Source organism: Amphibalanus amphitrite, unplaced genomic scaffold (assembly GCF_019059575.1).
Source record: "Amphibalanus amphitrite isolate SeventyFive unplaced genomic scaffold, NRLGWU_Aamphi_draft 000927F_arrow, whole genome shotgun sequence".
In the NCBI taxonomy this organism is placed as follows: Eukaryota; Metazoa; Arthropoda; class Thecostraca; order Balanomorpha; family Balanidae; genus Amphibalanus; species Amphibalanus amphitrite.
Window position 1 is genome coordinate 251 of NW_024882421.1, and position 142,851 is coordinate 143,101.

The 142,851-nt window shown below is 48.9% G+C and overlaps 9 protein-coding genes and 1 non-coding gene across 10 annotated transcripts in view; 4 read left to right on the forward strand and 6 right to left on the reverse strand.

Moving 5' to 3' along the window:
* Positions 1-1,989: 1,989 nt before the first annotated feature.
* Positions 1,990-4,310, forward strand: LOC122368147 (multiple epidermal growth factor-like domains protein 6). Its single transcript, XM_043341816.1, has one exon. The coding sequence runs from the start codon at positions 2,212-2,214 to the stop codon at positions 3,760-3,762; it is 1,551 nt and encodes a 516-aa protein (XP_043197751.1). The 5' UTR covers positions 1,990-2,211; the 3' UTR covers positions 3,763-4,310.
* Positions 4,311-33,587: 29,277 nt separating this feature from the next.
* Positions 33,588-58,268, forward strand: LOC122368148 (helicase SKI2W-like). The gene is made up of 24 exons (XM_043341817.1): positions 33,588-33,690; positions 37,024-37,094; positions 37,587-37,696; positions 40,162-40,243; positions 40,646-40,817; positions 42,240-42,454; positions 42,737-42,901; positions 43,219-43,331; positions 43,738-43,969; positions 46,676-46,792; positions 47,070-47,224; positions 47,439-47,874; positions 48,621-48,731; positions 49,253-49,364; positions 49,895-50,014; positions 50,252-50,405; positions 50,791-50,890; positions 51,600-51,704; positions 52,114-52,363; positions 54,423-54,637; positions 55,432-55,558; positions 55,820-56,025; positions 56,438-56,575; positions 56,868-58,268. The coding sequence occupies exons 2-24, from the start codon at positions 37,086-37,088 to the stop codon at positions 57,066-57,068; spliced, it is 3,645 nt and encodes a 1,214-aa protein (XP_043197752.1). The 5' UTR covers positions 33,588-33,690; positions 37,024-37,085; the 3' UTR covers positions 57,069-58,268.
* Trnav-cac lies at positions 44,242-44,314 on the reverse strand. The gene has a single exon. It is a non-coding gene; the product is annotated as a tRNA-Val (tRNA).
* On the reverse strand, positions 58,268-60,772 carry LOC122368149 (TBC1 domain family member 19-like). The gene has a single exon (XM_043341819.1). The coding sequence runs from the start codon at positions 60,560-60,562 to the stop codon at positions 58,997-58,999; it is 1,566 nt and encodes a 521-aa protein (XP_043197754.1). The 5' UTR covers positions 60,563-60,772; the 3' UTR covers positions 58,268-58,996.
* Positions 60,773-60,960: 188 nt separating this feature from the next.
* On the forward strand, positions 60,961-66,748 carry LOC122368138 (probable palmitoyltransferase ZDHHC24). Its single transcript, XM_043341807.1, has 4 exons — positions 60,961-61,078; positions 64,045-64,627; positions 64,929-65,053; positions 65,568-66,748. The coding sequence occupies exons 2-4, from the start codon at positions 64,067-64,069 to the stop codon at positions 65,722-65,724; spliced, it is 843 nt and encodes a 280-aa protein (XP_043197742.1). The 5' UTR covers positions 60,961-61,078; positions 64,045-64,066; the 3' UTR covers positions 65,725-66,748.
* Positions 66,749-90,944: 24,196 nt separating this feature from the next.
* LOC122368140 lies at positions 90,945-97,325 on the forward strand. The gene is made up of 4 exons (XM_043341810.1): positions 90,945-90,971; positions 91,197-92,081; positions 95,950-96,066; positions 96,339-97,325. Exons 1-4 carry the CDS (start codon positions 90,960-90,962, stop codon positions 97,224-97,226), a joined length of 1,902 nt encoding a protein of 633 aa, XP_043197745.1. The 5' UTR covers positions 90,945-90,959; the 3' UTR covers positions 97,227-97,325.
* Positions 97,326-103,047: 5,722 nt separating this feature from the next.
* On the reverse strand, positions 103,048-104,424 carry LOC122368150. Its single transcript, XM_043341820.1, has 2 exons — positions 104,308-104,424; positions 103,048-104,072 (listed from the first exon to the last, which is right to left on the reverse strand). The coding sequence occupies exons 1-2, from the start codon at positions 104,317-104,319 to the stop codon at positions 103,185-103,187; spliced, it is 900 nt and encodes a 299-aa protein (XP_043197755.1). The 5' UTR covers positions 104,320-104,424; the 3' UTR covers positions 103,048-103,184.
* Positions 104,425-123,616: 19,192 nt separating this feature from the next.
* LOC122368141 lies at positions 123,617-125,810 on the reverse strand. Its single transcript, XM_043341811.1, has 2 exons — positions 124,769-125,810; positions 123,617-123,878 (listed from the first exon to the last, which is right to left on the reverse strand). The coding sequence occupies exons 1-2, from the start codon at positions 125,782-125,784 to the stop codon at positions 123,617-123,619; spliced, it is 1,278 nt and encodes a 425-aa protein (XP_043197746.1). The 5' UTR covers positions 125,785-125,810.
* A 1,177-nt stretch (positions 125,811-126,987) lies between these two features.
* On the reverse strand, positions 126,988-128,775 carry LOC122368142. Its single transcript, XM_043341812.1, has 3 exons — positions 128,384-128,775; positions 127,613-127,739; positions 126,988-127,185 (listed from the first exon to the last, which is right to left on the reverse strand). Exons 1-3 carry the CDS (start codon positions 128,608-128,610, stop codon positions 126,988-126,990), a joined length of 552 nt encoding a protein of 183 aa, XP_043197747.1. The 5' UTR covers positions 128,611-128,775.
* A 10,083-nt stretch (positions 128,776-138,858) lies between these two features.
* The window catches only part of LOC122368146 (5'-AMP-activated protein kinase subunit beta-1-like), a 4,011-nt gene continuing 18 nt past the window's right edge, over positions 138,859-142,851 (reverse strand). Inside the window, exons 1-2 of the mRNA XM_043341815.1 lie at positions 142,764-142,851; positions 138,859-140,694 (exon numbers count right to left, since the gene is read on the reverse strand). The exon at positions 142,764-142,851 is cut by the window's right edge and continues 18 nt beyond it. Coding sequence (XP_043197750.1) covers positions 139,779-140,669 — 891 coding nt within the window. The 5' untranslated portion in view covers positions 140,670-140,694; positions 142,764-142,851 and the 3' untranslated portion in view covers positions 138,859-139,778. The remainder of the gene's footprint in view (positions 140,695-142,763) is intronic.

Genomic DNA, 142,851 nt, shown 5'->3' on the forward strand with positions numbered 1-142,851 from the left:
TAGACAACATAAGCTATTCTTGTTGGCGTCATTCGAGAGGCCAGTCTTTTGCCTTTCAAACATACCAGGCGCATTTGATAAATTCGCATACCGTTAAGCGCACAAACTAAAAATATCAAAGAAGTGACTTTTTCGGCGTTGCCCCGGACTGCGGGGAAAGCCGAAAATGGGAGAAATGATCTACGGGGAATGCCGACATTGATGTTTTGCCATTTTATCTCAAACTTTATCCAGAATTGATCAAAGCTGACACGCGTTTTAAGAGCTTGAGGACGCGGTGCACACTGGAAGTTATAATTGTGTGATATAATAAGAACATGCCAGGTAAATCATTCCTTATAGGTAACAGGCCGTTGTGTCGGTTGAAAGTGTAATTTGTGTGACTAAAAATACGCGTTGCTATTCTACAGCAGTAAAGTCCACGTAGCGTGCTTTTAACACGTGCGTAATCGCACGTTTTCGGCATTACCCCAGCCTGCCATACTTTCATTTGCAGGCCCATAACTTTTCAACGTGCTGTATAAATTTCAAATAGGCAGCACACTTATGCAAAGACATGCTAAAGATTACTTGACCGAATTGGCCAGACAAACGGTAGCATAATGAGTAAGAAATGCAGCTTCAAAGGCGCATGTAGTACAAGGGAAACGTACCTTGAAAACGCTCTTGGCGCCCCCTTACAGTCGAAGTATTCCGAATGACGACTCGTAACAAACATGCGATAATTGTAGTCACTTAAGCTTCAGAGCATCACTGACAGGTGGCATCCATGTCTTACGGTTTTCGAAATATCTCGAATTTCGGCTTTGCCCCAACTCCGGCATTGCCCCAACTTCCCCTATTGTCCTTTTCTTTTCGTTTTTCACCGAACTTTTTGTCGCTTTTTCACCAAGTTCTTGATCATTTGTAGGTACGGTAACCCAGTGTTGTTAACCCTTGTGCACTGTTTGGTGGTCACCATATTCAATTAAATGATTTTAGTATCCTACATGCTAATGCTAACCTAACGTCATGTTATCCCTCGCATGTGTGCAGCGTTTGCCAGCTTCTAATGTGTAGGGGGGGGGGGGTCGGTTGGACCCCCCTGCCGTTTGGCCCCTGATCGAGCTAGAGCTTCGCGGAAAAAACGAGCGTATTGCCCGTGACGAGAGGAAGCCGATGATACCCAATTTTAAGGTCCTAGGTCATTGGTTGACCTTCCAGGTCAGGTCAATGACTCAAAGTCGGGAAAATCGGACCTGTTAGAAAGTCGTCAAGTGTGGCTGGTAAGGGGTTTTTCGGGGTGCTGATCACGAATATCGTGTTAGTTTTGATCACAGATGATGTCTTTAGGCATTTTGACCAGGTCGGGTCAGGTCAGGTCAGGTCAACCAGTAGGGGTCGTGACGGGTATTCGTAGTACGTGTCAACCGCCTCTGACAGCTTCGTAACATGTTACGAAGTCACCAAAACTACTTCGTAAATGCTCAAATGGTTGCTAAATTCGAATTCAGCTCCACAAACTAGCCTAGAAACATGTAAAACTCGAAAAAGTGAACCGAGGTCACCTAAGGTCACTGACCTGACCTGACCTTCAGGTGACCTTGACACCCACCCTAATGCATGGGAGCAACATCAAATCACATGTCTGAACGTTTGAAACCACGAAAAGCTTGCAAACGCGCGGCTAATGCGAGCCGACATACGCGGAATCGCGATTCCGGCCAAACATGGCCTCGGAAAAGAGGTCACAGGTCAAAGGTCATTGGGGTCAGGGTCATGAGATCTTCAGGGTAGGTGTAAAATTGATCAATGCGAGGGTACTGAAAGTTTCGTCGCGATCGGGCGCTTTTTACGCGAGTTATTTGCGAAAAACCATGGGGGGTCCATCCGACCCCCCCTACACATGCGAGGGTTATAGGATGCTTTCATCATTTTTCACGTGATCTGGCGCATGCTACCTTTCAAGCATTAAAAACTGGCTCAAATAGATGTGGAAAATCCAAACTGTGTACAAGGGCGTATCGACACGCAAAATATATTAAAACGTCTACTTGAGTTGTCATGGTTATTGCCATGCAATTAGCGCTCTTCTGGCGTCGACCCGATCACTAACAATGAAATGTATCACAAATATTTGTAGTCCACAGGCATGTAGACTGCATTAAGCCAGAAACTTCCGCGTGCAGTACAACTGTCATAAAACGTTCACAATAGTTTGCGTGAGTAGGCATGCATCACGCGATCACGCACAGTGTAACCATTATGGTGCTCGTGGGCTTAGCGACGAGCCTCAATTTGAAGAAGAGTCTGGGAAAAGGTGTCGGCCAGTTCCAGCTTCAGGTTGTCAATCCTTTCCAGCGTGTGATCAAACAGCTGAACCAGGCCCAGGAGGCGGCTCTGTACGCTGAGGTCAGCCAGAAGGTCGCCGTTCGAGGCGAGTACGATCGTCGAAGAGGCATCACCGCCGAGGGCATCGCCGAGATGGTGTTGAACGTGGCCTACACGCTGCGTCACCACAAGTTCAACGAGTTCGACCGCCGCTACGAGCGCCAGTGGAGCGAGTCGGGGAGGCGGCCGGCGCGCAACCTGTTCCTGCGCTTCCCCCGGCCGGCGCTGACCAGCCTCCACTCCGCAGTGTCGGACCAGTGCTGGCAGAGCCTCTACCAGTGCCTCTGGTACCTCAACACCGTCACCAAGCAGACCTACACGGCGCGCCGGTTCGACCCGCTGGCGCAGCTGCAGCGCACCTTCAAGGAGCCGGCCACTGTGGCGAATGTGGCTCGGTGGCGCGCCGAGAATCGCACTCGCTTCCAGCGGCTCCTGACCTCTCACACGTGGCGCTGTGCGCAGCTGCACAAGACGCAGACCGAGCAGCCGGACCCGTTCCGCTCGCTGGTGGAGCGTTTCCGCTGGATGACCACCGCCAGCTACTTCATGTGCTGGTACACGATGCACCAGATGCCAGAGCTGGCCTACTTCGCCGAGCGCTGTGACAACTACGCCGACTGCATGCAGACTCCCGACTCCACCGAGGTGGGAAACCAGGACCCGCGAGTGCACTCCACGGACACACCGTTCGCCTGCGCGCTCTACAGCTTCTGCCCGGAGGTGTGCTGCCCACTTCGCACGGTTCGCTCGCTAGAACAGTGTACAAACTCGCCGCTGAACCCCTGCATGCCCGACAACCGCCCCGGAGAGCGCGACTGCAAGTTCGACGCCGCCGCCAACCGGCATTTCGACGCGCTCATCACAAACTACCTGAACGTGTCGTGTCGATGTCCGCGCGGACACCGCTTCAGTGCCTACTTCCGTCGCTGTGTCGATATCGACGAGTGTTACGAGGGCGCCGACGACTGCGATCGCACCTCAGAGGCCTGTCTGAACTTGCGCGGCGCCTTCGACTGCGTCTGCCGCTACGGCTTCTACTGGAACGCCAGCGAGACCGCCTGCAAGCCGAGCGGCCAGGTGCGTCTGCGCGCCGAGACGGCTCTGGTGCAGCTGCGGCGGTCAGCGCAGAACAAGTCACTCTCGGAGCGACTGCGACAGATCGAGGTCGACCTGCGCCGGCAGCAGCTGCGGCAGTATCTCGAGTGGCTGCCGTTCGACACCTCCCGAGTGCCATCGCTCGGTGATGTCTCTGAGAAGTTCGGCAAGTTCAGGAAGAGGGTGTCAGAGTTTCGCGAGCTGGTTGGAATGGGGATGAGCGCCGCCTGGCGTCTCAGAAGTGATGCTGTGGTGTGCGGTGTGATGGCCGCTTGTGTCGCTTTCCTGGCGAGTTGAGCAGTGAGCACTGAGCAGTGAGTAACGTTCCATAGTTCACTGCTCGAAAGGCGAACAAGACGCGGCCAATGTGTAAAATAGCCGTTGGGCTTTACCATGTTCCTTTGATTTGTCATGCTGACGCTCACAGTGTGCAGGCAATACGAAACTTTTTTACACTGCAGGATGTGAATGCGAGTGTTTAAAGCTGTATGTGCATGAATCAAAACATCTAAAAGGATGCGCAATTGAGCAAATTCCATCCGAAAAGCGTATTACATGCAAATATGTGCTGACAAGCAGCTTTACTAATTTTGTTTACATATACCCACGTTCTGCCGCTGTTGTGCATTCAATGATTTAGCAATGCTCTACAAAACGTCCCAGCCAGTACACCCAAGTGGGTCCCATATCGGACCCATATGGGACCCACTTGGGTGTGCTGTCTGGGGTTTTTCGTCCCTTTTGGGTGCGACTAATGAATCATGTTATCATCGAGATTCGAGCTGCGTCTTTACCTATAGCTTGTCACCAACCAGATGTGGAGAATGTTGCTGACACCTAAACAGATATGAAGCATATGCAGCTAAGAATGGATGGCCGTTCTAACTACTAATGCAAATTTACTTCACCTCTATTGCTCATTACATCAGAACATATGCATTGATGTGGCTAACTCAGGTTGCTCCGATTGCATGAACCAGGAGGTAACTATTCATAAGCAATCGTGCTCTTGGTCAGCGGATTTACAGCTGATGCCACCGCTCCTTAGCTGTAACGTTAACCGACATGGGATACAGGATAGTAGGCATGGTTTATCCAAGAGAACGTACAATGAAAAGTACGGATAGGGTAACTGGTATCAAAATAATAAATTATGAAGACGATAACTGGGTCCCGACCCCACATACAGCGTGGCAGACCAGCCGACGGATCGTTAGGATTGATGCCTTCTACGCGGCACATTGCCTTTGATGTTCGCGACTTCTAAGGCAGCCGAAATTGACTGCGGATTAGCTAATCGCCTGTAACGATCCCGGTCGTAGTACATTTATATGAGCTTGCGCAACTTGTGACGTGTAGTGATGGATAGGACATTTATATTTCTGGCACATGAGTAACGAATTATCGAAGGAATTTTATATTTATGTAAATTGAATAACATCATTGAATTACACACAAAGTAGGGGAAGCGGGGGGAGCACCGCCACCTTAAGCATTTCTGCTCACCGAGCTGATATGCGTAGTAAAAACGAAGCTCTTTTGCATTCATGTGAAAGTAGGAATGTTTTCCTACATGTTGGCATAGTTTCCAGCGCTCCATTATAAAATTTCGCTACTTTACAGACATTGAAAACAAGTCCTGCATTTTCCGTCCTCCAAAAAATGTGCGGGTAGCACCGCCACTGATGGCGATGTTATCCACAGATCGGCCTTACGGTGACAGCCACCCTTGGAAGCGTTACTGCTGTCTGAAATAGTAACTCAAACTCATATAAGACACACAAGAGTTGGTTGTTAGTTTGTCACAGATCAGACTGTTAGTTGCGGACAATATGCATACAAAGCATGACAAATTCACGTTTATTTCGAAACATCCAGTGAAGTCAAACGTGAGGTTAAAAAACAGACGACGTTTGCGGCCTAACTAAAGCTCTTCTCCGAGCTGAGTGAATCATCATTGCGGCTTTATCCATTTTGCCACCCCATGGGGTAGCACCGCCGAGCATGGCGGTGTTACCCCACACACAGTCATGGACCGACAACGCCCCGACAGCAAAACAAAGCGGGACGCGATTCTTCTGTAATTCCTTTCTCAACGAAGAGCACTTCATGCCCTCAAATTTAACGTAAAAATCAAGGCATTTTGACTTGAAATGACCACTTACTTGCTGCTAAAACATGCCAAATTATTACAACGATGGTTTGAAATTCACAAAATGGGCAATTGCGATCTCAAAATCAAATAAATCTTAGCGAAACCTACCTCACGCGGCGTCCCGTTTCCGTTCGGACACCGAAATGGCGGGTGTTTGCATTTACAATTGAGAGTTTTGCCGATAGAGAGGATGGCGGTGTTTCCCACATGGCGGTGCTACCCCCGCTTCCCCTACAGTAAAGCAGTTTACTCACACAAAGTGAGTAAAGCAGGTGTTAGGTGACAAAGCTTGGACGATCTAGCATGTCAAATTGTTATTTCTAACAGATTTGTGTCAGATTTAGGCTACTATTAATGGCTTACGCTAGCTTAGTAGGGATTAATATTGTGGCGGTCACACTTCGGCCTCCCCTCACTGTGCGCGCGCGACCGCCCCTGCGCGTGACCGAACGATCATCCGACCGCCAGCTGACCTTGCCCCGGGGCACTGGGGGTCACAACCCCGTCCCGCTCCGCGCGGGCCAGCGCCGCACGGAGGCGGCAGTTATCGACGAGTGCTCGGTGAGTGAACGCAACACGTGGTGGCAGCGGAAAACTGCAACGGAGCCATGGCTATGGCGAAGAATTACCGTTTACCGGAATTTGACGGCAGTGGTAATGTAAAAACGTGGATCAGCAAGATAGAAGTGATTGCCCGTGCTTGCAACTGGGACAGTTCAAAACCGGAACAGAAGACCTCCAGCGATTTCAGTGACGAAACTACGGCGGTGATGGCGCTCCCGGCGATCACCGGTCGGGTATTCGACTTCGCGATGCGCCTCTCCGACGGCGACAGGAACAGCTGGAAGAAACTGTGCGAGAAGTTGAATGCCGAGTTCGACTCTCCCGGACTCGCTGTTCAGTACGCGCTGGAGTTTCATCAGCGTATTCGCAGGCCCGGCGAATCACTGGCGACGTTCCTGTACGATCTGGAAACGTTGTGTGCTCGCGCCTACCCCGAGTGGGAGGACGCCACATACCGCCAGCGGCTGGTGAAGGATCGGTTTCTGATGGGCATCGGAGAAAAGTCGAGGAAACACATACTTTCGTTCTACCAACCAACGTGGTCGACAGAGACGGTTCTCCTGGAGGCGAGAAAGCTGGAGCAGATCGAGACGTCAACGGGAGGCGGCGCATCTGTGGGGGCCGTCCACGGTGCCCCGAGAGGAGAACAGTCGGACGCGTGGAGTACCGGCTCTCAACCTCAGCCCAGCGAGACTTCGGTGCTGTCGGCGCTGTCCGACAAGATCCAGATGCTGGAGGAGCAGATGCAGGCATGTCGCGTATTCCGTCCCAGCCGCGACTACAACCGCTCGTCCCGTTCGTCCAACAGGCGCCGAACACCGAGCCGTCGGAGGGAGGAGGGCTGCTTCAACTGCGGTGAACTCTCCCACTGGCGCTCTGACTGTCCGTACCAACGCCCAGCAGACCGGCGGTCGGGAAACGGGAACGGACCGAGGAGGATGTGAGCCGCCGCTCCTCGGTCCCCGCTGTAGTAGCCTCTTCTAGGGTGGCTCGGACGACTCCGCTGATCCGGGGCACCATCGACGGCGTCCGCGTCACGTGGCTTGCTGACACTGGCAGTGACGTCACGTTCGTCACCAGCAGCTGCCCGGCGGTAGGGTGCAAAACGTTCCGACCCCTCGTGCACCCTGCATCGGCACCGGTGACTATTGATGGCACGCCGTTGAAGGTGAGGGGGACTGTTGATGCAACCGTCGAGTGTGGTCACCTGCCGCCGCGGCGTCACACGGTACTGATTGTTGACAGTGTGAACACCGAATGCGTCCTCGGCAATGACTTCTTGTCCCTGTATGGCGAGGTGGCGCTCGACTTCGTGCACATGACTATGCGACTGACGGAGAACTCTACGGCCGACAGGCGTGTGACCGGCGGACGCAGCCTCGGCGAGAGGGCGGTGGTACCCGGCGGCCCAGCTGCAGTTGTGGCTATGGAGAGCCGCGACGCTGGCGGCCCAGCCGCGGCCGGTGCACCGGCTACCGACGGACACCTAGTCGAGCTCACCGCGGACGTCACCATCCCCGCGGCGTCTGAGGTTCTGCTGGCGGGCAGAGTGCGGGCCGACACTGCATGTGCACCCGGGCAGCACATCACCTTGGTCGAGGACAGCAAGTTCACACGACGCTACGGGAACAGCCTCTGCGTCTCGAGCTCTGTGGACGTCATCAGGACAGACAGCGCTGTTCAGTTGCGGCTGTGTAACCCGGGTCGAAGTGCAGTGAAGTTGTACAAGTCGTGCACTGTCGCCCGATGTGTCGGCTACGCGGATCCGCCGACAGTGCGTGCCTCGCCGCTGAGCGATCTCAACCGGGAGGAAAGGGAGGCAAGAGAGCGACAGCTGGAAGACATGGTCCGCAGCAAGGTCGCCGAGTCGGATGTGACGGACGAGCAGCGCCGTGCCCTGGCGGCGGTCCTGCTGCGACGCAACGGCGCGTTCTCCGTACGGGGAGAGGTCGGTATGTGCGACCTGGTAAAGCACCGCATACGTCTGAAAGACCAGCATCAGCTGCCCATCCGGATACCCCCGCGCAGAACCGACTGGGAGACCCGACGGAAGACTGAAGAGTTCTGTGAGGACCTAATGCGGAAAGGACTCATCCGCAGAAGCCACAGCCCGTGGAGCGCGCCCGTCGTCATGTGCAAGAAGAAGGACGGTAGCAGTCGGCTCACCATCGACTACCGAGGCCTCAACAAAGTGACCGAGTTCGACGCACACCCGCTGGTCCGGATCGACGACGCCCTGGACTGTCTGCAGAACAACAGCTTCTTCACCACACTGGACCTGGCCAGCGGATACTGGCAGTTCAAGATGGACGAGCGTGACATCGAGAAGACAGCGTTCTCGACCCACAGCGGCCATTACGAGTGGCTGAGGATGCCCATGGGGCAGAAGAACTCAGGCGCAACGCTGCAGATGGCGCTCCAGATGCTTCTGGCGGACTCGAACTGGCTATACACCCTGTCGTACGTGGACGATGTCATCCTATGGTCGAAGGACTTCGACAGCACCTGAAGCGACTGGACGACATCCTGGGGAGATTCGCGGACGCCAATCTGCTCTTGAAGCTGGGGAAGTGTAGTTTCGCCAAGAAGGAGGTACGCTACCTGGGGTACCTCGTGACCCAGGACGGCATCCGCCCTGATCCAGACAAGCTCAAGGCCCTAAGCGACTACCCGACGCCAGCATCGCACGAGGAGCTTCAGAGGTTCATCGGTCTGACATCCTACTATCGGCGCTTCTGTCCCAAGTACGCCGACATGGCCAAGCCGCTGCTGAGACTGTTGGAGAGGAAGGCAGACCGTACTTTCAAGAACGGCTTCAGATGGACTACAGAGTGTGACAGTGCGTTCCAACAACTGAGAGGCGTTCTGGTGACTGCGCCAGTCCTGGCGTATCCCAAGATGGACAGCGACTTCGAGCTGACGACTGATGCCTCCGATGTTGGGATCTCCGCGATCCTGTCTCAGAATGGCCGGCCCGTCGCGTTTGCCAGCCGAGTGTTGGCAAAGGCCGAGCGTAACTACTCGACCACGGAGAAGGAGTGTCTTGGACTGGTCTGGGCCGTGGAACACTTCAGGGTCTACATCTACGGGAGGCGTTGCGTGCTCAGAACGGATCACAACCCACTGCTGGCTCTCTCCACCTCCAACAAGCTGAAGGGACGTCTCGCCAGGTGGGCTCTGAAGCTGTCTGAGTTCGAGCTCGACATCCAACACGTCGCCGGGAAGTCCATTCCCCATGCCGACGCGCTGTCCCGTGCGCCGGTCAGCGCCGTGCGTCTGACAGACACGGCTCTGGTGACACCGGAGGAGCAGGAGCGGGACGAGGCTCTGCGCTGTGTCAAGGACGGCATCGCGATCGGCAGGCTCGCCCAGACCGCTCCGGAAGGAGCACGACGGCTTTGGAGGAGAAGAGACGCGTTGAAGATCGAAGCCGGACTACTGATCAACAGATACAGGTGCCGCGGCCGAGAGCGCGAGCAAGTTGTCGTGCCGGCACACCTGGTGCCGGCTGTGCTGAGGCTGGCGCATGATGACCCCATGTCTGGCCATCAAGGAGGGAGGCGCACTCTGGATAGGGTAAGAGACCGGTTCTTCTGGGTCACGATGACTGCGGATGTCTCCGACTGGTGCGGTTCCTGTCAGGTGTGTCTCCAGGTGAAGCAGCCAGACCAGCGCGACAAGGCCCCACATCAGCCGTTGCCTGTTCCGCTGCGGCCGTGGGACTTCGTGTCAGTTGACATCTGCGGACCATTCTCGCCCAGTCGGAGGGGTAACAAGTACATACTCGTTGTCACAGATCAGGCAACGAAGTGGACGGAAGCGTTCCCGATGGAGCGTCAGGACGCCGAGAGCGTGTGCAAGGTCCTCATGGATGAGATCATCTGTCGCTTCGGCGCCATGCGTCAGATCCACTCAGACCAAGAGAAGCAGTTTGAGTCTGAGCTCTTCCGCATGCTGTGTGCAAGGTTCGGCATCCAGAAAAGTCGGACAACTCCCCATCATCCACAAGGAAACCCGCAAGCGGAACGGTTCATGAGAACACTCGGCAACATGCTCCGGTCCTACGTGTCGACAAATCACGCTGACTGGGATGCACGGCTCCCGGAGGTCATGGCGGCTTACCGGACAAGCGTACGGTTCTCCAGGGTATTAGTCGTAGGTCGCTCGGCGAGCGGGAGGGCAACCAGTTCCGCCCCTGTATCGCGTGACCCCTTGCTCCGCCCAGTTACGCACGAGCGTACTCCACGCCGCGTAGTAGCGTGGGGAGGGGAGGGTTAGAATGGTGGCATGTGTAGAGACTAGAACCGGTTTCCACCGCCATGCCACCGCCCAGCGACATGGAGCGGGGTCAGTGACCAGGGCGCAGGGAAAGGTCAGAGGTCAACTATAACGCAGAGCTTTGTGTCTCCCTCCCCTCCGCGTGTAACGACGCACGACAGCGGCCGGCCGCCGATCAGGCTTGACATGTCAAGGTCACCCGCAGTCAACGGGCTCAGAGGGTTGGTCGAGTGCGCGTCCGTGGCTGACGACAGTCTCGACCATGTGCTATGGTGCCGATAGACTAGCGTGGGTAATAAGTTTTTGTTCAGTGCATATGGCTGCTGGGGTGTGTCATCTTGATATATGATGCCTTGTAACGTGTATGATACGCTTAAAACCTCGCTGGCAGTGGCCGAGAGGAGAGGGGGGAGGCGGGTGCCGCCTCCACATGTTTATTTTTGTTGATAGCTGCGAAAGCTGAAATTTGGCAAGCCTGACCTTTGATTCAAGCTGAATTTTTATGACAGCAGCTGTATTTTCACCCTCGCCCATATTGGTGTTTTGCCAGCGTCTATCGTAAGGGGGGGGGAGGAGGGTCCATTGGACCCCTTTGCCGTTCAGCCCTTGATCGAGCTAACGCTTCGCGGAAAAAGAGCGTGTTGCCCGTGACGAGAGGAGGCCGATGATACCCAATTTCAAGGTCCTAGGTCATTGGTTGACAGGTCAATATAACTCAAAAGTCGGGGAATCGGGACCTGCTAGAGCTTCGTTAAGTGAAGCTGTTATAGGGTTTTGCGGGGTGCTGATCACGAATTTCAAGCTAGTTTTGATCACAGATGATGTTTTCGTGCATCAGGTCACATGTTACGAGGGAACCAAAACTACTTCTTAAAGGTTCAAACGGTTTCTAAATGCGAAATCAACTCCAAAGACCAAAATCTACCCTAGAAACATGTAGAACTCGAAAGAGTGAACAAAGGTCATCAAAGATCAGTGACCTGACTGACCTTCACGTGACCTTGATACCCACTAGAATCCATGGGATCAACATCCTTTCACATGTTAGATCGCTTAAAGCCACAAAAAGACAATAAAACGCGCTCTACGCGAAATACGCCAAAACGCGATTCCGGCCAAAAATGGTTTCGGAAAACAAATCACAAGTCAAAGGTCTTTTGAGTCAGGGTCATATAAATTACAGGGTAGGCGTAATATTGATTAACTCGAGGGTACTGAAAGTGTCGTCGCAATCAGCCGCTTTTTGCGCGAGTTATTTGCGAAAAACTGAGGGTAGGAGGTCTGTTCGACACCCTCCTACAAGTGCGAAGGTTAAGGTCAGGCCGTTGACCAATGACGTCAAAAGTGAACCTCTGTAAGGTCCCAAAATATCGCGACGTCGCAGCACCCTTCGTGCCAGGATACTTTTCAACGGGGAATGAAGCTTATATGATCTAGTACTATCTCACAGAGGCCTCACAACTTGTATGTAGCTATCTCGCATTTTTCTTAAAGGGACCCTCCCACCTTCAAAAAAGTTTATGAATTGGCATGAAAGTGATGTCGCTCGGTTCAGAAAGAGCGAAAACGAATATCTACCAAATTTCACCGAAAAATATTCACCGGTTTTCAAGATATTAGACTTTTACTTTTGTTTACTTTTTTGGGATCTCCGCTGTTTCTAGCGACTTTATTTTAGAAGTGCGGCGTTTGCGGCAGATGTTGCGCGCAAATAGCATATACCACCGCGTGCTACAAAACGTTTTAGTCAAACATTTAAAAATCGTTAGATATCTGCGTTGACGTCACACATTCAGAGGGGTATTCCTAAGCATTAGCCCCTCTGAATCAAAATGCTGCAATTTTGAAATTCAATATTTCCGATTTAAGGCATTTCTCGATGTTGTGAGTGCCGAAACCGGTAATTGTGAGCCAGGGACCCCATTTTGGCTATCTCAACTCAAATCTAATGTTAAGGTGGGAGGGTCCCTTTAAGAGTGACCTGAAGTCAGGTCGGACACGCAACCTCACGATTATCAATCAGTTGGGAAATATGAAAGCTGTTATTTTGGCGCCAGGAGCCATCTAAAGCTGTCTCAAGCGCATTAATTCGCGATTTTATACAATCTTTGCAAGCCCCAGCATTCACTTTTCCATTCTTAAAGTTAGGCGACTTCACTTATGACGTCACTAAGGTCACAGGAGTTTTCACCAAAAAGTCCCGATCAAATTGAGCTAGCGAGTCGGGAAGCCACCAGTGGACTTGTGAGGACCTACCGAATCGAAGAAGCTACATATATGACTTCCTTGGGCCAGCTTCGTGGCCTGAGTGGCTCTGCCATGACCATGACCTGATGTGAACATGCCTTAAATTGACCTCAACGAAAACAAAGCGTATACTATTCGACGCGCTTGAAGTTGAGCATGCAAACCCCGATGGTGCCATAATGTTGGCTCTGTAACCACTTAAGTGGTGAAGCTGTTTACCAAAAACCGATCCCGCGACTTTGAGCTGACCTCAGAGTTTATCGGTTGACCCGAGACATTCAAATCGGGTACCAGTTGCTGCATCTCATACGACGCACGCGCTCAGTTTTATCCGCAAGGCGCTAGCTCAATTAGGGGCAAAAAGACGGAGAGGGGTCGCAATCACCCCCCCCCCCCCCGGCCGGGGTATACTCGTATGCAGAAAACCCAAAATTCCGTTGAGGGTTAAGCACTGAAGTGATATTATGATGCGAGAAGGTATAGGTCAAAACAAGTATGCATACGAGCGGGTGCGAATAAAACTGTGTTCGAGGTATGCCTTTTTATTATACATTCGATTTGCTTTAGTTATTGGTAAGAACAGATACAACCAAGAAGAGCGCCCCTGAAGAAAAGGTGGCGCACCGGACAGGTGCGATTTTAAGGTCTAAGGTCAGTCGGGGACCTCTAAGTTCGGATTAAGCGCTGCATGTTAGGGGTAAAAAATGGGGGCAAAAAAGCATCCCGATTTTGGCAGCATCGTCATGCTTTGTCATGGCACTGATCCACTCCCTCGGCCGAAATATTATTACCCTTTTGTATGAGTTCTGGCATAATCCCGCACATTATGCTGCATGTTGTTTGCCATGAAAAAACAATGCATGTTCAGCTACGTTCTACGCAGTACGCACTAACCTAACCACCATCCCATCATCCACCACTAGCCACCATCCCGTTCTGTGCCCCCTTCCACCCCACACGAATCAGCCGAGACACTAGTCAGTCGGGCTAGTGCTATCCTATCCTCCCTTCCTGACTGCACAGCGCTTATTAAACCCAGAGCCGAGACTTCCCGAGCGCGACCTCTGACCCCACGCGGTCCGAAGGGTCGGCCGATGCCTAAGGGCGCGCCGCGCGCCGGCCACCCGGATAGCCTCTGCCGAGTCTCCCTTTCATACACCGTTTACTACGCGCTCGATTCATTCATGATTCTGTGTTTCTGCGTTCCTCTCGTTAGATGGCTCTACTGATGTCATAGGCGATCCCAGGAAGATTGCGGCCAGAATACCCCAAACGGCAGAAAATGAGGTTTTTGGTGAATATCTCGGAAAGTATTTGGCATACAACGATGCAATTTCACAGTCTCGTGGTAAATGTGCATACACATAATTCGGGTTGATACTTATGCATTTGAACATTATATAGGACCAGATATGTCCGAAAAAGCAAAACCAACAAGACTTTTACTGGAGAGCCGTACATGAAACAACGGGACAGACTCCACATATGCTGCTGCTCGGCTATGAGGCCACGACTCCAACAGATCTCGCGGCAGGTCGCGCCCGAGATGACAGCCAGATAGCATCACGCCTGCAAGAACTGGACGAGCTGCGCCATGAGGTGAAGGAGAAGGTGGAGTCCAGCAGGCGCGCCTACAGACAGAAACAGACCGTCAGGTTCAGTCAGCACGCTCCGGGGGACCTCGTCATGGTGTCAAACCTGAACAGGAAGGTAGGCGTCAGTCCGAAGCTGTCCAACAAGTGGATAGGACCGTTCGAGGTTCTCCAGTTGAAGAGCGAAGTGACCTACCGAGTGAGGGAAGTAGACGGCAGGAGGCGGTCTATGATCGTGCACCACGACCGCCTGCGTGCCTGTCCAGTGAGGCCTGACCGACTGCTCTCTAAGGACTGCAGCTCGGACGCCGGCACCCCGGCCCCCGTCCTGCCGGCGCCGGCGCCTGCACGTCGGGCTGACGAGACCCACCTGGACTCGTTCGTGGACCTGGCCGTGGAAGACCTGCGTCATGGCGCGGTACCGGACGGTTCTCACGGACCGAGGGCTGCTGAGGATGAGCCCACCGAGGAGCCTGCTGAATCTGAGACCTGCTCCCCGCCGCAGCTGAACCGCTACCCGCTGCGAAACCGCAACGAGCCTGATCGGCTCACCTACACGAAGATGTAGCTGGAAGTGGGGAGGGAGGTGTGTGGCGGTCACACTTCGACCTCCCCTCACTGTGCGCGCGCGACCGCCCCTGCGCGTGACCGAACGATCATCCGACCGCCAGCTGACCTTGCCCCGGGGCACTGGAGGTCACAACCCCGTCCCGCTCCGCGCGGGCCAGCGCCGCACGGACGCGGCAGTTATCGACGAGTGCTCGGTGAGTGAACGCAACAATATAGCAGAATTAACAACAAAACAAAAACAAAAGCCAGCACTAAACACGATTGTAATTGTTGATGCACTCAACAATATTTTGATAGCAAGGAAAACACCGACTCGGTCTGTATGACGTCCCGGTATCATCGCCAACCGCCAACCTGTGTTCTAGGTTTTAACAACTCGCCCAAAACCCTGGAGTTTAGTGCAAGCCCTGGAGCTCAGTTCCATCCCTAGACCTTAGGAACATTTCTGGAGCTTATCTCATCCCTGGAGCTCCGCGACACGTCTCCGCACCGGCGACGATTTACCGCGAGAGACCGGTGGGTGCCGGTGAGGCGGGGGCGGGCCCTCAAAAGGAACAGTGCAGGCCGATAGAGACGTGCTCTCTAACTTGAACTATGTATGTATAAGGACGGGGCGGGCCGACAGCTCACTATACCCTTCCCTCCGTCGGGGCGGGGAGGGTCGGCACTCGGCGGGGACGTGTCCCCGTGAGGACGAGGTGGGTCGACCTCGACAGACCTGTGCCCTCAGTCGTTCGGGGCGGGCCGACAGCTCTGTGCCCCCAGTCGGACGGGGCGGGCCGCTCCCACATCAGCGCCGGTCCGTGGCGGCCTCCGTATCCGGTGTCGGTCGTCGGAGTCGACGCGTCGGTCGTCGGAGACGTCGCGGCCGACGGGCGTCGTCCGACGGCCGGCTATTGATTTACGCGACTCGGCGCGGTGGGGCGCCTCCCTCCGCCGTCGGAGCTGGGGAGCCGCCGAGAAAAACAGCCTCACAGAATGGTGGCGACGGGGTATAATTATCGTATGCAATCAGCTTATGATGCCTGAGATTCGCAAGGAAGAAAGCTCGAGGATTTTTCCTTCTGTCTGGGATTGTGCTTCGAGATTAGAAGCATCCATGTACATATGCGTGCATATGTGTGTGTGTTTTTTTTTAATGCACACTGCGTCACGCACGCTGCGCCATATGCAACCAGCTTCGTTGATAAGTGCTAGCACCTGTTGCTGAATTCTAGGGGGCAGATGGGGCCTTTACCCCTTTTTCCTCTATTCTCTATCTTTCTCTATCTTAAAAACTATAGGCGTGACAGCTCTTCTCACAAAACTTTTGGTGGGTCGAAAATGGCAGAACATGACGTCACCCTGACGTCATTTGTGGCGAACCTATCATTGGCTCTGGTAAAATTTTTAGTCACAAGGTGTAGAATTGATGCCCGGAGGGGTCTTGAAAGCTTGGTGACGATATCCGCCATACTTTCGGAGACACCGACTGAAAATGAGAGAGGATCGTTTCGCCCCCCCCCCCCCCGACGGGGCGCGAGTTATAAGCAAATTCAAACAGCCCTAAATCGATGGCTATGGAATGCTGCATTAAAAATTGCAAACGTTATGTTTCACATACCTGAGGTGCAGCGTGAAGTCATAAACAAGTCACCAGCAGTTTTTTTCGTCCACAAATTTTTAAACATGCTAGACCAATGCTACGCCAATTGGTTGCGTTTTTCCCAACAACACAAACTTATCAAAGCAGTTTGCAGTGGTTCACACACACTATCAATAAGTTTGTATTGGTTCCTTTGACCTTTTCAAGCATTGGGCCGGCAAGGGCCGACTGTCACTTATATATTGTTCACCCAAACCCACTTTCCATGTTACTTGTAGCTGAAAATGCATTAGGTATGCAACCTGCGCGTGTAACCAGCCGCGTGATTTCAGCTTCCAACTATATGAGAAGTCGCCTGGTCACCTATTCGGTAAGCCGTCACCGGACATAAGTTAGCCGGTCAAAGGCACCGAGCCGTGCCAAGAATGGCGCAGCGAAGGCATCGAATGCCGCCTCTCTCATAAATAGTTCAGCACCTCCTCTACAGCCGGCGGTGTTTTTGCCCCGTAAATGCCGACCGCCGGCAGCACGAGACAATGGCGCGCCAAAATCGCCGCGCCGCTGTCTTATTGGCCGCGAGAGGAGACGCAGACGCCACTTTCACGTCCGACAGAAGTCCTCCTTTTTTCCGGCACTGGGTTATGTGAAAGGGAAACAGACGGCCGTCAATTAAAGGCACGGTCTGCTAAATTATGCTACTTTAGTTTAATCACCTGGCACGAGGAGCTCCGAGTTCTCGTAGGGACTCGAGAATATTTTTATTCATAGTAAAAATATAAGCTCGATGCGTTTTTACGTTGCTTTCCTGCTGCTGCAGAGGGTTTTTAAATCGTCCATATCTTCAAAACCGGCCATTTCTTAGCATATTGCTCCTTTTTTTTTGTCGCTGAAAAATTAGTTGGGCTTCCCATTGACATCAACGGTTGAGCGGTATGTGTAGAGTGCCATCAATTATCTTCACATAAAGTTGTCATTTTTACGTGGCAAAGGAATGGAGTACCCCTTGCGAGCATCAGGGGTGACGTCACTCAGGATCTGTCTCTGATTGGTCGGCGGGGGAGTGACTGTACCATGGATAACGTATTACTATTACTAGGTTACTAGGTGATTATTACTATTAGGTGATCTATATTATTACTAGGTGATCCATGACTGTACAGTCGTGTACAGGTTGATGGTCCCCTACTCTTTATCCACCGGGTTCCTATGGCTCAGCATTGGCAGCAGCCGCCTGGTACCGGTAGGCTGTGCCGCATGACCCGAGAGTGAAGCGGCACAGTCTACCCACGCCGTTTGACATCGGCTCGGGTCGCCGGGTGGAGCGCTTTGTAGACCAGCTGTTGCGTCAGACCAGCGCGGGGGGAGGGGCTCGTCTCGGTGGTTGGCGTGGGCTGGCGAGTGGTGTGGGGCGTGTTGGTGGACCATGGGGGCTGGGCGGGTGTGTGTGGTCACTTGCTGCATTGCACATTTTGCGTCGCTTAACAATTGCATTCCTGTTTTTGCTTATAGGCACAATGCACGGAAGATCCAGCGAATATAATTTACTTTACTTGTGCATTGTGCAAAACGTGATTTGGCACGGTATCGAGGCAACCATAAGTCTTGTGCCTATGCATGATATTTAGGCAATACGTTTATGAAAACGGCAGATTGATGCTGGATGTCAATTCGTATTGCTAAATGTCGGCACGTATTAAATGAATGAATGAATGAATCAATCAATCAATCAAACAATCAATGGACATGTATAAAACCGTTTAAATGGCTCGCAACCACTAATAGCAATCACACCATCCTAACTCGGAAAAGCAGCCGGAGCCCTGATGAGGCTCGAACCGGGACTCCACGCTGTAAATTTTGCCAATGATCCATCATCATTCCACCAAGCTAGAGTAACCGGCACCCGAACCCACAAAAACATTAATTGACTTTGCCGCCGACCTCCCGGCCCCGCCGCCCGCCCGGCCAGACTTTGCCCCGGCGATAGCCACCATCCGGTGTAGCTCAGCGTAGGAGTGCTCGACTGTCAAACTGACCGGTAGTGAGGGGCCCGGTTCGAAACGCTTCGGATGCTGGATGTTTATTTCTCGGTGGGAGGCTTTACGTTTAGTCCACTTTTCAGAAAGATCATTTGGTGACTGACCTGTTTTCTTTCTTTGCTGCAATTCATGAGGAGACCGTATGCACCCTTACCTGTCCTTCCGCACCCCACTTGGGAAATGGGTGGTTGCCCCCCCCCCCTCCATGGGTTTGTGAATATCTCTAAAACGAATTTTTGGAGGGAGGATACGATCGGTTCTATGCAACAAGTGAACACACACGCCCAGCCCCAGGTCCGCTCACTCCCTACCCATATCACCCCCTCCCCACACCACACTCCAGCCCGCCTCATCCACCGAGCCGAGCCATAACGAGCCTCAGCGCCCCGGGGCGCGACCTGTCAGCGAACCGGCGGGGACGCGGGCCGGCGGTTGCGTGCGCCGCGGGGGCAGGGGCGCGTCCAGGCTTCGGGGACATCGAGGCGGCACGAGCTGGCGCCGCCACGGCGACACTGGACCAGACCTGATATTGGACACCTCAACATTCAGTCTTTGAAGCCCAAACTGCCGGATCTGCGAGACGACATTCATAGAGGAGTTCACGGATTTGATATATTGTCACTGTTATTATATATACAGTGTTCGCTGACAGGTCGCGCCCCGGGGCGCTGAGGCTCGTTATGGCTCGGCTCGGTGGATGAGGCGGGCTGGAGTGTGGTGTGGGGAGGGGGTGATATGGGTAGGGAGTGAGCGGACCTGGGGCTGGGCGTGTGTGTTCACTTGTCGCATAGAACCGATCGTATCCCCCATCCAAAAATTTGTTTTAGAGATATTCACAAACCCATGGGGGGGGGGGGCAACCACCCATCTCCCAAGTGGGGTGCGGAAGGACAGGTAAGGGTGCATACGGTCTCCTCATTAATTGCAGCAAAGAAAGAAAACAGGTCAGTCACCAAATGATCTTTCTGAAAAGTGGACTAAACGTTAAGCCTCCCACCGAGAAATAAACATCCAGCATCCGAAGCGTTTCGAACCGGGCCCCTCACTACCGGTCAGTTTGACAGTCGAGCACTCCTACGCTGAGCTACACCGGATGGTGGCAATGGTCGGGGCAAAGTCTGGCCGGGCGGGCGGCGGGGCCGGGAGGTCGGCGGCAAAGTCAATTATGTAATGTTTTTGTGGGTTCGGGTGCCGGATACTCTAGCTTGGTGGAATGATGATGGATCATTGGCAAAATTTACAGCGTGGAGTCCCGGTTCGAGCCTCATCAGGGCTCCGGCTGCTTTTCCGAGTTAGGATGGTGTGATTGCTATTAGTGGTTGCGAGCCATTTAAACGATTTTATACATGTCTATTGATTGTTTGTGTAAGTAGGTATAATATTATTTAGTGGCCGAGAGCCGTGAAGGATGCACGGCTAAATCGTGTTCCCGGCTGTGGCGGGAAGCGGTCGCGCGTCGGCGCGCGAGCAGAGCAGAGCAGAGCGCTGGGCAGAGGGTGTGTGTGTGGAGCGCGGCCGGAGGCGCGGCTGGTTGTGTGTTGTGTGTTCGGTCAAACTGAGAACACAGGAATACAGAGACATGCAGTAAGACCGGAGGCTGTATCTGAAGACTGAGGTGTCTTACATTTGATTGATTGATTGCTTCATTCATTCATTTAATACGTGCCGACATTTAGCAATATGAATTGACATCCAGCATCAATCTACCGTTTTCATAAACGTATTGCCTAAATATCATGCATAGGCACAAGACCAATGGTTGCCTCGATACCGTGCCAAATCACGTTTTGCACAATGCACAAGTAAAGTAAATTATATTCGCTGGATCTTCCGTGCATTGTGCCTATAAGCAAAAACAGGAATGCAATTGTTAAGCGACGCAAAATGTGCAATGCAGCAAGTAACCACACACACCCGCCCAGCCCCCATGGTCCACCAACACGCCCCACACCACTCGCCAGCCCACGCCAACCACCGAGACGAGCCCCTCCCCCCGCGCTGGTCTGACGCAACAGCTGGTCTACAAAGCGCTCCACCCGGCGACCCGAGCCGATGTCAAACGGCGTGGGTAGACTGTGCCGCTTCACTCTCGGGTCATGCGGCACAGCCTACCGGTACCAGGCGGCTGCTGCCAATGCTGAGCCATAGGAACCCGGTGGATAAAGAGTAGGGGACCATCAACCTGTACACGACTGTACCTTCTATAGATGGCCTTGGCATGTATGGCCTAAACTTTTGAATTCATTTTAAAAGGAAAAAAAAACGCAAGAAATTACCCGACGTTTCGCATTTATTGCTTAGTCATGGGTCTTCGAGTGCGATTGTGACACTTTTGAATACATCAGGTGAAAATTGCATATAAATCATGGACGGGAACTCGTCCATATTTTTCATCCCAGAAAAAGACCTCTCCTCCAAAAAGTGTGTGATTTATATGCAATTTTCACATGATGTATTCAAAAGCGTCACAATCGCACTCGAAGGCCCATGACTAAGCAATAAATGCGAAACGTTGGGTAATTTTTTGCGTTTTTTCCCCTTTTAAAATGAATTCAAAAGTTTGACCTAAGATGTTAGGTATGCCGCCAGATGGCAAAAACTCTTTCAGATTGACGGTACGGAAAAGGCTTTCTGCAATAACTTTAGACTCAAAGCTTTCACGGCATTTATTTTACAGAATCGTGTACCTCTGATGTTTGTTTGCTCGATTTCATTGAATGTTTTCGCATGTTTTTCGCTCATGTGATCCAGTACGCTGACGATACCCAAATCCTAATATCCGACGTCAAATCCAATCTCCCATTCCTCATCCAACGCATGGAGACCATCCTTGCACCCCTGTCTTCATGGTTCCATGCTCATGGTCTGAAACTCAACGCTTCCAAAACTGAACTCCTTCTCCTTGGTACCAGACAGCACACCCGCCACCTCCCTCCTGTCAGCGTACGGATCGGTGGGGAGACCGTTCAGGAGAGCCGCTCTGCTAAAAATCTCGGTGTTATTTTTGACAAACACCTGACTTGGGAAGCACACGTGACCGATATCGTTCACAAGTGCACATTGGCATCCTGATCGGTCTCCGTCACCTGAGACATTTCCTCCCGCAGAGGGCTCTGCTCTCAATAGTTCAGAGTTTGGTGATCTCCCGAGTGTCTTACTGTATCATGGTTTATGGGAATGGATCAGCTGCGAACGATACTCGGATACTCAAGGTCATCAATTTTGCGGCGCGTGTAGTGACCGGTCTTAGAAAATTTGATCATATCTCTCGAGCGCGAAATCAGTTGGGTTTTATGGTGCCGCGGCAAATGTGTGATTTGTATACATTGACTGCTTCCCACAAGATACTTGTCAGTGGAGAGCCGTCCGAACTGGCCTCACTCTTCCAGTGCTTTTCCGACGCGCGCAATTGTGACCGGCCGACTAGACAGGACGGGCGTCTTCGGCCGCCGGCTTTCCGAACCGTGACCGGACAGCGATCTTTTAGTTACCGAGCTGTGACGCTTCTCAAACGCCTACCAATCGAGACCCGAGCTCTGGGCCCGTCTGCTTTTAAGCGCGCTGCCAAGTCACTGCTAATACGGTAGTTTTTACGCCCGTGCATGTCAGGGTGTGTGTGTGCGTTTGCGTGTGTGTGTGCTGTGTACATCATTGTTTGCTGCCTGTCATCCCTCACACTTCATTGACATTTTGTTTTATCTTTCTTACTTAAGGCACAGAATAGCCACAACCATGTGTGGAGTGTCTGTTGACGTAATACATACATACATACATACATACATACATACATACATACATACATGTTTAGACATTATGCAGTACAGTCTGGGATCGGTGCAAATGCTTTTCAGCTTATTTCATGGCAGCTCTCCCTCACACACACTAGCTCATTCACACGTCATTCATGACAAAAAAAAAAACATCGGGTGAACAAGAGAAATGCAATGAAAAACAAGAAAAATACCATAAAAGTAAATACACTTACAAGGTACAAAGTAATCGTTGGTATCAACTAAGTTAGGTACGTATAAAACATAAGTAACTAAAGTAATGCTGCCGCCTCTGAGGTAAATCACCGGCGATGTCCGCAAGAGAAGGCCGCTGTCACCGCCGCACGGCCACGACGCCGCCACCCGCAGCCGAATTCCTGATGGTGAGGTGAGTGATTTTTCAATGTAGCTCTGGAAGCACTCGGCGACGCGCCGTCGAGCGTAGACACGTCTCTCATCGAGACGCGTCATTTAAACTATTTGTTTACCTTAAAAAGTTAAAAGGTCATTTATAATTTCTTCTTTAGGTCAAGATCATGACCTAGCCCGAAAGAGTCAACTTACATACATACATATTAGTAGAACTGTATATCGTAAGTTCTTTACATATGTGGTGGTATAGTGAAAAGACGGCGCTTATAGAAAACAGTAGTATCATATTTTTGAAATTTTGGGATTTTGACCGGTGACCCCCAAAAATTAACCCTCGCACGATCAGGCCACTTCTCATAACACGAACGACCAGGGGGGGGGGGGGTGTTACGACCCCCCCTGGCGTTTCGAAACGGAAGGTCGTAGAGCTTAGCGAAAAAACCAACGGATTGATCTCAACGAGATCTCGCGATTGGTGGTATATTTTTTGGTCCTAGGTCAACATTTGACCTACTTTTGACCGGTCAAAGGTCAAATTTTCGGAAAAATAGACTTTTTTTAGCTTTCGGCGGCGATTGCGGCAAAACGGTGGGAGATATCGACTTGAAACATTCACTATCGTGTTCCTTGATCAATTTTCTATCGTTTGGTATGTATTTCGTTTCCCTAGCTCTAAAAATGGCGCGTTGGGAGCGCCGGAAGTCGGCAAGGTCACAGTCGGCGGCAGAAATTCGAAAAATCAAAATTTAAATTTTTGAAATCTGATTGTATTTTTGGATTTGGGAGGTCCATTTGCTCCCTATAGAAGCTAATATTGCTGCATATTCCCATTGAGGTGACAAGAATTAGCAAAATAGTGGTTCGGGCGCTTTTCAAAAATAGTACCGGACGCTGTTCCTCTTGTGACGTCATAGCTCCGTGACCTGACCTGACCCGGTCAAATTTCTTATACCATATGATAGCCAATACTTGCCCCAACATGCATGGGAAGTTTCATCACGATCCATTAACCGATGTCCGTACCACCGGCAGGAAACCTCGGGCGTTGGCACTCAGTTTGTGAAAATCCGGCCGGAGGCTGTACCTCTTATGACGTCATAACTCCGTGACCTGACATGACCCGATCAATTTTTTTCGGAAAAAGATGCGCAAAGGTTGCCCCAGAGGGTATTGAAAATTTCAGCCCGCTACGACAAGCCGTTTAGCGTGCACTTCGAAAAAACCTCAGGGGGGGGGGGTTGATACAACCCTCCCCCTAGGCGTTCTAGGGTTAAAACAAATGTTAAAAAATGTAAAAATCCTAAAAGTTCTTTGAATTTAGAAAAAAACGGAAAATACATGATAGTATATACCTACGTACTACTTGCGCTCTTCCTTCTTCATACCAAATTTTAGATACTACCTTTTTTGGCCATGTTATAGCGAATTAACTGTTCAAAATTGATGACGTCAAAATTTTGAAATCAATTGTTAGCAATTCTAGACCACGCATGGCAAAACAAAGACCACCATTAGACTCCCCGTGACGAGCTGCATCGAATCGGTACCCATTTTATGCAAAAATGTCAAATTCGAGATTTGACCTTATTTGACCTGACCTTGGCCTGATCTTCACCAGAAAGTAACCTAAACTGGCCCCATAGGTTGCCTAACCCACATAATCGCATTTGTCATGTAAAATGGACCATAAGACATACATCACACGACACTTTCACATTGTAACTCTCAGTGACCTGACCGCTGTGATCTGGTATTAGTGACCTCAAACAGCAAAATATGTTTTCGACGAACAATTCTCCATCGATGATTTTCAATAGAAGAAGCGCCAAATTTACAGGTTAGATGGGTCCATAGGAGATCTCGGCCCTGTGCAAATTTGGTTGCTCTAGGTCAATATTTAGGTAGTTGTTTTATTTTTTTTTTGGGGGGGGGAGAGGGGTAAAAAGGCAAAAAATTCCTTTTAACAGGTGAAAAGTTTTTTCCGCTTCTAACTTTTGATCTAGTTAAGCTAGAGCAAAAAGAAAGCACCAGTGAACTCAGCACGTCAGTGTGCATCGAATGTTATACTTTGTTTCCAGTTTAAGTAGGGGAAGCCGGGGGAAGCCCGGGCGCGGGGGAAGCCCGGCCACCCCGTTTCCGGCTTCACAATAAAATGCTCAACTGCTTGTCATTTCAGCGTGGCAGTTAAGGTAACGCCAGCAAAAAAGTTAAGGCTAACAAAAATTGTATATTGTTAAAGTTATAGAGCACAAATGATATTTTAAGGGTTTTTAGCTAAAAAAGTGAGATATGTTGCACTGTTAATGTTATACCATACAGTCCTAATATTTATACGAATGTTATGTAAGGACCGTTTAAGTGTTTGTAGTGAGGGGTGACGAGGCAGGCTGGCTTAAGTATGACATTTTTTCGAACATCGCTGTTCTAAAATAAAAATTAGCACATTGTCGAATGTGCGTTTAGGTAAAAAATAAGGTATCATCAGCCGAGTCGAATGATACCTTAATATTTCACTTTCCGTCAATATTTGGAAGACGCATAATGGTTTCATCAACTCGTTGTAAAGCGCTGGGGAGGTGACCGGTGTTACCCCAGAAAATCCCCGGGCGAGTGGTCAAGCTTACCCCCAACCGAGAGCAATGGCACTAAACCAGTGGCGGATCCAGGGGGGGGGGGGGGGGGCAAAATGGGCATTTGCCCCCCCCAAACGGCATAATTTTAACATTACGCCTAAGGACGATGCATGGAAAGAATCGATAAATTGTTATGGTTTGCCCCCCCCCCCAAACCTCTGAGCCAGGGCCTCGTCTAACACGTTAACTGGGGGGGCAATTGCCTCCCCAGTCGAGCGGATTGCCCCCCCCAGTGGCCAACATTTGCCCCCCCAGTCAAAACGTGAACTTCTCACAAAATTACCTTCTCTGCAATGTGTTTTTGTTAGGAGTCTTATACAGATTTAACGAGAAACGTTTTTTCATAAATTTAGTCCGAACCTTTTGATGGGAAGGATTCACAAGGACAGAGCCACCGCTAAGCGAAGCTTGTTGCGATGACCCTGCCCTCTACCCTCCGATCGCGCAATGCCGATTCTATGGCAGAATTTAGAGTCCAAAGTTTTACGTGCGCACAAAGCCGCGCACGGCCGGTCCCCTCGCTGACTTCGCCTGGCTACGGCCTGCCACCAACCGCAACCATACCTGTCAGGAGGCCCATAAATGTCGAGCGCCCGTCGCGCTTCGAGCCCGGACTGTCATAACCGGGAACGCGTGCTCTCACCACGCGGAGTCCAACGCTCTAACCGACTGAGCTACGGGACCGGCAAACGTAAAATTATTTGTTCAAAAACTGTTCATACTCCATGACTACGGGAAAAGCCAGAGTTTTGTGATTTATAGAGCTGAGTACCCACTGTGATTCTGTGATTTTGCTACTGTGATTCAAGTAGCAAATTGTCAATGGGCAGCTGCCAGTGACCCAACTCGCGTTTGTGTCCCACCCCCTCCCACTCATGACTCAATCAAACGCCCACGGCCCAACACGGATAAATATGTTTAGCACTGTCTGGTGGGGCAATGTGAGGGGGTAACACATTAATCTTAACTCTCGCCCGTATTGGTGTTTTTCCAGCCGCGAACGTATAGGGGGGGGGGGGGGGGCGTTGGACCTTGCCCCTTGCCGTTTCGCCCCTGATCGAGCTAGAGCTTCCCGGAAAAGACGAGCGTGTTGCCCGTGACAAGAGAAAGCTGATGATACCCATTGGTAGGCCCTAGGTCATCGGTTGATCTTCCAGGTCAGGTTAATGACCCAAAAGTCGGGAAAATCGGGACCAGTTAGAACGTCGTAAAGGGTGGCTGCTACGGGTTTTTTTGGGTGCTGATCACGAATATTATGTTATTTATGATCATAGATGATGTCTTCATACATTTAGGCCAGGTCGGGTCAGGTCAGGTCAGGTCAACCAGTAAGGGTTTTGCCGGGTATTCGTAGTAGGTGGCAACCGCCTCTGGCTCTGAGTGACAGCTTCGTAACATGTTACGAAGGCACCAAAACTACTTCGTAAATGTTCAAATGGTTGCTAAATTCGAATTCAGCTCCAAAAACTGGCCTAGAATCATGTAAAACTCGAAAAAGTGAACCGAAGTCATCAAAAGCCAATGACCTGACCTGACCTCGCGGTGACCTTGACGCCTACCCTAATGCATGGGAGCAATATCATATTCCATGTTTGAACTCTTGAAACCACGAAAAGTCTGCAAACGCGCGGCTAATGCGAGCCGACATACGTCGAATCGCGATTCCGGCCAAATATGGTCTCGAAAAGAAGTCACAGGTCAAAGGTCATTACGGTCAGGGTCATGACATTTTCAGAGTAGGTGTAAAATTGACTAACGCGAGGGTACTGAAAGTTTCGTCGCGGTCAGCCGCTTTTACGTGAGTTATTTTGAAAAACCGGGGGGTCCGTTCGACCCCCCCCCCCCCCCTATACGAGCATGGCTCTTTTTTTTGTTTTTTTGTTTGTTTTTTTTTTGTTAAAAAAAAATTGGTCTCAGGGCTGTGACGAAAAACAAGTGGCCTAAATCCGGTGAGAAAACAGGATTTGGGGGTACCCTAGGTTTGGGTCCTTCAGTCTCTGCCCCCCCCCCCAGTGAAAATTCCTTAGACGAGGCCCTGCTCTGAGCTGGATCCGCCTCTGCACTAAACCACTGTTTTCCATGAGATAATAGGTACTGAGTAGTTTTGGTTTACACCTAGATCAAAGATAAATTTCGAAAATAAACATGTTATCATAGACAAAGCCTCTTCGGCCTGTCCCTCTATTCCAGTGCCTATACCTATCAGGTATGGATGAAGGGCGATTGCTTGCCTGGTTTTTACTGTAAAATATGGGAGATATCCGCTCCATTTTAACGGTTTTTAGTTACCCTCCATCAGTTTATATCAATAAGTGAATAAGTTTATGTTTGTATGCTACAGGAACAGTCATGTCACTTGAGGTCAACTAGGGTCAAACTACGTTTTTGCAGATAACGCGATAGACAATGAAGCTACAGCTTCAAAAATGGTGTCGTTGTGTTCTTCTTCATCAGCCGAGTCGAATGATATGCAATATGATGAATTTAGTTAAAAAATTAAGGAATTTTGAAATACACATTTTTTGTCAATTTTGCATCACAATTTTCATCGACCTGTGCTCTATACCTATGTGATAGACGCTAGCTAAAATACCAGTAGTGACATAGCCTCTAAGATGTCCAGAGCTATAATCAGTACCTTAACCCTCGCCGGCCGAGGGGGGGGGGGCGGGTGCCGCCCCCCCCCCATAGGGTTTTTCGCGATAGCTCCGAACACGCTGGCGATAGAGAGCTGAAACTTGGCATACCTGACCTTTGATCCAAGCCGGATCTTTTGACACCAACCGCATTTTTGGGTCAGGTCAGGTCACTGACCTATGACGTCATAAGTGAACCTCTGCACGGTCTTCAGATGTCGCAACTTCGCAACGCCCTCACTGCCAGAGGAGATGTCACAGGGAAATGAAACTTGCAGGATCTAGTATCCATTATGAGTCTCACAACTTGTATATCTCGGATTTTTCCTAAAGGTCATATGAGGTCAGGTCATTTTCGTGACCTCACCATTATAAGTCAATGGGGAAAAATGAAAACTGCTATTCTGGCGCCGGGAACGATCTCCAACTATCTCAAGCACACAGAATCGTGATTTGATGCACTCATTGCAAGTTCAGATGCGTCACTTTTGCAATGTTGACCTTGCGTGACGTCATTTATGACGTCATCAAGGTCATATTAGTTTTTCGTCAATAACTCTTGATCAAATTGAGCTAGCGAGTCGGGAAAGCCACCAATGGACTCAGGAAGACCTGCCGAATCGAATGATATGCGACATGACCCCTTTCGACCAGCTTCGTGACCTGGGGGTGCTGACCTGACCTTGACCTGAGGTCAACATCCCAAGTTGACCTGACCCGGACAAAAAGTATATCATTCGACGCGCCTGAGCGAGACGAACACGATGCTGCCAAAATCGGCGCTCTGCGGCCGTTTGATGCGAAGTTATTCACCAAAAACTGAACCGTACCCTGGGGCACTTGACCTGACCTCAGAGGTCACCGGTTGACCTAGGACCTTAAAATCGGGTACCAATCTCTGCGTCTCGTAACGGCGCACACGCTCGTTTTTTCCGCGACGCGCTAGCTCCACCAGGGGCGAAACGGCGAGGGGGGGGGTCGTACCCGCCCCCCCTCGGCCGGCGCGTATGTAGAAAACCAATAGGTCCGGCGAGGGTTAATATTTCACTTTCCGTCAATATTTGGAAGAAGCATAATGGTTTCATCAACTCGTTGTAAAGCGCTGGGGAGGTGACCGGCGTTACCCCTATGCCGGGCTTACCCCAGAAAAATCAACACTTTTTTAAAATTCGATTTTCTCAACCTTATACTATTTCCACGAAACCGAATTTTTGGGAAAACACGGCCAATTAACTTATGTAGCTAACAGGATATCAGCATTTTATACAGCGCGTATGGTATATAATAAAAATGAAAAAGAGCTTACTATGCCGGGCTTCCCCCGGCTTCCCCTAAGCTTGAAATTTTCTAATTTGTAAGTGAACTTTTAACACGCGCTCAGCTGGGGGTTCTGGATTTCCACGCCCTGCTGGGGGGGGGGGGGGGGTTCAGTGCCATTTTTTGACCATGTACCGGTTTTGTGACTTTGTGACCTGACCTGAGGTCACTGGAACACAAAACTCCCAGGTCACATGCCAAATAGTTGCTCCAAATTGTGTCTAAAATTTGGTGGCGCTATACGTCTTACGGTTCTTACGTTATAAACGATAAACTCAGCGATTCCGTTGCCGCTCCAATTTTACCCTAACATTGTACCGGTTTTGGTGATCTGGCGACCTGACCTGAAATGGCAGAGACCTGAAATTTTACAGGAAGCTACCAAAAGTTTGTCCCAGAGGGTAGGTATGCCAAATTTGGGTGCTGCCTTTTTTACGGTATTTGTGAAAACCCTTGTGTGTGTGTGTGTGGGGGGGGGGGGGGGTACATCAACACCCCCTGGCCCGGTGAGGTTTATCTTAAAACTAGGAATAAATCATTTTCAAAATACGCTCAAAAAGACACGCTCCACCCATAGCTTACATTGCTAAAACGGTGCCTGCCTACGCCCTTGACGTCGTTAAATTGAGTGTTCGGAAAATCGGTGGACTGTGGAGTGTTCTATCTACGAATACCTAATCAATGGTTGGACAGAGGTAAACAAAATTGGGCCTCAAGGTAGTTCCCGTTGGGGCTATCGAACGCCGTTTGAATTTTGAAAATCGGCCGGAAACTTTCCGAGATCTTAGGGGGGGGGGGGGGGGCGAAACGCCCCCCCCCTATCGGGCGGCAGGGTCCGCAACAACCCTACGGGGATCGGGTTAATTGACTGCACTCGAGCAGGAGCAGTGGCGCGGGAACTACTTTCAGGCTTGGGGGCACACTTGATGTTTCCCGAAACCTATAGGGTACCCCCAAATCTGCTTTTCTCACCGGTTTTAGGCCACTTATTTCTCACACCTTCGTCTTTTCAACGAAGAGAACGAAACGAAAATATTTGCAAAAGTGAAATATTTCGTCTCAGCTGAGTCAAGGGACCACCTTTTTGGTAACATAGAATAAAGATTTATACCTTTCATTTGAGCTGTCAAGCTAGGAAAAGGGGAATTTTTTACTTAAATGTTTTCTTCTATTCAGTTTTCCTTTGTGACCCACAATCGCTAATTCAGGGAGGAGTCGGGAGGACAAGCTGCTCCGACGGTTCCTGGCCCTATAAAAAGTTGTGGGGGCAGTGCCCCACGGCCCCGGAGTTGTGGGGGCAGGCTGCCCCCACTGCCCCCCCCCCCCGGCTCCCGCGCCCATGCATTCGAGGCCACCAAGATGTCCTGAGTTCCAGGGGTGTAATAATTTTCCTAAAATGATATTGGGTGCCCAGCTGTAGGGGCGTCAGGTCGCTTTGGGGCGCAATGGATAGGGGAAGGAGGGTGAATTGCGCCACCTTAAGGAAAAACGCTAATTGTAAGAAAACCGCTGGAGATATAAGCATGCACTGGTAACCACTTCAAAGAGGAACTCATTAGCTACGATTTAAGAGCATCCCGATCAATTAAGAATGTTTCGTTTGCTTCCGACAGCTGCTTTTCAGAAACATGCAAAAGGGCGCATTTACCGACAACTGCTGTAAATTGCGCCAGGGGGATGGCGCAATTAGAATCAAATTGCGCCCTATACTTAAACATGACTAAGCGAATGAGACGGAATGCATACACCCCGGCAGTGTAATGTCATTGCGGCTTACTTAAACATTTATAATGTTAATCAGGCTGGATAAATAATAAATGTAGATATAAACAGCGATGTTTTTGCCCAGGTAAATAACATTACATGTGTCCGTATGTTTGTAAAAGTGCAACGAAAACGTTTTATGTAACCGACTAGATATATGTGAAAGTATGGTTAAATTTTCAATCGTTTCTCTCAAAATTATTAATTTTTATCGTTTCGACAACTTGTTGACATCAGTTTTTACTTTTTGATCATAGCTGTCACCTCTCACGCCCGAGTCCATGTTGAAAATGCCGTATTTTGTCAATTACACCACAAGTTGGCAGCCTAAATGGCAGCTGCATTATAAGTTTGACGAGAGAAATAATTTGCGGACTGGCGACAGCGGGCTGCTCCCCTGCCTGGCATTAAACTCCTTCTTTATTGCAATCAGTTAATGGTGCATTCATACTGTCGTGATACAATAGCTACACCATTATTCTATTTGCGCCCCCATGGCGCAATTGCCATGGGCGCAATTGGAATTGAGGTACTTTTTAATCAAAGCGTAGAAGTTATCATAAATATGCTGAAGGAAGTTTACTGTTTAAGTGAAATATAATGAAAAAATGGGCTTTCTTTCTAAATATCACTCTGAAAATCACACACGTATCACAGATTTTTATAGCCAACGGTTCAAAATACTGCAAAAAAGTTAAGAAAACGACGTAATATCTTTGATGGCGTAACTGAGCCCTGCTGATTGGCTTCGTCGGAGAGCTTGGGCCATAAAATGAACTATCAGGTGGTGAAAATATTGTTTTCGAACACAAAATTATAAACATGCCATTGAATTCGTGGGAATGTTGGTGGGCGCAATTGGTTAGGAGGGCGCAATACACCCACTTTCCCCTACTCTTTATGTGGGAGCCTAAATTAACACCGAATTTGATAACATTGCTAGCCGAAGGGCGCTTCAATTGACATGTCTGACTAAGCAAATACACGGTTAAAAGTATAAAGTGACCGGAAGGCGTCAAAAAAAGTAGAGGGGCACCAAACGGTTACGAGGGCATCGTGAGACGATGAAAAGGGCGCCATTCTCCTAGAAGGGCGCCGAATGGTTGAAAACGTTATATGGTCCAGGGGCGCTGGGAGGCCAGAATGGCGCCGAACAGTCAGTAGCGCTTAGTTGGTGGGGACTTAGGGGCGGCAGACGGTTACGAGGGCGCCGTGAGACAATGAAAAGGGGCGCCATTCTACCAGAAGGGCGCCGAGTGATTGAAAACGGCAAACGCTATGTGGTCCAGGGGCAATGAGAGGCCAGAAGGGTGCCGAACAGTAGAGGGATGCACTGTGGACAGAGACATAAGGGCGCGAGACGGTCAGGAGGGCGCCATTAGACCATGAGAATGGCGCAGTGCTGTCAAAAGGGCGCCATTCGCGCAGGAGGGCGCCGAGCATACGAGCATGGCCATGGATGGAGCTTTTCCAGGGACGTTGGTGGGGCAAAAAGTCGTCAAACCCACAATGTCCGATTAAGAATTTGAAAAAAAAATCCACAATGAATCAATTCCTTTCATAACAGATGTACCTAATATTTTGCATTAAACAGGCATTTCAAGCTTCTCAATGCGAAAAAGATTGATTTGCAAAGCAACAAAGTCCTACAAACCAACTAAAGTTGGTGGGGCAAAACACTTATTGTTGGGGCGAAATGGCAAGTTGGTGGGGCAGCCGCCCCACCAACTATATAGGAAGCTCCGCCCTTGGCGCCGAGTGATTTAAAACGCTATATTATCAAGGAACGCGAGACGGTCAGGAGGGCGCCGTTAGAGCATGTGCAAGGCCATCTATAGAGCATGTGAGCATGTGAAGGGCGCCGTGCTCTCGAAAGGATTTGTGGAATGTGGGTGCATTTTCATCGGTGTGTTGTGGGGGCATAATTCGGGATTGTGGGTGCATCTGCTCCCACGAAGAGATATAAAATTACACCCCTGCTGAGTTATATATCGTAAGAAACGATAAAATGGCATGTTGTTGAAAGTGCTCATGCTGGCATTTTTAGATGTATGCAAAAGGCAAAACCATTAAATGGAGCTCTAAAGATCACCAAAGTCAACTGAAGTCACCAGAATCAAAACGAGTAATGAAGTTGCTTATATTCATTGTAATAATGCAAAAATAAACTTATTCTTCACCGCTGCACTTGAGATATAAGAGGGCTGTAAGGATAGCGGTTAAATAATGTTGCCAAGAAAATTGCCAAGGTCAAGGCCGACTGCAGTGCTACAAAATAAGGTGTACTTGAGTCGAATAATGGCGCAAAACCTGTTCAAGACTTTGCTAGAGATATTTGTTTGCTTCCTGAATGACGTATGTACGAATTGTCAACCAGATTTTTTGTTGGCTCTGTTCACGCAGCTTGACAGTCTGAAAAGAAGAACAGGAAGCCCACAACTTCTGAGCTGAGTCATTGTCCTGGCGACCTTGATGATAATGGTGGATACTGGGCCTTGGATGCTGGATGGTGACACCGGTGACACCATAGCTCTCAAGTGGCTCAAGCTCAAGCAGCTCAAGCTTAGTAGAGAGAATGAGAACACTTTGTGTTGTTTTCACAAGTGCAGACTTGAAAACTCTGTAGCAAAATTTTGCCTTGCTTGTTGCGGTAGTGCGGGCTGGCGCAAATCTCCGAATTAATTTGTCCAATTCAAACAATCAGTAAGTTAGGATGTATCATCCCATTGGATCCCATGACCCACATTAAAATGAAAGTATGGTGATTTTTAAGACCTTCGCCTATCAAATCACACATTTTCTATAGTCGGCCCCATGCTAAATAACATGGAAACCTTAATGAAAATGCTCAAATGGATAACAATTTTCGATTATTTCAATTACACCAACTGTATTTCGTACAACAAAATTACACTACAGACGCCATTTCGATGTTCACGCGCCATGTGTGCCAGGTGTGGCAAAGTTGTATCGTAACAGAGCACTCTAGAATTCCATAAAATAGAAAAATAAAAAGACTGAAAATAAAATATGGCCTGATAAAAACTAATACAACCTTGGACCTAACCTTACCTGACCTAACCTGACCTACTGATTTTTGCCTACCCCTTGGCCTACCCCATTTTTGCCTGACCTGGGGTCAGGGGTTAACCCGCGCACCGACGGGGGGTCTGCGCCAACTTCGCACCGACGGGGGGGGGGGGGCGGATGACCGCCCCCCCCCCCTGAGATCTCGAGAACGAAGCAAGATAGCGACAAGCGGTAAACGGCATCGGATACGCACGGCCAAGATCTACAATTTTTACTAAGGTCATTTTCAGGTCAGGTCAAAGATGACGTCACAGGGGTCGAAAAAGTCAAAATGGCGGCGCTAGATATGGAGAGTTTTTCTCGAATAACTTTCGAATTAGTCAAGATAGGAACAAACTAAGGGCATCATCGTGATCCTCTCGTCAATCCGCATCGAATGATATATATGTTGACATCGAAAGGTCAAGGTCAAAGGTTGACCTCAGGTCACGTGACCTCGAGGTCATCATGTATAGCATTCGATGCGTCTTGACGAGCTGAACACAATGAGACCATCCACGCGTCTGTATCTTGTTCCTGTACGGAGTTATTGGCCAAAAACCTTTGGTGACCTTTGATGACGTCACATGACCTCACAGCTGCCCAACAGCAAAACAGACCTCAAGGTAGTGAAGGTTGATCGTATATGAAGTCATGTATGGTATATGGGACCATTCCGACCCGTTTTAGTGGTAAAAACAGGGAGTTGATTTTTCCCCCATTGACTTATAATGGGGAGGTCGCGAAATTGACCTGACCTTAGGTCACCGATATCAAAATTCCGAGATATACAAATTGTAGCTACTAATGACCTAATAATATCCTGCGACTTTCAAAGGCCTCCGACATCTACTGTAGCTCTGGCACGGTGACAAAGTTGCAAAAAAGTGACTTGAGGTTGGGTCATTCAAAGTGACCTGCTGACCTGACCTTAAAAGGTAGGAGGTTCAAACTTGCACACCATGTGTAAAATTGATGAGGTTATAGTCATACCAAATTTCGCGGCGCTACGCGCCGCGGTTTTCCCGCTATTCGCGAAAAACCTCAGGGGGGGGGGCGGATGGGGGGGGGGCGGATATCCGCCCCCCCCCGTCGGTGCGAGGGTTAAGGAAACAGTTCCCCACATGAATAGATTGTAAGCAATGGTAAGTCAAATATTTTTAGGTTAAGTGGTTGAAAATATAGGAATCTATCTGGATCTGTGATCTCAGGATTTTGATTAATTAACCCTCGCATGTGTGCGGCGTTTTCCAGCTTCTAATGTGTCGGGGGGGGGGGGGGTCGGTTGGACCCCCCCCCTTGCCGTTTGGCCCCTGATCGAGCTAGAGCTTCGCGGAAAAAACGAGCGTGTTGCCCGTGACGAGAGGAAGCCGATGATACCCAATTTTAAGGTCCTAGGTCATTGGTTGAACTTCCAGGTCAGGTCAATGACCCAAAGTCGGGAAAATCGGGACCTATTAGAAAGTCGTAAAGTGTGGCTGCTAAGGGGTTTTTCGGGGGGCTGATCACGAATATCGTGTTAGTTTTGATCACAGATGATGTCTTTAAGCATTTAGACCAGGTCGGGTCAGGTCAGGTCAGGTCAATCAGTAGGCGTCGTGACGGGTATTCGTAGTACGTGTCAACCGCCTCTGACAGCTTCGTAACATGTTACGAAGGCACCAAAACTACTTCGTAAATGTTCAAATGGTTGCTAAATTCGAATTCAGCTCCAAAAACTAGCCTAGAAACATGTAAAACTCGAAAAAGTGAACCGAGGTCACCCGAGGTCACCAAAGGTCAATGACCTGACCTGACCTTCAGGTGACCTTGACACCCACCCTAATGCATGGGAGCAACATCAAATCACATGTTTGAACGTTTGAAACCACGAAAAGCTTGCAAACGCGCGGCTAATGCGAGCCGACGTACGCCGAATCGCGATTCCGGCCAAACATGGTCTCGGAAAAGAGGTCACAGGTCAAAGGTCATTTGGGTCAGGGTCATGAAATTTTCAGGGTAGGTGTCAAATTGATCAATGCGAGGGTACTGAAAGATTCGTCGCGATCGGCCGCTTTTTACGCGAGTTATTCGCGAAAAACCATGGGGGGGGGGGGTCCATCCGACCCCCCCCCCCCCCTACACATGCGAGGGTTAAGCTGAACCTTTTGAATGGAAGGATTCACAAGGTATGGGCCCCCACTAACAAAGCTGAGATTTTCATGTTGACTGCTGCCCACCCTCCCATGATTGTGCAGTGCAATTCCTGGTATATGACAGAATTTAGAGTCTGAGGTTGAATGTATAGTGTATACACAAAGCAGCACACAGCCAGTCCTGCTCACTGACTTCAGATGGCTATTGTCTGCCACCAGCTTCAACCATACCCTTCAGGACTAGAGCCTCATTAACATTGAGCACCTGATGCCTGTCCCTCTTTGAACCAGGACTTTTGCAACTGAGTTCAAAGTTGAAGTGCAACCAGGATCTGACAACAAACCAAGGACAGAGATTTATGATCCATGTGGATCACACCACACAAAACTATGTTTGCAGGTGGTTCATTTCAGTAAGAGCCATAAAACTATGAATTGTGATTTGTTATCACATGAAATCCCTAGAACAGAACTATGACTAATTGCAATTAGTGCTTCTTTACATGATCTGACCAGATCCCTAGGCAAAACAAAGGCTTAGATTGATGATAACAATGGATGTTTTGGTAAATTGGTGAGCTGGATCAATGATGTCATTGGATCCAAGAAGATCTGTGGGATCAGATGCCCTTTTCCCACTTCCCAGGACCTTGATACATTTACTGGGCGCAAAATGACCTCGCAGTCGGCGCGCCCCAAACCCCCAACAAACAAACAAACAAACAAAACAAATGATGCATTTTCTGTAAACCATGCACATGTCTGGTGCATTTATAGTTAGTGTAAGAATCACTGTATCATTTGAATTGCTACAAACAAACATGTTTTTCAGTTTCTGGTAATGAAAACCTAAACACTTGTGATAGATCAGGCAACAGCCAGACAGCATAAGAGATGCCAGAGGTGAGTGATTTGGTAAATTTTTGGTACAAAAATTCACCATATTCTGTCAAGTGTTTAGAAGATGAACATACTCGTACTTACCTATGCTTGCATAAAATTATGATTTCAGAAGTTGGTGATGCTTGTGTGATTGTGATATGATGACCAACAAAGAATGTCAATTGTCAACGATGTCAATAATAATCTATGGACAATTATATCCTTACCTTCTCTTCTTCAAGTTTTAAACACTCCCTGATTTCATCAAGACTAGGTATATATATCTTGATTGGATTGCTTTTCATTGAACTGCCTTTTTTTAGTGCCATGATTTACTTTTTCTCCTTATTCTAACATGTATGGCCTACATGCTCATTGCTCTCAATATCTGTCAAAATCATTCCTAGTTCAAAAGTTTACACACTTGCTCAATTTCCATGCCCTTATTAAATAGGAGCATATCCTTCGTCATACATAATTCATTACTTATAGGTTACCCTGGTTCATTTTCAGGGCAGTGGCAATGGACCTTTACCAGGTCCTAGCCTTGAGGAGCTACTGGAGCACAGCCTTCCATGTATATTTGCACAACAGCCCACTGGTCTGGGAGATGAAGCCCAATGGTAAGTAATGGCTTTTTGACACGTTTTCCCTATATCAGCAGAATATGGTTAAACATCTGAACAGCTATTTAGATCAGCCTCTTCTGAAATGTGTTTGAGCTGCTTTTCATTGCGGTTCTTCAGCCATAAATCATGCGTAACTCATAACAGTTCCATTTATTTCCATTTTGTGCAACAGTTGCGCTTGTTTTTCTCTGAAGATCCGGCGTATGCAGAAACTTGCGATGTGACAAAAAGACGGATTCATGGTGCCTTTTCATACCTAATCATGGAGTAACTAGTCTATGATTGTTTAATATGCTTCCTATGTTTACTAACTATCAATCCGATATAGAGTAGTCTATGATTGATATCTTAGTAAGTTCGATATTAAGCCAGAAACCTTTTCAAAGTGCCGATGCGCTGCAATCAGAACAGTGAGCGATTGAAGGTGTCAGCACTACGATAAGGACAGTGCGACTACTGATCTCGGTTCTTATCTTGACAAGGTCGAGTTGATTGACATGGTACCCATGTCTTCCACAGTCGAGTTACTTCTCAGTCATACCCTTGGTTTCGGGATTGAAATATTATCAGATTTGAACTCAGGCTCGTAGACACTGGTGGAGAACAATGAGAACATTATGTGATATTATTGTCTGATAGGCCAGCGACTGTTCAGTGCCAGTGACACTGCACCATGGCCAAATTTTGACCAACCGTTCATTATAATAAATAATAATAATACCGTTTATTTCATGCCATCAGAGGCACATAACACAAATACAGACAGTCACCAACACAAATACATACCACAGAGAGACACTGAACATTCCAGCTCGTTCGTGTTCACAGGCTAACCATTTTCGACTATGCGTTTGAGCGCTGAGCTAAAAACATTTGACACATCAGCATGACTCACAGAGCTCAGATCCAGCTGCATGAGACGGTATTCACGGCGAATGGCACCATGCAAGGTAGCCATAATGCCTGTTCTGCCAACCTCACCATCAAACATAGTGCGTATGATAGCATTATCACATGATAATAGTCGTATGTAAAACAGAAGCTGCCTATACGCCACATACATTTTGCAAGGCAGAATGGACAGTGCCTGGCATAGTGGATGATTCCTTGACGATTTAGGTACACCTACTAATTTCTTGATGCAAGAGTGATAAGCAACACATAGTTCACGAAAGGCCTTCTTATCACTCATCATATCCCAGAGCTCACAGCCATACATATTTGCACAATATGAGCGAAACAACTTCACCTGAATTCCCTTGTAGGCATCTCCAACAAGAGAAATAAGCATATTTGTATTATAATATAAGGTACGTTTGATCCTACGCATGTCAGAGCCATCGCCAAGCTTATTATCAATTATGTGACCCAAGTATCTAAACTGATTAACCCAGCTAAGGTTACCGCCTCTGAGAGTTATGACCGGTGGCTTTGAGTCCGACAAGTGAGCTGATGGGCATGAGCGATGCGGAGAGAATTCCATGCATACAGTTTTCTTTACATTGAATTTCAGGTCCCTGGACAGTGCAAACTCTTCGCACTTGTTTACTAATTTCTGCAGCCCTCCCCTCGATGGCGAGAGCAGGACAATATCGTCTGCGTAAGCCAGAGCATTCACAGGCTGACCATCAATATGACAGCCAACATTCATTGCCCTCAAACTCTCAAGGAGTTCATCAATATAAACACTAAATAACAGTGGAGATAAGTTTCCACCCTGTCGGACACCATTTGTAACAGAGAAAGAAGACGACACACTATCAGCCCATTGGACTCCCATTTTTTGCGACCTGTACCATCGAATAAGAAGTTTAAGATAAGGCAAAGGTGCTCCTCTTCCAGCTAGAATTTGGAAAAGCTTCGAATGACAAACTCGATCAAACGCTTTGCTTGCATCTAAAAAACAAGCATATACAGGACTTCCCTGTTTTGTGTAAAAGTGGACCGTTTCTTTCAGAACAAGGGCTGCATGTGTGGTTGAGCTCCCTGGCTTAAATCCAAACTGAGCATCGTTCGTTTGCAAATACGGCTGTAAGCGCTCCACTAAAATAAGTTCCAAAATCTTTGAAATTGTGGTGGAGAGGGCAATAGCTCTATAATTTGAAGTATCATCAATTGTTCCGTTCTTATCCTTGATCAAAGGAATTAGCAGTGAAAAAGTCAAAGCATGCGGTATTATATCACTTTGTCGCAGGTTAACTGTGCTCCTTTCAATTGGTGGTGCTCTCACACATATTTTGTCCCCAAGGAGAACAGGCAAGGGATGTTTTTAATATTGATGTGCACTAGACAGATTTGTCTGTCACTAGCATTTATGCTAGTGTTCATTCTGCGAGGTCGCAAATCTTTATGACATATAAGTACCTACCATGTAAATATCAGATTGGAGCCTCATGGTGCCGCCACTTTCTCATTTTATATGCTGTTTTTTCTTCTTCTGAGGTTGGCTTTCTCCGCAGGGGTGGAGCCATTGCCAACTTGGAAGTCGCCGGGCGACAGCTGCTGTATGCCGAGCCGGCCCCTGCACAGACGACCCTGCTGGTACGTGACTGGGCTGCTGCGAGACCGTGGCTGGATCGTGATTCGTGGGTGGACCATGAGAGGACCATAGCTAATCAGTGATTAGTAATCACTATCGGCTGGAGATCGTATGAGGGCTAGGGGGTGGGGAGGGGCGTAGAGGAGTGGGTAGCGGTGGGCACTAGACAATGTACATACACCGGTAGGACAGTAATTGGCCAAGTGTTCGGTGGAGCTGGGACAAGATGGTTAGTGATGGAATAGGCTAACTGTACTGTGATGCGTTGATGCATCACATGACTGTGCTGGCAGTCCCTCCCTGCGCTGACAGCGTGATAATACAAACATGCAACCCTCCCGGCGCCGGCCGCAGTCTGCTCGATGTATGGGCTCGGCTCAGACGGAGTGCCTTTCTCTGGGCAGGTGTCCCGCGATGACCTGACGTTCCGGGAGACTCCTGTGGAGCGCAGCACGGTGGCCGAAGGCCTCGTCGTTCCCCCGGCGCCGGCAGAGTTCTGCCGCTTTGATGACATTTCGTTCCCGGATGTCCTCGGCGGCGGCGGCGATGGCGGCAGCGGCGATATTCTAGATCCAGGTGAGTGCTATGATGTGTGGCTTCCTGATGAGATGGCGTATTGAAGAAGGATTCTTCGAGAATGTGTTCTCAATATGAAATCTGAAGTGGCACCTCCACTGATACGTACTACGGCTTCCACACGTTTTGAGAAGCATGAGGTGTTCTGCTCTTTCCTTAACCCGGCCGGGCCCGGGGGGTAATCCCAACCACCGCAGCCCGGGGGGGGGGGGCGTTTTTCGCCCCCCTGTCTAACTCCGTAAATAAGGAATCTACGGAAACAAAAGCGATACCAAACGAAAGGTCCTTACGAGACGATTCTAAAGCACCTAAAATTTTTGACCTCAGATCAATTTTCAAGGTCAGAGGTCAAGGTCAAAGGCAAAAACCGGCACATGTGTAGTGATCTCAAAGTAAGCCTTCTAGAGGACGGCAGGCGGCATCAAACCGGCAAAATTGGGTGTCAAACGAAAGAAGAGAATCTGAGGATTCCGAAAATGTGCTCAAAATTAAAGGTCAAGGTCAAGGTCACGCTCAAAATTGACCTCAAACTTGGCACTTTTTCGCACATCTTGCATGCTAACTTTCAAGATGTTTTAAAATGTTTTGAGGCTTATCAGTTCCCTATTTGTGGTTCCTCTTACGATACAAGGCTGCTCAAAGGTCAAGGTCATTGAAGAGTATCCCTGCTAGAGGCTATTTCACTAATTCAAGTTAGTAATAATAAATAAGACAATTTTGCCATCCGGAAGCTCTAAATGAAGGCTTAGAGGAAAATAGATGCCAGATTCGTGATCAGCGGGTACAAATCCATCATAAACGACCTTTCATGTGTCAAGGTCAACCAGAGGTCATTCGAGGTCACATGAGGTCAACATAAAACTTGACCTTTTCCAAACAAAATATACATCATTCGACGCGGCTTGACAAGGCGAATGCGATGGTACCACTGCCGTAGCTCTAGGACCATTTTTGTCGAAGTTATTTGCGAAAAACTAAAACCACATTTCGGGGTCGTTGACCTGACCTCTGACCTCAGGTCACCAAAACTATTTTTCTTTTTTGCTCTAGGTCAAACGCTACACAACCGTGCTCGTAATTTGTCATTATCTCTAAAACTCTATTTTTAGCAGCTATTTGAAGTTTGCGTCTGTGACGCCGAAGTTTGCCGTGCAGGGGTCTAGAAAAATGGACCTTGTGACGTCATCAAGGGGGCTAGGTCCAAATTTTTTACTTCAGAAGATGTCAAATTGATGGGAGAAAAGGTACTGAAAGTTTCGTTTTCCTATCCTTAAGCGTTCGGGAGCTATCGCAAATATTCGCCAGGGGGGGGGGGGGGGGCGAAAAACGCCCCCCCGGGCCCGCGAGGGTTAACCAGCCCCCATGCTTCAATGACTCGCCAGTCCAGCCAGTTACTCTTTTCCCTGCCTGACTTACCCTCAGATGAGTACCTAACCGTTGCTCCGGGACTGAGCGGCGGGCTGGAGGACCCACCTCCGCCGGCGGTCGGGCCGGCCGGGGACGCGGCGACTCTTGAGGATGACCTGCTCACCCCTCTGACCTCTGGTGACCTCTCGCGGCCTGTCGACGTGACCGGAGCAGACCGAGAAACCTCTCCACCGGACACGGACGATGAGGGAATGGATCAACTTCTCGAGGTACGGTTACGGGGGTAGGAATCATACTAGTGAGAATCATACTCGTGGGAATGTTTGATGTGCTTTAGAGTAAGCGCAATACGCATGCATGAGCTTCGTTGGATACAAAATATGAAGTTATCTATCAGTATTTTACACTAACGCGCTAACCGTTTTGGGAGCGCTAGTTTGCCCTATTTACCTATCTTATAGCCTCAGTCCGTCTATGCGTTAAATGTTTCACTTACGCACTGTTTGTAGTTTGTGTTATTACTATCAACCACAAGCACTTCCCGTCTCCAGGTGGCGGAGCCAGTGTGGCCTGTTCTGGAGACTGACACTGTGCCCCCGCCGAGGGCGGAGCTGGGATGGGCGCGCCGGGTCGACCCGAACGAGACGCCGCCCGACGGCGTGCCCGATCCGGACGTCAGGACGTTCGAGTTCGAGCTCGACACGTTTCAGAAACAGGTACAGAACGAGGAGCTGGACGCCGCTCACGGGGTGAATTCTCATAGAGCTGTGGTGGGGAGTTATAACAGGCTAACAGCAGCCTGTTGCTGCTGCTGAACGCATGAATAAATGCCGTCATCCGGTGAAATTGATAACCTCCTATACTGGAGCACAGTTACTCAGGATGGGATCATAGGATGATGTTGACGAATTTGTTTTTTTCCGGGCGCCCCAAAACCCCCAATTCATCCTCCTCTTCCTCTGATCCCATCCTGAGTAACTGTGCCCCGTGTTGACCTATCAGCGCCCTGACTGACCCTGTGTGACCCCGGCAGGCCATCGGACTGATTGAGCGCGGTGAGAACGTGCTCGTGGTGGCTCACACGTCGGCCGGTAAAACGGCCATTGCCGAGTACGCCATCGCCCGTGCTCTCGCCGATGGCGATAGGTGAGAGCTCCCAGCGTCGCGCCCGCATTTTGTGGTAGTTTTGGACTAGTGTGATGTGACAGTGCGGCGATGAATGACGGGCACTTCACCGTGCTTTACGTGTTTTAATTTATCCAACTTCAAAATATATGGTTGGGCCCAGGCGGATCATCTGTCTTCCTTTGATTGAATTTGCTTTTTATTTGACCTAACTGCTGCAAAGTGTTGTTTGATTAGGACTTTTGAAGCTACGATCTTATTGAAGTCAAACCATTCTTCCTCCTAATGGCGCCTGTGGACAATATTTTGTCAGTTTCCACTTCTATGCTCTCCTTTATTCGTCACATCAGCGCTGACGTGATGATCATCTGTCAGCTGGATATGGTCGAGATAACGGATCTCCCCCCCCCCCCCCCTCCACACGCAGGGTAATCTACACCTCTCCGGTGAAGGCGCTCTCCAACCAGAAGTTTTGCGAGCTGCGCAGTCAGTTCAGCTCGGTCGGCATTCTGACGGGCGACACCCAGCTGAACGAGGACGCGCCCTGTCTCATCTGCACGACAGAGATCCTGCGCTCGATGCTTTACAACCGGCCGTGGCTGACGGAGCGACTGCGCACTGTCGTCTTGGACGAGGTGCACTATATCGACCAGGTGGACGTGAGTAACGCTGGCAGGAATCGGCCCGACGCAGCGGGGTTCGTGTGGGCAGGCGTGGCGGACGCGCTCGTCTAATGTGAAGTAATTTGTGTGTTAAAACGTTGTGTTGACTGCGACACTACAGGACACGGGTATTGAAATGATGATGCTTTGCTCGCTACTTAATTCAGATGTGATTTTTTGAGATGTAATCAAGTGTTTCAGCCCCACGGCTCTGAAACGATGCACGGCGGGCTTGTGATATTCGGTTATCTCAAATCGCAGCAAAGAGCTGTTCCCGCCCGGGATCGAACCGGGGACCTTCCGCGTGTGAAGCGGACGTGATAACCACTACACTACGGAAACGATGGGAGTATTCTAATACATACAGGCAAACAAACATACATACAGACTCTGTCACAAGGATTCATACTTTCAGTAGATGATAGTCACATGATAGTCACACGCGTAGAAACAGGATTCGTTGACCGTTTTACTATGCTAGATTCGCAATACTGCGTTTATTCAATTCACCGTTCCGTGCTTCTATCCTCAGGAGACTGAAATCCTTCTCCTCCACGCATAGGCGTCGCCAGAGATTTTCGGTTGGGGGGGGGGGGGGGCAAAATCAACTTTTGTGTTAAAACTTGCCTTTCCCCAGTCTTTACTCACTCGTTTTACATATCATTCGACGCGCAATGGTGCGAGGAATCCGATGGTGACAAAGGTTTCCTTCTAGCTATGACATGTAACTTTTACAGAAAAATTCGAAATTTTGAAATTCCATGACAAAAACGACTGGTAGAATTATAACTAGTATATAGTGGCTGCGATTGCCGACGCACTGCATAGGGCCCCTGTGCAGACGCTCGACTCTAATGATCATTACCCAGAAAAAGGTGAAAAACGCTCCATTTAATCGGATCACCCTGCTAAAACCTCCATTCACGCATGCATGCAGAGGTTTTACGTGAAATGCATAGGACTTATCCCAGCCGCCGATCGTAGCTAAGTTGGGCATTCGGCGGAGAGTGAATGTCGGAAGTGTGAATCGGAAGTACCTAATTCATCTTTGCTCTAGTGAGAGGAAGTGTTTTGTTCACTCGAGTGTGAACAAAAGTTTCTCGTTTTTCGTGTGAAGGGAAGCGCTGCAAACGTGCACAAAAACTGTTAAACGGAACCAAAAGTTACGCACGGCATAGCGGCAAGGGATCCATCAGAGATAGGTTTGGGACTTCCAGGCCATTTCAGGCCACTAAGGGTCAGTGCTGACTCTCAGAAGCATGCTTAGGGTCCCGGAGATCGGCGTGGGTCACCTCAAATATTTACGTGTACGTGGTGCTTTAGGGCTTTCCGAGCCCAAGGTGGGGCCCTCAGAAGCCAGTGTGGGCGGCGGGCGCTAAGAGACTAGGCCCAGGGTGAGCCTGGAGCCCTCGGATAACAGTGTGAACCCTCGGGGTCTGTGTCGAATCCCTAAGGACCCTACGTAGGGACATAATAAACATGGTGTTGCGGACCTCAGAGGGACACGTGAGCTGTGACCCCTCAGATGCCGGCTTGGGGTTAGCAAGGTCTGTCGCCTCCAAAGTTTGACTGAACTATCAGAGGCCAGTTAAGGTTCTCAGAAATGTTCGAACTTCGAAGGCTCGAAGATCCCTGTATGGGCCCTCAGAGAACATGGACACCAGTGGAACTTTCAGAGGCCAGTTTGGGCCCTCTGAAAGCTTCTTTAGGGCTCAGTGGAGCTCCTTAGGAGCCTTTGTTTAAAGCAAGCTCATGAGCCCTGCGACACTTGTACGGTACTTGAGCCTGTCGCAGACATTTGACGAGAGTTGAGAAATGCCCCTAAGATTTCGTTTCACGCTTTGAACGAAAATTGTGTCAGCACTCCAAAACTTATGAAAATCAGCTGTAAAATGTAATAAAGAACGAACTAGGAACATGGAATGGATCGCAGCATTGACATTTCCGAGTCTGGACTCGGAGTCTTGAAGATTTTGGCGACTGCGAGTCAGACTCTGGTTTGAACTGCACGCTCCAACCGAGTCTGACCTCACAGGCATTCTCAGAAAGGTACCCCCATTTTTTCCCGACTCCAAAATCTCATCGGATCTGTATCGATCTCAGGGGATGCCCGGTCCGAGGTTGGGGGGGGGGGGGGGCAAGCTGCCCCGCTTGCCCCCCCGTGGCGACGCTAATGCCTCCACGCCACAACCCCCCTCCGGGCTGGACAGGCAACTTTATCTCATGCGGGCTGCTCCCTTGGAGCGGCACCGCTGCTCCCGAGGGAGCGCACCCCGTAGCCGGGTGCAGTGAGTGCCTTGGGGCTGGGTGGCCTGTCCTCTGGACGGGCTCAACCCCGGCGACTCACTAGGGTGCCTGCCCAGACCAATGTCTCCCCCTATATCCTATCATCCTCCCGGCTCTGAAATGGTCTAATTGGACCGAAAGGGCCTAACCCAACAAAACAAAACAAACAAACAAACATTATTCAATTAAAATTGCCCCCTCAGAAGTCTTATTCCTCACATCCAAGGCATAATCCGACCTGTGATGTAAACGGTCTGTTACGCTGGATATCGTATCAGCAGACTAGTCACTTTATATACCTTGTAGGTGTCTCTGGTGTAACACCGAAGCAATCCATTCACGACATTCCCTCACTCTCCCTCTGACTAAAGCCAAACGGCCATTAGCGATGTGTATTTGTCTATGTGTGCTCTTCAGAGGGGTCACATCTGGGAGGAGTGCCTGATCCTGCTGCCGCCGACCGTCAGTCTTCTGATGCTCTCGGCCACAGTACCTAACGCCATGGATCTCGCCGCCTGGGTCGGAGGCATTAAGGTACGTCCGGCGGCCGACTGAGCAGCTGTGTCTCCAGTCTATGGAGCTTGTCTAGTCTGTGATTTGATCAGCTTTCGTTGTTTTATGTTGAACAGATAAACAGCATGACGACATATTCATTGGGGTGTAGTGAGGCGATATTTGCCCACATTCAGGGATGATATTACAAATCTGCCGAGTAGGGCCACTGTTTCGAGCTGAAACTGTGCCCCGATGCCGAGTTTTATTGCTCTTTGCGTGCTCCCTGTGCTCACCGTTGGGCCGTGTGCTCCCCCAGTCTCGGCCTGTGTTCGTAGTCAGCTGCCCGAACCGACCGGTACCGCTAGAACACCAGCTTTACACCGGGCCCGCTCAGGAGCTGCGGGATGCCGATTTGCAGCCAAAGCGCACCTTCACTGTGCTCGACCATAACGGCATCTTTTCGAACGATAAGTACGTGCAGGGCTAAGGGCGGTTGGATCATAGATTTGTGTATGTTTGTCATGTGTTGACTAATGAACTTACGTAATTTTTAAACTGTCAGAAGCGGAAGGTGTTCGTATTATGAGATATGATGAATGACACTTCTCACTCACATTGGTATTTGGTAATTGGTATTTGGTAGTGGCAGCGTTCTAACCATCTATCATGTCTATGTTCACTGCAGCTACCAACTGGCCTTTGAATCGACCAGGCGCCGACGGTTAAGCAGGAGCAACTCTGTAGCACCCGTTACCGCCGCTGCCGACAACCGTGGCAGACCACGGAGACGGCACTCCACATATCACGGAAACGCCAACCAGAGGGCCCACCCCAGACTGCAGCAGCAGCGGAGCCACGGCGGTGGCGGCGGGGGCGGGTCGGGGCGCCGCCAACGCCCACCTTCCCCGACACAAGAGGACTGGGGCGACCTGGTGCGTCACATGGAGAGTTCCTCCCTGCTGCCGGCCATAGTGTTTGTCTCGTCCCGGCGGCGTTGTGACTCGACGGTGGCTGTGCTGGGACACATGGACCTAACCAGTGATGAGGAGAAACAGAGGATTCGCGCTCGTCTGAGGATGCTGGAGACGCACCTGGACTCGGGCGATCGTCACCTCAACTCGGTGAGGAGGTTTGATGGGGATTATGGTTGAGAGTTGCCGCTCTGGAGTCTGAGGTAAGCGAGAGGCCAGCGGGGGCAGAGCTTTTTAGAGTCGTGAAGACGGTTTGGTTGTAGGGTTGCCATCGGGGGTCAATAAGAGGATTCGAGGCTAGTTAGAATGTGATGTCTGGCAGCTACGTGTTTTTTCTAGAAGGGGTGAATGTTCTCTTTTCTTTTGTGACGGAACTGATAATGCACAAATCGCTGTATTTTTCCAAACCCCACATCTGTTCTCCCGTGAATTTCCGACAGGTTGAAAAGAAATCTTAAAAAAAGGTACAGTTTCTCGGTGTTCTCAAGCTTGTCTGTCTTGGCACATCAAGAAATGTCAGAAGAAGCTTACTAGCGCACATATTTGATCAGGATTGAATGATTGGACACTTTTTTATTGGGATCTTTTGTGCTTCCCGAAAATTCACGGAAAACAGATATGGGGTTTGGAAAAACGCGTCGATTAATGATGATGCATCACGCTTAATAAGCGCGACATCCTGCTTTGCTAACTAGGTCTCACATCCAACCGTATTTTGCACGGTTGGATGTGAGACTGTGTGTTTTTTTTTTTTAGACATTTTATTTGATATCCCATGAATTCCATGGATAAAGCAGTTCCACACATAGAGGACATTGTTCTGTAGCCAAGTGTGTGACTGGTTGATGGCTGAACAGTGAACTCTGAGTGACCTTTGCCGAACTGTTCGCCATCAGGTCAAGTCGATGCGGGAGTTTCTACTGAGAGGTCTAGGAGTGCACCATGCTGGTATGCTGCCCTTCCTCAAAGAAACAGTGGAGCTCCTCTTCCAAGATGGATTGGTGAAGGTTTGTACACAGTTGTAAGCGGGAAACGGTATCTTGGAGACTTGGGTTTGTTAGCTCGCCCACATTCGACATTTAGACAAAGTCAAATTGAATATAGTTACCCGTCTTGGTGATTTAATGTCGGATCGTCGATGTTTCTGTTTTTGCTCTCGCGCTCATGATATGCTGTTACTGCTCATTCTGTCGATATTTCGACACCTTTTTTTTTAAACCCCACATATTCTGCTCTCCCGTGAATTTCCGGGAGGCACGAAAGATCTCCTTTTAAAAGTGTCCAGTCGTCCGATCCTGATCAAATATGTGTGTTCGTAGGCCTGTTCTGGTATTGCTTTATCTGCCAAGATAGACAAACTTGAGAAAAATAGAGTGATTGTACCTTTTTTGAAGGTCTCTAACCAACTTGTCTGAAATTCACCGGAGAACAAATGTGGGGTTTAAAAAAAGGTGTCGATATATGGTTGCATTAGAGAATGTCCAGTCTCGGGTAGTGTGTCTGATTTACCGGACGTGCTGTGTTTCAGGTCCTGTTCGCCACGGAGACGCTCTCAATCGGTATCAACATGCCCACACGGACGGTGGTGTTTGACTCTCTGATCAAATTTGACGGGTCGTCGGAGCGCTATCTGCTACCCAGTACGTATGTTGGGCCGCCCTGGTTGTGAAAGGGCTCACATACGTCCGAGATCGTGTGTCTGTTAACAGGGGTGACTTTTCTAATGGTGCTGATGCTCGGCTGATTTGCTAAACCTGTTTTCTATTTAACATCATTTATCCTACATAATAACAACACAACACCCACAATCTACATACTTTCTAGTGGTTATGTACTCCCCAAAAGCCGTGAGACCTTACTGTTTTAGTGATGAAGTGTTTAGCTGAGGTTGAATGTTGCCTGAATCACTAAAATCAGACGACCTGGGCCCTGCCTTTTACAACAAATACTCTAAAAGTTCCTCAAGGCATTGTGATACTGCTTCTCCGTAAATGTGAGTTTCGCCAGTATTCGTGTACGGAGCTTATTTGCTGCACGTGTATGTCGATCGGCCGCGTGCCCGCCCTTGGCCCTATTCTGCCGCCTCTGCTACTGGTACGCGCTATAACAGTCTTCTTACTCCTCCAACTCGTGACGTGTTTCCCTATCATGCGGTGCCTGCTATTTCCAGGCGAGTACATTCAGATGTCGGGTCGGGCGGGCCGACGCGGCAAGGATCAAAGTGGTACAGTGATCATCATGGCTGTGCCTCGCTGTCCTGACAGGGCGAAACTGCATACTGTCGTCTCAAGTAAGTATCCACAGTGTCCAGATAGGGCCAAACTGCATGTTTTCGCCTCAATGTGAGTGTTCAAGCAGGGCCACACTGCGTCACACTGTCGTCTCTAGTGGGTAGGCAAGGCACAGGACGGGGTCCTTTCTGGTTTGGATGGGCTCAGGGGGATAATCTAGCGTACAGCTTGTTTTGCGGGATGAATGGTGAATGTTTGTGCGTCTGTATAAGTGACAAGTCGCCTCCCCTTGCCAGCGCCGCCGGACCCCATTCGGTCCCAGTTTCGGCTCACGTTCTTTATGCTACTTAACATGCTGAGCACGGGCCGCGGCGCCGCCAGCGTCGTCTGGAACAGTTTCGCGCTGTGGGGCCGCAGCAGTCCATCTGAAGTTCAGGCGCAGCTGGAGAGGTGAGGGATAGGAACCCGGTGACGCCCCGGCTAGACGCTAGACAGAAGACAGCCTCCGGTCGTCAGACTGCTAAACCCGACATTTTCTAGCACGCTTATCACAGTATTCATAGTGCTCTCGTTCTGTTGCTTCATTGCAGTAGTTACCGTACATCACAGTTCGTGGTCATGTTACCGTCGTTGATACGCACCGCTCAGCATAGACCTATAATAATATATTCATAGTCATATGTTTAAAAATAATGAACTTTTGAATGAGAAATGATAGATCCCCGTACGATTTTAACTGCTTCCTGACTGCTACCGGAGCTTTTCCCAACTGTCGCTGCCCTCGGCCGCTGCCTGGCGCTACGCTAAGCTGTCGCCAACCTGGGTCTGTCGGCAGACTACGGAACGAGGAGGTGGGCGCCCGACTAAGCGCGATCGACGCCGCTCGCTTGCGCAGTCAGTGTGAGGAGCTGGTGGCACTGGTGCAGGAGGAGAGGGTGAGAACGAGCAGAGGTGGGGTGAGAACGGACTGGAGCAGGGTGAGAGCGGGCAGGGATGGGGTGAGAGCGGGCAGGGATGGGGTGAGAGCAGGCAGGGATAGGGTGAGAGCGACTGGAGTATGGGGGCCAGAACGGCGAAAATGTAATGAATGAATGAATGAATGAATGAATGACGGAAAAATAGTGAGAGGCTGATCGGGATTCGCCGAAATCACAGACTGCCCAGGGGTCGGGGCGACATCCGATTCAGATTGTACGATACTGAAACTGCAATAGTACTAGCTCACTTCTTGGAGTGATGTGGCTAGGCTAGACTAGGAAAAATTAGCGCCAAACTTAAGGAGTTTGTTCTTAAGCTGAAGATTTTGGATCAGGCGGGGGTGACGTTTTGGCGGAAGTGACTTTCTTTAGTAGCAGTCCACGAAGCCGGAAAAAAAAACTGGTGAAATGATGATCACTAATTGAAAAGTGGTGAAAATCGGCAACGTTAGGTAGAATGAGGCAAGAAATAACTGTAATCGTGAAGGTAACCAAAACATACATAAATAGTTAGGTAAATGAATAAAAAAAATAACTGCTGCAAGCTGACAAAATTGACAAACTTTACGTTGCTGTAGTAAGTAGATGCCCTGATGAATTCATTTGTCTCAAGCACTTATGTTATTTCTACTTTTTTTTTTGTAATCGGTGTCTACTGTTTCTACAGAGGGAGCACGTGAAGAAGTTGTGTGAGGGCGGTAATCCGGCTCGGGGGAAGGTAGCGGTGATAAGCTCCGATAAAATCGAGCGTCGACTCGCTATTGTCATGAAGGTAAGTCGAGACAAAGTGGCGGGTGGACGGTTTCATCAGTGCATGGGAGAGGAGAAGGCGGGCATGCAGTGTTGTGTGTTTGTGGTGGGGCAGTGTGGATGCTTTGGTGGGAATTGGAACTGGTTCTTTGCGACTTGGGTGCGTCACTGGAGTTTATATGTGTTGATCTGGATCAGTTATAGTTTTTCTTCACAAATCGTGACTTAGTTCATTGTCTTACTCGCACTAACTTATATCTCTTTCGATAAACTGTATTCCTGCTTGTCTCATCAGTTGACCAACCCAGCTCTTCTAGATTCTCCGCCAAGCTTCCTTCCCCTTACACACACAGACTCATCTACACAATACAATACCCTCCCGTGCCGTACCGCTGCTACACTGGTAGTGAACCTATGGCCGGTGTCTCCAGTCCTCTCAGGTGGACCGCAATCAGCTGGAGTGTACTCAGCACACAGTGCTGACGCTCAGCGCGCCTCGTGACCCCCCGCCGCCCGCTGAGCCGACTCGCGAGCCGGACAGGGAGCTGGCCCGCCGCGCCGCCGCCGCCCTGCGGCCGTCGCTGCTGCGCCCCGAGGTCTCGGCTGGCCGGGTGGCGGCGCATGAAGAAATGACGGTTGGCTGGGCGGACGTGGAGTTCTACCTGGCGGAGAGCGTGACAGGCAGGTGGCCGAGAGAGCGAGCGAGGCGGACACAGCGGCGCTTGGAGCGGCGCGATACAGATCACTGCGGCTGCTACGTCGGATATGAGCTTGGATGAGACAGAGAGCTTATGCTTAAATATGGCTTCGCTGAGACATTGAGCTTTGCTGAACATTTAGCTTTGTTGAAGAGTTTGCTGAGGACACTGCACCGACGAGCTGTGCTGAAACTGAGCTTTGTTGGGACATTGATCCTTTCAGAGGCAGCGAGCTTTGCTGATACATTGTGCTTTTGCTGAGGCTTTGGGCTATGCTGTGATATTGAGCTTTGCTGAGACATTGGGATTTTGCTGAGCTATCGACCTTTTGCTGAGGCTTTTGGCTTTGCTGCGCTATTGAGCTTTGCTGAGATATTGAGCCTTGCTGAGATGTTTAGCTTTGCCGAGACACCGAGCTTTACTTAGTCATGTTTCGATGGGCTTTGCGAAGACGGAACAGGCTGATACACTTAGCTTTGCGGAAGAAATGAGTTTTACTAAGAAACACTTGGACTTGCTGGCTGCTGTGGCACCATACTTTGGTGGAATAGTAAGGTTATCAGTCGCTTCTCTTGCTGAACCCACGCAATATCTGTTTTGTGCCGGGTGTCCATGTAAGAACTTCTTCCGGCATGTTTAGGTCGTATTTTAATAGTATGAGCTGTATTCAATTAAGGGCCACATAGTCCACATTTTAAATAACTTGTTGATGTGATCGACATCATGCCAACCCTTAAAAGTATGGTACTTGTGAATGACGATGACCCTATGAAATTTCTGTAATGTCTGCATCAAAACCTCGTTCCCGAAGGTAGCACAATCCGCAGTACATGTAGGTAGGTTCCTCCATTCGAACCCCACTGCATCCAGACTCGTCACTTCAACGCGCAAGACATGAGAAGGCCGGTTAAAAATGCGTGCCTGGTTTGAGTAACACCCAACTACCGGTTATTTCGTAAAAAAAACGCGGAAAGATCACGGATGGACCATGGGACTTCAGCATCGCGGCCCACCTGAGAACGTACCTACCACTTTTGTGCAGTGTTGTCCAAACCCCTTCACGGCAAAAAGGTGGCAGTTGACAGAAAATGCGACTATCGGTCTCATCCTGGCATCATCGCTTATTTTCGAAGTCAGCCAGGGAAACAAACGGGGCATCACGGCACTGACAGCTTCGCTCCGTCGCTGGAGCGCTTCTTGGAGCAGAAACAGATGCGGGAGCGATCATTGCGACTGGCGAAGCTAGCTGGCTGGATCGACACCCCGGACATCGCAGTGTGAATGCAGTGACAACGTGTTTCTCTTACCGCCGCAACAGTCCGAAGCGTGTTGAAGAGTGAGCTCTTATTCACCCGATTTCAGCTCTTGGACGTCGTCTTGCGAGGCTTCTTCAGAGATTTCTTCTATGCCGGACATTATACACATTCCAAAGATGGACTTTATCAATAACGGGCTCCCTCAATTCCACCTCCAACAGCTACGATCGTTATCCAGGGGCGTGGGAACTACTTTCAGACTGGGGGGGGGGGGGGGGGGGCACACCATAATAGAGCCTAGGGCACCCCCAAATCTAGTTTCCTCACCGGTTTTAGGCCACTTATCTTTCATCCCTTGGCCTTTTCAAACACAAAAGAAAACATTTGTATAAAAAGTGCGGTATACCGTCTCACAGTTGGGGGGGGGGGGGGGCAAGCTGCCCCCACTGCTCCCCCCCCCCCCGGTTCCAGCGCCTATGTCATTATCATTTCCGTCAGAGTATCATCATTCCGAGCCGAAGCTATTTCAGGTCATCTCAGTGGTAACCTGTAAGTGTAGTTAGGTGATACTCAATGACATAGGACTTTCGAAATGTATATTTTTATGGCTGCATAAAAAGCAAATAAATAGAAAACGGTCAAAATACCCAAGACATGGACACCCTGTGCTAAGCGCTTAGACCAGGACAGTAGAAGTCAGTAGGAATTGGCATGGGCATTTCTTACTGCAACTGATAAGCACATAAAACACTGAGAAGCATAACACCCCTTCCCTGCTTCCCCCAGCGCCTCTCTCCGTGCTGGACGATGTTCGTGAGCGAACAATGGCTCGGTTCGCCGACCGGCAGCCGTGGCCGGCCTGCGCCGCCGCCGTCGGTCGGCTGGTTGAACTCTCTGAAGGACCCGTGGCACCGCCGCCAGAGTCGGAGAGGCTGACGGAGCTTCGTCAGCAGCTGGAGGACCGGTACCGCGGCATGGAGCGGGAAGAAATCGTCCACACGGTAGGTGGAAAGGTGGACGGTGATTTTTTAAAACATAAATTTAGTCCGAGCCTTTTTGAATGGAAGGATTCACAGGGACAGAGCGAAGCTTAGCGAAGCTTGTGTTGACCCTGCCCTCTAGGCTCTACCCTCCGATCGCGCTATTCGGGTTCTATGGCAGAATTTGGAGTCAAAGGTTGAACGTGCGCACATAGCAGCGCACGGCCGGTCTCCTCACTGATTTTGCCTGGCTGCGGCCTGCCACCAACCTCAACCATACCTGTCATGACTCATGAGGCTCATAAATGTCACGCGCCCGTCGGTCTTCGAACCCGGACTGTTATAACCGGGAACGCGTGCTCTCACCACGCGTGGCAGTAGGGGTCAGCCTGTCCCGTAGCTCAGTCGGTAGAGCGTTGGACTTGTGTTCCTGTTGTGTAAACCTTTATTTCTTCTGTTGTGTAGAGGGGGTTTCTGAGTTATATTGGGGTATGGTGGGGTGAGGCTGACTGACTAGGAGGATTGATTGGCTGGTGTTATAATCGTCATGTGTTTTTTGTTTGATGATTGATGATAACATTTGTACTTATATCATCAGTCGATTAATTCAGTATTCTGTAGCTGATGCAAATGTACATTGTACAACCGTCGAACTCTAACGCTGTCGCATTAGGTACTTCGCTATAAAAGTCGCCTCTCGACACTGTTATCCGTTATTCCTAGTGAAACGTTATGGCTTCAGAGATATATAATGTGTGAGCTATCATGTATTGTTCCTGTGCCTACTGATTGACTTTCACTACTTCGACCGCCAGCTGGAGGCCGCGCTCGCTGCTGACCAGCTGTACACACAGCAGAAGGAACTGGATCACTGGAACGATGAAACCTCGGCGATGATGCAGGTCCTCAAGGAGCTCGGTTACGTCGACAGCAGCGGCCGGGGTGAGGCTGGGTGTGATTTTAGTACGCACTGGATGTGTTGGTGTTATTTTCTCTTAGTAATGTCAGATAAAATGGTTTGATGATAAACAAGAAGTTGACTTGGTAAGACTGGGCTCAGCTCGCTGGCATGAGACCCTGACTGTGACCCTCCTCAACCCCCCGTTTGACCATGACTCCTTTGACCGCCACCTCGGCACCGTGGCCGCTGCCTTCCTGATCGTGAACCCTCTGACCACGTGCTCTGACCGTCCGACCCGCCAGTGACCGGCAAGGGCAAGGCGGCCTGCGGAGTGGGCTACCGTCAACTTCTGGTCACCGAGCTGGTCTGTAACAACGCTCTTGACGGCCTGACGTCGCCTCAGCTGGCTGCTCTTTTGTCTGCCGTGTCACACGTGCTGGTAGTGGTTACGAAGGAGCCGGGAAGGCAGGAGCCAGACACCGCGCGTCTGCCAGCCGCTCTCAGAGAGGTGAGGACAGGCAAGATTCGGCGGTTGTGTGGGAGATTTAGAGGTGGGCTGGTAATGGAAAAGGGTTGGAGGCGTTCTGTTGGCTCGATGAATTTCTTGAAGGCTGTCCAGAGATGCTGGCTATTTTTAGGTTGCATTTGATTAATGTTTGCAGCTCTACAGATGTGTGATAGGTGTCGGCTGTTTTCGTTTCTTTAGCTCAACGTAACAACAGATTTCTCCTACGCTCTCCACTGTCGTTCGCTGATCCATTCTTAGTCTTAATTCGTTTTCACTTGGGGGCGTATATAACGTCACAACCCAAAATAAACCGCCGTGTGAAGCACAGCTGTGGTCACGCGCTGCTGTGTGGGATGACCTCTATCTAATCTGCTGATCACACGAGCTCTGTGTCGGTTTTGCTCCGCCGCAGGGCGTTGTCCGGATGCTGAAGATCGCTCGTCATATCGACAAAGTGCAGGAGAGGAACGGACTACATACTCGCACAGACGAGGAGATGTCGCTGCAGTTTGAGTTGATCGAGGCCGTTCTCGACTGGGCTGGCGGAATGGTGAGTCCAACTCCTCGCTCATTGCCCGAGGCTGGGACGCTTGTGCTGGAGAGGGCGATAAGGTGTTCAGGGTTTGTCATCTGCTGCCGTGATATGAAGGCGCGTTTTTCGTCTCACTGGATGATAAAGGTGCATGATGATAAATGTGCGCATGAGGTGTGCTACTAGTGAATATTCCGGTGGATGCTGGACAGTAGAAGTTTCAGTCGTGTTAAATGTAGATCACGGCTTAAATGTCTCGCCTGTCCTCGGTTCCGCCCGCTGACTCTCTCTCCAACTTGTCCTGTTGCAGGAGCTGCGTAACGTCCGATTGCCGCGGGAAAGCGACCAGGGGAACCTGTGCCGCACGCTGCAGCGTCTGGACGAGACGCTGCGTGACGTGCGCGATCTCGCCGTGACGCTGCGCCTCCCCCGACTGCAGTCGACCGTGCGTGACGCCCTGGTGGCGATCCGCCGGGGTCTGCCGTTCAACCCCAGCATCTACACAATGTGAACGGGAAGCGAACCGGCCACACAAGACAGCTGACACTGCGCGGTTTGAACTGACGACCCTTCATGCTCTACTCTCCCTCTGTTACGATAGACAGGACACTGCCTAAGTTTGGTGGTTATCACAGAGAGGTGTTAATGAATCGTCTACAAGCAGTAGGCGGACCCGGTTTGAATTGTACAGCTACCGCAATAATCAACTGGCGCATGATCCAATTAACAGCACGAGCGGCATCAACACCTCACTTGTAAAGTGAAGGACAGATATGCCGTACAAACTGAGTAAGTCATATAATGAATACGAATTAGAGACTAACTAAGCCCGGCAAGCTCTAACTGGTAATTAACATATTTGAAGTGTATAGGAATTAAAAAATAAGAATATTAAGAATTCTAGCTCTCATGCTTTCTAAATTAAAATTGCTGATCCAAAAGAAAACTTCGACAAGCTTTCGGCATTGCGCGATCATTAGCTCCGATTGTCCTTAATGTCCTCCTTTGTCCTATATTTTAGCAATGTCTCAAACTGGCGTTAAAACATTTAGACTGCATGTAGGAACTTTCAAAGTATTTTTACGCGGCAAGTTTGCTGTCTTTTCGGGCTTATTTCGCTCATATCTTACACCGAGTACACACTTCTGACTTGCTTTTTAACTCGAACAATATCACATTACGCTGCTGTTTGTCTTGCGACGTGTCGGAAGAGCGGCTTCCAAAACATTTCACAAATTCACGGCACGGAAGGAACAGTGTGGCAGCTCATGCCGCCTTGACAGTGGTACAGCGTTTGCTTGGGACAGTATGTCAGTTATGTAGTGCCAACGGTCATATGTCTGTGATCCACGCTAGTAAGAGTTTGGATGTTACCAGACTGTTTGGAGGTGATTGAGCTTTGTTGCACACGATAGCTACATTTTCGGAAATGTCATTTCAAGGTGCAATTTAAGCATGCTGGAATGGATGAAGCAAGGAAATTTAATCGAAGCGATTGACTGTGGTTATTCAACGGAGCATAACACTAGAAATGTGCTGGACTGTGAGTTGATGACTACCAGCCGCATAGCTGGATGTAATTTCTATCCCGTGATTTGAAATTTGGAAGAAAAATACTATCGCAACGCTGAGATTGATAAATGATGGTTATTGCCTTCATGTACGTGAAACGCATTGACTTCTATCACTCCTTCCGTGTGATCTGAATCATTTTATCTGGAGATGAGAGTCTTATTTGTGATTCATTTTCTTGAGTTACTGGACGCGTGTAATGTGATAGGAAATGGGCTGTGGAAGAGACCTATTGACGCTGTGGAAAGAGCATTACTCCGCTGTTGGCTGTGGAACGGACATTGCTGTGCTTTTTCATCTCTGGGAAGATAATTGCTGGGATCGGTATTGTGCTAGGTGTGATATTGCGTATTTTGTTCTAACTCTTTCAGAATCATAGAAGCCTTGTTGATCGTAATACGAATTGCTTGTCTTATGAAACCTTTATTTGCGACCAATTATCCTACACGGGTAATTTTCTGGACGCATCAAGTACCGGGTGATACCACCGATACATCGAGCTTTACATTGTCATGTATTGGTGTTGATAGTACAATACTTGATGCAGGTTGGACCAATGGCACTTTGTCCTGGGTTGATTCGACGTGTCCGCTTCTGTAATAAAACAAAAGGCAAATAGGTGTTTGACTTAACCTAGATCGCGGATTCCTGTAATGAAAAAGTTAATTGAATTACATGCTTCTACACTTACAGTGTCGCAGAAAGATTATGCTCATATAACGACCGACGTCTGTCATGCTTCCGTGAAGGCGCAACGGGCTAGACGTCTGTCTAGCTCAGTCTGGGACGACACAGACCTGCGGCGCTCCTCTGCCCGGGGTGACGGACCGACCTGTAGCGGGTCAGACGCCGACGCCCCAGCCCAGGTCAGGCGGTCCATCGTCCCAGCACGGCGCGCAGCAGCGGCAGCACGCGGATGGAGGAGAGGTCGGCCAGCACGGCTTCCATGGTCTGCTGGCTGGTGGCGGCCAGCAGGCTGGCGCGCCGGTAGGCCAGCACGGCGGCGGCCAGCAGCGCCAGCGGACGCAGCGAGTCGTAGGCCAGCACCAGCTCCCACAGCGGCAGCAGCTGGCTGACGCGCAGGTAGCCCGAGAAGGCGCGCACCAGCCACCGGAAGACGAGCCGCAGCGGCTGGACGCGACACCGTCGGCAGTGCAGCCACAGCGTCAGCTCGTGCTCGCGCAGCAGCCGCTCCAGCAGTAGGCTGAGACTGACGATGCCGTCCGGACGGCTGGAGAGCGTGTGGAGGAGTACAAAGTACCGCGAGTACAGCCGCTCGAATGCCATCAGCAGCCGCGTCGGGTCACTGAGAACGAAACAGAGCGGTGCTAGATACATGGAGAAGCCGTGGAAGGGCACCACACCGCACGGCGGGTACGCTAGAGGGGTGTCAGGCGATCCGGCGGCGGTCGCACGCGCCGGCCGGCCTGGGAGCGGTGTCAGTGCTTTCAGCGGTGCTGTGTGACGAAGAAAGCGCAGTAGAGTCGCGCGCAGCAGCTCCGAAAACACAAAGTACTGGTCGTCGTTGCCGGCGGTCAGCTGAACGTCACGTGCCACGAGCCGGTCGGCGAGCAGCTGGTGCTGCAGCACAGCCCGATCCAGCTCCTCCAGCTGTGCCGTGTGCCTCGCGTCCGGCCGTACTCCCAGCATCTGACACCAGAGCTCGCCACGCTGGCTCTGCGGCACGCCCAGTTTGGCGAACTCACGCGCGGCCGGCGCGTCGTCCAGCTCTAGGAGTCGGGCGCCGAGCATCTCCCGGTACTGGGCGACGCTGAGGTGCGGTTTACCAGCGGCCGGCAGGTCGGCAGACATGCTGAGGTGCTGCAGCCGTGAGCTGCCCAGCTCCTCGAACTGCTGCCGAAGCTCGGCCAGGTCGGGCACGGATAGCGGCAGACGCACCATTCCGTACAGGAAGTCGCTGCTCGAGGCCGCGTAGTTGGGGTTCTCCACTCGTGTCAGCACCTCCAGGAAGTCTTTGGGTGCGTAGACGGGTCGGAATCGCTCCAACTCGACTGGCTCGTCCTGAGACGCCTCCTCCGGCCGCTCGACCATCTTCTGCTGCTGAGCCGGCGGCCGGAGACGCGCCAGAGGTACACCGAGCTCAGCGCTCATGGCGTTGAGCGACTTGTAGAGGCGGCGCTCCCAGGCGCGCTGGGCCCGCCGCATGTAGTCGAGGGGCTCCTGAATGGCCTCGAGCGGGTAACCGGGCGGATACAGCAGGTCCGGCCGGCTGAGCACCGTCTGCTGAACCAGGTTCTGCAGCCGGCGCTGGCAGCGCGACGAGCGCACCAGCGCCAAAAGCTGCTCGCGATAGTCGTCAGCGTCGCACAGCTCCGGGTGCGAGGCCACCAACCGCTCCAGACTCTGCATGACAGAGGCGTAGCCGTCCTCCTTCCGCATGTGCTCCATCAGCCGCGCCACGTCTCGGTTCATAGCGGCCGGGAGATTCAGCTCGGACAGCTCCACGAATGAAATACACGGAATGTATCACTCTCGCCTCTCTAGTCGTAGCGTTCCCACACCACGCGTCACCCGGTTTAGCTGCTTGTTTGATCGATGTTAGTCCGTCAGGTTCGGTTCGCGACGTGGGGTGCCTTATGATGCGATGCCTGTCGTTGGTCAAAGCGGAGGGTAGTTTTCGTGGACACTGAAAATCTAAGTTAAAAATATTTATTTTGCGTTCATATGAGCTTGAAAAACGACGTGTCAAACAACCACAAAATATATCAACAAACCCGATACAGCATTCCCCCTACCGCACTAAAGAATTTACAGAGGAAAATCTCCCGATTTGGCATCACACAAAAATTCCGATGCTGTTGAATGCTGCCAAATCAAAACACCACGAGAGAGAACAACAACCGGCAGGGATTTCTAACTTGGATTGGGGGTAATTTATTGTCGTTTATTGCCAAGAAAGAGGTGCTTTGACGAGTTTTCTGTGAAGAGGTACGTATGATTCATCTTGATCTGTCTTTACAGTTTACATTGCCGGATTATTTAATCAATAATAAGCTGATAGCTGTATTTGCGGCATTTAAGCATGGCTCGCGGCAATTCACAGTCGAAATTCGAATTGAAATATAGTAAAAATTAATGTAGCTCTTAGAGCCCAATGTTGATTTTAAAAAATAAAAGCAATAGAAGGCTCTATAAAATTGGGGGTATTAGTATATATTAGGTCCAAATTGGGTACTGTTGGCAATCCAGAGGCCTGTTTCACATGCAGCAGAGCAGAATATCAGTTGGGGAAACTACGAGGAGCCAAACAAAAATTGGATTAGCCAATCAGCGGCTGGAGTGGGCGGGGCGATGACCATATATGGTCATAAAATCAGACAACTTCATCTTTTCAATGAATTTTAGCATTCAAATGAAAAAATAAGGCATAAGAATGTTTTTTAACCACACAAGGCCTACACTCACCCGGTGCATAATTAACTGGCGGCTCTAAATCGCAGAGTTACAACGCAAGGTCAAACCGTGATTGGCAAATATGGCGGATTGAAACAGACGCGCCAAAAAATGTAAGCAGTACCGTGGTTAAAAAATGTCATTATTTTTATTATTTTGTTTATGGTTTTTCTAATTGTAGTTAAGTTATTATTTTAGAATTAAATATTTTTGTTTATTGTAATTAAATTAAATCTTTTAACAATTTTCTTTCATAAAACCAATCCATTTATTGAATGGCCAGCTGATTGCGACGCCCAGAACCTGCAGAAAAGCCGTTTTCCTATCGCCATTTTCGAGTCAATTCGTCAAATTTAATCAAATCACACCAATTCCTAGTGAAAAATGGAACCCTTTTCTCTCCAATAAGTGGACGCAATACCGCAAGTACCGGCTTGTTATACCGTTTTTCACCCTTAGTAGCGGGGGCTGCATTTATGCCCATATATGGTCATCAAAAGTCCATTTATTGACCAATCCATTTTTTGACGTTCGCCTCGTAGTTTCCCCAACTGATATTGAATATTCAGTAATAAAGTAGGTGTCACAGTTCATACTCTTTATTGCAACCAGAGGGCTGTTCGGCTGCGCAGTCAAAATGAAATGTGCTGCAGCACGCATGCGCTGTGGGGGGCTACATCAGTCGTCACCCGTTAGTCCCATCCACACCACTGTGTCATCGCCCGTGTGATGTCACCTACTGAAGCATGCTTCCGTTTTCTTGCAGCTGGAAATTCGGTGCTGCAGGTGCAGGTCCTCTGAGGGTCCCAAGTCGAACATGCATCTCTTATGTCCTTACGTAGGGTCCTTATGGATTTGACAGACCCTGAGGCCTGAGGGCTCACAATGTTATCTAGAGTTACAGGCTCAGCCTGGGCCTGGCTGCTTAGAGCCCGGCGCCCACACTGGTTTCTGAGGGCCCCACCAGCCACCTAGGGCTCGGAAAGCCCTAAACTCCACATACAAGTAAATGTTTGGGTTGGCCCACGCCGATCTCTGGGATCCTAAGTGGGCTTCTATTTTCTAAGAGCCCACACTGACCCTGAGTGGCCTAAAATGGCCTGGCAATCCCAAGCCTACACTAAGAGTGGTTCGGCAGTTGCAGCAACTGGAATAATTCTAAATTCTACCGGTCATTTTGTTTCTGTCCAAAATTTCCAACTTAAAAAATATGTAAAAAGTACATGTCATAGCTAGAAGGAAAACTTTGTCACAATCGCATTTCTGGCCTGCATCATTGCACGTCGAATAATATGTAAAACGAGTGAGTAACGACTGGAGAAAGGCAAGATTTAACACAATTGATTTGCCCCCAACTGAAAATCTCTGGCTTCGCCTGTGGGTGGCACTCACCAATTCACACTCTTGCACCTCACATTACAAATCCCTGCAAGGAGGAAACGCACCACAATTCAATCCCTTGGTGAGTCATATCCGGTAGCAAAACAATCTGAATCACAAAAATATGTCACGCCAATAATGCCATTTTGTAGCAGAATATTCTGCCGTGGCATTATACTTTGGGGGCCTGTGCCACTTGCTCCACCCAATGATGCCTACAGCCACATGAGCACCATGATCATGGAATATAAGCTGAGTCATATCATATCTGTCTATATAATGGCTTCCATTCAAACGAAAAATAATATGCAAGCCCTCAACTTGCTTTTGTTCAGAAATTAAAATCCAATTCAAATTTGAAGCCTTATTTATGTGAAAAATTGTGGAATTTAAGTAATTTCTGGGGCGGTGACTGTGAGCTAGGCCAGATTACAAAGCATGGCAAAAGAGTTGACAAGAACCCAGCTAGCAATTTCGTTTGGCTTAAGTCCGTTTAGCTCCGGCCACTCCGACATGCCCGAGTTCGGCAGGTGTAAATGGAACGCTGTCAGACTTCAGAACCGGGGTTTGGGTCGATATGGCTCTATTCCCGATAGCCGACCTGTGCCCTGGCGCTCTCGAGTTGGTATGGTTTCGGACCGCCAGGTCTTGCCCAAGTCCGGCTCCCTGCCACGGCCGCGCACCGACGTGGGGGGGGGGGGGGGGGCGGAGGGGAGATATCCCCCTGAGGGTTTTCGTAAATATGTAGTGGAAAAACTGCGGCGCGTAGCTCCGCGAAATATGGCTAACTATTCCTCCATCAATTTTCCACATTGTGTGCAAATTTGAACCTCCTACCTTTCAAGCTCAAGTCACCAGGTCACTTCGAATGGCCCGACCTCCAGTCATTTTTTTTGCAACTTTGTCAATGTGTCAGAGCTACAGTAGATGACGAAGTTCTTTGAAAATGACCTAAGGTCAGGTCAACTTCTTGGTCGACTTCCCCATTATAAGTCAATGGGGGAAAAATCAACTGCCTGATTTTTCACTAAAACGCGTCGGAATGGCCTATAGACCTCTGTAATTCTGTATGCGGGTATGGAGAGGTCTATGGTGATTTTGTACGATCGACTGTGTTTCAGCGCCCACACTGCCTGCCTGACGATGCGGTACCGCGCCAATTTCCTGCCGCGCTCCGTCATGGACGGTTTCGCCACCGTGTTCATGCTGACTGCCATCGGCGTCACATTCGTCAGCGAGGTGTCTCTCGTCCTTCCTGGCCTGGTGGACGGCCCGCTCTACTGGGTACAGGCCGTCATCGGCATCTTCATCCTGTTCAACATCCTCGGCAACATCTTCGCCGTGATGCGTCTGGACACGTCCACGCACGGCCTGCTGCTGCCGGCGAGTCTGAAGCCCGGCTGGCGGTTCTGCTCGGCGTGTGAGGCAACGGCGCCGCCGCGCTCCTGGCACTGCCCCATCTGTCGGGCGTGTATTCTGCGCCGGGACCATCACTGCACGTTCACCGGCTACTGCGTGGGCCACTTCAACCAGCGCCACTTCCTGCTGTTCCTGGCGTACCTGGCGCTGGGCGCGCTTTACTCGACTGTGCTTAACGTCATCTTCATCATGCGCGTGGTGGGCGGGTTCCACCTGCTGTCGCTGCTGCAGCTGGTCATGCCGACGGCCATGCTGGTGTTCGGCCTGGACGTGTCGCCCAAACAAGTGAGTGATGTGGCTCTGTCTACTGTCTAGTACAGCGGTGGGGGAGGCGGCTGGGAGAGGCAGTGTTTGACTAGGCTGGAATTTAGAAGGGACTGTACTAGTTAGTCCTGTGCTACACAATACCTACTTATCTGAATTACTGATAATTTGTATTTTGTAATGCATTTTGGTCTTAGCTTTCACAATATAATATATTAAAGTATGTCGGTTATTGGAAATAACTATGTGTTTTATCTATAAAAATGTCCTCATAGTTCCGCGACTCTATGACCATTGACCACCCCATTCCCTCTCTCCCCAGCTGTACGCGTTTCTGTTCACCCTGGACCTGATCGGGTTCCTGTTTGTGCTGGCTCTGCTGCTGTACCACGGACAGGGAGCTCTACGAGGCGCCACCAACTACGAGAAGGTCCATCGACAGTTCCAGTGAGTGCCGCCTCACTCATCAGACAGTCCAAAATCCGCCGGATAGTGAGCTGATAAACTGTGAACGTCAGCAGCTGTTGAAAGGGCTTGGGTAGATTCTAAGCAAATAAGGCCCATTTGCCTAGTTTGTCACAGCATTTGCGTAATCGGACGAAAAGTTTACATCTTGTGATGAAACCCTTTTACGCAGTTCAATATCTCGGGAGTCGGGACCTGCAGGCATACCACTGGCTGTCGTGGCATGTATTCAAATTCTACCCTTAATCTACTTTTCCCAGCTAATTGTGAGACACCATACGTCTAATTCCGCATATTGGAAAAATAAAGGTTTTTATGCTTACATCTTTGCCACTTTACGTTCATTTACACCCGACTTCAAGCCACCCATAATGTCCCAAACCACGCTCGCAATTTTCGTTGACGCTGGACGCTGTTATATTTCAATCTATCTTATCGAGCCATCACACACTGTACCACCAGTTCCCGATAACAGCCTGTCTCTCCACCTTCACAGGTACGACCTGGGCTGGAAGGAGAACCTGCGGCAGATTTTCGGCACCCGCTGGTACCTGGCCGTGCTGTCGCCGGCAGTACACTCACCCCTACCTTCGGACGGCATCAGCTTCACAACCGCCGAACAGTGGAGGTTGGAGGGTGACAAACATCGCTGAGAGACGCTGTCGTGGTGTCTCCGTCTTCGTCACAGCGTGCTGAAGTACTGGGCGGGCGACGCGCGCCCTGGGGTATAGGAAGGGGCTGAGAAGTTGCAGAAGAGTGATGAATAGGAGGACAAGGTTTAGGTGAGGGACGATGCTAGCTGGAAGGAGGAGGTGACCTTGATATCGTGACGAGCTATGCAGCTGAATAGCAAAGCAGTGTTGTCGAACTTTGTGATGGCTTTAGGATGGTGCTCTTTGCGGCTAGCTGAGAGCATGGTGGTGCCGTCGTCGAATTATGAGCTTCTCAAGACAAGATTATGTGTGGTATGGTCTCGAAATCGGTCTCAATAGGATCAATATGTGGTCTTAGTGTCAGTTGGCCAGTAAGGCAAAGTGTTTCGATTCCATCCATGGGACAGTGGGGTCGTGCTCAGCTCCCCCGAGGGGGCGGGTTGCGCTTAGTCCCAACAGCCAGGCGGCCCGATGTGAAATGGCGTTGGCAGGGTTCCGCCCAACCTGATGCCCTGTGATAGGAGTGTGAGGGCCTGGGGCCAGGGCGGACTGTGTTTGGACACAGGCGGTGTGTTACGACACGCTACCGTCGGCGAGAAGTGAAAAAATCGGGTAAGAGTGAGTCCCGAGTGAGCGTTGTAAGTTAGATGTGCTCTGTTTAGCGATGCTGGCAGACTGGTGGCAGAGCCGTAGTAATCGTTCCGGCCGGTAGGTGGCGGGGTTGATGTGCTTTCGATCCTGGTCACAGCCTACGACACGAGACGGATGATGTCGGTAGAGGAAGCGATGTGTTCCCACGTTTGAGGGACGTCGCTGTTAATGTGCTTGCCTTAATATCACTGATTGAATAGTGTTCATGTATATAGTGTCAGTAATAATTGTCGCATGTCGCCGTACGCTAGGTTTTTGCTAGAGCTGCTCCATGTGATTGGTTATGATTTGTACATTGATTGCACAATGATTATGCGTGGCTGTTGTGTGTAGCTGGACAAACATGTTTAATTTTATTGTTCATGCACCAGTGCATATTGTATTTCTTTCAACTAAAGGACTGTGTGAAAAGTGACTATCAGATCCTGGAGTATGCTGCTTTCTTGTAGAGAAAAAAAAGTTTTTTTTTTCTGTGTATGTGTGACCTGGGTAAGCTCCATTCTCGATAAAAGTGACTTGTGCTGCGTCCAAGTGGATTTGATAATTCACCCATTCATACCTATGCATCATTGGTGTTATGTCTACATAAACGTTTTGATGTGCTTGTATGCATAAATTTGTCTAAAATATGCGACGTTAAATGTGTAAGTAAACGTGTAAGCTCCAAAGCTATTGGTAATATTTCCTTCAGAATCTGCGCAGCTGTAGATAGCCAAAGCACCGGTATTCGTCCCTGCTCCGGTCGAGTAAGGTCAATATTTCTTGCATATTCTTGTTAAGAAACACGAAGGGGTGTTTACGTTGAAGATATTTTAACAAGTTTTGACGACAGAATGTGTTACGAGTCAGCTGGACTTTACCTTATCGTGGGGCAAGGTTATGAATTTCCGTGGTGTCTTACGTAGGTCGGCAACGAGAGCTAGGCCACCAGAATGAGTCCCGCTAGGTGTCGCTGACGCTTATTTATCCTCATCTAGGTGGCGCTAGGGCGGCTAATGTTCTTTTAGAATGCCGAACAAAGTAGCACGTTTTATGGATTATTGTATCAACTGCAATGCTATTTCTCATATAATTACCATATTTTTGATCTGTGCATGCATTTGGTGAACGCTTTTCCTTTAACTCGCTGAGACTGATGGCCGATGGCGGTCTTTTACCAGTCACTGCATGAGTTTCTGCATGCCCTCAACAGATGTCGCGTCAATCGTTCTTAAGTGATCTAGCAAGCAGTGTTTGGCTTGTTACAAATTATTCTTGATGTTATCGAAGTCGGCAAAAATTTGGCAGATGGCGCAACAATAGCTCGACCAGATGGCGCAGTTAGCGTTTCATTGAAGCATTGCAACGTCAAAATGAACTAATCTATTTGTAAAACGTGCTACAGAAACTAATTATGTAAAATGGTATATATACTACCTTATTCTCCAATTTTGTTGGAAGCGGTGCTTGGAGACCTGCGGACATCGATCGCTCATTGCTGATCTGTTCCGTCCCCTTTGCATCACTACCTGTGCTGAGAGCACCCGTGGCTTCGCGCCCGGCGCTGCTCCACCTCAAAATTGGGTTCTAAAATCTTCACTTGCCTAGTGGAACCTAAATTGGGGAACTGACTATACAGTACTGCGCTTCCATGTACAGCGGCCCTGCGCGTGGCAGGCTGCCACTTTTGACTCTGAATGGCCTATACCATACCTACACTCTACCATAGGCGTAGGAACGTTTTCGAAAGTGGGGGGGCCAAGGTCCCAGAGGTCCAAAACCTAACCTACCCCCAAAATCCGATTTCTCCTCGGATTTCGGCCACTTTGTTTTCGCAAACATGATCAGGGATAAAAAAATCGAGACAAAAACAAAAACAAAATTGGTTAAAATTTCAGGGAGACTCCCGTCCATAAACTCAAACTGATGGACGCGGTCCCCTGTCCTCCGCAGCCGTTGGCACCCATGCAAATTCCAGAGGCATCCAGCAACTTTTTCATTACGAGCAAGCGTGAAACGTGCAAAGCGAGTCTTTTCAATATACATATAAAAATCAGCATGAACGGCCCAGCTAGGCTCAGCCAGACCTATAACGTTTTTAAGAGGTTTTATATCAGCGACCACTGCAACTGGGCTGATTGACTATCAGAGGCCGGTGTGGGACTTTTAGAGGTCGGTCTGGGCCATCAGAGGCCAGTTTAACCCTCGCCGGACCGGACCTATAGGTTTTCTACATACGCGCCGGCCGAGGGGGCGAGGGGCGGGTACGACCCCCCTCGCCGTTGCGCCCCAGGTTGAGCTAGCGCGTCGCGGAAAAACGAGCGTGTGCGCCGTTACAAGACGCAAAGATCGATACCCGATTTTAAGGTTCTAGGTCAACCGGTGACCTCTGAGGTCAGGTCAAGTGCCTCAAGGCACGGTTCCGTTTTTGGTGAATAACTTCGCAAAAACTGAGCCGCGATTTTGCCAGCATCGTGTTCGCCTCTCTCATGCGCGTCGAATGATGTACTTTTTGTTTGGGTGAGGTAAACTGAGGGTGTTGACCACGGGTCACGGTCAGGTCAGCGCCCCCAGGTCACGAAATTGGTCGAAGGAGGTCATGTCGCATATCATTCGATTCGGCACGTCTTCCTGAGTCCAGATGGCTTCCCCGACTCGCTAGCTCAATTTGATCGGTAGTTATTGACGTCAAACTTATATGACCCTTATAACTTCATAAATGACGTCGCGCAAGGTCAACATTGCAAAAGTGACGCATCGAACCTTGCAAGGAGTGCATGAAAGATGCAGTGTGCTTGAGATAGTTGAAGATCGTTTACGGCCCCAGAAAAAAGTTTTCAGTTTATCCCCATTGACTTATACCTAATGGTGAGGTCACGAAAATGACCTTAGGAAAAACCCGAGATGTACAAGTTGTGAGACTCCTAATGGATACTAGGTCCTCCAAGGTTCATTTTCCTGTGAAATCTCCTCTGGCAGTGAGGGCGTTGCGAAGTTGCGACATCTGAAGACCGTGCAGAGGTTCACTTATGACCTCATGGGTCAGTGACCTGATCTGACCCGAAAATGCGGTTGGTGTCAAAAGATCCGGCTTGATTCAAAGGTCAGGTATGCAAAGCTTCAGCTCTCTATCACCGGCGTGTTCGGAGCTATCGCGAAAAAAAAAAAACTATGGAGGGGCGGCACCCCATCGGCCGGTGAGGGTTGAGGCCCTCAGAGACCAGTACAGGGCCTGCAAAGGGCAGGATGAGACATTTAGATGCCGACTTGGGCCATCAGAGGCTAATGTGGGCCCTTACAGGCCAGCATGGGCCCTCAGAGGTCAGTGTGGGACCCTAAAATGCCGGCATGGGCCGGTGTTGGACCCCAGAGGCCAGCAGAAGGCCCTCAAAAACCAAAATGGGCCTCAGAGGCCAGCATCGGGTCTTCAGAATCCAGTGCAAGGCCCTCAGAGGCTAATGCGGGTCCTTACAGGCCAGCATGGGCCCTTAGAGGTCAGTGTGGGGCCGTAACAGACCGGCATGGGCGGGACCTGGAACCTAGAGACCAGCGGAAGGCCCTCATAGGCCAAGGTGGGCCCTCAGAAGCCGATGCGGACCCTTAGAGACCGGCATAGGATCTTCAGAATCCAGTGCGGGGCCCTTAGAGGTCAATGTGGGACCCTAAAATACCAGCATGGGCCGGTGTTGGACCCCAGAGACCAGCAGAAGACCCTCAAAAACAAAGATGGGCCTCAGAGGCCGGCATCAGGTCTTCAGAATCCCGTACAATGCCCTCATAGGCTAATGACGGGTCCTTACAGGCCAGCATGGGCCCTTAGAGGTCAGTGTGGGGCCCTAAAAGACCGGCATGGGCCGGCGCTGGACCTCTAAGGCCAAGATGGACCCTCAGAGGCCGATGAGGACCTTAGAGGCCGGCATCGGGTCTTCAGAAATCAGAATTCAGTGCAGGACCCTCAGAGGCACCTAAAGGTTAGTCTTGGGACCCCAGAGACAGAAATGAGGCCACCAGAGGCCGGTGTGAGGCCCTCAGACGCCGACTGGGCCCTTGAGGCCGGTTTAGGGGCCCTCAAATGAGGTCAATGTGGGTTCTCAGCGGTCAATGTCGGCGCTTGACCGCCACTGAAGTGCCCTCCAAGATCAGTGTAGGACCCTCAAAGACTGGCTTGGGAGCTGTTAATAGCTAGCGTGGGATTCTTGAGCCTCGTGACAATCGAATAAGGGCCAGAGCCCCATACGCCCATGGGGGCCCATTGGTTGTTTGGGGGGGGCAAATGATATGATGGCCCCCTGAGTAGCGTTTGGAGGGGGGAAGGGCATGGCCCTGATCCCCCCTCTGCGACCGCCACTGCACTGAAAGTGGAAGGGAAGGGGCAGATACAGACATTGCTGGCCCCCAGCCTGTTTGAGCCGAGGCGGGGGCATGGTCACCCTGGCCCCCAGCTAGTACGCCTTTAACGAACTATGCCGACCCCAAGCAGATCCGGTCAAGCGTTGGTCGTTTGTATACGCATTCTCCTGCACCGTGCTAGTATTGTCTTATACCTTTTCAGTGCTCGCTGTCCCGTGCCTCGTATTCAACAAAATGCTGTCACCAGGACCCACAGACTTGTCTCTGATATGGTTTCCTTCATTGAGTGAAGGAAATTGCGGTCAATAACGCTGTAGAAACAAAAGGGAATCTTCATTAAAGGGCAAGCTGAATTGTTGTCAAGTTACCGGGTGGTAGCACTGGTACCTAGGTACAGACAGACACTTAATGTCAGCAAAAAGTGGGGGGGGGGGCAGTTAACATTGCTGGCCCCCCACCTCCGAAAGTGGGGGGGCCATGGCCCCCCCGGCCCCCCTGTTCCTACGCCTATGCACTCTACAGTCTACACTCGTAGTTGACTCTTTAGTGCCCTGCTCGTAGTGTTATTTCCCAAGCCTTTGAGAATGCCGCCATCTCATCCAAAGACCATCGTCCATATAATGAAAGTTTCCAATATATTGTAATTAGTCTCGGCAACGTTCAGTTGGGTGGCCCCTGGCAAACGTGGTGCCTCTAAACGACATGAGTCAATCGCCATTAGGCATATCAACTCATCTTGTCCGTGTCCAATGCGAAAGGACCTGACCGGTTGACTGCGGGTTTGACCGCCGACGATTGATCATTGACGATTAGTCGGCTCACATAATTCCCATGGTATGCTTTGATATCGAAATATCGTTGAAGGTATGCATGATAGGCTCATCAAGCGTCGAAATAGCTCCTCGACGTGCGAAAACAGCAATTAGCCAACATCTCACAGCCTGTCGTGAGTTATACCATGCAAATAACCTTATAGGGCGTACAAAGTATGGGGATGGAAATAATTACGCCTAGATTTATTCGGACCAAGAAGACCCGTTATATCAATTTATCAGTCAACAATGGCGAGCACCAAGGTCGATGACTTATATATCGCTGGCATGGCAAACTGTCTAGTGGCTACCACAGGTAGGCACCATGCATCAAAGACCCCTAGCCGACCTAAACAGCCGTCTCGTCGTGTCGCGTCCTCCAAACTGGAGCTATAGGCGGGTCAGGATCACCTGGTGTGTCCAGGGATGACGCAACCTGCCGGAAGGCTAATTGACCTCGCAGCTGTTCAAGGCTCACGATAGCATCACTGAGGCGATGGACAGGGGCGCGGACCGACCGGCCAGGTCACGGCCAGGGGTAATAGACATGGAGAGGGCTGAGGGCTGAGTGGCTTTGAAGCGGCTCCAGACTGACTCCTTGTCACTGGCGGATTCAGAAAGGTGGTCTTTAACCCTCGCCCATGTAGGGGGGGGGGGTTGGTGCAACCCCCTCCCTGAGGTTTTTCTTAGCCACACGCCGAACCGTTTCAGATAGCCTGCTCAAATTTTCAGTACCCTTTGGGGCATCCTTTGCGCAACTTTTGGTAAAATTTTTTGTCAAGGTCATGTCAGGTCACGGAGTTATGACGTCATAAAGGGAACAACCTCCGGCCAGATTTACGCTAAATTGGAGATTGCTTCACATTGGTATAAATGCCGACTGACCTGACACACTGATGGATTGTTTTAGAATCACAACTGGCTGATTTGACATTGGCACAATGTCCGTTGACATTTTGAAGGTTACTAAAGGTCAAGGTCAGGTCAGTGACCTCGGTTGACCTGTAATGACTTCTTGCACTTGTATGCCTTTTCGGGGTATTTTGATGCCCTGAATTCGAATTTGCTATCCATTTCAGGCATCGTCGGTTGTTTCTTGTAGTTCATTTTGGGTCAGGGTCAGGTCAGTGACGTCACACGCCTGACGTGACCCAATGCACAAATGACCTTGCAGACTTCCGATGCTCCCAACGCATCATTTTTAGAGTTATGACATCGAAATATACACCAAACGATAGAGAATTGATCACGGATCACGATAGTGAAGGTTTCGAGTCGATATCTTTTACCGTTTTGCCGCAATCGGCGCGGAAATCTGAAAAAGTTAGATTTTTCCGAAAATTTGACCTTTGACCGGTCATAAGTAGGTCAAATGTTGACCTAGGACCAAAAAATATACCACCAATCGCGAGATCTCGTTGAGAGCAATCCGTTGGTTTTTTCCGCTAAGCTCTACAACGCTCTGTTTTCAAACGCCAGGGGGGGTCGCACCAACCCCCCCCCCCCTGCATGGGCGAAGGTAGCAAAACACCGTTTACGGGCGAGGGTTATTGCTGCTGGGGAAGGGGGGGGGCATACTTTCAGAAAAGTTTTTCAGTTCCCAAAAACACCGTGCCAAAAACTATCTCGGTTTTCGATTTCCGACGCACTGCTGAGCAGTTTAAAACAACCTTTTCTGATAAAAAAGTTGTTTCATTTTCTTTTTATTCTAAAAAAAAAACGCGAAACTTTGTCGATTAGGATTTGCCCCAAATGCCCCTTGGATCCACCAATGCTCCTTGTAGTAACTATCCGATACCTGCGCTATATGCGCTATAAGCGAACAGGAAATGCAGTGAATGGCATAAGCGAACGCCTATAAAGCACCCATGATGGGTTTTCGACGATCGTGTCCGTGATGTCTGACCTTTCTTGCTTCCTGCGCTGTATTTTGGGAATCGTGGTCGGGCTGGAGAGGAACATCGTGACTCCAAATGCTGTGGCGATTTCAAAAACATTTTGGCGGTTTTTAGCTTTTTAGTTGTGTTTTGGTCACGGAATTGGTTTTATTTTATTTATTTACCATTACAGGCATTCTCCACCACCGTCTGAGTAAAAAAGTCGGCTGAAATGTGGAGAAAGAAAATAAATAATAAAATATAAATAAGTTATGTCATGTCGACCACATACCCTACCTTTACGATGTCTGATTTAGGTAATAGAAATGTCTATCGCTCCGCTCGAAGCTACACAAATTAGCCGTGTCAGAAACGAATGGATGGCCATGACTCATCGCGAAATGAGACATTGGCGATGGGCCTCTGGCTAAGAGACCAATGGTCCCATTCAGCCGACACACTCGGCTATTAGGCCGTGCGAAGAGGAGCGCCGATGTACGCGACGGCCAAGGGCGGACGTCCGGTCACCACCAAGGACAGACAATTGGGCTAACTGAGCTTTCACTCGGGGTCGAGCGACTTGGGAGGCCTGTGGTGGAATAGGTCTATGTTTATGTTGGCTCATACATATTACGTGATTGGCTAGAGTGGTTGGGACAGATAAGGACGAAACAAAAAAAAGTGAAAACAACATAAACTTTCGCTATTTCATAAGCAGGGAGTAGTTTTTTGATTGGTCATTCGGCCTATCGTTAAGTTTTTTTTTTAATTTATTAGATAAATCATTATTGAACAGATGCATTTCGTTCGTCGGTAAGCATGGCCACTGGCCAGAGCTGATTTAGAATGTGACACGGCTCAAGTTTCAAACACTTCAATGAAGTATCTGACTCTAGGCTCGGCTATCCAGGAAACCATTGCTTTTTTTAAACTGCTGCAGTTCTGCTTCCGAACATAATCGGAAATAAAACATGTCTGTCATAAGTCATACAAAAAGATGTAGGTATGGAGTGTACCGGAATGTCTCGGTGGTGAGCAGATTGTGATTGTGCGCCTGCTGCGCCGCTTGGCCCTGAACCATAAAACTTTGTCTTTGCATCAAAGGTCATCAGCGGGCTGGGCTGGTCAAGTGTCCAGAAGTGAACATTTTACTGACACATGCCGTCCTTGGCAGTTCTTCTTAAACTATATAGTTTGCATCACTAACAGAAGCGCTAAACGTGACGATAAATCTTTCTCTCGTCGACACCGCTTGGACGTAATGAAGTCCCATTAGACCAGAAACCTGTCATTACAAGAAGCGGGATCAGGCTGAAACTAAATCACATCGTACAAACTTGCTCCCCCTGAAGCCATCACCTCATTGAAAATTCAAACCATGCAATGAAAGAGCATCTTCGTCTTTGTCTTTAATTACAAACCATCATGCTGTCACTCTGTAAATTTAACACTTTGGTCTGCAGGTGATGCGCTATCACCGACAGTCACTCGAGCTATCAGCGGCATCTGGGCGTCACCTTGGACGAGCAGAAGTGGTCGGCTGCCCCCCGCCACTGCCGCGGGGTCAGCTCGCGATCAGAGGCCACCGCCCACTCAGCTATGCACCGTCCGTCGTCCTCCACCATGCCGCAGGGCAGGGTACGTACCTCCGGGGCGGGGCGGGGTGGGGCGGGGTGAGCGCCGTATCCGTGCGGGTGCGTGACTCCTGTCTGCTACCCCGGGGTCCTTCCTGCACCTCCAGATCCTCCCTCCGCCGCTCTGCCTGCCGCTCCCGCCGCCACGGAGGACCGCTCTCTCCTCAGGAGGAAACGGAAGCACGGCCACTGTAGGCGTTCGGGCCGCACACTGGGCCGGGGGTCCGGAAAAGTGCTAGAAATTATTTGTGATTGAGTTGTTGATCTCAGTGACAAGCAAACATGCTAAAAACGAAGTGGGGCTGCTTAACCCTCGCCGGACCTATTGTCGGACCCCCCACCCCCTCGGCCGGCCAAGGGGGGAGGGTTGGTACGACCCCTTTTTGCCGTTTCGCCCCTAAAGGAGCTAGAGCCTCGCGGAAAAAACAAGCGTGTGCGCCGTTTTAAGGCGGAACGATTGATACCCGATTTTAAGGTCCCAGGTCAACCGGTAACCTCTGAGGTGAAGTCAAAAAGCCCAAGGTAGGGTTTGGTTTTTGGCAAATAATTTCGCAAAAAAATGGCCGCAGAGCAGCGATTTTGGCACCATCGTGTTCGCCTGGCTCAGGCGCGTCGAATGGTATACTTTTTGTTCGGGTGAGGTCAACTTAAGGTATTGACCTCGAGTCAAGGTCAGTTCAGAGCCCATCAGGCCACGAACTTAATCGAAGGAGGTCGTATCGCATATCATTCGATTCGGGAGGTCTTCCCGAGTCCATTGGTGGCTTTCCCGAGTCGCTGGCTCAATTTGATCATGAGTTATTGACGAGAAACTCCTATGACCGGTGTGACGTCATAAATGACGTCACGGAAGGTCAAAAATGCAAAAGTAAAGCATCGGATCTTGCAAGGAGTGCACGAAATCACGATTCCGTGTGCTTGAGATAGTTTGAAATCATTCCATGCGCAAAAACAACAGTTTCCTTATTTCCCCATTCACTTTTAATGGTGAGGTCACGTGACCTCGAAGAGTAGCAGGCATTAGCAAAAATTGCGAGTAGGGCATGACAGAAAGATGATTGGTGGTTTGTATGGCATGGCCATTTTTAGCGGCTCGAAATAACATTTCTCAAAAAGTCTAGCTAAAGAGCAAGTTGTTGTTGATTATCACTGACTTGTGTTTAGGGGTTAATAATGACTGAATTTTTGAGTTTGGCCCAGAAATGTTGACAGCATTGTGTGCGTTGATCAATTCTGAGCTCAGGGACATATATTTCATTTAGATTATAAGCATTTGTTTTTCACAACTTCCAGCGTTTTAAAGAGCGCCGGGCCTTCAGTAGAGCGGCGAGGTGACAATTGCCCCTACATCATGTGGTTTACTGGCGCATATCTCGAAAAGTAGCAGGGAAAAGCAGCAAAGCACCTATATGGAACAAAAGATGAGTAATCAGAGGCTAGTATGAAATGTTCATTTTTAGCCGCTCGAAATAACGTTTTTATAAAAGTCTAATTAAAAAATTGGATATGATTTTAAATTACGTCTTGCAGCTGCTTGCAAACAGCTAGCTTATCTTGCAGAAAAGCGATGCAATATGTCAGAATGATGTTGGCACAGTGAACAACAGTGCCCTGAACTAGTCTGACAGGAAATTTCGTTCAAAACGACGATTGGTCAACTAATAAATTACCACTAAAGTTCATCATTAAAATCGGTAAATGTGGTGGCCTATAGAGAGTCTAAATTGTCTTGTGTTTGGTGACAACTGACGACCTCAATTTTGACCTTAGGGCAAAACTAGCATCGGAATCGCATTCTTCGATCAATTTGGGATTAAATGATACCTATTTTGTTCATATTGCGGACAGTCAGTTTGGGGGAATTTCTAGCGCTTTTTCAGGCTGCCGGCCTACAGTGGGCCGGTCTAGCCTCTTACGGAGCAAAAAAATTATTTTGCTTTTATGGAAATAAAAAGCATACCAATCGACTACAAAATGTCCATACATTATATAAATGACCGTTATCTGGTCATGCAACAACTTGGTATAGGGTGAAAGGTGCTTCAAACACAAAGATTTCTTAGGCCGTAGACAGGTCATAGTTTTCGGGTGTTTGAAAAGACAAAGTAGATGCCATGGGGATCCTATGTACGTGAGATTTACACGCCAATGTTTTTATGAGTTGTTCTGTGACATGTTACGATCAATTCCGTGCAACGAAAAATGAGGTTGCGAAAATCATTTAGCGGCATGAGAGATAAACATATCATCGAGTTATTTGATAAGCTTAAAATTAATATCACTCTCTATGTTAAAGCCGATCTTTTGAGTTCCCCCAAGTCCCGCTCTGAATCGTGTGTCACAATGTGCATTGTGATGTTATTGAACCGGCCAAGCAATAAAAAAGTGCGCAAACTTGCGCCATTTGCTGCTATGCAACATTTTGCAATACGCTGTCTAGCCTTTATTAGCTCCATGGTGACGGGAGGGAACAAATCAGCCTGCATTTTAGCTTATATTATTTCAAATGATGACAGTAACACCAGCCAGTGTTATCTCGTGGGTCAGAAGCATTCTAATTGACCGGAGGATGAGCTGTCACGTGACCGGAAAGGCCTCAGGCGATGCACAGTGGGCGATCCGGCCGGTCTGGTCTCGCAAAACCTCAAACACATTTTGTTTCCTAAAAAAATGAGAAATATTGCACATGAGTTAATGGGAATTTCTGTATAAGTCGCCCCCCCCCCGAGGCCGAGGGGGGATGCCGCCCCCTTATCGGTTTTATCGCGATAGCTCACAACACGCCGGAGATAAAAAGCTGAAACTTGGCATACTTGACCTTTGATTCAAGCCAAATCTTGTTAAATCAACCGCATTTTCAGGTCAGGTCAGGTCAGGTCACTGACCTATGACGTCATAAGTGAACCTCTGCACAGTCCTCAGATGTTGCAACGTCGCAACGCCCTCAGTGCCAGAGGGACGTTCACAGGGAGATGAAGCTTACACAACGTAGCATCGTCCAGAGGTCTCACAACTTGTATATCTCAGATTTTTTGCTTAAGTTCATGTGCGGTCAGGTCGGTCACGTGATCTCACCGTTATACGTCAATGAGGGAAATATCGAAACTGTTATTTTAGCGCCAGGAATGATCAAAACTATCTCAGGCACATGGAATCATGGTTTCATGCGCTCCCTGCAAGGTACGGTGCTACACCTTTGCATTGCTGACCTTGCATGACGTCATTTATGATGTCATTAGGGCCATATTAGTTTTCCGTCAATAACTCCGGAACAAGGTGAATTAGACAGTCGACCTCCTTTGACCAAGTTCGTGACATGACGGACTCTGACCAAACTTTGACTCGAGGTCAACGACTCAAAACCTTAACCCTCGCATTTGTAGGGGGTCGAACGGGCCACCCTCGGTTTTTCGCGAATAACTCGCGTAAAAAATGGCCGATCAAGACGAAACTTGCAGTACCCTCGAGTTATTCAATTTTACACCTACTCTAAAAATTTCATGACCCTGATCCAAATGACCTTTGACATGTGACCTATTTCTCGAGACCATGCTTGACCGGAATCGCGATTCAGTGTACATATATGTCGGCTCACATTATCCGCGCGTTTGCAGTCTTTTTGTGGTTGCAAACGCTCAACCATGTGAAATGATGTTGGTCCCATGCATTATGCTGGGTGTCAAGATCACCTGAAGGTCAGGTCAGGTCATTGACCTTTGGTGACCTAAGTTCACTTTTTCGACTTTTACATGTTTCTAGGCCAGTTTTTGGAGCTGATTTCGAATTTAGCAACCATTTGAGCATTTACGAAGTAGTTTTGGTGCCTTCGTATCATGTTACGAGGCTGTCAGTAGCGGTTGACACCTACTATGAATACCCGGCAGGACGCATACTGATTGACCTGACCTGATCTGACCCGACCTGGCATAAATGCATGAAGAAATCATCTGTGATCAAAACTAGCATGAAATTCGTGATCAGCACCCCGAAAAGTCCCAAAGCAACCTCACTTTACGATGTTTTAACAGGTTCCGATTTTCACGACTTTTGGGTAATTGACCTGACCTGGAAGGTCAACTAATGACCTAGGACCATAAAATGTGGTATCATCGGCTTCCTCTCATCACGGGCAGCACGCTCGCTTTTTCCGCGAAGCTCTAGCTCAACCAGGGGCCAAACGGCAAGGGGGAATGGATGTGCTCCGTTTTGCCACGTTTATGCAACATTTCATGCATGTTCCTGCATATTGCGAAAGCTTATAACATGGGAAACGTCATGCATTCACGTTCATTAATGAATTTGCTACAGTTTGGTGTGTAATTCGTAGGCGTAGGTCTCCTAGATCCAAGGCTATAAGGGTTGAAAGGCTGTGAGAGGCTAGAACCCCTGAAACGCCCACTGTGGGCCGGCGCGGCGGTCGGCGGCGGCGGCGCGGCGGCGCGGCGGGGATCGGCCCGGGCCGGCGGCTGACCCGGCCGGCCGGCCGGCGGTCACCGCGGAGGCCGCGCCTCGGCCTTGGCGGCCGGGCAGACGGCCGCGGTGCCGCCGGTGCCGCCCCGCCCGCGGACCCGCCCATCGCGCCGCGACGCGCCGCCCGCTCGTCTGTCACGTGTTCAGGCCGCCCCGGGCCCGCCTCGGCCGTCCCTCCCGTCCGTTCCGCTTCTCGCGTGCTGTCAGACGGCCGGTATGCCCTCGGGGCAGGCGCGCCGGGCGGCGCCGGGTCCCCCCGTCGCTCTGCCCCGCTGAGGCCGGATCCCCGCCGCTCTTCCTGCTGATCAGGTAGCGGTGCGCTGATTGATCAGTGCAAGAGATCACACCTGCGGCCTGCTCTCTAGAGCACTTCACGGATAGGCTTTTTAGGATCCGGCCCGGCCCATATCCGGCAAGTCATATCCAGATCCGCCCATTATCCGCCTTTCTTTGAATATCAGAATCCGGCCCACCCATGGCCCGTATAGCAGCCAAACTTCCAAAAAATATCCGTAATAATCCGTTTCACCAATAACTGGTTTCACCCAAAACTGGACTAACAAATTCAATCTAAGGGACCAGACAGCCATACAAGTCTTGTGACAAGTGAGTGTCATAAAATGATGCCTATTACTTTAATCAAACCTCTGCTGCCGCTTAACACATTAGGTTAATTTTTAACTTCAATGTTGAATGTTAAAATTTTGATCCGTTTTGATCCGGGTTCAACCTTCAATTCCCAAATCCGGCCCGCCCATATCCGTTCTTTTTTAACAAATTTAGAATCCAATCCTATCCGGTCCGCGGATTTATCCGTGGATAACGGATTTATCCGGCCCATGAAGTGCTCTACTGCTCTCTCTCCCCCCCCCTACCAGGTACCGCGGTTCCGCATTATTGAAAGTGAGCTAGCTGCTAAAAATGCTCGAGATTGGGGTAAAATAAAAAAACGACATTTATGTCAATTGTTTGTATATTTTTTGTCAACGTTTTTATTTTCTTTGTCGGACGACCGTCACCCAAATCGCAGATATCTGCCACATATCAAACGATAGGCATGTTGCAACGCAATGCGCGCTATATGTTTTGAGACATCCATGAGACGTGGCTATAGGCAGGTGATTTATTTCCTCACTTACATACACCTGCACAAGTTTCGTATACCTGTTCTGTTAAATCCTTTTTCTGACCCTTGAAAAAATCAAATATGGCCTTTTGCATACGATGAACGAACAATGTGATCAGGTGCATCAGAAAATCACAGGTTAAAGAGGGACATTTAGGTGCATTTAGTAGGGTTATCTTGCAGTGCCACTTATGGTACTTACAATTCTTGGAAAAATGACACCAAACATTTTAGTCTCACCATTGATCCGGTCAAGATAATTGCTTGAACTCGCGCATAACTGGTGTAACACGGACGGCTATATCAGCAAATAAGTAACATATATTCCATAACACGAGTGACTTAGGGGGTGGGGTATGGGAGAAGCTGCACCCACCGAAACTATGCGGATTCACTTCGGACACGCCCTTGTCGTAGTGCCCACCTTGGCTTTGTTTGATCAGTAGCCAGGGTGACGTCGGCTGGGGGACAAAAGTGACGTCGGCTAGAGGACAAAAGTGACGTCAACTTGGAAATAAAAGTCACGTCAGCTGAGGGACTTCAGTGACGTCAGCTGGGGGACGTCAGTGACGTCAGCTAGGGGCCACCGAGTACGTTATCAGTGGCAGAAGCCGGCACGTGACTGGTGTCCGTGTGGATTGTGTTGGACGGATATCAGATCAGACTTCGAGCGCCAGCCGCCAAGCGAGAAAGGCGGACAAAGGAGTCCGGTAGTGGAGGGCTGTCATGGACATAAGACGTTTTCAGAGATGAATGATAGTGGCATCACCTGATTGAGACACAAAACAAATCCAAGGACGGATCAAAATACTAGGCAGGAAGAAGAGGGGATTCTCCTTAGACAGGACTCGAGAGCGCGAAGGCTAGGTACCGCAGTTAACAAAGATAACACATGAGGCCCCTTTTCAGCGAAACACTATCCGACAGAAAAATAATGCTTCTAAGTGGTGCTGCAGTAAGTGTATTGGTGGTTCAAGATTCTCCGCATATTTTGACAATCCAGATTCCAGAATAAAAAACTTGTAGGACTTACCGCCAAACCATTTTTTTTAGGATGCAAGACCTTCGGAATGCATAGCTTATGTATTACTAAGGTCATGGGATCCTTGAGTCGCATAAGATCTTGCGCGAAGTCCATGCCACATGAGATACAAAATCACACAAGCTCCTGAATCTTTGATTCTGAGGACTGTGATCTTTTCAGGATCTTGTCACGGACACTCGGCTACACAAAAACGCATTTCTGCTGTCTCAGTTTCCGCCACATTCAGGCTGCAGCGCAGCAGCTCTCCAGGATATGATCCGGCTGCGGCACGACGGTCCTGCTCAGCATGCATGTTTACGCACTGTTAGCTGGTTATCAGTCTGATCGGCCCTATCTCGCGCCGGCAGAGCGGCCGAGTCCGTTAGCTGCCCCCGAGGTCGTCATTAGGGGCTGAGCAGCGCGGCGGGGCCGGGCCCCGGACGGACGGGTGCCGACCGTGTCCTTCAGACCGAGGGGCCCCTACAGAAGGTGTCGTGTCGCCGCCTCCATCCCCGGGGCCCGGCTGTAAGCACTACAGCTCGTTACCTGGGGCTGCAACTGCCACCCACGCTGCAGGATACAGAAGAGGTGCCTCGCTCAAGACTTGACGAGCGCAGAGCAAGGTCGCGGTCGACAGAGGCGAGAGGCGAGGCGAATTAGTCATTTCCTGAGCCGTGATATGAGTGACAAGCGTGGTAAATTGAGACGAAAAGCTATCAAATCACAACATTTTTTAAAACGCTGTCTGCTGATGTTAATTTTGGTTCTGAAATGACAAGCCTTCTGAACGATTCTCTTTGTTGTCTCATTTTTCGTGTCAGACAGCAATGAAGACTGGGACAGAGAGCTATAAACCGTACTCGAACGCCACTCTGTCATTGCGGTCAAAGGATATGTTCTTGTGGTTACTGCAGATTGGCCGGTGGTCAGGGGTTATTAGTGTCGGTTCAGCGGAGCGTTTCAAGCGTCATGGTGTCGGTGAAGGTGTGGTACGGTCAGGGGTCACTTGGTCTGAATGCCAGTAAAGAGTCGAAACTATCAGACTCCAAGCATTTAAGATAGAGACTGTAATTAATTTTGGTGGAAAATAGTGGCAATGAAGTAATCAAAATAATTGTCCTCTCGTGGCCAGGACGCGTCTTTTGGTCGAAGTTTCGTGCATTTTGGTCGAGGTGTGATTATGGGATGTCTCGCTATTCCATGCTAGGATTTTCGGCGTTATATGTAAGCATGCTTCGAGATGCTGCGTGTTTAGCATTTGTAATCTCTCCATGAGTGCGCTAATTTGTGATGTGTATCATTTGAGGTGTCTGTTGGACTTGGTTCATGGGATTCGTGCTATTTGGGGGCTCTTGGTCACATTGTGTTTTGGTTGAGTGCTGCGGTGCTTTTGTTTGGCCAAAATCCCTCATGGTCGGTGTCCCAGCTGTTTTGCTGCCCCCGCTGAACTCCCATCAGCCGAGGAACGGTCGCTGGTAATGGGCGGTGGCGGCCCGTCCCAGGTGTATCCCCGTTCTACCCCCAGGGAAGGTCAGATACCAGGGTGGCTCCCACAGGCGGTGCCACTCTGATACCATGAGGGCCCTTCCTCGGCTGTCGGCCGGCGCCCGAAGCACGCGCAGACGTCGAGGACAGGCCGTTCCCAGAACTTTTTATATGTGACCTTGAGAGGACTGGAATGAGCGAAGAGTGAGATCGATATCAAACTAATTTGGAATGGCTAAAATGCTGCTTTGATGAGGCCTGTCGTAGTTGCTATTCTATCATACTAGGAACCAGAAGCTCCACAGCTTGAAAAACGCATACCTTATGTAAGGCCCAGACAAAAGAAGTGCCTACAGGTCGCCTATTCACCATGATGCCCCGAAGCTTATGTAGCACTAGCACTATAGCCCAGGGATCTTCTGTCCATAGGTCTAACGTTATACGCTATATATTTCAATTTCATATTCCTGCTCCTGCCTAGTCTTTCACCCAGCTTAGGCGACCTACCTCAAAACACTCTCACTCTTCTGAATCTGACTTAGATAGATCCACAGTAACTCATCTACCGCCTTGAACTACTTGAGGGAGGAGCCGAGCCACTGCTCTCTCTCTCATCAATTATCCCGCGCTCGTGGGACGAGCAACGGAGCACAAAAACGACTAATGGTGCCGTATGTTACCGCACGAGGACCCGCTGGTCCAGTAACGGCTCCACTGGAGGACACGCGAAGCCGGAAGACGCCGCAGCTCGAGGGGAGGATGTGGGAGGGTCTGCGGGAAGGGCTGTGGGAAGGGCTGCGGTAGGGCTGCGGTAAAAGTGAAATGGAACGCGAGCGTGTAAGGAGAGGGGTGGAACGGTGCGTGAGTGGAATAGAAGGAAGGAATGATATCAAATGATGTAAGAGTGAACAAATTGTCAGCGATCGTTGCTTCAACTTTACTTTATTTCAACTTGAGTGAGTGCGTATCACCAGACTTATTCCACGCCGACCTTAAGTTATGCTATGTCGACGCTGCATCTTTAGACACGAAGTTACGGGGCATGAAGGGAGGGATCAGAGTATTATTCTCCAGGACACCTCTGTAATCAACCAGAGAATGCCAGTGCGGCGACCAACTGCCGTACAATGTAAGTACATGAACACGCACCTATTGCCCCCCCCCCCCGGGCAGCCAAGATAGCTATTTTCTGTTCGGAAGCAAAATAGGTATGTACATCTAACAAGATACCCACCTCCATCAGGTATGCAAACCTGCAACCGTCAATGCCTCCCCGACACTCTGTGGGTGGAGTTGAATGTGTTTACCGCGACATTTTTCTACGCTCCGCCCCAGCACTATCCCCGGGCTGTTATTGATACTCACCGCCTGCAGTAGCCAAGGCGCCCGCCGGTGGCTGCTGCGAGCCGAACGAAAAAGTTAATGAGCTTTTCATGCTTGTTAGAGCGTGTCTAATTCAATGATCAAGGAGGCAGAAGAGATGGAAGATAACAATGTATCGTATTCATATCCGTCTCCGACACGTTGTATGCATTGTGAATCTGCTCTGATTATCTTTACTTGCCTATGACTACTTCTGGACACATGCCTGTATGTTGCCGTACATGCATTAGACATTATATGTCGGTCCCTGATATACAGGGTGTCCCAAAAGTAAGGTCATCATTTGTTTTGGCCACACTGCCAAAAATACGCGATGGATAGATATAAATAGGACATCATATGAAACAGCATTTTATAAAATTTTATTCTGACATACATATGAGTCAATACATTGGCTCGTAGCCCCACATTTGCTGCTTTTCTACATGGCTACCATTTCGGGCCGCGTGCATGAATAGACTACGTTTGACTTCCTCCACTATTCTGGAGCGATTCTCTGGTGAGATGCCGCCTATGTTTGCTCAAAGGGGTCATTATTTAGTTCTTCCCGGCTCGTTGGGTTGTCCTGAAAGACAATCTTTCTGTTGTGTATCCAGAGAATAAAAATATGAAGGTGTAACGTCAGGTGACCGCGGAGGCCATTCAATGGCGTTGCCCTGACTGAAAATTACGGGATCTCACATCCACTCTCGGAGACAATGCATGATCTTCAGGACGGTGCAAGCATAGTCTCCATCCTGCTGAAACCACTGCTGGCTGATGGTGTCGGCACAGCTGCGTTGCGACGAGCGGAAGAACCACTGGGAGGACTCTCGGGCCTCGGCCACCTCTCTTGATTTATTGTCACCCGATTCCCGCTGTCGTCCTCAGGACCTCGAAGCACAGGTGGCTAAAGATACATGCCCTGTGCGTACATTATACCTTTTTTTCTGACGTTTTACCGGTTGAGGCGAAACTATGCATGAGTTCAGAGATAGGGCGAGCTGATAGGGTCTGCTTAGGGCCGAAAACTGGGCGATATTTACCCTTTGTTTTAACCCTCGCCCGCACATGGGGGGGGGGGGGGTGGTTGCCACCCCCCAGGTAGTCTTTCTGCTCTGCACTCAACATTTTTAGAGCTAGAAGGCTGATTTTTCGTATAGCTGCTCCTCTATCCTTTCTTGATGTCCACTGAAAATTTCAAGTTTCTGTGATTTTTGGTTTCGGAGATATGACCTTGTTTTTCAGGTCATGTCATGACCCAAATGGCCAATTCTCAACATCTTGCGTTTGCCATGGGCCTTATGAGCTTTAGACACCCTGATTTCGGCCTTTTTTGCCAGTCTCACCTCCCACCTATCATGGAACATGTTGTTCGACGATGTATAGGGGTCAAGGTCAGGGTCAAGGTCAACCTAGGTCATCTAAGATAATTGCGTTTTAGGCAAGCTGAATTTACTTTTTTTAAGTTTTTTGACTGCATTTTTGGTAAAAGCTTCTCAGATCATGATTTCATGTAATATGGACCCAAAAACAATCGGTGCACACATCAGTATACACACAGACACACACAGACATACAAACACATATAATTGACCTTGACCTAACTTGACCTGAAATGACCTCAGCAGCAAAATTCTGGTCGGGTAGTGTGACAAAGAGGTTCTAGCTGGCTTGGCACCAGAAAACAGCATCGTCATCGGTATTTGATAAGCAGCACACTTGATATCCAACGGTGACCCAAAACAGCAACATTTTTTAGTTTGACCTGACCTGGAAGGTCAATGACTGACCTGAGAAGGTAAAACTGGGTATCATTGGATTCGTCTCTTCCCAAAGAATCTTTTTGGTCTTTACTGCTAAGCTCTATCTCCAACAGGAACGAAATGGCGCGGGGGGGGTGGCAACCACCCCCCCCATGTGCGTTCTAGGATGGGAAAATGGCATGTGCGGGCGAGGGTTAATGACGGACCCTCTCTAAGAGTTGAATTTCGACCTTCTCAGTTTTATGCCTACTGCTCGGTGTAGTTATGATCAAAAATGGTTTAAGCATGCAAGAAAATAATTTTATGGATGTACCTTGCACGTGTTAAAATTGGAAGTGATTCGGACTCTTACTTCTCGAGATATTTAAGTTTTAAATCATGACCTTACTTTTGGGACACCCGGTATGTGATTTATTACCTATCACCATGACGCACTCACCCTTATCTTCGAAAACCGAAACGTTTGTTTCAGCTAGACGGAATTCACTCCAAATTTTAAAATATATCAAATCAAAAGAATTTCATAATTCTTTACCGACCAATACTTCATATACAAGGAACAGCAGCCCGAAGAAAAGCATGACGGTCAATTTGCCCGTTTATTGCAAGGCTGGCGGTCAGAGTGAGCGTAAAACAGGAGAGCGATACCGACTAGCGGCCAAGGTTCATCCGTATTGAACTGTAGGCAAGATTGACTGCTGATCGGTAATCAGATGACGTGCCTAGCAGCAATGAGTGCTTCATCATGCCCAATTAATGGAACTGATCAGTGCGGTATATAAATTCAGGGCACACCATAGCTCAGCTCATGGTATGCTCAAGGCCAATGTCTAAGTACCTATGTATATGCAAATTCTGATGAACATCGGTAGACATATCATTTTATGAGCTCAATGTGTGATCTACCTATCCAGAAGTCATATCCGGATGAGATTCAGATAACATTTTGGCTTTTCAAGGGTTTTCCATATGGTAGTAAGAGCGTGATGTGGATTTGCCATTTTGAACTCTGTCGGGTTAAAAAGGAACTGGGAGATGCCGAAGAACGCCCTTTGTATTTGTGCTCGAGATAGAAAGATTGTTCCAAAGAATAGCGTGACCATGAACAATGAAGCCCTGATTCAGGCGCAATGGGAAGGACCGCGCTGGTGATGAATTCTAATGCCATCAACAAAAACATGAATAACCAGTGCATGTGCTGACGATTAACTAGATCATCTCTTTCCTGGCTAGCTGCGCGTGTTTCAGAGGCAACTCAAAAAGCTAACTTTTATCTCTGGGACGATCGCCGCCCCCAGAGACAGCAGGTCAGAGCTATTGAGAAGAACTGGTTCAGAACCCATCGCCTGATGGACTCCAGACGCGCAAAAACGCGTCGCGTCAATCAGATATGACTACTGAGGAGACGAATGGGGACGAGTTGAGGACGTCACTCTGGGCGAGTGGGAATGCCACGGGCGCCCAGGAACAGGTGGGCCTGCGGCACGACTCTGAGAGAGAATGCATGATGGGTGAAGAATGAAGATGTTTATCAGGGGTGGCGCATTATCGGTGGGTAGGTATTTGGCTCCTACGTTGATTATCTAAACCAAAACCATATAATGCCAAAGTTGCAGCCAAAGCTTGAGGCAAAATGAAATGATGCTCTGTTTATAATAGCCGTAATTTATGTTTCACCATAGATCCCGCTTACCGGTGCGCGGTGTACAGAGGTCTATGGTTCGCCGTTCGACTAAATTAATTAAAAGCTTTCGTTTTGATGGATAAAATGAATATATCCCTACAACAAAACGATAATGACGTAAATCAGTTGTTGGGTGATCAGTTGCTATCATGTATGAAAACTTTTCATGAACAAAGCTCATCACATCCCGACACAATCGGCATAATGGGTGCAGTCGAAACACCGCCATTTCTTCTTGAAAACTGCATATACCAGCCTGCTAATCTCTACCAGCCTACTAATCTCAACCAGCCTGCTAATCTCATCAGAGTTACCACCAGCACAATCGGCTACATTCCAATGGCAACGAGCATCTCAATTCTCTCAGCCACGCCCTAACCGTCGACCGCAGTGTCCATGAGCCCATGAACCGCCCATTCTGCTGATGAACAAAGGCCACTCCGAGATAGGCGCCCAGCAGACTGAAGTGATGTATATTACTAGCTTCGAAGCAGGCTATGAACACAGCTGGTGTTCCAGCTTACTGCCTCTTTTTTCACGTAAGTTTACCGAGATAGCGTCAGAGTCCGAGCTGAAATGGACTCGTGAATAAGCGATAAATTAACGACTCGCGTAACTGTTCATCCGAACTGCTTCGGATCACGTGAAGATATAATTTGGGGTACTTAGTAACGCTGATGTGAAGGTTAACTGTCTCAAATATGTACCTGTTCACACTGCAGAACGGGCCTGCATTGAACTTGAACGCCTATTTATGGTGATATTTTCGAGGAACGTTTGTCTCGATGAGGGCAGGTGCATGTGTTACGTATGTATAGTTGGTATCTACTGTCCAGTGTCTAGTATCTACTTAGAGACGATAAACATTACTTACAGGCACGAAAAGATCCCTATTTCGCCGCTGACCCTCACATATCACTCAGTGAACGATAGCTGTAATGCTGAAGACTTCCCTCCTTGATACAGCCAATGATACACTCAGGCTCCGTCTCTGATTTCAGCCCTGTATCACGTCTCGTGTGCGAGAGGCCACGCCAAGTCGCCGAGTCGCGTGAGGGACGCCGATCGAGCATCAGAGCGGCGCCGGGGGTCGTCGCAGCCGGATGCCGCTCCCGCAGAGCTGGTGACGGGCGCGTCGGCTAGGCAGGGCCGCGGAACGACGGGCGTGCGTCCCGCCCCGCCCCGACGCTTTTCACGCGGGAGGGGGCTGAGGGAGGGGGGATGAAGGTATGTCCCCGCGGGCAGCACTGCTCTCGGGTTCGGCGTCCGTGGCCGTGGCCGTGGAGTGTCAGCACCGCGGGCGCTGCCTACCGCTCCGTATCTTCTGCCGCGCCGGAGGCCTGGGCGCGGTGCAACACGGAAGGTCGAACGGCCCGGCGATCCGGCGCTCCACGCCCCGTGTCAGAAACATCAGTGTCTGGTGGTATCAGGGGAAGGGAGCGGTACACATGGACGCTCCCACGGACCCATGGTCCACTGAACGAACGAGTGCTATTCCAGGACCACGCGCAAGGCCAGCCCTCCGCGAAATGGTGGGGGGGGGGGGGGGTGGTGACAGGATTCCCACGATCGGTTGAAACTGCTTTCATTTATTAGCAACACGTGTAATTAATGATGGTAAATATGCATGACAACGCATAAACACAGCATTGAAAACAACACATATCAGACGTATGATTACGCAGATATTGTCATATTGAAATAAATGTCATACAATCAAAATTATCGAACATATGTATATAAAACACTAAACAGCACCGTTAATGCGGTAACTGGAACTATATAGTTAATTTGGTAGCCTGGGAATCACTGATGACTGAAGCCGTCATTCACTTAATGGTTATAAGGACATCCAAAAAAGTATCGGTTTTTAGAGGTCTTTGGAACGCTCAACACAATGGTTGAAGAGTGTTTTAAAATAAAGAGACGAAAATTTTGTTTGTTTTAAGGGCTGAAATGTCAAAGGTGATTGCAAGTTTGGTTATAAGGCTGACTAAAAAGACGATTTCTAGCATTTTCCAGCTGATCATATAAACTTCACTTTGTCACCAAACCAGTCAACAGAGAAAAAAACACCCATACTATACGTCAGAAAACACTCGATCTTAGAGAATACTCGATCTCGTGTGTGACATTCATTTTTGAAACTTTTGCTATGTGTTTTCGGTATGAAGGCATGAGGGCATGAAGGCATTGGAGGCATTCGGCCTGCGTGTCGGAGTTCGCTAGCTTATTGGTTTACCTATGCATAAAAGAACGGTCCAAGTACAGTGCCCTAAAATACACCTGTTTAGTCATAAAACATGATATACATTCAATTAAATAGGCATCCGGTGCCAGTGGCAAAACATTTTTAGAAGAGGCAATAAGGAATTGAGGTACAGCGTACTGCGTAGGTCTCAATATTTGTATTTTGTAATAATTCTTTTTAATATTTTATGCAGTTTCTTTCCCGAGAAAGATGAGCTCTAAATATGCAGTTTTCAGTATTTGAGCTAGCAAACATATGTACCTATAACGGCTGATTCCGATGCAAGGATGTTCAAATAAGGATGACATCAAAAGTTTTAAATGAAACTTTGATCATCGGTTGTCTCTGGTCAGTTATCATTCGCTGCATCCTTTTCATTATGTGTCGTGTGAAAGCGGTCACTCGTATTTTGAAGTGGAACTTTTGAAAGGATACGTCGGGAGCCGAGCGTTGCGCAACGTGCGCGATAATATGCAATGTCCGTCCGAGGTTCAGTGAACGCTGGAGCGACCATATCTGCACGCAGAGCGGATTGCGGATATCCAGCGGGAAGTGGCGGCGGTGCGGGCCGCGCTGCCGGAGCAGATGCCCCGATGGGTCCGGCCGACGGATCGCCCGCGGCTACACCTCCAAGGTCGGCTCGCGCTGGCGCCACGGCCCCGGCCAGGAGAGCCGCAAGGGCGTGGTCCGATGGACGGCCTCGCCCGACTATAAAAGCGGCCGAGCATCCCGGTCCGGCATCACATCCACCAGCGAGTTCAACCATGAAAGTCCTGGTGAGTACAGCGTCCTGCGGCGATCACCGTCGCTGGAGCCACGACTACTACAACAGTTTGGCGTCAAAGGCATTCGAATGAGATGTGCCGAAATTTAATAAAGGACATGGGGCTAGATTTTAACTCCCGGATTAGTGGAATGTAATGTTTTAAAATACCTTAATACAGCTTTTGCACGTTTTTATTGTAATTTTTACAAATGCCGCTTGTTCTGTGTTTTCTCAGGTGATCGTGTCCGCTGTCCTGGCCGCTGCGGCAGCCCAGTACCTGCCCTACGCTGGGTACGGCTACGCGGGATTCCCGTACGCCGCCGGGTACAGCCTCGCTTCTCCTCTCCACAACACCTACAATGCCCATCCCCTGACCTACACGGCTGCTGCCCCGTACACGACCTACAACGCCGCCCCGTTCTCGTACGCTCCGTACACCACGTACGCCGCCCCCGTGCCGGCCTCCGTCAGCTCTCAGTACCACGCCCAGGACGAGCTCGGCAGCTACAGCTACGGCTACGCTGACGGCCAGAGCACCAAGCACGAGAACAAGAACGCCTACGGTGGCACCGTCGGCTCGTACAGCTACAGGGACGCCAACGGCATCGTCCAGACGGTCAGCTACGTGGCCGACGCCGCCGGCTTCCGCGTGAAGGCGACCAACCTGCCGGTGGCCCCGAAGGCCAACCTGGCCGCGCCCGTGCACTCGCTGGTCGGCCCGGCTCCCGTCGACGACACTGCCGAGGTGAAGGCCGCCAAGGCCGAGTTCCAGCGGCTGTACGACGAGGCTGCCGCCGCCGCTGAGGCCGCCCCTGACGCGCGCAAGAAGCGCAGCGCCGTGGCGCCTCTGCCCGTCAGCGACACCCCCGAGGTGGCCGCCGCCAAGGCCGAGCACGCCCGCCTGTACGCCGCCGCCGCCGCCGCTGCCGACGCCGCCCCCGACACCGACGGTCCCGTCTACACCCCGGCTGTGTACTCCGGCTACGCCCCGACCTTCTACTCGGGCTACGCCGGTGTGGCTCCGTCCTTCTACGCGGGCGTGCCGGCCATCCGTCCGGCCTCTGGCTTCTCGTACGGCTACAGCTCCACCCACCTGCCCTTCTACGGCCGCTACTTCTACTAAGCTGCAGCTGAACAACCCTTCGAGTCTGTTGTGAGCTGTTTTGCCTTCATCGTCCATTGTCGTGTTACATTCTTTGTGTTTCTCATCAGTTATCATTGACGTTCTGTGATGCCTTGATGCATCATTCATGCCAATATATTTTGTTAACAAACAAAATACAACTACGTTTTGGTCACAGCGGTAGTGGAAACAACATTGGTAAGAGAAGAGGGAATAGACTATAGAGCAAATATGTTAAAAATATATATGCAGCAGGTTCCAGATAAAAGCGCATAACATACAGCTCTAGAAAAAGCTACCACGAACAGTTTACTCGCGCATGACTGAAGGGTGCTCTACAGAGCCTCCCTCCCGTTTTTCTGCAATATCTTCTATAAATCGCTGGACGTGTCAACACAACTTGCAGTACCTTCAGCTGAATCATTGTGACACTTCATGTCATAAAAATGTAGCTGCTATAGATTGGCCGGAAATGACCCCATAGTGATGGCATACTCGGACAATTTTGGTGCAAAGCACTGCACTACGGCAATCGCTCTCAAGAGCTCATTTTTAAGCTAGATCCAATTTATTTGCATGAGAGAACTCAACATACCTACGTAAGGCTATCAAATGTCAGTCTCGCTTTTTGCCAATTTAACATTTCTAAAATTATAGGTACCGGGTGGAAAGAAAAAAAAGTACTACATCTTATTCGAGAATTACTTCAACATCACATAACATACGCGACTTTGCCTAAAGTCATTTTAACCCTCACCGGCCGAGGAGGGAGGGGTGGCGCGTGCCGCTCCCCATAGTATTTTTTTTTTTGCGATAGCTCCGAACACGCTGGCGATAGAGAGCTGAAACTTGGCATACCTGGCCTTTGATTCAAGCCATATCTTTGGATACCAACCACGTTTTCGGGTCATGTCAGGTCACTGACCTATGACGTCATAAGTGTGCCTCTGCACGGTCTTCAGATGGAACTTTGCAACGCCCTCACTGCCAGAGGAGCTTTCACAGGGAAATGAAACTGGCAGGATCTAGTAGTATCCATCGCAAGTCTCACATAGTGTATATCTCGGATTTTTCCTAAAGGTCATATGAGGTCAGGCCATTTTCGTGACCTCACCATTATAAGTCAACGGAAAAAAAAAATGAAAACTGCTATTCTGGCGCCGGGAACGAACTCCAACCATCCCAACCACACAGAATCATGATTTTATGCATTCCTTGCAAGGTTTGATGCGTCACTTTTGCAATATTGGCCTTGTGTGACGTCATTTACAACGTCATTAGGGTCATAGTAGTTTTTCGTCAATACCTCCCGATCAAATTGAGGTAGCAAGTCGGGAAAGCCACCAATGGACTCAAGAAGACCTGCCGAAACGAATGATAAGCAACATGACCCCTTTCGACCAATTTTGTGACCTGGGTGCGTTGTGGCCTGACCGTGACTCGAGGTCAACACCCTAAGCTGACCTCACCCAAACAAAAATTACATCATTCGACGCGCCTGAGCAAGGCAAACACGATGCTGCCAAAATCGTGGCTCTACAGCCGTTTTTTGCGAAGGAATTCACCAAAAATGGAACCGGGGCTTGGGGCACTTGACCTGACCTCAGAGGTCAACGGTTGACCTAGGTCCTTAAAATCGGATATCAATCTCTGCGTCTCGTTACGGCGCACACGCTCGTTTTTTTTCCGCGACGCGCTAGCTCCACCAGGGGCGAAACGGCGAGGGGGAGGGCGTACCCGCCCCCCCCCCCCCTCGGCAGGCGTGTATGTAGAAAACCAATAGGTCCGGCGAGGGTTAAACATATTTTATCTTATCCGATTTGACGAGTTTAGTGCTAAGCTCCCGGCTCACAAAATCTGCGCTTAGCTGGTGCTCTATAGGATTTATGTTAGACAGTGCGCTCGTGACAGTGATAAGTGTAAAAAGTTATTGAACATCGACATTGTTTGATGAGCGTAACTCAAACGTATCTTTTGGCTAATCAATGATAGCTACATACGAAAACTTCTTTGAACACGCAGTGCCCAATTGTATGGGAGGAAATTTGAATTGCTTGTTGTTTCGTCTTTTACCTAGTTACATAATAATATTACCTACAGAATAAACAGAAGGAAGCTATGATAGGTGGTTCCCCAGTCAACCGCAGACAATTTTTTTTCGAAATTGTATTATCAAGGCATCAGTTATTCATGAGACATTGAGCACACGGAAAGTGCTCATTTAGTCATCAGCGACTACAGTTCTTATACCTCTTCACCAGTTTTGATAAGTGAACAAGGATCAGAGACCAGATTTACCAACAGAAAAATAGCCGCTTGCCGGAATTTTTTGCCTAAAGACCGCTTCACATACGGAGTGTTAACTAATAACTTCATAGGCAAGTAAGCAGATAGGGCCTTACGGCTTACGCTCCGTATGTGAAGAGTTCTTTAGGCAAAAAATTCCGGCAGGCGGCTATTTTTTTGTTGGTAAATCTGGCCCCTGATCTTCTGTAGCAGACTAGGTACGAAAATAAGCCAGTGAAATACATTTATATTTCTTCGTATACCTATACAAAGAATGAATCCAAATGAGAATTTGTCATGTAAGGTAACTCTTATCTAGGAATAAGAAAAATAATAATTCAGCAAACGTCAAGCGAGCGATACTGATGAGTGGTCATCCCATTAGAATTGGTATTTAAACCTCGCCCGCCGAGGGGGGGGGGCGGGTGCCGCCCCCCCATAGGGTTTTTTCGCGATAGCTGCAAACACGCTGGCGATAGAGAGCTGAAACTTGGCATACCTGACCTTTGATCCAAGCCGCATCTTTTGACACCAACCACATTTTTGGGTCAGGTCAGGTCACTGACCTATGACGTCATAAGTGAACCTCTGCACGGTCTTCAGATGTCGCAACTTTGCAACGCCCTCACTGCCAGAGGAGATGTCACAGGGAAATGAAACTTGCAGGATCTAGTATCCATTATGAGTCCCACAACTTGTATATCTCGGATTTTTCCTAAAGGTCATATGAGGTCAGGTCATTTTCGTGACCTCACCATTAGGTATAAGTCAATGGGGAAAAATGAAAACTGCTATTCTGGCGCCGGGAACGATCTCCAACTATCTCAAGCACACAGAATCGTGATTTGATGCACTCCTTGCAAGGTTAGATGCGTCACTTTTGCAATGTTGACCTTGCGTGACGTCATTTATGACGTCATCAAGGTCAAATTAGTTTTTCGTCAATAACTCTTGATCAAATTGAGCTAGCGAGTCGGGGAAGGCACCAATGGACTCAGGAAGGCCTGCCGAATCGAATGATATGCGACATGACCTCTTTCGACCAACTTCGTGACCTGGGGGTGCTGACCTGACCTTGACCTGAGGTCAACACCCCAAGTTGACCTGACCCGGACAAAAAGTATATCATTCGACGCGCCTGAGCGAGGCGAACACGATGCTGCCAAAATCGGCGCTCTGCGGCCGTTTTTTGCGAAGTTATTCACCAAAAACTGAACCGTACCTTGGGGCACTTGACCTGACCTCAGAGGTCACCGGGTGACCTAGGACCTTAAAATCGGGTACCAATCTCTGCGTCTCGTAACGGCGCACACGCTCGTTTTTTCCGCGACGCGCTAGCTCCACCAGGGGCGAAACGGCGAGGGGGGGTCGTACCCGCCCCCCCCCCCTCGGCCGGCGCGTATGTAGAAAACCAATAGGTCCGGCGAGGGTTAAATGTCCCTTTGTTAATAAAATTACCTCTTTTAGCAATATTACCTTCCATTCGGATATGTTTCAACTTATGGGTTACATAGTATCTGCAGTGAGTATTCGGTAGCGCCTGTGGTCCCCGGCACGGCGGTCAGTCTGGTGTTCCTAGACGGGCGTGGCTCCTCCCGCCTACCTGCCTCCGGGGCTGCTCCAGCGCGGTATAAAACCGGCCTCCACCGGGCCTCACACACCACAGTCATCAGCGAGTTCAACCATGAAAGTCCTGGTAAGTGGACATACGAGCTTGGTTGTAAGAAATCTGAACGATATATCAAAATACGTTGTAACTACCCTTACCTACTATTGGCTATAATTCGTAATCGCTGCCAATTTCTTAAGGTTTCAGAGATTTGAGCCTAATTCTTATATTCATGGGCTGTTTTCGTTGCTTTCAAACCAATAATGATTACATGCGAAGATAACTGAAAAAAGGTGGTAAAACTAAACTATTTTTGGGTCCACCAAAAGTAAAGTTACCATTTTTGTCTTTCTTTGCAGGTGATCGTGTCCGCTGTCCTGGCCGCTGCGGCAGCCCAGTACCTGCCCTACGCTGGGTATGGCTACGCGGGATTCCCGTACGCCGCCGGGTACAGCCTCGCCTCTCCTCTCCACAACACCTACAATGCCCATCCCCTGACCTACACGGCTGCTGCTCCGTACACGACCTACAACGCCGCCCCGTTCTCGTACGCTCCGTACACCACGTACGCCGCCCCCGTGCCGGCCTCCGTCAGCTCTCAGTACCACGCCCAGGACGAGCTCGGCAGCTACAGCTACGGCTACGCTGACGGCCTGAGCACCAAGCACGAGAACAAGAATGCCTACGGCGGCACCGTCGGCTCGTACAGCTACAGGGACGCCAACGGCATCGTCCAGACGGTCAGCTACGTGGCCGACGCGGCCGGCTTCCGCGTGAAGGCGACCAACCTGCCGGTGGCCCCGAAGGCCGACCTGGCCGCGCCCGTGCACTCGCTGGTCGGCCCGGCTCCCGTCGACGACACTGCCGAGGTGAAGGCCGCCAAGGCCGAGTTCCAGCGGCTATACGACGAGGCTGCCGCCGCCGCTGAGGCCGCCCCTGACGCGCGCAAGAAGCGCAGCGCCGTGGCGCCTCTGCCCGTCAGCGACACCCCCGAGGTGGTCGCCGCCAAGGTAGAGCACGCCCGCCTGTACGCCGCCGCCGCCGCCGCTGCCGACGCCGCCCCCGACACCGACGGTCCCGTCTACACCCCGGCTGTGTACTCCGGCTACGCCCCGACCGTCTACTCGGGCTACGCCGGTGTGGCGCCGTCCTTCTACGCGGGCGTGCCTGCCATCCGTCCGGCCTCTGGCTTCTCGTACGGCTACAGCTCCGCCCACCTGCCCTTCTACGGCCGCTACTTCTACTAAGCTGCAGCCTTCCACTTTGACAGTTCGTTTCTTTGCATAGTTTCATGAACGCTCATCACCGATGATAAACGCCTCAATACATTATCATATACTTTTGGATTTTCTTGATTGTGCTAGCAATGCATTACATTGGTGTGTGATGATTTGAACGCTGTGCGTGATGATGATAATGGTTGATACATGATGCCAATATATTTTGGTAACCAAAGAATGACTGTGTGAAGGCTGATGACCTGCAAGATGACCATCAGCAGACGATTTTTCGAAGAGAGGAGCAGATATTTTTTTTCTATATGCTAATGCACTTACGATCCCATTTATACATAAATAAGATTGCAGGGGTTTAGGCAGAGTCGATGAATTTTCGGTGACTGCGACTCCAACTCTTGCTTTTAACACGCGCAGTGGAAGAGGGGGGGGGGCGGATTTCGCCCACCCCTCCTGTTTTTCGTCAATAACTCGCGCCGCAAACATAATATTAATGTGAAATTTCGGCTACCTGTCCAAAATTGAATTGCGGATCTTCTCGTGCAAGAAATAAGAAAATCGGTTCACAACTTTTCTAGTAATAGCGGTGTAAGGTCAAACATCCTGCCGCCGCGCCGCGCGGCGTCCGGCGCTAGCCGTTACGCGCCGCCTGAATTGCAGACTGTGCCGGGGCGGGACGGTTCCGTCTTTACATCGAGTTCCTTGCCACTGATTATATTAGATTCGCGTCAAATTCGGTGAGAAGACTGAGAAATGTACAGGCAATCATATGGTCAAAGATTTTTGAAAATCGGCCGGTAACAACTTGAGTTATGAGTGTGTAAACACAAAATTGTGATTGCCGCGTTTCCCGCGTCGGCCGATCCCGCTTCAGCCAGCGACATCTCACCCTTAGCAGGCTTCTAACTGCCATATTTATTGTTGGATTATCTAGAAATTCACCATACATACCACAGGGGAGCACTGCCGCTTCAACCCTATTGGCCGTAGTGTCTAACGGTGGCGGCCATATTGCGCAGACCAGGAACCGGCTGCCGCCTGTGTTGAGGAATAGGGAATTCGGGACCTCGATTTACGTTTGCGGCCGCCGTATCCGTTACGATCAAGCTACGTAGATACGGAGCCCGGCATCTTACGCAGAATTGAATGGGGAACACGATCGTATCTTCAGAATTCCTCAAATTCACTCGCCGGACCTCCATTTGCCCCGGCCGGGGGGGTTGATTGAACCCACCTCGCTAATGCGCCGCTAATTAAACTAGAATTAAGCGGTAAAGTGGTCGTATGCGGCAAAGTATAATGCAGAGTGACTAGTAGGAACCCGCTTTAAAGGTCTCAGGTCAACCGGTGACCTCTGAGGTCATGGTCAGGTCAAGTGATCTAAGGCACGGGTTCGGTTTTTGGTAAATAACTTCGCCAAACATAGCCGTAGAGCCGCGATTTTGGCATCATCGTGTTCAGCTAGCTCAGGCGCATCGAGTGATATACTTTTTGTTCGGGTCAGGTCAACTTAGGGTGTTGACCTCAGGTCAAGGTCAGGTCAGCACCCCCAGGTCACGAAGTTAGTCGAAAGAGGTCATGTCGCATATCATTCGATTCGGCAGGTCTTCCTGAGTCCATTGGTGGCTTTCCCGACTCGCTAGCTCAATTTGATCGGGAGTTATTGGAGAAAAATTGTGACCCTTGTGACGTCAAAAATGACGTCACGCAAAGGCAACAATGCAAATATGAAGCATAGAACCTTGCAAGGAGTGTATGAAATCATGATTCTTTATGCTTGAGATAGTTTCAGATCATTCTCGGCGCCAAAATAGCATTTTTCATGTTTCCCCATTGACTTATAAGGGTTTAACGTATTAGTTCCTTGTATCTGAGGATTTTTTTAGGATTTCATCTTGTTCTCCACTCAATTCTGCGTAAGATGCCGGGTTCCGTGTCCACATAGCTTGAACGTAACGGATGCAGCGACCGCAAACGTAAATCGAGGTCCCGAATTCCCTATTCCCCAACACAGGCGGCGGCCGCTTCCTGGTCTGCGCAACATGGCGGCACCGTTGGACACCATCTGGCGGCCGATGCGCCTTCCACATTATAGAGTTCAGTGATACATACTCACAAATGTTTGTTCTTTCGTACAGTGAAAGAAAAAAGAAAATCAGTCTGTAACTTTTTGAGTTATCGGCGTGTAAACGCAAAAAAGTCGCTCATATGGCAGATTTGACCACATTTGACCTCATTTGACCTTGAAGATATTGACCTAGGGTCATGAAATTCACACACAACAAAGTTCCCCGGGGCCTTCACCTACCCTCCAAATTTCGTTTTTCTAGCTCAAGTGGGAGCTGAGATCTTAGGGGGGCGACATCCGCCCCCCCCCTTCCACTGCAGGCGTAGTACTCGCAACCCTTCCACTGCGCGTGTTAAAAAACGACTCCGACTCCGACTCCAGCTGCGATTCCCAGGATCTCTCTAAAGTCACGTCTGCCCGTGTGGTCGGATCCAGCCCCTTGGTTTTCTTGAATAACCCTTAAACCGCTTATTTAACCCGCGCCCCGTAGGGCTACCGGCGGACCCTACCACCCGTAGGGGGGGGGGGGGGGGGGGCCGTTTCGGCCCCCCCCCCCTAAGATCTCGGAAAGTTACCGGCTGATTTTCAAAATTCAAACGGCGTTCGATAGCCCCACCCGGGAACTACCTTGTGACCAAATTTCATTGACCTAGGTCAAACCGATGACGTCACAGGTCGGGTCAAAGGTCAGATTTTCACCGTTCACAGGCAATTCAAGAAATGTGCTGTGAAAGCGAGTAAATTGGTAATTTATTGAAAACCATCGATGGTACATTGTTCGTCAAACACATACTTTGCTATCTGAGGTCACTGATACCAGGTCAGGTCACAGCGAGGTCAGGTCACCGGGGGTCACAATATGAATGTGTCGTGTGATACATGTTTTATGGTCCATTTTACATGACAAATGCGATTATGTGGGTTAGGCAGCCTTTGGGGCCAGCCTAGGTCACGTTTTTTGTGAAGGTCAGGTCAAGGTCAGGTCAAATTAGGTCAAATTTCAAAGTTGATATTTTTGCATAAAATGGGTATCGATTCGATGCAGCTCGTCACGGGGAGTCTAATGGTGGTCTTCGTTTTGCTCTACAAGTTCTAGAATTGCCAAAAATTGAGTTTGAAAATTTGACGTCATCATTTTTGAACAGTTTTTTCGCTATAACTTGGCCAAAAAACGAGGTATCGATCTGAAATTTGGTATGTAGATAGAAGATGGTAGGCACTATCACATATATTCCGGTTTTTTCGAAACTCAAAAACTTTTTGGATTTTTTGGCGAATATATCCAAAAAATGCTTTTTTGATTTTTGGGGGTCAAAACTCAAAAATTTCAAAAATTCGAGATAGCAGTTTTGTAGCCCTGTCAATTCTACACCTTTTATGTCTTGATCATTTTTCTATATCTTCAAAGCTGTAGTCCTGACAGGTCTTCTCGCGAAGGTCTTTTTTCGGTCGAAAATGACAGAACATGACGTCACTCTGACGTCATTTGTGGCCAACCTATCATAGCCTCTAGAAAAATTTTTGGTCACAATGTGTAAAATTGATGCCCGGAGGGGTCCTGAAAGTTTGGTGGCGATATCTCCAGCCGTTTAGGAGATATCGACCGAAAAGGACAGGGGGGGCCGTTTCGGCCCCCCCCCCCCACGGGGCGCGGGTTAAGATAGCGATATGGAACTTGGTGCACCTTCTATTATATCAATTTGACACGTTTTGTGAAAGTTACATGCAATTTGTAAGAAATGACAAATACCCATTTTATTGACCCAAATAAACGATATTAGTTCGGAAAAACGGTAGTTGTTTGAAAAATTGCCAAAAATAGAGTTTACAAGCAAAACACAAAAAAAAAAACGTCTAAAGACAAAGCAACGGAAGCTCCTAATATGGTTATCTCAGATTTTCCCCAAAATGTCTTACTGAATATATGTTGTAGAATATATGCAGAGTGCCACATATATTCTACTATCATATCCCGCGCACCGACGGGGATCTGCGCCAACTTACAACCGACGGGGGGGGGGGGCGATGACCGCCCCCCTTGAGGTCTCGAGAACGAAGCAAGATAGCGACAAGTGGTAAACGGCATGGGGTGCGCACGGACAACGTTTACAATTTTTACAAAGGTAATTTTCAGCTCAGGTCAAAGATGACATCACAGGGGTCAAAAAAGTCAAAATGGCGGCGCTAGATATAGAGATAGTTTGTCTCGAATAACTTTCGAATTAGTCAAGATAGGAACAAACAAAGGGCATCATCGTGATCCTCTCATCAATCTGCATCGAATCATATATATTTTGACCTGGCAAGGTCAAGGTCAAAGGTTGACCTCAGGTCACGTGACCTTGAGGTTGTCATGCATATCATTCGATGCGCCTTGACGAGCAGAACACAATGAGACCATCCGCGCGGCTGTGTCTTGTTCCTGTACGGAGTTATTGGCAAAAATCTTTGGTGACCTTTGATGACGCCACATGACCTTACAGCTGCCCAACAGCAAAACAATCCTCAAGGTAGTGAAGGTTGATCGTATATGAAGTCATTTATGGTATATGGGGCCATTCTGACCCGTTTTAGTGGTAAAAACAGGGAGTTGATTTTCCCCCATTGACTTATCATGGGGAGGTCGATAAATTGACCTGACCTTAGGTCATCGATATCAAAATTCCGAGATTAACAAATTGTAGCTACTAATGACCTAATGACATCCTGCGACTTGCAAAGGCCTCCGACATCTACTGTAGCTCTGAAACGGTGACAAAGTTGCAAAAAAGTGACTTGAGGTTGGGTCATTCAAAGTGACCTGGTGACCTGACCTTAAAAGTTAGGAGGTTCGAACTTGCACACCATGTGTAAAATTTATGCGAGAATAAGCATACCAAATTTCGCGACGCTACGCGCCGCAGTTTTTCCACTATTCACGAAAAATCTCAGGGGGGGGGGGGCGGATAACCGCCTCCAAATGGTAAAAAGACAGCTCCAGCATGAATAGGTATAGTATGATGGCGTCATATGTTATATCGTACTTTTAGACATCCGACCAATGAGCTTAGAGTAGTACGACTATTACCATAGGATCGAACGTGAAAAATAACTCGCAAGTCAAGTGTCGGCTGTCGCATAGGCATACTGTGCGATTCACATATCTCCCAAAGGCAAATGATCGCATACATGTACAATATGAATTTAGCCATATGATCGCATACCATAAGGTGACCTTACGTGATTGGACTTGACCTGAAATGACATTGACCTCGAACCAAGGCTTCTACAACTAAGATAATGACGCAAATAATCTCTTACATCAAAATAAGCGATGATGTTGGGGTTAGGCAAGGGATGTGGTTCCACCAGCCTATGTGGTTGTCTTGGCCATTGCAAGTGCAGAAAACTGATACGTCTGGGGCTAAAAATCAAAACCATAATAGCAGAATGGCTTGTTTAGAAGCCCCAATGGAGCCACGACCCATTGTGTAATCCAGAGCTAGCTCGTTACTTGACGCGCGGGAGATGTTTTAGTGTGCGCTGTGTGAACTGCCTTCGTTTCGCACGTATTCACACCACACTCATTTATGTGTTAGTTCTTCATGTGCTCGTGTTTTCTTATCGAGTGTGGGCATGTGCAGTTTGTCTTAAAATGCATACCTGACCAATGACCATCGCAATTTTTAGCATCGCCGAATTTTTGTCAGGCTCACCATATGCGACCATGACTGCTACTGTGTTCGAGCCAATAAATCAGCATGCCAACTCCTAAACACAACAAAACTGTGTTACCAACATATATTGGTGCATGAACGATGTGACATGACAATTGACGAAGAATGAAAAATGACACAAAATGACGATTGGACAATGAAGAAAAGACACCTCACAACAGACTCGAAGGGTTGTTCAGCTGCAGCTTAGTAGAAGTAGCGGCCGTAGAAGGGCAGGTGGGCGGAGCTGTAGCCGTACGAGAAGCCAGAGGCCGGACGGATGGCCGGCACGCCCGCGTAGAAGGACGGAGCCACACCGGCGTAGCCCGAGTAGAAGGTCGGGGCGTAGCCGGAGTACACAGCCGGGGTGTAGACGGGACCGTCGGTGTCGGGGGCGGCGTCGGCAGCGGCGGCGGCGGCGGCGTACAGGCGGGCGTGCTCGGCCTTGGCGGCGACCACCTCGGGGGTGTCGCTGACGGGCAGAGGCGCCACGGCGCTGCGCTTCTTGCGCGCGTCAGGGGCGGCATCAGCGGCGGCGGCAGCCTCGTCGTACAGCCGCTGGAACTCGGCCTTGGCGGCCTTCACCTCGGCAGTGTCGTCGACGGGAGCCGGGCCGACCAGCGAGTGCACGGGCGCGGCCAGGTCGGCCTTCGGGGCCACCGGCAGGTTGGTCGCCTTCACGCGGAAGCCGGCGGCATCGGCCACGTAGCTGACCGTCTGGACGATGCCGTTGGCGTCCCTGTAGCTGTACGAGCCGACGGTGCCACCGTAGGCGTTCTTGTTCTCGTGCTTGGTGCTCTGGCCGTCAGCGTAGCCGTAGCTGTAGCTGCCGAGCTCGTCCTGGGCGTGGTACTGAGAGCTGACGGAGGCCGGCACGGGGGCGGCGTACGTGGTGTACGGAGCGTACGAGAACGGGGCGGCGTTGTAGGTCGTGTACGGGGCAGCAGCCGTGTAGGTCAGGGGATGAGCATTGTAGGTGTTGTAGAGAGGAGAAGCGAGGCTGTTCCCGGCGGCGTACGGGAATCCCGCGTAGCCATACCCAGCGTAGGGCAGGTACTGGGCTGCCGCAGCGGCCAGGACAGCGGACACGATCACCTGCAATAAAACACAACAAAACAAGTCATGTAGTTGCACACAGCTAAGCATTAGTGCTGGATCCTATACATATGTTGCTTCATGAGTACTTGCTTAGCAATTGCTTCCACAATCCCATTAACAACTGAAAACAGTTCTGAATAACTAAGATCCTAAACATGAATGAAGAAGCCAGTGGTTACCGAAAAAGTTAACAGGGAACAATATGTTGCGTCTCCCTAGTCTGTCCACTCACCAGGACTTTCATGGTTGAACTCGCTGGTGACTGTGGTGTGTGAGGCCCGGTGGAGGCCGGTTTTATACCGCGCTGGAGCAGCCCCGGAGGCAGGCAGGCGGGAGGAGCCACGCCCGTCTAGGGACACCGGACTGACCGCCGCGCCTGGGATCTCTGAGACCACAGGTGCTACCGCATACCAACCCGGAACGGCCTGACTGGTCGCAAACCGACAAAAAGCAGCAGACGAAGCATTCCGTTGGTATTGAGTCGATCTTTGGCTCTATACTATCTCATCCAGCTGATTTTGCTGAGTGGGCACACCCATCTTTTCTGCATATGTTGTGAAACTTTCAGACCAAGGGCTTTCAAGCTGGCTACGCAAAATGTTGAAATAGTCAACATTTTACCTTTGGTGACCTCTGGTGACGTGACCTTTGACCTGACCCAAAAAAATGACCGAAGTGTTTTCGTCCTTACTTTGGACGTTCTTTCGATTGCCGCTTACCGCGTGTCGCTACTCGCTACGTGGCCCAGGAGCCGAGTTAGAAGGGGGGTGTTCAGACACCCCCCCCCCCCGACCCGGCGCGGAATCTCAGAGCACCGGCCCGGCGAGGGTTAAGGTCAGGTCACCAGGTCACGTCAAGTGACCTCACCTCAGAAAAAGTTTCAATCCTCGTCAGAGCTACACCGGCTGAACGATCCCCAAGAAACTTTCAGCGATTGATAAGAGTAACAGTATGCACAAAATGTATATCTCGAAATTTTGATATCGGTGACCTAAGGCCAGGTCAATTTTGCGACCTCTCCATTAGGTATAAGTCAATGGGAGAAAATAGAAATGCGCCTCTTGTGGACGAATGGTGTTCAAACCCCTCTCAATCATCGGTTCATGGGTATTCATGACACACTGAATCAGAAAAATGCACCTGTGACCCTTTTGTGTGCCCTTGAGGTCATCTCAGGTCATGAACGGTCACCAACAGTTTTTTGGCTATAACTTTTGATCGAAACATGCTAGAGCGATGAAAACACGTCAGATGTATTCAGCCCGACTATACGGATCGACTGATATGCAACATGATCCTTTCCGGTCAGGTCATGACCTTTACCTACGTTCAAATTTTCAAAATGACCTTTCAAGGTCAGAGAATAGTTCATTCGACGCGTCTCGACGAGAGGAACACGTCCACGATGCTGGCAAAAGCTATGTCGTGGCTTGCTTGAATCAAACAAAAGTTATTACCGAAAAACATTTTACGTGAAAACGGCTATTTTTACAGTTGCTCTCTGGAGGCTTAACTATTGACCTGAGGTCAAATCTGAGAACGACAATCAGAAAGGTCTGTAAAAGGGCTATGGAATGCGTTTTTTTGCGGCGCTGTAGCTCTATTAGTTTCCGAGTTAGCCGTTGGCAGTTTCCAAAATTGTTGAAATGGCATACATTTGACCTTTGATGACCTCTGGTGACCTGACCTTTAACCTGACCCAAAAAAATGACCGATGTGTTTCCGTCAGTATTTTTACGCTCTTTCGAATGCCGCTTACCGCGTGTCGCTACGTGGCCCAGGAGCCGAGTTAGCCGAGTTAGAGCCGAGTTAGTTAGCGTTCAGACATCCCCGGCCCGGCGCGGAAGTCGTGGAGCACCGGCCCGGCGCGGGTGAAGGTGGGATGGTCACTTACATCTAAATCCTAATTTACCCGGTCAGCTCCGGATGGGCTGGTCCCGCCCGACTCCCGACAGTCACCTAGCGGCTCATCCAAGGTCAGATAAGTCGAGAGAGATATATACCATTACCAAGGACATAAGGGTGAGTACTGAGCATATCAGACACCCGATAAATACATAGGGCTCAAGCTGGCACGGCCGTTTACATGAGAGTGTTATATCATTGTTCATGTAGGGAATGACTGTAGTAGGCCTGAGTGACGTGTAGCGTATGAATGAGCCATGTCATATTGACTCCGACTCCTGGCAGAACTGTGAACTCCGACCGACTCCTACTCCACCTCCGACTCCTACTCCGCAGCCCTGCCTCGGAGGTCACCCGTTGAGCTTAACCCGCGCCCGGCTGGGGGTCCTGGATTTCCACGCCCTGCTGGGGGGGGGGGGGGTGTTTGAACAGCCCCCTTATAACTCGGCTCCTGGGCCACGTAGCGATACGCGGAAGGCGGCGTTCGAAAGAGCGTCAAAAATAGTATAAGGAAATCACTTCGGTCAATTTTTTGGTCAGGTCAAAGGTCACGTCACCAGTGGTCATTGAAGGCAAAATTTCGCCGATTTCCAGGTCGAATGTCGACAATTTTCAAGAAGCCAACGCATAACACGGGAATTAATAGAGCTACAGCGCCACGGAAAAGCGCATTCGATAGCCCTAAAAACGCCCTTTCTGAGTAATCTTCTCAGATTTGACCTAACATCAACGGTTTTGCCTGCAGGGGGCAAAAACTGCAAAAATAGCCGATTTTTTTGGAAACGGTTTTTCTGCAATAACTTTTGACCCTAGCCTTGTACGACCTTACTTTTACCGCGATCGTGTTCCTCTCGTCAAGACGCATCGAATTAACTATAACTTGACCTTGAAAGGTCAACTTGAAAATTTGACGTCAGGTCAAGGTCATGACCTGACTGGAAAGGGTCATGTTGCATATCAGTCGATCCGTATCGTCGAGCTGAACACATCTAAGGCGTTTTCATCGCTCTAGCATGCCTCTATCAAAAGTTATTTGCGAAAAACTGTTATATACCATTCGTGACCTAAGATGACCTCAGGGCATAAACAGGGGTAACGGCACCATTTTCATGTTCAATGTGTCTAAACCACTTGTAATTCAGTGTTTGGGAGTGTTTATAATGTCTTTCGTCCAAAAGAGGCGCATTTCAATTTTCTCCCATTGACATATAATGGGGAGGTCGCACAATTGACCTGACCTTAGGTCATCGATATCAAAATTCTGAGATATACATTTTGTACATGCTATTGCTTTTAGCAATCGCTGAAAGTTTCAAAGCGATCGGTCACTCGGTGTAGCTATGACAGACATTGAAACTTTTTATCAGGTGAGGTCACTTCAAGTGACATGGTGACCTGACCTTGAATGACCTTGGTCTGAAATTTTCACAACATATGTAGAATTGATGTATGATAAGGTGTACCAAAAACGGCGGCGCGGAGCTCCGCCGTTTTTTTTTTTAGATATTCGCGAAAAACCACAAGGGGGGTGTTCAAACACCCCCCCCCCCCCAGCAGGGCGCGGGTTAAATCTTAAAATTGGTTACCGTTTAAATCAGTGTGCAACATGCTCATCTGAGACTTTTCACATAGTTTTTCTTTAGTTCGTTTACGACTTACGTGCAGTTATGCAGTATGCCTTAATGGTAGTCAGGTCTTAGGACTTTATGCAAATTTAGGTGTCTCTTTTGGCTCTCCCGATGTCATATCGACCTGAAAATTTCAGGACTGAGAATATGACCTTGTTTGCAATGTATGTTCCAGTTTTCGATTTGGAATCAATAGCGCAGTCAGTGACAGTATATGTGTTTCTGACCTATGTTGACGGTGACATGAACTCAGGTCGCCATGTAAGGAACTAGCTCAACCCCATTTCAAAAAGCAACATGAATATTATTATCGTCATGAACATCTAAATCCGTTCCGAGTATATTTATTTGCACAATATCAGCGCTCAAAACAACATAAGCACTACAAGAACGCACTCAATGTTGTACCAACATGAAACAAAACACAACAAACGACAACAAAAGGCGTTGATAACTCACACCCCGTGCATCAGCGCGGCGCGGCTCTCGGGTTCAGCGGCCTCTGCAGTGCCCTGTGCGTCCGCAGCAGCTAGCGGCACCAGCTCAGCACTGAGAACCGCGTGAGCAGAGATGAAGTCGAGCCGCATCAGGTCTCTGAACGCCTCCAGGTCCGTGTCGGGTACGGCGCTGACACACGGCACGTCGAGGTGCTGGCAGAGCCGGGTCACCTCGGCCACGGCCAGACGGCGGTGCTCGCCCTGATCATCGGCCCTCTCGGAATCTCCGAACGCCAGCGCGCCCTCTCTGCTGACCAGCGCCCACGCGGTGGGTTCGTCCGCGGACTCGGAGGTCAGGTAGACACCTGCAGAGAGTCGCAGGTCAGCCGGCTCTGGCGCGGCGCAGGTGCGACGGTGGCGCCGCAGCCGCGGCAGGTGGCGCCGCTGCAGCGGGCGCACTGCCACGCCAGGCCGCGGCATGGTGCCCGTCAGGCAGGGCAGGCTCGGGTGGCGCGCGAACAGTCGCTGCTGCTCCTCGAACGTGACACGTGCGCCGTGCTCAGCGGCCACAGAGGCGAGAGTCGGCGCCAGCTCGGTGCTGATGCCCTCAGCACGCACTGACGAGCTCCAGAGCCGACTCAGCTGCGGTGCGCGCAGCAGGTTCAGCAGCCGGTGATGGCTGGCGGTGTCATCCCCCGCACACACGTGCAGGGTGGCTCTCTGCGGGGTCTCGTGGGTGACGGTCACCACGGCGGCATCAGTGGCGTCCCCGCCGGCAGCGAACACCTCGAACGGCGCAGTGTAGATGCGACGGAGAACGAGACGCAGCAGACTGCGCGTCTGAAGTCCATGGGCCCCGTACCTCTCGAGCCGCGGCAGCAGTGCTGACAGGTGCTCCAAAGAGAGCTGCACCACACGCTCCACACCCATGACAGCTAACAGGTGGCAAACAGGCGTCGGCAGATACCGTAGAGCAGCCGAGACAGGCGTGGGATGAACTCAGGGCAGGCGCCGACAGTCGAGGGATCGGACGATTGCCGGTCGGGCTAGCGGACTGAGGTGACCACAGGGCAACGGTCCCTCACAGACTGATGAGAGCAGCTCGGCCCGCCTTACAAATACCCAGCAGACGATAAACAAATGTCGATCCGCCGACCCGAGCATGCGTCACTCGTTTCGTCACAGCTGAGGGCAGCGGAGACGTTTTTCTCGGGTGGTCTCGGACCGAGTGGAGCGACTGGTGGGGACATACTAAGATCACATTGCGGGCTAAAACTGGAACGAACCGGCTTGATACCACTCTGGAATGTACCGCTCTGGTGTTTATGACAGATCTACGACGCTATATGAGGATGCTTCCGGAGAGCGAAGGACACTGAATGTCTGGCATTGTCATAGATGTATGTATTTTGTATATGTGTCCTAACTACGTAAATGCGTGGGCGCGGACCACTTCGTCGCAAGGCATGTATAGCGCGTTTGTGGTGGCATCGCGAGGGCGGAACTCGTGCCGTATTCTCAGAGTAGGGCGGGTAGTGGTGGTGTCAGTTTCTGGCGTTGCATGGTGTGTCATGTTCTGACTCGTGCTGTCCGTGCCTTTACACGCCCCCTTTTTCAAGCAATAAACAGCTTTATCAATTTACGAAGCTACGAATTACGTTGTCAGCACCCAAAATTATTTTTGAAAGTTGGTTTTAAATGATTTTGTCATTTAATTTAAAAATATGACTTTCAAAAGGCTCTGGGCGATTTATTTTATTATTTCATTTACATCTACATAAAATTCACGCTGCACTGTAAACCAAATTGACAAGTCTTGTGTAATGTAACCAATCATCTCTTGGTACGTTTACCAACTGATACTTTTTAAACAAGCCGTTGTCTGGTGCATTGCTTGTCAGGTAACAACTACGAGTCAATAGTTACTATGCACACCAACTTCTCAGTATCCAGACCAACACTACATTTGTTTCAACGTTTGTTCCTTAACCAGTTTTGGAAACTTGTTGCCGCATGGTTATTTAGTCGGCGCCTAACTTGTACTGGTCAGCTGGTCAGCATACACATGGTCAGCTGCGCCCATGACGTCAGATTTGGCGGACCAATCAGCGGTCGCCGCCAGCCGTTAGCGGGCCCCAGCGCGGCGGTTTCGAACCAGCAGTTGTCGCGCGGCCGCCGTGCAGCCTGGAGCAGCGACGAGGGCTGTTCCAGCATTTGTGCAGTAAAAAGTGAAATCTGTGAACTGTGGTGTTCGTGTTGTGAGTGAGGCCCCCTCTGGCCTGCGGGACGCACTAGCCACTAATCGTGCCTATACCCGCGGTCGAGACGCCTCCCTTCCCCTGCGCGCGCAATGTAAGTGGACCAGACCTGTGCAGTGTGCATGCACATGTGAGCAGATGTTTTGCGGTCGGTGTTTTTTATATATAAATACATTTATTTGCCTTTAATTCAACTCTTTGTATTTTTAACTTAACTGATGGACATATATGGGCTGTAAAAGCTAATCTGGTTGGCGATCATGATTTATTCGAATTATCTGCGTGATCGTGCAACTGCCATGATTGTTATGCTTAATGTTCAGGAAATATTCGTCATACGGGCATGTTATACTTCTGGCTTGATGCGGTGCACAAAACCATGTTCTTCCACATACGCAGCAGTTCTTGCTTCAAAGACTTATATGCAGGGATGCGGAGCCGTGGAAATTTCAGACGGCTCCGGCTCCGGCTCCGGCTCCGGAGAAAAAAATCGGCTCCGGCTCCGGCTCCGGCTCCGGGTGAAATGTTGTGGCGGCTCCGGCTCCGGCTCCGGCTCCGAGTAAAATGGTCCGGCTCCGGCGGCTCCGGCTCCGGCGGCTCCGGCTCCGACTCAGTACATCCTCTATGCAATCAATTAAATACGGGTGGAAGAAAAATTGGATTGGTTATACGCGTTACTCTTTGCCATGACCGGCTCACCGCGTCCCCGCGCAAACGCACCTCGGAGAGAACTCGGGCAGAACAAAGGACTAGGAAGCGATGGCATTAGAAACGCAGTCGCCGCGAATTGGAGTTCACTGAACCATCGTAAGCTGACACCAGTCTCGGCTGCATTGGGGGGTGGGAGTGGGGGGGGGGGGGGTTGGGGGTGGGGGGAGGGGAAGAGACGGTGCTGGGAGTCGCAGTCCACTGCACTGGCTTGAAAACAATGGCCGTCACTTGTTGACCGGTCCTCATGTTCTGGGGATGCAGTAGACGTGGGGGGGGGGGAGGAGGAGCAGACAAGAAGTTGATTGCGTACAGTGGGATACTGGGGATATTCGGCTTTTTTCATTCAGTTGATGGCCCATGACGTAAGTAAAGTACCATATGTTTTACTGCCTTGTACTGTCAAACCGAGCTAGGTCAATTATTTTTTTTTTCCTCTTCAAAAAATAAAAAGGAGCCGGAGTCGCCCCCTTTTTTGGCGGCTCCGGCTCCGGCTCCGGCTCCGGGCTATATTGTTTCACGGCTCCGGCTCCGGCTCCGGCTCCGGGCAAAATATGCCGGCTCCGGCGGCTCCGGCTCCGACTCCGGCTCCGGCTCCGCATCCCTGCTTATATGCTGACGGCGCACGATAGGTATACCTACTGGGTATACCTATGTACCTCATGCATTTACCACATCCATTCGGAAATATGCACTCGGAATTGTCTCCAGTCAATAGTATTAATTACGTGACCGTAATAAATACTAATGATTCCAGAAACTTCCGAATGGATGTGGTGTATGCATTCATTGATTATATAACCCATCAGTATTTCGTTTCTTGTCAGCGCAAGCCTTTGAGCATGAGCAATAACTGATGCCAGTCATGGTTTTGTGCACCACTTCCAGTCAAAAAAATAACCTGTCCGTATAGAAAATATTTCCTGAATCAGTATCGTGGCAATTGAAAACGAACGCGAATCGTAAGTTCTTAAGGTTATCAAGTATCAACGCAAGCAAAGCGATTGTAAGGAAGAGCAAGTTCGAACAGAGTGTTAGTACACTTACTTGTTGACAATTTGTAAGCTAGCAATGCCCAGTCAAAGGCTAGGCTAGTTCATCAACAAACCAGGGGTTGGTGAACCGACAAGGAAAAGACTATGCCTATCCAGAAGTTGGTAGGTCCACAAGGCCCAGACTAGTACTCAACAAGGTGACGCCTATGCGAATTGGAACCAAACTTGTAGACAAACTGTTAGTTTGTTGGCCAACAAGCCTGGGCTTGGTGAATCGACAAGGCATCGACAAGGTGACGCCTATGCGAATTGGAACCAGACTTGTAGACAAACTGTTAGTTTGGTGGCCAACAAGCCTGGGGTTGGTGAATCGACAAGGTATCGACAAGGTGACGCCTATGCGAATTGGAACCAAACTTGTAACAAGGAGCCAACTTGTAGATTTGGTTTACAGTGGCTGAGATGTGAACTTACGTGATTATAACTGCCCTTTTCTACTTGGCAAATTTTTACGTTCTTTTTTACCAGATGATCGTTTGTTTAGATCATTTAACGTTTGCAAACATTATTCCTTATCAACGTTTATTCAATAAGCAAACACAATACACACAACAAAAAGAAAATGACGTATTACATTGCCTTACAAAAAGTAGGTGCCGCTTCCCTGGTGACCTCAGATGTTTTTGAGTGAAAGTGTGGGTGTACCTTTCCGCGTTTTATAGGTGTATGCAATGCCTACATATGGGCATAACAGTCAGATAGATGAGTCGCATCAATGGTAGTTCACTTGTGCATAGAAAGGGAATGGAGCATATCATTGCGAATAACATGCTTGGCGAATGTACGTAAGCAAAGCATGTAAAACAACACAATAAGCATGCTCGAAAAGATAGGAGGCATAACAAATCACAATTACAGACCTAATCAGAGCGTTGAGCACTTCGAAGTAAGCTTTATCACAGTATTATTATTATTGCTAAAGGAAGAATAAGAATGCATTTTGTTGCTTACATTGCCTAAGAATAAGATACTAACTTATGACACGTTCCAATATATAACGATACCATCGCAGATCAGAAAGCTTATTTCATTGTAACATATTCCTATGATGGCCAGACCATATATGAAGTAGACCATATGAACACAAATTGATGTGCGTACAGGAACGACAAAGCATTTAAAACATCGGTGCAGAAGTGGAAATTGTGCTTAGAAAATTGCGAATCAAATGCCTCTTATTTTAAAAACTGAACATGACATGTGTAACAGTAAAACCCGTGTTCTAACTTCTAAAGTAAGCTCAGTTATCAGAGTACATATGCAATCAAATAAAGCACAACTAATTAATACCCAACAGCGCACGCGATAGCACAACTCGTGATCATAATTAACGCGTTGCCCTCAAGTTAAACTACACAGCACAAACGTTCTTCACTGGCTCTGTGTTTGTGATTTCGAAACGTTTTGGAGCCAGATCACCGTCAAATATTTCGCACAAGTGTGTCGCAACGCACCCATAGCAGTTGAGCGCAGGCAGTGCAAGAAATTGGGCCATTTCTGCTCTGAGTGAGGGCCGCCCTCGGTCGTTGCCTCAGCAATCTTCAGTACACTGTTGGTAAAACGGAAACTGTCAGTCATTCCGTCACCAGGCAGCTGGTATGCATTTATGTTAGTTATGTTAGTTATGTTTTTTCACATCAAATATCGTGAACTACTTACACGTTTCCGATATCCTATGAACTATGATGTGCCTTATTTAGGAAATGTACCAAATATTTCAGATACGGTAATCATCTAACTATTCCAGATCACAGCTGTTACATTCCAACAGTGTCCCACCACAGCTGAACCAATGCAACTCACCTCTTTGCTGAATCAGGGGTTCGTATTGGTGTTGGTGTTGGTGTTGTCACCACCATTGTTGGTGTTCATTGAGTTGTCCTCGTTGGTGGTGGTAGTGGTGTCCATGCTGGTCTGCATGGCTTCGTTGGTGTTGGTTGGTGAGTTGGTGATCGTTATTGGTGCAGAGTTCGTCAGTGTGTCGTCGTCGTTGTTAGTCAGGGTGATGTTGTCTATGTCGGTCACATTCACTCCGCCATTGCTGAAGCCAGTGTTGCTGGCGGTGCCGCTGCCGATGCCACGCAGAAGCTGGAAACTGGAAAGAAAGAAACAGTTTGAATGTTTGATTTTTAATTAAAGAGCGTGCAAAATATCGAACAGTTAGAGAGCAAGTAGCAAAAGAAGCATTCCTCCGCACCGACCGTATGGGCCAAAAGCTTTTAACCTGCGCATGACTGGGAGGGGAGGGGGAGGGCTCTACAGAGTACAGAGCCCCCCCCCCTCCCGTTTTTCGGCAATATCTTATAAACCGTTTGACGGATGAACACGAAACTTGCAGTACCCTCAGCGGCATCAATTTGACACCTTACTTTCTAGCTACCATAGTTTGGCCGGAAATGACGTCAGAGTGACACCATGTCGGCCGATTTTGATGCAAAATATTGAAGTACGGCAAACGCTCTCAAAAGCTTAGTTTTAAAGCTAGATCCAATTTCCTTGCATCGGTGGACTACAAATACAGGTAGCTATCAAACTGCTATCTCGGATTTTCAAAATTTTGAAAATCTTGAAAATATGATTTTACAATTACAAACCAGTATAACGCCTTTTGGGGCGACTAACGGAGCGAGCGAGAGGGCGGGCCTTGCACGTGCGAAATTGCGAGGGGGTACCTCCAACTGACTTTTGCACGGCACCCTACTAACCGGTCTCTAGCGATGTGCCAAATTTGGGCACAATCGGCCCAGCCGTTCTCGAGATCTGGAAGCGGCACCCTGCACGTGCGCACGTGCAAAATGGGTCCCAACTGACTTGTGCACGGCACCCTTCTAACCGGTCCCTAACTGTGTACCAAATTTGAGCGCAATCGGTCGAGCCGTTCTCGAGATCTGGAAACGACTCCTGCACGTGCGCACGTGCAGCAGCACCCCAACTCTGGCACATGGATATGCAGTGCCTAGTGGGTGCCTACATACATGCCAACTTTCAGCGCAATCGGCCAAGTAGTTACCGAGATATTGCAACAATTACAAAACTGACACCTCTTCGTTTTGCACGTGGCACGTGCATAAGGGGTCACCCACATGCATCGGGAATAGTCCAATACTTGGTAGAAGGAATGAAGCTACCCTACAAAATTTACCGCATGTAAATCGGTCAAGTGGTTGCTGAGATATAAGCCTCGCAAAAGCGTGACCACGGCCGGCCGGCCGGCCGGCCGGCCGGCCGCTCATACTCAGAAATTTCCGTTAATCTAAGGAAAGACTACGCTCGCTTCGCTCGCTCCGTAAAAATTGTTGATATTTTTTTCGCAACAACCAGAATATATGTGATAGAATACACACTGATATTCAGATGAAAGTGACCTCACATGATACAGACGACATTGTTTTTGAAATATACGAGTAAAATGGACCATACCTAAAACATGCATTACGTGGCCGATACATCACATACAATTTTCGTGACCTAGGATGACCTGGCCTTGACCTGAAAAAAAAAATTCGAAATAAAAGTGCGGTACGCTCAGGCAAAGACCACTATACATATACCACTATATATATATATATATGTTACGGGCCATATGCTAACTCGGGTAGTATGCAAACTACCCGGGCAGTATGCAAACTACCCAACAGCCCGGGCAGTATGCATACCGCCCGGGTAGTATGCATACTACCCGACCGCTTGGGCAGTATGCATACCGCCCGGGTAGTTTGCATACTGCCCGGGTAGTATGCATACTACCCACCTTTCATCTCACGGGCAGGATGTTTACTCGGGCAGTATGCTGACCGTGGCTCGTGGGGCTAGTTAACCCGCGCCCTGATGGGGGGGCCATTTTGGCCCCCCCCTGTGGTTTTTCTTAAATAGCGAGAAAACGGCGGCGCGCAGCGCCGCCAAATTTTGGGTACCTTACCGGACATCAATTTGACACCTTCACACAAAATTTCAAGTCACAGGTCACCTCAGGTCAGGAGTTATTGAGGTCAAACTGAGGTCATGTTCGAGTAAAAATGAGCAAAAAACATGACATCTTGAAACGCTCACCAATTCTACAGTTCACAAGCAATTTTAAAGTTCTTTATGTGGTTGTGTAGAGAAAAGACGGCGCTACAAAACTGCTATCTCGGATTTTTGAAATATTTGGATTTTGACCCCCAAAAATCAAAAAAATTGATTTTTTAAAGAAAAACTCAAAAAAATCCAAAAAAATTTTCGAATTTCGAAAAAACCGGAATATATGTGATAGTCCCTGCGCTCTTCGATATACATACCAAATTTTAGATCGATACCTCTTTTTTTGGCCAAGTTATAGCGAAAAAAACGGTTAAAATTTGATGACGTCAAATTTTTGAACTCAATTTTTAGCAATTCTAGACCTCGTAGCGCAAAACGGAGACCACCATTGAACTCCCCGTGACAAGCTGCATCGAATCGATACCCATTTTATGCAAAAATATCAACTTTGAAATTTGACCTAATTTGACCTGACCTTGACCTGACCTTGACCAAAACGTGACCTAAGCTGGCCCTAAAGTCTGTCTGACCCACATAATCGCATTTGTCATGTAAAATGGACCATAAAACATGTATCACACGACACTTTCATATTGTGACCCCCCAGTGACCTGACCTCTGTGACCTGACCTGGTATCAGTGACCTCAAATAGCAAAATATGTGTTTGAAGAACATTTCCCCATCGATGATTTTCAATGAAATGCATTTTACACGATTTTACAACGCATTTCTTGAAATGCCTGTAAACGGTGAAAATTCGACCTTTGACCTGACCTGTGACGTCATCGGTTTGACCGAGGTCAATGAAATTGGGTCACAAGGTAGTTCCCTGTTGGGGCTATCCAACACCGTTTACCGCTTGTCGCTATGTTGCGTGGTTCTCGAGATCTGAGGGGGGGGGGCCAAAATGGCCCCCCCCCCATCAGACCGCGTTGCTCGGCAGACCCCATCTGGGCGCGGGTTAATGCAATAGCTCGCATACAATGTCAATGGCAGACACTTAAACCCGCGCGGGGCCGCGCTCGGCACCAGCCGTACCGGTTTTTTGGGAGGAGAGGGGGATTGAACACCCAACTCGACTCCTGTGCCACTTAGCGGCACAGGAGTAAGCTGCATGTAAGCTGCCGTAAGCGGCATTCAAAATAACATAAAAATTCATGGAAAAAAACTCCAGTCATGTTTTAGGTCAGACCAAAGATCAGGTCACCAGAGGTCATCAAAGGTCAATTTTCACCTTTTTAACTTTTTTACAAATCGGCCCACCAGCTCGGAAACTAATAGAGCTAAAGCGCCGCAGAGATGCGCATTCAGTAGCTCTACTAACGCTTTCTGGAATAAGCCCTCAAAGTTAACCTAAGCTCAACAGTGGGCTCCAGAGGGCAACAACGCCTAAAATAGCTGTTTTGACGATTTATATATTTTACGGCAAAATTAGTTTACCTTAGATAGGCACAACATTGCGTTTGCCGGCATCGTGTTCCTCTCGTCGAGACGTGTCGAGTTAACTATAATTTGGCTTTTAAGACCATTTTAAAATTTGACCTAAGGTCAAGGTCATGACCTGACATGAAAAGGTCATGTTGGATATCAGACGATCCTTATCGTCGACTTAATTTGGCTTTTAAGACCGCTTTAAAATTTGACCTAAGTTCAAGGTCATGACCTGACATGAAAAGGTCATGTTGGTTATCAGACGATCCTTATCGTCGACTTAAACACATCTAAGGTTATTTCCATTGCTCGAATACGTCTCCATAAAAAGTAGGTAATCATAAAAAACTACTGCAGATCTGTTATGACCTGACATGGCCTCATGGTCATAAAGAGGGGTCACTACAAGTGTCATTTGCCGATTCAGTGTGTTGTGTTTACATGGAACCCGATATTTGAGAGCGTTTAGAAAGACTTTTATCCAAAAAGGCGTCTTTCAACTTTCTCCTGTCAACTTCTAAGAGACTGCAAAATTGGCCTGACCTTATGGTCATCGGTTGGACATCAAAGTTCCAATGCATGTATTTTATACATGCTTTTACTGCTATTGATCGCTGAAAGTTTCAAAGCGATCGTTCAGTCGGGGTAGCTATGGCGAACAAGTTCTAACCTTTTCTGAGGTAAGGTCACTTGATCTGCCCTGCAGTTACCTGACCATAAGAACTTGTTACGCCTTGCATGCAAATGGTTTCATGCAGCATTAGCTATTGAAACTGTACTTACGCCCTCTACAGGTCCAGATGCCAAACCAAAGCCATCGAGTGATGATACTATAGAACTGTCGTCATTTCAGATGAAAATGACTTGTTGGTCGCTGGCTAATAAACAATGAAATTCTGGGGAAAAAATTAAGTCTGTATATCTATATTACTATTTGAGGAAGGCGTAGTTTCTGTCTATTACGAAGGTCGCGACATGGTGCTACGTAGCGCGGGTTACAGGTCACACCGTTGCACCTACCGCGCTGAAATTTGCGCAAGTTATAGAACAAGGATGGACAACGTGCCTTTGAGCGGTCTCGGCTCGATCGGATCGATAGCGAGCGCGTGGCGCGTGCCCAAAAAGTGCAAATTCGCGTCATAGACTTTACATGTATAAATCGGCTGGCAAAAACGGGCGAAAATGGCTAAATTTGCCCGACACGGGTCCGTTCCCCGTGCAATATCTCGGTAGCCGTGCGCCCGATCGGCACGGGGAAAACAGCATCGTGTAGAGAATCGAACGGGCAATCGAATAGTGTGCGGTGCAGGGGTGGCACGCGCCACGTGCAAGTGTGAGGGCAATTTCATTTCAAAAAGTGCCATTTCAAACGGATTTTGGATTTTATTTTATTTTCCCGTGACCATCAGACTGAGAGAGTTGAAACAACGTCAATTGCCAAGAGAAATGTACCGCCTCTCATGGAAAAATTGTGGACAGCTAATTGATCAAAAACAATGTGGAAAAATCGCTGAATTAAAATGGTATTTGTCCATAATGTGCCACTAAAAAGATACACGGGATTTGCTGCTTAACCTGATACGCTTGATAATTGAAAATGCTATCATTAGAAAGAGCATTCAATTCTCTCCAAGATCCAATCATCACGTTTGCATGACAAGCAACAGTATTCTTAAAAATATAAATCTTAATCTATATTACTATTTGTGGTGACGTAGTTTCTGTCTATTACGAAGGTCGCGACATGGTGCTACGTAGCGCGGGTTACAGGTCACACCGTTGCACCTACCGCGCTGAAGTTTGCGCAACTCATAGAACAAGGATGGACAACGTGCCTTTGATGGGTCTCAGCTCGATCGGATCGATAGCGAGCGCGTGGCGCGTGCCCAAAAAGTGCAAATTCGCGTCATAGACTTTACATGTATTAATCGGCTGGCAAAAACGGGCGAAAACAGCCAAATTTGCCCGACACGGGTCCGGTCCCGGTGCAATATCTCGGTAACCGTGGGCCCGACCGGTACGGGGAAAACAGCATCGTGTAGAGAATCGAACGGGCTATCGAATGGTGTGCGGTGCAGGGGCTGGCACGCGCCACGTGCACCGGGGAGGACACTTTCTTTTGAAAAATGGACGTTTTGGAGGATTTTGGAATTTATATTAATTTCAGGTGATCGTCAGACGGAATGAGTTGAAACAGCGCCCATTAGCAATAAAAATGTACCGTCTCTCAAGGAAAAATTGTGAAAATCTAATTGATAAAAAACAATGTGGAAAAAATCGCTGAATTAAATGGTATTTGTCCAAAATGTGCCACTAAATAATTACACGGATTTTGCTGCTTAACCTGATACGTTTGACAATTGAAAATGCTATCATTGGAAAGAGCATTCAATTCGCTCCAAGATCCAATCATCACGTTTGCATGACAAGCAACAGTATTCTTATATATATTCCCGACCGGGGCTGGGAAAATGCGTTTTATTCACCGAGGTTTTTGTGCGGAGGACCGAGTGCCGGCAGGCACGAGGTCCGTAGCCTAAATTTGTCATTTACAAATTTAGTTGCGCCTCATGCCAGGCGTCATACGTTGGTTCCACGTATCAACGTTTATTCACCAGAGTGGCTCAACACCAAGGCAGATCTCCTCGTACCGGACTGATGTCATCAACCCCAGCAGTCTCGTCCATTAGAGATCATGCGTTATCATGTGATGCTCCGTTTACGATTGATAATTTTGAAATTCTTGGTACGAACAGCTCGTTCCCTGATTTAAGAATTTTAGAATCACTATACATCTTTCGGTTGCGACCAAAAATAAACGACATTTCATCGGCATATCCTCTCAATGTCACCGCTTAGCTCTATGATGTGTGTACCCAATGGTGTGCAACTGCTCTCATGTGCACTGTGCATTTGTATCACCGTCGTGCGTCATCATTAAGTAGAACAATTCTCCACCTGGAAGAAGTGTACTTACTGAGTTTTGCATGTGTGCATATGTGTGTGCAAATAATTTCGATATCGTGTCAGGGTAATCATCCCATCAAAACATGTAACTTACATATCTGTTTATATTGTCACTGAAGATGTTCTCACTGTGGAACGAAACCGGTCTGACTTGAATAATGATCACAACCTCATGAACGCGGTTTTATGTCTTTTACTAAAGTTTATTTCACAGCCCAAGGTTGGGAAGAGATTTACCACATGCCGTACCGGCGCAACAGTTAATATCATATTCATTTGGTATTATATATTATGTTCTTAATATGGTGTTAATATTCTAATAATACTATGTTCATATTTATGGTCACCGCAATTATTTTTTGTGTTTTTCATTATTTGGCGGCGCTGGCCGTTGAGTTTGAAAGATGAAACTCCCTACTTTTCCCTTATTTAGGGTTTGAAAAAGCTGAGGATGAAGATGGTGAAGCGCCAGAAGTAAGAATAAACTATAAAGATATGGAGTCCTGCAGGAGTGAGGAAACCGTGAGGAAAACTGAAAATTGGGTGAAACGCTGTATCAAACGCGTCTTAGATCCCAGCTGGAACAATATCCAAAGGTTTCATTGTGGCTCGTTAAGATGCTTCGCGCATTTAAAGTGTTCGTTTTTTGCGTGCATTATGTTGTAATAATGAGTACTAGGTACTCTGACGATGTTCTGCAGCAATAAATACACTGGCATTGGAACGATACCTACTCTTGTTTAGTTGCATTACGTTGACAGCAAAAGTAAGCGAAAACGCCGTCACTTAATTTTGCTCACTTCTGCTGTTGCTGTTAGTGAACACACAATCCGTAAATATCTTCTTTGGAATTGGTTCTTCCGCTCAGAATATTCAGAGCCCTGTTCGGGTCCGCGCAAAATATTTTGCTGAGTGTGAAGTCACACATGCGATGATGTCAGCCGCCTGGCTCCGCCCATGCTCCGCCTCCTCTCCGCCGGCCCGCAAAGCCGAGGGCCACGCGACACGCGGCGAACCGTGGCACGGATGGACTGGTGTGTTTCGTTCAATTACTGAGTAAAATGCGTTCAAATGTGGTTAATAGCAATGTGCCACTGAAAAGAATGATAATGATACCAAAATAACACCATACTAACCACTTACAATAACAAATATATGAGGGTAAACTTTAATCCGCGCCACTTTCGCCTCCTGCAGCTACTATTTTCTTCTTGCGCAAATCTGAAAGATTTTGCGCGAGCCTACGTCACACGTGTGACGTCATACGCCGAAGGGCGGAGCTTGGCACCTGAGAGACCCCAACTGCGCATGCGTGGTGCAAAATTTTGCAATAGGATGCGCTGCCCGAACAGCACTCTGGGCCCTGTTCATGAACCACGGCGGTCGCTGCGGCCGCTGCGGTCGCTGCGGCCAGCCGGGTTGTTACGTCACAAAAAGGGGCGGGGCTCATGTAGTATGACGAATGTATGACGTCATCTTGCTGCGGCCGCTGCGATCTCTGCGGCCGCAATCCAGCGACCGCCGAGCCTCAAGAAAACTAATTGCACTGAACTTGACGCACTGAAGTCAAATAGGCACAAACCGTGTTGTCATGGAGACGATTTTGTAAACAAATTATCTACCGGTGTGCTTCAGTTGTAAACAATTGTCGGAAACTATTTCGGCAGCAGACGCTGTTCATGGAACGCTACTGCGGCCGAGTGAGTGATGACGTTTCAAAAATGGGCGGAGCTTAGAGCCTGCGGCCGGCCGCAGCGGCCGCAGACTTCATGAACAGGGCCCAGTAAAACTTTGTCTGGGAAAATCAAAAAGCCCTAGGGCCGAATCGTTTCCCAAATACCTTCAACATTAGCCGAGGCGGGCCGAAGCCATTTCCCAAATGCACGTGCTAATGTTAAAGGGATATCTCGGCATGTGGTAAAAATTATAAATGTTTCAAATCTCTGCAAAATGATTTTTAATGAAAATTATCTACGCCTTTAATTTGTCGTAAAACTACGCGCCTAAATTATAAAGCACATTTGACAGATTCTGAAGTGGAAAGCATGCTTATCAGACACGGGCACCTCGATGCGGTGGATATTTTTTCCACAAACCAAAACGTTTAGCCGTCAAAAAGCAATCGACCGAAATGGATAGATAACCCAACCGACACAAGAACAACCGAACACCCGCCGATCGAAAATACCCCTTTTCGCGTTGCGGAGCACGCGGGTCACCCTAGTTCTTATTCCATCCTTCAATCGATAAAACGCGCTTGACGGCAAAACAGACTTCGTAATTAAGCTATTTTACTCAGAGATCCATTTTTATTTTAAAAATGGACATGGAATACACAACTTCAAGACGAGAGGCGGGCAGTATGCAAACTGCCCAAGCTTTTGGGCGGTATGCATACTGCCCAAGGGGTCGGGTAGTATGCATACTACCCGGGCGGTATGCATACTGCCCGGGCTGTTGGGTAGTTTGCATACTGCCCGGGCAGTTTGCATACTGCCCAAGTTAGCATATGACCCGTAACATATATATATAGTGGTCTATGCCTCAGGGTATCTAAGGCATATATCAAGGAGTGGGTGAACCAAAAATGATCCTGATCGGACTTGTCAGCCGGCGGTCAGAGCCTAAATTGTGAACAAGCAAAAATGCCGATAATTTTTACTTTGACCTGACCTGTGGCGTCGTCGGTGACCTCGATGTCAATGAAAATAGGTTTCGCTCGACAATATTCCCAGGGCTATCAGACGCCGTTTGAATTTTGACGATCGGCCCAGTAGTTTCGGAGATAGGAGGAGGGTTCTGGAGGCCCCCCCCCCAGTCACTCGCGTTATGGAAAATATCCCAGTTATGCGCGGGTTAAGCGCAGCGTTGTCACTGCAGGCGCCTGAAATGCTTTTTGTTCAAATTGTCCACAGCGTTCGATGTTTATGGCAACATGTGCAGTGACGTGCACTAAATATACAGCATACACGGTATGATAACTGACTAACTAATTAATAATCAATTAACACGTTTCAATTTATTTTTCAAGCTTTCTGTGAAGAACAGATAAAAGAACGGCAAAAGTACTGTATGTACAAAGCCCACCACCACCTGTCTGCACCCGCCTTGTGACTCACCGATCAGCCCCGTCAACGATTGTTTGTGTTCGTGTTAGTATTTGTGTTGTCACCACCGGTGTTGGTGTTCATAGAGTTGTCGGTGACAGTGGTGGTGGTGGTGTCACTGCTGGTCTGTGTCGCTGTGTTGGTGTTGGTTGGTGAGTTGGTGAGAGTGATGGTGACCGTGTTGGTCATAGTGTCCGAGTCGTTGTTGGTTGTGGAGACCGAGTCCGTGTCGGATACGGTGACCGCGCCAGTGCCAGAGGTGCTGCCTCCATTGTTTATACTGCCACTGGAACAGACAGAGAAGTCTGTCAGAAAACAATGTTGGTGGTTTCATGATGGCTTTGTTTCAATATCCAATTTGGAAATTTAGAGAAGGCTTCGTATATAGTTCAACAATACTTGTTGTATTTTAATATATGATGGCAGTGTTTTCATGAAAAAATATATAAATGTAAAGAAATGATAAATAACGTGGCAGAAACGTAACATATTATATTATTAAAATGATCGTAAGTTGAAATAAGCTTCCGTTTTACTGCCATCTGAAGAGGCTGGAAAATGGAAACTCATTCCAAGTTTTGTACCATTTTATCATAAAAGGTTTACAATTACATTTCTTCCAAGTTATCGATCATCTCTGATCATCTGTACTTATGTTGATGTGCACTGTAAGAAAACCTTTGATAAGGAAAGATGAAAATGTGTTTAAATGTCAGATAAAATAGAAAAAATTACAAACTAATCAAAAGGCGCAAAATTAAGTGTTACATAATCTGTTCTATCTGGATTTAAGTACGTCCAACGATGTGCAGAAACATGCAAGATACGATTTATATGTAAATTATGTTTTGGCATGCATGCTATTGTTTGTATTTACGGCTGCATTAGCATTTGTTTGTATTTACAGTATTTACACTCTTGTAAGTTCATGCTTCGAATGTAGCTAAACTTGAAGGTGTGGCCTGGTTTCCAACCAGCTTTTAAAGTTTAATTTACCTACCAGTGCACAAACATAAAATAAGCTAATTTTGGTGGCAACAAAAAAATGCCACAAATCAGTAACGCACACATCACAGCAAACAGCAGGCGACACAGATTACCAATGCTTCCTACTACCGTGCAAATATAAATGTTGATCATGGGATCTTGACCAGTTCCCTTCAAGCCCGAGCTTACCTGGATAGACCGAGCAGGTAGACGAGTCCCAGCGCTGGTATCCAGAAGCTGGTGCTGAGGAACTGTCCCAGCGCACTGCTGACGTTCGTATTTCTAAACTTCCTTCGCGATGGTGCATTGCACGCACATGATAGTCTTTTATCAAGCACAGGGCCGCGCTCTGGAAGAGATAAGAGTTGTTGCTTTTGTTGTTGCTGCGCTCGGTGCTTTTGCTTCTTCTGCTGGTGTTGATGACGAACATGTTCCCTCTGTTGCTCTTTCTGGTAGTCCTGCTGATGCTGTCCTTGATGTTGCTCGTATCGCTGGTGCCGCGGAGGGTCTGGCGGTACCTGATTGCCTTCAGACCACTGAGCTCGGCGAGAGGCCATCCATCGGCGCAGGCCGTGGAGCCTCCTGGACATCATCCTGGGAAGCCAGGTCATCGCATTCGACACTCTCGACCACAGCCTTCGCATTCTGATGGCCACAGTGTTGGCGTTCCAACTGGCCGCTCCCTGTCGCCTGTTGATGACAGGGCGACTAGCTCGTCTTGTCAGGTACCCTTCAGAAGAAGTCGACGAACCTTCCCCGGGATCGAATTCTCCATGTAAGAAGTTGCGAGATATTGAACTATTGGTCACCGACTTCTCAAGTAAATTTCTAGTCGTGGTCCTTCGAGTTGCTATGCCCGAGCCCATGCCGTCAGAGATACTGCTGTTGCCGGCACCACGATATAATGCTGTGGTTGTCCTGAGCCGGGGATACCTCCAGGCGGTATAGGTCTGCTCAGTCACATTAGACCTACTCTTTTCACTGAAATGCCTCGTGATATCAGCACCCGTCTGGTTCTCACCACTGGATGACTGCACCGACCTTTCCACTCTGCTGGCCACAGCGTTTGTAGCCGGCAAATTGTCCATATCCCTGACAGTTCTGCTGGAACCCTCGCCGGCGTCGGAAACCCGCAAGGTAACATTGTCACTCGGTGAGGTGATTTCTCTCATCTCCGTTTCCTTGTTGGTGACTGTGCTCGTCATCGTTTCATTTGTCGAGCTATGCGTCGTTCTGCTTAGCGAATGAGTCTCGCCTTCAACCAGTTGAATGAACGTATCAGTCAGACCTGAAAAGTACATAACACCGACGTTACTTTCTGATTACTTTCGACGTGGTTGCATTATTGCGATGCCATTTTCTGCATTCCTAGAACCAGCCTGTATATCTAGGTTTGTAGTTTACGGCAAGCAATATTGTATTGTCGGTAGACATTGACGTGCTCTGTGGGTGTAAAATCTACCGCGAAAGCGAGTGCCATTTCACACTTCTTCGATAAAACGCTGTTCGGCGACACGAGCAATGAATGGCACGAGTCGCAAGCAGAGTCTTTAAACCTGAGCTTTTTATGGAAAGACTATATGCCGTGACGAACGGGTGAAAAATCAGGTCCATATGACATGCGCTCCATTCCGGCTCGTTTAACGCCAGGCTTTCCTGCAGTTGCGGGGCGTGAGCCGGTCTACCATCGTGCGATGTAGGCAACTGCGATTACCTCGACTACCAAGAATCGGTACGGTACTATATAGATAGGTGTTGAAATGTGAGTTTTTAGCACTTTCTGATTCTGATAATATCATGACTTGGAAAAAATAGTGACTGAATGCACGATGATATGTGGGCGCACATAAACTCAGGAAGAAGCTAGGTAAAGTGTACACGTGTGACGTGAGTACCTACTCCTGTAACTGATGTAAAATTGAAAAGCGTCTATCCATCGTAAAACAGCACAATCAATCACAAACAACACATGCATACACCTATGTGAATATTAAACATTATTGTTGGAATATTGGATACCTATGAAGATGGATAACTTTTTTTTTTATAAATATATAATGTCGACTTGGGCACACCCTGGCATCAACAACAGATATAGAACGTGGCGAATTTGCCTGATGTCAGCCGCGTGTGTCATGGCCCATGAATGATGATAATGTGCGATTATGAGGAAATCACACCGGCAAAAAATTATGGGGTATTAAATCATGCAGCATGGCAAAAGTGGGCTGGGACGTAATGAAACAAATGACTAAAGTGCTACAACAATAAGGCAAAATAACAATCTCGGCAAATTATTACCTGATACTAAGTACCGTTCTCATGATTTTCACGCGTCCGGCTGATTGCTAAATGTTAGATACAAGCTATCGCCCACGCCCAAAAGTTACCACTCACTGCCCGTGTCTTCACGTGAATCCCTCACCTGTGACCAGACGCTGGTACACGTCCTCCAGTTGACCGCACGAGCCTAGACCAATGACGCCGGCCAGGAGGCCACACGCTGGCTCTGAGCGCGTGGCGAAGAACCTGCCTCCCACGGCGGCCGGCCCCACCCAGGCGGCGCCGACCGCCAGGATGGCCCACAGCAAGATGGTGACGGTCGCCTGAAGCGGGAACGGGTGGTGGTTAATGTCATAGAGGAGACGCTTTTTTAGTATCCAAGTTGATGCAGATGGACAGACTGTCGAACAGTACTTCCGTTATGAATCAATACAGACACAGAAGTAGACAAGTACAGGTTCAGTACTGTTCAGGCAACGTATATGTACATACAGTGACCTATAAATTACACGCGGGTGATATGATCAACCAAACGATAAACACTGAAAGATGGTATGCCAGTGTAGGCTGTAACATTAACATGAGTGGTGTTCCATACGTGTCAATGGCGACACGACAGCTGTTGCGCAATGTCGAGTTGCGTCAGCAGTTTTCATTGAGCAGGAACGTCTAGACTAGAACAGACATGACTGGTGGTGCGCTGTTCTCGTTCTCAGAAGCGTGCATGTCCTAACTTTGGACGAGACTAACCTTGAAGCCTCCCTCCACCACGCCTGGAGGTTCGGAGTCGAGTGCATCTGCCCTGGAGCACGCCTCCTGGCATTGGTCGAGGCGCACTGGGCCGGGGATTACTTCACCGCTGTATGGAACCGAGCCCCTAAAATCAACAAACACATCGGTCACATAATCACCAGGCCCGTGCTTCGGAGTACGACACGGGACTAACTGCACGTTGTGTAAGATCTGAAGATAACTGGTTCGTTCCGGCTGCAGATCTGTACTGGTTTTGGAAATCGTTAGGCGCGGAAGTCCAGATTTTACCGGTTCTGCCCCTGCAGATGTCCAGATTCACTTCGTATCGCAAAGGGCAAAGTAACAGAATGTCGACTTCTGGACTGACTAATCACGGGACTCAAAGTCAACGACGCACTAAAAGGAAAGGAGAACAAAAGTTCATTGATATTTTCGCTTTATCAGTTACATTGATTTATTTTTCCTTTCAGAAAAAGACGGATTTATTAATCCATCACTAATAGAAATCCACAGCAGAACACTTTCCAAATGGTCTTTTTATAGTGCAAAAGAAAGAGCAAGACGTAAAAATCAGATGTCATTTTCGAAACAGAGCAAGCTTTTTCGGGAATAGTGAAATGTTGACAACGATCGTTGATCAATTCATATGACCTCAGCTGACCTCTGTAAGGTGACCATTGGCCATTAGTTGCAACCAGGCCATGATATATTGCTATGGATTTCATCATCGGTCTAGTTAACCAGAACTATACGCCACATCACACTCACCTGATCAGATGGTACTGTGTGAGTGCCCGGATGACATCAGTTAGCCCTTCTTTGGTCTGATCAGCCAGCAACGCCGAGACGCTGGCTGAGTCCGCGCCGAGAAGCTGCTCGAGGTCTCCGGGGGCACCCACCGATCCCGGCTGGTTCCAGTTGATGAGATGCGGAGGGACGTTCGACGTGGTCATTAGGCCTTCAGTGGTCGGCTCTCGGCGATTGTAGTTTACCATGGAACTTAGATTCCGTCTGAGCTGAGATATGAGCCACGGATTGAGTTGAACGCTGAGGTCGGGACCGTCAGGTGATGCGATATGTGATGTGCTCTGTGAACGGACTGCGTTTGGTTGATTGTTCTTCGTACCAAGTTGAGGTCGTGGTCCATGATGGTAACTCACAGCAGAACCATGTTCTCTGGTGACTGCTGGTGTTCTTGGCGCCTCAGCGACTAGCACTCGTCGGATATCACTCGAGCTGGCACGCTGGTCTGAGTGCGATACCTGGTGTACAACACTCAGCTGAGTCGTAGTTGGATCACGAGAGGCCGGCTCTCTTTCCTCGTCTTTCTGTCTTGGCTTAGTCGTTTTGTCAACAGAGAGGAAAGGTGATTCCTTGATGTATTTGGGAGCATGCGGCCTCACTCCTGCCGTGCCTCGAAACGCCACATGAGGGTTTCCTGGCGCAGGATGACGGGGCATCCAGCCCCTTCGTGTCAAGTGCCTGTCCTTCATCGATTTTCTTTGAGGCGTTCTTGTAGACGTCGCCGAGGACGATTGTCCCAGTGATGGTGGCTGCATCTTAGTCTCTGGCTTCACTGGGAGATGTAACGCTCCCCTGGGCCTCCCAGTTTTCCTCTGTGAAAATGGTCGACCTGTCCTGCGGTGGACATGATTAAATTGTATTTTAGGCTGTCCCCCTCTTCTCCTTCCGCCGCCCTGGTCCGCCGACACCACTGGCATGGGCCTTCGGCTCACCACCACTGGCAGCAGGCCGACTGAGAGAAGTGACATGACCGAGGGTGGTCCCTGCTCCGGTGCCGGCTGTGACGTCACCGGTGACGTCAGTCGACCAGTGACGTTCGTCGGGAGCGACCTCACCGAGCTGAACATCATCAGAGGCAGCATCAGCGGCAGCAACGTCAGGAGAGTCAGTGGCAGCCACAGGGAGCGACACAGCCTCGAGAGAGGCTGCAATGATGGCGGAGACGGGCCGAAAAGACAGTGCGATGGTCCCATCGCTGCTGAGGGACTCATCGTTTCTGGGTGGAAACTAAGCTGCGTAGCTGGAAGAGCCAGTCTTTCGAGGCAATGAGCCTCCGTAGAAAGCGTTAGATGACGCGTTCTGCCGCATCACTGAAAGGAAAAGGAAAATCCCGTTAATGACAAACCTCGCATACTACTGATAACATTTAAGTTGACATATCTTTTCTTAGAACTCTGCACCTAGTTTCACCAGTTGACTACCAGAGCATCACAGACCACACATATAATTTCTTATTTATTTGGCACTTCAAGACAAGCCAAACAGAGAGCAAAGAGCGAAAGATTTAGCTACGAACTAGAGGATGACAATGGGGTGATGCACTGCATAGATGGTACAAGCGTATACCCACTCGCACACAAACTGGAAAGTCTATTAGATGGTTCGTTTAGCCCCTGGACTAATATCAGCTGCGACAATTGCAGACACGTGTTGAGAGACGCGCGACGATACGATTTCTCTCCAGCTTATTGAGCAAACAATGCAAGACAAATTGCTGTGGAAAACTGTGGTCAGGGTCTGCTGGCGCATTTGGGTGGATGCATAAATCACTTATTTTGCAGTTTCTGTTGCAGACTCGTTATTTATTCGCATTAGCGTGCAACCACCATGACTACACAAAGGTCTTTGATGCGTGATGAATCATTCGCTCGCTGTTGCGCAAAGATAAGGGCCTCAGAAGTAGGTTTTAAGTCTAGTTCAATGACAATTTTTACCTTCTTTTTAATATCTTACCGGCGCCATTTCGCCCTAATTTAGCTAAAGTTTAGCAGAAAAAAGCGACAGAATGTACGGCTCGATATTAGACAATTCATTTCACCAAAGCATTATCTGAGCAGTGGTTTCAGTATTGTTGCATTGTTGCATGCTGTCGCGTTAAATACCGTCCCGTTTGTTAGGAAAATTGCATTCTAACTTGGAATTTGGCCCCATTTCAAGCCAGTCACGTTCAATGTTATCAGGTCATCAAGCTGGTCGAGAGAGTCTATGCGCTTATAATTCGATTCGACATCTCATTCTAAACATTTTAGCATCCTTCCTTACGTGTTTACCCACTTTGATCAAAGACACATATTGTCAAAAGAGAAACTCGGCACAGGGTTGATGTAACCTCCCCCTAAGGTTTTTCGCGAATAACTCGCGTAAAAAGCGGTCGATCGCGACAAAACTTTCAGTACCCACCCTTTGATAAATTTTACATCTACCCAAAAAACTCATGACCCTGAATCAAATGACCTTTGACCTGTGATCTCTTTTCCGAGACTGCATGTTTGCCCGTAATCGCGATTCGGAGTGTGTCGGCTCGCATTAGCCGCGCGTTTGCAAGCTTTCCGTGATTTCAAACGTTAAAACATGTGGTTTGATGCTGCTCCCATGCATTAGGGTGGCTGTCAAGGTCACCTGAAGGTCAGGTCAGGTCACTGACCTTTGGTGACCTCGGTTCACTTTTTCGAGTTTTACATGTTTCTAGGCTAGTTTTTGGAGCTGAATTCGAATTTAGCCCCATTTGGACATATACGAAGTAGTTTTGGTGCCTTCGTAACATGTTACGAAGCTGTCAGAGGTGGTTGACGCGTACTACGAATACCCGTCACGGTCCCTACTGGTTAAACTGACCTGACCTGACCCGACCTGGTCTAAATGCTTAAAGACATCATCTGCGATCAAATCTAACACGATATTGGTGATCAGCACCCCGAAAAACCCCATGGAAGCTACTCGTATGATTTTTTTAATTTTTCATAATAAAATTCAAAATTTATATTTTTATATTGTTTTCAAAAACTTTTCGGCTTTTCGAAAAAAAAAACGAAATATATGTGATAGAACACATGCTTATGACTTACTCTCGCACGTTTTAGCTAAATATCTTGAAAAATGGCCAAGTTATACGCATTATTGCAAAACATTCACAATTATAAATTTTTCATTTTTTCAGTACGTATTTAACATCGTACACCAATATAAATAACAACATCGTGTGTCTGAGATCAAACTGCATTCCATAGACAGTTTTTTGTTGAAAAAGTTTAACTTCAAAATTTCACCTTTTTGACCTGAAAGTGACCTGACCTAAGCTAAATTCAACTCAAAATGTCCTCGAATGACACAAACGACATCAAATTCAAATTTATGGCCTAAATGAACCATAAAACATGTGTCACGTGACAGACGCATGATATAATATTTCCGTAACCTGTGAGGACCTGACCCTGACCTGAAAAACAAAGTACAAGTTTGGTACCCTCAGGGTATCTAAGGCATCTGTTCACGAGTGTGTAAACCAAAAATGAGCCTGATCTGACTTGTAAGACGGCGGCCAGAGCCCAAAATGTGAACAAGTAAAAATGCTAATTTTTACTTTGACTTGACCTGTGACGTCATCGGTGACCTCGAGGTCAATGAAATTAGGTTTCGCTCGACAGTTTTCCGGGGCTATCAGACGCCGTTTGAATTTTGACGATCAACCCAGTAGTTTCGGAGTTAGGAAGGGGCTATGAAGAGCACCCCCCCCCCCCCCCCCCCAGTAGGGCGCGCTATACGCAGACCCCAGTGGGGCGCGGGGTATGATGCATGCATTCGGGTGGGTATCAAGGTCACCTGTAGGTCAGGTCAGGTCATTGACCCTTGATGACCTCTGTTCACTTTTTCGAGTTTTGCATAGGAAAGTTTTTGGCAGTGTTCGCCACGGGCCGCAAAATCCCAGTCCAGCCCAGCCCAGGCCCATGGGCTCGCAGCCCGGCCCAGCCCGAACCCATTCATGGTAAAAGTGTCAGAGTCCAGCCCGGCCAAGTCCGTTAAAAATGAAAGGATAAAAAATTATGGACACCACACAGGTCAGCCCAGGCCCATGGGCTCGCAGCCCGGCCCAGCCCATCCGAAGTTTGCAAAGAAACAATCTTTTGCAAACAGCATGCCCAATGCACATTACATACGTGCTTTATTAACTCGTTTTTGAGTTTCACGCAGTAATAAGCTAGTTACGTTTTTTTTTCGTCTCAGTCACGAACCCCAAAATACTTGGCAAGACCCCTACTGGTTAACCTGACCTGACCCGACCTGACCCGACATGGCCTAAATTCATGAAGACATCATCTGTGGTTAAAACTTACATGGTATTCGTGATCAGCACCCCCCCCCCCAAAAAAAAACGTCAGCAGCCACACTTTTTGACGTTCTAACAGGTCTCGATTTTCCGACTTTTGTGACTTGACCTGGAAGGTCAACCGATGACCGAGGACCTTAAAATTAGGCATCATCGGCTTCCTCTCGTTACGGGCAGCACGCTGTTTTTTTTTTTCCGCGAAGCTCTAGCTCGATCAGGGGCGAAACGGCAAAGGGGGTTCAACGGACCCCCTCTCCCTTATACATATGTTCGAGGCTAGGAATTCACCAATACGGGCGAGAGTTAATATTACTGCAAAATATTCACTTTGGTACTGTGAGCGCAGCGACATTTTTGGCCTTCGCAAGGAAGTTACGCATAACGGTCATCAGAATTGAAACGTTAGGTAATACATCTGGTCTTTCAGCGTCAATTAAAGAGCGGGTTGTTGTATTAATATATGTTACGGGTCATATGCTAACTTGGGCAGTATGCAAACTGCCCGGGCAGTATGCATACTACCCAACAGCCCGGGCAGTATGCATACCGCCCGGGTAGTATGCATACTACCCGACCCCTTGGGCAGTATGCATACCGCCCGGGCAGTATGCATACCTCCCGGGTAGTATGCATACCACCCACCTTTCTTCTCACGGGCAAGATGTTTACTCGGGCAGTATGTTGACTACTCTTCGTGAGGCTTGTTAATGCAATAACTCGTGTATATATGTATGTGAATGACAAACGTTTTAACCTTCCGGGTGGTGGGGGGGGGGCATTTTTTGTCCCCCCTTAGTTTTTTTTCGATATATCTCCAGAATTCCGCTGCGCCGATTGCCATCAAACTTTCAGTACCCTCCCGGGATCGAAGCTATTAAACGTTGTGACCAAAAAATTTCCAAAGGCTATGATAGGTTGGCCGCTAATGACGTCGGAGTGACGTCATTTCTGCCATTTTCGACCCAAAAAAGGTTTCGCGGGAAGAGCTGTCAGGCCTACAGCTTTATAGATACATAAAATGTTTAAGAATAGGTATAAAAGGTGTCTAATTAGAGAGCTACAAAACTGCTATTTCAGATTTTTTAAATTTTTAGATTTTGACCCCCTAAAATCGAAAAAGTAATTTTTTGAATATAATAGGAAAAAAATCCAAAAAGTTATTTTTTTGAATTTCAAAAAACGGAAAATATGTGATAGTCCCTACCGCCTTCTATCCACATACCAAATTTGAGATTGATTCCTCTTTTTTGGCAAAGTTATAGCGAAAAAAGAACTGTTGAAAATTGATGACGTCAAATTTTGTCGTCGTCGTTTCATTTTGTTCAGTTCACGCTTCACAATGACAATGACTTGTTGGCCACTGGTTATTCAACAATGGATTTGGGAAAAATGAATTTCAACACTTTATTCCAATCCTCATTCCATCCTACGATCGATCAATCACGTTTGACGACAAAAATTCTTCTCAGTCGATCTATAGTTATCTAGAGAGCCATTTATATTCTTAATGTGGACATGGATTACACAACTTTAAGTCGGAAAGCGGGCAGTATGCAAACTGCCCAAGCTTTTGGGCGGTATGCATACTGCCCAAGGGGTCGGGTAGTATGCATACTACCCGGGCGGTATGCATACTGCCCGGGCTGTTGGGTAGTATGCATACTGCCCGGGTAGTTTGCATACTGCCCAAGTTAGCATATGACCCGTAACATATACATAGCAACGTCACAATGTTGACGATATCTTTCGTGAAAAAGAAACGCCAAGAGGGTTAGACCCACCCAGGACCACCCATTCGGCCAGGACTGTTCCTATACAAAATGGCCCAGCCCAGCGGCCAGCACGAAACAGCTGAGAGAATATGTCACACCTTTGGAGACTCCACGGCATTTCATTTATTGTGCGACCATGGTTACGACATAATCGTGGGACTCGTGGTTCTGAGTGACGTGGTTGGCGCGACAGAACCGCTGTCAAAATAACCTCAAGCACGTATATCGCCTACCGCCAGCAAAACCCACCAGTAATAAGCCGCGATCCCGACACATTTCAATTGTCATAAGCAGGGATGCGGAGCCGGAGCCGGAGCCGGAGCCGGAGCCGCCGGAGCCGGCATATTTTGCCCGGAGCCGGAGCCGGAGCCGGAGCCGTGAAACAATGTAGCCCGGAGCCGGAGCCGGAGCCGGAGCCGTCAAAAAAGGGGGCGACTCCGGCTCCTTTTCTTTAGAGGAAGCAATTATTTACCTAGTTCGGTTTGACAGTAGGGACCGTCGAGGTCCTGGTCAGTGTTCTCTACCTTCAGTGTTCGCATACACGGTTACACCTCGCCTCGCATTCAAAGCAATGCTGCCACCACCTTCAAGGCGTAAAACAATGTGGTATTCAAAATAGCCTTGTTATACAAATACAGTAGCAACGTGCACCAATCCCATCGCCTTTTTTCTTCCACCCGTATTTACATAATTGATCGCATAGGGGATGTACTTAGTAGAAGCCGGAGCCGGAGCCGCCGGAGCCGGAGCCGCCGGAGCCGGATCATTTTACTCGGAGCCGGAGCCGGAGCCGGAGCCGCCATGACATTTCACCCGGAGCCGGAGCCGGAGCCGGAGCCGATTTTTTTCTCCGGAGCCGGAGCCGGAGTCGGAGCCGTCTGAAATTTCCACGGCTCCGCATCCCTGGTCATAAGCCATTTTGAGACGTGTCACTGAAGGTCGCTACGGACTACGGTCAGAAGCGCAGTAGCCGCAAATATCGAGTGCAACGCCCGCCTACTGATAAGTAAATAAACAGACGATAATTAATTAAATATTATGTTCCAAATGAGCTCAAAGACTGCATTACGTCAAAAGCCATGATAACCAGGGGTGTCGTTTTCCGAAAAATATTGGTAGGGCCCAAAGGCGGCGGCCGGCCATATATGACAGGGCTTACAAGGTAGGGTACCCCCAAATCTGCCTTTCTCATCGGATTTCGGCCACTCATTTTTTCGCCCTGGTCATTGACAAGACAAACCAAAATCTAAAAAAAAAAAACTGAAAGTCTAGGTCCATACCGAGCCCCATGCACAAAACGTGCAGTTATATAGGCAATAGTGTCGGAGGAGTGCACGCCATTCTGAAAGAGGCCTGCACGCCGACGTAAAAGCACGGCTGTGCTGAAAGGGGTCAGGAACAGCTTTGAGGGCCCAAGCCGACTAAAAAAAGACGGCTGTGGGGCCAGGAACGGCTTTGAAGACCGACGCTAATTGAATGGTTCGACAACTAACGAGGCCTCGAAACGCCACGATAGTTAGAATAGAAAGACGTGATGTGCGGCACTCAAAGGCAGTTATGGACCTCTATAACCAATTGCTTTTTCGAGTCTCTTAGAATCCACCAAGGACCGGAGTTCAAGACACGACACCTCATTGTCAGCTACATGCACCTACTGTGGCTAGAACCTTATATATGTTACTAATCTATAATTGTATATATGTGCTTATTTGCTTATCTGTTTACCTATTTTGATTTTTTTTTATCAACTGTTAAGTGACAAAAGATTGGTAGGGCTCAGCAAACATTGGTAGGGCCCAAATAAACATTGGTAGGGCTCGGGCCCTACCAGGCCTATACAAAACGACGCCCCTGATGATAACGATGCTACTCTATTGCGCAAGTCTCAAAGTCACGGCGTCATTTATCGCTCTCATGACACCAGCATGATCCACTTCTCTGGTTAGCAGGGTTGTATTGCCCCCCGGCCCAGCTATGACTTGGTCAGTCACCAGCTGCGGGCTGCCATGCATCGACGCTACAGCTGGGCGCCCGGGGTATCGACCCAAATCGCCCCTCTTACGATCTATGGCTGCTTATCGACCTATTTGGGCCGCTGATGTTGAGCGATAAATGCCTTTTAATAATTGTTAGTGATCATTACCTACTGATAGGTAGATCGATTAACAGTAAGAGTGATTTATTTAAGGACATTTTTGTATGAGGAGCAGTGTGATATACTAGAAATTAAATCAATTAATCCTATTCATCTTACTATTTAACCTGCCCATATATTGTCCGCATTCCACTACCGGTTGAGGCTTAAAATGCCACCTGTCCAAGTTATGAGCTGAATACGCTAATCACATAAAACTGTTGATTGAGATATCCTAGAAAATTTTCATATATGATCTCGACTTGTGACCTGTAATTCACACGTGGATGGAATGAACTGGATTGGAGCGATTGCGTTGGGAATTATTAGTCCGTAATCAAACGACTCATGCACACGGTCACCTTCCTCAATCCTCACGTACCGTCGGTTTGTCCACCTCATGAGCTGTATCCGTCCTCCTGCTGATCACGGAAGTCCACTCGGCGTAACACACCTGCCCCGGTCGCTCCGTCCGGGTCACCTGCACGCTCGTGTCAGGCCGCGCCGAAGGACTGCGGTCTGGGGGCACGTCGCGGTGCTTACTAATGACACTGGTGCCGCCAGCCTGTACCGCTTGGCTGCGTGCCGCACTGGGTCGGTAGGCGGTCTGGGTTCAACGCTTCAGTGCCGTCCCCGCCCCCGCCACGCCAGTCTACCTGCCGCGGCTATGATACGGTCATTGCAGGCCCCGGGCGCTTTCGCTAATTGCCGGTCGCCCCACTTTGCAGTGGTGTCAACTGTCAATGTAGGTGTGTGCGGTGTGTGCGCGTGGTTAGTGGCTACCCAATTTGTTCGGGCGGAGGTCAGCAAGGGTGGAAGGTGATTCGGATATGGTTCATGACGGTGACTTACTTTACATGAAAGGGCTGTTTGGAAGTTCGAGCACTTAGCTGCTGTCATTTTTTTATGTTTATCGTGGGGTCCACTGTGTGAAAAAAAAAATGGATCATGTGTGCCGTTATGATAATCTTGCTTATTCAGCCTATCATACGAGTAGGTGTGCCCTATCTAGGTATCTATCTATGTACAAACTACCATAATCGTTTCATAAGCTTTATAGCGTTTTTGATATACCTAATTCACTGTTTCCCACTTAGGTACTCGTATCGCTGAAGGACTGAGGGAGGAGCCTTCCGGCTCTCCACAAATATTTTCCGAGCCGGCTTTTCACCCACAAAGTTATGTTTTTTTTTTCTGGCAGTCAAAGCCCGGTGTCCGGGCCAAAATAGCCGTCATTGAACGTGCATTTTGTGTCATCTGTTGTATTTACATTTATGAAAGCGAAATACCAGGTCTGATTTACACTCCTTAACAAACTTCTGCTGTTATCTCTTATCCTCGCACGAATATCACTCAGACGACTGTATTTCAAATATTCGACGCGATGGACGCGATTGTGATTTGATTGTTATGATAGCCGATAATATACCTTCCGCATGCCATCCTCATTTGCAAAGTGGGCTACAAAATGTGTACGTTTTTAGGTCTCGCGCCATACAGCCGGATGTGCTCCTTCCCAGCATTATGATGGATATTCCACGGGTCGTGGACGGTGGCATTTGAACGCCGTTCCGCCACTGCCTATCGGCCGTTTCGGCCGCCTGGTGTGGACGCTACCTGATACCGTTGGCGGCCGTGGCTGGACCACTACCGGGACAGACCAAGACGGCTGGTGGCCACCGCACCAGAACGGTCCGATCGTCACCCCGAACACCCGCTGTGCCAAGGGCCAATTGTAGCGCGCGACGCGGGCAAATGAGGCGCACCAACTAATCGGTAACCCGCCGATTGAAACGAGCCGTGAGGTCCGGCCGAATTTTCCTCCAGACAGAAAACTCTGTATTGTATTTGTATTTGCGTTTACATTTAAAAGCGATCCACATACAAAGTGCGTGTCGATTGCTGCTCTGAGAATTAATGTTCTTTTTTCTTAGATACACGTATTTAGTTGATGCTTCTGAATAGACGGAATGACGATGCTAGAGCCCGTCCAACGCTGATTTTGCTGCGTAGGTCCTGAACACTGTTCGATGGTGAGATTTTTAAATTGTCAATCTAATTTAGAAGCGGCAGTTTAGCGTGTCACATGTCGCTGGGACAGCAAAGAAAAAACTGCACACTTCGTGCCTGCCCAGCGCGTGGCTAATAGTAAAGTGATCTAGGCGCGATGATTTGAGCAGACGGCCATTCACACCCGAAACGATCGGTATCATCGTGTAATTCATCCGTGTATTATCCAAAATGTCTAAAAACACATGGCACACAACTGTTACGCGCGGCAAAATCACAGGACACATCATTATTGGTGCAAATTGTATAGGGTACTTCGGTCACCTCGAGACCTTATCGGTGACAAAATAAACATTTCTACAATCTGAATACTACACCGTCAATACAATGCCACATATTTGTGCACGGAGGGCAACCGTGGTTACCCGTCGCTAACATTGGCACAGTAGGCGGCACCAAATTTGTTCACTGATCGAGGCACCATTGCAATAAATTCGCCTTATTCACTACGCGTAACTAAACGGGGACGGCAACACAAAGCTGACATATAGCCTCCAGTTACAGCATTCGGTGGAATGTTAGTAATACACAGCAGGAGGAATAATAAACTAAAAAAGGCAAACATTAAGTAATATATGCCACCGCCACCAAAACGCGCGAGTTATAAAATCAGTAGAAAGATGGACAGAAGTGAGACGGAATCGACAGGGAACCCAATGTTCAACCCACCACCACAGCAAGGTCAGATGCAGTGCAAGAGTGCATAGCAAGACCGCTAAAATATTCTTAAAATACGCGTCTCAGCCAGAGTTTGTGCAGTGTGGTTATAGTGACGACCGTCAATCTATAACACCGTGCCACGATCGAAGGCTGCACGCCCACTAGCGCCCTCTGCGCACCTCTCGCTGTAGGGCGCGTCCGCAGCCCGCTCCCCGGCGCTCGCATCCAGCACACATCAGCTACGTCGTACCCGACCACGACACCCCCGATACCGCGCACTACTTCTCGGGCTCCTCCACCCCACTGCGCCGACCCGACCCACCGCGGCGGCCGGCCGGGCCAGGCCCGTCTGGGCCTTCACCCCTCGGCCTTCACCTTGGCAGGCGAGGTAGGGAATTCCTAGATGGGCTTGTAGAGCAGAGTGGTGACGTACTTTTTGCGGTAGCGGTGGGTGGCGCTGAGCACCATGACACCGTCCTTGATGCTCAGAGCGTACAGGTGGTTAAGCATGACGTGGTTGGGCGCTGGCAGCAGCGTCGGCTCCATGGAGCCAGGCGTGTCCTTGTTGAGGATCACCTCCAGAAGATGCGGCGGCAGTGCCGGAGGGTGGTTGGGCGACGACGGTGCCCACGGCTTGGGCTGCGGCACTTCCTGGCCGTACTTACCCGGCGGAGAGCCGGACAGATCACCGCCAGCCGACACGGTCTCCATGTTGAGCGCGTCACACGCCGTGAAGTCAGAGAGCTTCACGGTGATGAAGTTGCGCTTGTCGCCGTCGGTGACGGTCGTCGGCTCGTTGTTGTCTACCATCCACTCCCCATCGATGAAGAACTTGTACTCGTGTCTGCCCTCGGGCAGGTTGACGATGCTCATGTGCTCCGAGTCTGTGTTGCTCTCGCTGCGGGCCATCGGCACCGGTTTCCAGCCGGTGAAGCTGCCGCACAGCTGCACGTTCTTGCCGCCCTTCTTCCACTGGATGACGACCGGCAGGCGGCGCTCCTGCGGGCCCTCAGCCGGCGGCTCTGGCGTCGCGCGCGGCACCGAAATTGGCACCGAGCGCTGCGTCATCAGCGGCGGGTGGTGCGGCGGCACGACGGCTTCGATGCCGCTGAACCGGCGCCCCCTGTGCTCGGGCAGCACGGGCGCGCTGCCCTCGTGCGTGGCCGACGAGTGGCGGCGACGGTCGTGGTCCCAGATGAACGGCGAGTCGGAGAACCGGCCCACCGGAGAGGCTGAGCCGCTGGCCGTGTCGCCAGACCGGTGGCGCTCGCGGTTCTGGGCGTTACCCATCCTGCCCGGCTGACAGCGTCACTGGCTGTGGGCACACAACACACGGCAATGGTTACTGCAAGGGCGAAACGTGAACAGACCCAGGCCTATTGGATTTAGTTACAATGCAATAGCTTGGGCCAGCCTGTACAACCATAAATTTGATAGGAATTCAATCTAAAACAATATAAATGGAAGGCATTGTGTGGAACAAATTTCGGATCTGAGGAACATAATAAATGTCACACCTATCTAAAAACAGCATAACCTGACCTGACCCAACCTTATCTTACACCTTATCTAACCTACTAAGACCTAATCTGAAGTATCATTGCCTTTTGCCTAGCATATGATGTCTGTGTGTGTACCCATAAGTAGATATAGTGGTGGTCAGGAATAGATCTAAGACAAGCAATAGGTACCTGAGGTAAATTTTCAGGTTCAGTTGACAGTTACCTTGTAGTTGGCTTCATGCTGTAGCTGAAGCCAACTGTAGAATGCCTTAGCCTGAGAATTAACTTCATCTTTTGCCTAAAATCTCTCCTTTGCTCTCTGCATAAGGACAGAGACCTTGTCTTCATTTTCTTCATGAAAGGAGACCTTCATCCTCCCAATAATCAACTCTAATTTTACTCTTCAGCACTGGATTATGCACCTACTGGTGAAATGACAACGAATGACACATTTACCTAGCACACCTTTGCTGCAACATGACTGGTCCTATTTTCTACTTCCAAGTTCTACAAGTAGGTATCTTAAAAAGACAGATTCTGAAGAGAAATGGACCATGTAAAGGCTTCAAATAGATTAAACTGGGGTCTAAAGACTTCATTGTGCCATGGTGGCAGACACAGAGTGGCAACTCTGTATGAGATAGATGCTACTGATGAACAAGAGAAAGAGTGAAAAGCACAATGCAATGGTTAATAGACAAAATAATCACAAGTAGGTGCACTTGCTGATCCAGAAGAGTGGTCTTACACATTGGAGGAAGCATACAAAAAAAAAGTTATTTCCTCTTTTTGCACACTATAAAAACTGGACAAATTGGCAAAATAGGAAGATGAAAGGAAAGGACACATCCTTCTAAGCTTAAAAGTGAGATCACCCATCAACACTCCTGAGTTATTATACTTTCTACACAAAACATTCATAAGTTACAGCCAATCACCCATTATTTCAGGTAAGATGAGTTTATGCCAGATAAGGTTAGGTCATGTTGATCAAACATGTTGATGTTAGATTAGGTTTTTTATTTCTGCTTAGTGTACCTGCCTTTTTTAGGAGTAAATGTTTGTTTGAACAGTTTTCTAGGTTAATATGATTTAGGCAATATTGGGTGGTATCTTACCTATCATTTTTGAGCCTAGGGTGCAAAAAGATGATTTCACCCAAGAAGTTTCTGCAAATTCCAAAAACTCCCATTCCTATTTGTCATGCACTCTTGTGCATTTTAAACGTTAACACAACCTTTTCCTCATAAAAGTTGATCACCTAAAAGTTGTGAAGTTGAAGTTTCCTTTTTATTCTTTAAAAACTGTACATTTTCATTGATTTTGACTGCCACGGGGGCATTTACCCAAAATGCACCCACTGGATCCATCAGTAACTTAGAAGGTGGAAGATGACCCATAATAAAAAGCATTGTGCGACACATTAAATATACATAAAATCTGTAAACATGAATTACGTGATCAGTAATTGGCATTAACACAGCAGTTGTGCCAGCTTTCAACAGATGTTTCATGTCATTCAAAGTCTTAAACAACACAACCTAAAACAGGAACCATCGTTTTAAAGGTATTTTCGGTATTAGTAGAGCAAACGTCACACGAAGGTTTTCCAACCAAGGAGAGGCGCTATGCCTGGCCCTGGAGGTACTTCTTTCTAACAAAACCTAAACAAACCTAAACCTAACTTAACAAGATGCTCAATTATATTGAACCTAGCATCAGCATCTTGATCTAAAGGTCCAAAATCTGAACGCCTATTGCAATAGACTTTAGGCTAGCTAGAAGATTAGCTATGTATTGCCTATTGCCTTCTTTGCAGCTTTGAATCAACGCTAGACCTTTGAATTAATTTTTCAACAATACAAGCAGCCTTCTCACCTACCTGTCAATATAAAATTTAAACAAAATGGGCGAGAAAACGCGACCACAATTGTCACAAACTCATTTGCGTATTTTCCTCATTCTCTTCT

Coding starts and splice junctions, on each gene's coding strand:
- LOC122368142 (XM_043341812.1), bottom strand. CDS start 128,610: ATGGTAAACTACAATCGCCGAGAGCCGACCACTGAAGGCCTAATGACC. Junction 127,740..128,383: donor ACACAGTACCATCTGATCAG/GTGAGTGTGATG, acceptor TGTTGATTTTAG/GGGCTCGGTTCCATACAGCG. Junction 127,186..127,612: donor TGGTGGAGGGAGGCTTCAAG/GTTAGTCTCGTC, acceptor TTCCCGCTTCAG/GCGACCGTCACCATCTTGCT.
- LOC122368141 (XM_043341811.1), bottom strand. CDS start 125,784: ATGACGAGCACAGTCACCAACAAGGAAACGGAGATGAGAGAAATCACC. Junction 123,879..124,768: donor TACCTGCTCGGTCTATCCAG/GTAAGCTCGGGC, acceptor TGTCTGTTCCAG/TGGCAGTATAAACAATGGAG.
- LOC122368148 (XM_043341817.1), top strand. Junction 50,406..50,790: donor GTTCAGGCGCAGCTGGAGAG/GTGAGGGATAGG, acceptor GTCTGTCGGCAG/ACTACGGAACGAGGAGGTGG. Junction 54,638..55,431: donor GGGAAGAAATCGTCCACACG/GTAGGTGGAAAG, acceptor TTCGACCGCCAG/CTGGAGGCCGCGCTCGCTGC.
- LOC122368140 (XM_043341810.1), top strand. Junction 92,082..95,949: donor TCTACGGCCGCTACTTCTAC/TAAGCTGCAGCT, acceptor TGGTGTTCCTAG/ACGGGCGTGGCTCCTCCCGC. Junction 96,067..96,338: donor GTTCAACCATGAAAGTCCTG/GTAAGTGGACAT, acceptor CTTTCTTTGCAG/GTGATCGTGTCCGCTGTCCT.
- LOC122368147 (XM_043341816.1), top strand. CDS start 2,212: ATGCATCACGCGATCACGCACAGTGTAACCATTATGGTGCTCGTGGGC.
- LOC122368138 (XM_043341807.1), top strand. CDS start 64,067: ATGCGGTACCGCGCCAATTTCCTGCCGCGCTCCGTCATGGACGGTTTC. Junction 64,628..64,928: donor TGGACGTGTCGCCCAAACAA/GTGAGTGATGTG, acceptor CTCTCTCCCCAG/CTGTACGCGTTTCTGTTCAC. Junction 65,054..65,567: donor AAGGTCCATCGACAGTTCCA/GTGAGTGCCGCC, acceptor CCACCTTCACAG/GTACGACCTGGGCTGGAAGG.
- LOC122368149 (XM_043341819.1), bottom strand. CDS start 60,562: ATGAACCGAGACGTGGCGCGGCTGATGGAGCACATGCGGAAGGAGGAC.